Source organism: Taudactylus pleione, unplaced genomic scaffold (assembly GCF_031769625.1).
Source record: "Taudactylus pleione unplaced genomic scaffold, aTauple2 ptg000446l, whole genome shotgun sequence".
Lineage (NCBI taxonomy): Eukaryota > Metazoa > Chordata > Amphibia > Anura > Myobatrachidae > Taudactylus > Taudactylus pleione.
The window spans coordinates 1,476,714-1,620,892 of record NW_028284848.1 but is presented as its reverse complement, the minus strand read 5'-3'; the positions used below and the strand labels follow the sequence as shown (position 1 = coordinate 1,620,892).

The 144,179-nt window shown below is 43.0% G+C and overlaps 1 protein-coding gene across 4 annotated transcripts; it reads left to right on the top strand.

Moving 5' to 3' along the window:
• Window positions 1-39,321: 39,321 nt before the first annotated feature.
• Window positions 39,322-143,660, top strand: ARHGAP12 (Rho GTPase activating protein 12). Of its 4 annotated transcripts, XM_088447962.1 has the most exons (19): window positions 39,322-39,503; window positions 51,615-52,318; window positions 104,003-104,260; window positions 107,847-107,987; window positions 108,883-108,963; window positions 110,027-110,155; window positions 110,444-110,524; window positions 113,121-113,195; window positions 113,934-113,995; window positions 114,928-115,000; window positions 116,711-116,815; window positions 123,359-123,457; window positions 125,298-125,409; window positions 126,708-126,827; window positions 129,486-129,584; window positions 129,758-129,835; window positions 134,906-135,040; window positions 135,342-135,444; window positions 142,805-143,660. In XM_088447962.1, the coding sequence occupies exons 2-19, from the start codon at window positions 51,680-51,682 to the stop codon at window positions 142,977-142,979; spliced, it is 2,565 nt and encodes an 854-aa protein (XP_088304088.1). In that variant the 5' UTR covers window positions 39,322-39,503; window positions 51,615-51,679; the 3' UTR covers window positions 142,980-143,660. The 4 variants fall into 4 exon arrangements, with proteins under 4 accessions (XP_088304088.1, XP_088304086.1, XP_088304085.1 ...); XM_088447960.1 differs by lacking the exon at window positions 110,444-110,524 and having other exon boundaries at window positions 39,325-39,503; window positions 116,714-116,815; XM_088447959.1 differs by lacking the exon at window positions 110,444-110,524 and having other exon boundaries at window positions 39,326-39,503.
• Window positions 143,661-144,179: the final 519 nt, after the last annotated feature.

Sequence of the window (144,179 nt, the reverse complement as noted above, 5' to 3'; positions counted from 1 at the left end):
CACTAGAAAGAGAATAGACAGTATAACTGCTCATGGAACAGGTCAGACTGGTGCCAGTTTGTGTTCTACACCCTCGCTGGCTGTTAATTTGAGGTTGCATTCTATCCTACTGTATATGAGGACTCCTGAGGGTGAGCATAAGGTACAGGGTAACCCAAATTTACTGCCAGTAAGTTTACTGTGTCTCTATGGGGGTTCATCTAACAATATGGAAAATGGATGGGGCCCAGGGAGGGATATGAATGTCAGGTTTGTATTGCAGATTGATGGATTCTAATCTACCAACTAGGGATTTGCGCTACCTAGAACAAGGATGTGGAATCTAATGCACAGGTTGTTTTCTTCACAGACCCCTCAGCAAGGCCATTTAGGCATTGTTGTATCTGTATGCAGATTGTTGTCCCTTGAATTGGTTTCTACTGCGTTAGGCTGGAGTGTGGTCGGGATGATCTCGTCACTGCCAAAAATGGTCAACAGAGAACAGTCAGGAAATGAGTCAAGGTCAAACCAGGAACTTCAGGATACAGCAAATGGGTCAGAAGGCATGTAGAGGGCATGCTGGGTCAATACATAGGAGTTAATAAAATGAATAGGGAAAAGCTGGAACAGAGTTGTGAAGAATAATGGTGCATACACATGGTCAGTTTTTCCTTCAGATTTGTAAAACAATGATTTTAAAAATCGTTCATATCTGAAAGAAAATCTGACATGTGTCCCTGCAACGATGAACGATGCGCATCACCATTTGTCAGATAATATCTGATATCTGATATGTTTGTAGTCAGATTTGGTCGAATTTCATTAATTTTAATATTGTCAAAAATCGTTCGTAGTTCATGAAATCGTTGGTAAAATCGTTCAAATCGTTCGTCGTTTATCGTTCATAGTTCATCGTTCACATTCGTCTGACAGATCTGAACGTGTGTATGCACCACAAGACTATTCCATCTTATTGGTGTCAAAGCTGTGTTTAAATAGTCAGGTCTCACTTGAATTTGGAGTTCCAGGAACCAAGGGTACCAAGAGCCCCAAAATCAGTGAAGCGGACTCTGGCAGACACCTGGAAAGCAGGAAGGGAAAGAGAGGATGTCAGCTGCCGCAAAAATTAGCAACATTGGACCTGTCGGGTTCAGGCGTTGCATGACAAGGCAAAAATGTGCTCATTTAGATCCTTCCCATGCAGGTTTTGGAATTCACTGTATATGGGTTGTTCATTCTAATGATCCATTGTTTATAGTTTTGTGCATTTAGTATAGTTGTCTGTATTTCATCTGGCACACTAGCATAGTCAGTGGCAATGTGAAGTCACTGAGATATGTCTTTGAAATGAGGACCTAATTCAGACCGCTAGATACGTACGCTCGCTAGATGCATATGCAAATTCGGCAAGGCAGGCGATCGCACAGCAAGGCACAAGCACGCCCACCATGTCTTGGCGTGCGATCGCTCTGTGTATGCAGACGCCCACCAGCCTGTCTTAAGATGCCCACTTGCGCACGTCATCTCCAGGAGTGTTTGCAACCATTGGTAACATCGAGTACCATCGGATGCATACGCAGCGCTTGTGGTTGACCATACCCTACCGCAGGCACTGCGAGCAGTTCAGTGTAAAATTAAGCCAAGTGATGTGTACTATGACGCTGCCTCTTAATTATGCACACCTCAGAAACGGCATTGAGACGCTCAGGCACTCGCGCGTTCGCACCTCCACTCCCCCGTTTCCAGCAGCCAGCCCGTGTCACCACCCACAAACGGCCTCTCCTGTCACTCATGCAGCCGGGCAGTCTATGCGCAGTGAGCGAACGCTACCCGATCTCTCGCACTGCGATGCGTATGCATGCGCAGAATGCAAACAATCAGCTGGCTGCATGCGAACGCTTCTTAGCGAGCGGTCTGAATCAGGTCCTGTTTTCAAAAAAATATCTAATTGAGCATGCCCAATAATACTAAAAGTAGCATGTTTCTTACTACTGTGAAAGCCTTCCTTCTGTGGTCCTGCCAGTGACTTAGGGCCATATTTAGCACAATCCACATCTCAGATGCGGATAGGATGTGATTAAGGGGCCTAGTCATCATCGGGGGCCGTATGGCCGTGAGGTACGGCCCCCGATGATGAAGTATTCACCTTTATGCGAGGGATACTTAACACCGGAGCAATTCATTATTGCTCCGGGGCGAAGGACAGCTGCTCTGAAAAGCAGCTGTCCCTGCGATTAGTAGTGCAGCTACAGAAGCAGCTGTGTTACCTACCTTTCCCTGCAGCTGGCTTCTGCAAATGAGTGACCTGAGGACACGCATGCGCAACGTCACCGGGGAGTCCGTGAGGTGGTGGCGGAGGGCAGTGCCATAACTAGGGTGATGCGACCTGTGCCATGGCACAGGGCACTGCAGGGCAGGGGGCGCTGCTTGGGCCTGTCAGTTTTCCTGTTTATTATCATTGTCACTTGTAGCTTCCTCTACTGTTATCCCCAGTATCTCCTGGCTACACCTCCCAGCAATTAATTTATAAGTAATGTTAATGAGCATGTCACTGCATAGTATGTTTTTCTGATTATTTTTTTTTACCTTAGTTAGCTTATAGATGTTTAGACCCAGATCTTAGCTTAGTGGTAGTTGCTGTTTGTTTGCTTAAGTTAATTTATTGCTAGCCATATTAGTGGGAGTGTTTTAAGGGATTGTTAGCAATCAGTGGATTCACATGCCAGGTCTCATATGTAAGGGTCATTATTAGGCTGGAAGCCTGGCTGGAGTATCAAATCTCCTACGTGCCAAATTCAAAAAGTCCACTTTATATTTTAAATCTAATTTTGGCATTAAACTGAAGTAAAACATAAGGGATACAACCAATCTACACTCTTTCAAGAACCAAAACTATACTGGAACAAAGGCCCTCATTCAGACCCACTCGCAAGTGGCTGTCCGCTCGCAAGTGGGTCGATGGTCCCCACTGCGCATGCGCACGACGGAGGGAGCTCCGTCGTGCGCATGCGCGAGACCCGACAAGCGAAGGACTTTCCTTCACTCGGAGTGTCTCATCAAAGGGGGCGTGCTGTCGATGGTGACTGACAGCACGCCCCCTTTGGTGGGCGTGTCGGGGGCGTGCCTGCCAGACGGAGGCGTTCCCAAGGGAACGCCTACCGTCTGAAGCCGGCCCCACTGACATCACTAGTGATGTCAGTGGGAGTGATTTTGGCTCTGATAGAGCCAAAATCACTCCTGGCCTTGCGGTTGAAAAACTCAACTGCAGGCTTTTGCTCGCAGTTTCAATGGTCGCGATGGTCACGACCATCGCGACCATCATCCTGCACACTCGTATATGCTGTGGGTGGTGACCCACAGCTATACGAGCATCCAGGAGGACGCTCCATATTAATGGAGGTGGGCCCTGATTCAGAGCGAGCGCCGGCTCTGAATCAGGGCCAAAGTTTGACCAACCACTGTGATTTCACAATCTACTTACTACAAGATCCATTAGCCTACATAACCAGGACTTTCATCATTTGACTTCCAGTTTGGACACTACAAAAACCGTGTGTCTCAACTGCTACTATTTGTGCTGGCTCTGTGCTTTATATATAATCTTAATGCATACTGTATCTGTGTTAATGTAATCTTACCTCTCTAATAATGTCTTTTTACCTTAGCTCCTGTGCCTAGTCCTACATCATCTAGCTTCTACCACTGTCTACTTTATTCTTCATTTTATGCTAACATCATCAAATCTCCACTTTTATTATACTCATTAATAAACTTTTGGTTTACAGACACCTTTTCCCACATTGTACTTTCCCGTGCATTTCTGGAAATCTACACTCTTACTTTCCTTCATTCCTACTTTCAACTCTTCCTTCCCCCATTTATATAATCCTTACCATGGCCATGCTTTCTTCAACTCCCCCCTTCACTCAGTGTCTACCTAATCATTTGTTCTGCCCCTTGCTTCCACCTTTATCCTTTCACTCTGGTCTCCTCCACTTCCTTCGGCCATTATCTCCCCTGCTGTTTGCCTTCCTCCCATTACTCCACCTTCATTCTCTTATACCCCACCGGGGCCCTACTACCACACTGCTAATCTCTCCTCCCACCCTCCTCTCCCTGTCATTTCACCCCACCTCCACCCACATCTCATTAATCTCCCTCACTGCCCACCTTCTACAGGTTCCCCTCCCAGCACTGGAGCCTGCACGATAACTACACTCTATTCCTCACGGTCCTCCAAATTAATCTCACCTCCATGCTACAGCAACCCTGATAATCTCATTCACATCTCTTCCAAAAACTCTGTCCCTCTATCCTGTGCCCTCTGGAATGCCAGATCAGTCTGTAATTAACTGGTCCCCATCCATGGCCTTTTCATCTCCAACTCCCTGAATTTCCTAGCCATTACTGAAACATGGATTTCACCCTCTGACACCACTTCTCCTGCAGCTCACTCCTTTGGGGGCCTCACCTCACACCCCCCCGGTCTTGGGGTCACTATGGTGGTGGTGTTGGGCTCCTTCTATCTCCCGGTTACTCATACCAACTCATACCTTCTGAACCATCCCTTACATTCTCTACAGTTGAAGTTCATGCCAGACACCTCTTCCAACCAATTACATCTCCGAGTAGCTGTCCTTTACCGTCCCCTTGGCCCTCCATCCAAGTTCCTTGACAACTATGCTTCCTTGCTCCCTCACTTTCTCTCCTCTGACCTTCCTTCCATTATTCTAGGTGACTTCAATATTCCAATTGATATCCCCACAGAATCCTATGCCTCTAAACTCCTCACCCTTACATCTTTATTTGGCCTCTCCCAATGAACCTCCTCACCCTCCCATGTGAGTGGGCATTCGCTTGTCCTGGTCTTCACTCACAGTTGCGATATTTCTGATTACTCCAATTCCCCATCCCCCTCTCTAACCATCACCTTCTCTCTTTTAACCTATCCCTCTCTCCTTCCCCTCCTCTACCTCCTAAAGCCACCATCACTAAGCGTAACATTGAGGCTATCGACACAGTCTCCTTTTCTTCCTTGCTTGATTCACTTCTCTCCCCTATCCTCTCTCTCTCTAGCCCTGAACAAGCTTCCCTATACAATGCCTCCCTTACTTGACTCTTACTTGCTCTTGACTCTTTTGCTCCAGCGATCACTACTCACCCTCACAGATCCACACCTCAACCCTGGCATTCCAAATGCACCAGATGCCTCCAAAAGTGTTCGCAAAATCCAGAGTGACAGAGGAGAAGATCACGCTCTAAGGCAGATTTTCTCCAATTCAAACTTATGCTGTCATCCTACTGTGCTGCCCTTTCCCTCTCTAAACAGTCATATTTCAAGAACCTTATCTCCTCCCAGTCCTGAAATCCCCATCATCTCTTCACCACCTTCAACTCCCTCCTCTGCCCACCCCCTCCTTGTCTCCCCTCCTCACTCTCTACTCTTGACTTTGCTACCTACTTTACATCTAAAATTGAAGTCAGGACATCATATCCAACCAGTCCCCCTGCTTCCACCTCATCCTTTCCCGGATCACCCCTCCCCATCCATTTTACCGGCTCTGACATCCTTCTCCCCTGTATCTGGAGAGTAAGTCATGGCCCTCATCTGGTCCTCCCCCCCTTCCACCTCCCCCTTGACCCTATCCCCTCCCGCCTTCTCTGCTACCTTTCTCCTTCCGCCTGTTCCCATCTTGTCCACCTCCTTAATCTCTCCCTCTCATCAGGCACTGTCCCTTCTACATTCAGCATGCCCTTGTCTCCCCCATTCTTAAAAACCTACACTTGATCCTAATATTCTAACTACCAACCCAATTCTCTCCTCCCTTTTGCCTCCAAACTTCTTGAGTGTATGGTTTACAACCGCCTTACCATCTGTCTTTCCTCACACTCCCTCCTTAACCGTTTTCAGTCTGGCTTCCGTTCTCTCCACTCCACTGAAACTGACCTCACAAAAGTCATGAACGACCTCCTTGCTGTCAAATCCAAGGGCCATTACTCTGTGCACATTCTCCTTGACCTCTCTGCTGCTTCGACACTGTGGACCACCCTCTCCTGCTGCACTCCTGCTGCAAATCCTTCACTCCCTTGGTCTACGTGACACTGCCCTCTCCTGGCTGTCCTCCTATCTCTCTGACTGATCCTTCTCTGTTTCCTCTCATGTCTCCTCTTCCCCCCACAGCCTTTTTCAGTAAGTGTTCCCCAAGGTTCTGTTCTTGGACCTCTCTTATTCTCCCTCTATATGTTGTCTCTAGGTGAACTCGTCAGCTCTTTCGACCTCCATTATCATCTCTATGTGGATAATACTCAGATCTACCTTTCCTCCCTTTATCTCTCAGTCTCTCTACTGACTCATATCTCCAACTGTCTCTATGCTATCTCTTCCTGGATGTCCCAGCGATTTTTTAAACTTAATATGCCTAAGACAGAGCTGATCATCTTCCCACCCTCCACCATAACCTCACTTCCCACTATTTTTTTATCTATTGATGGCACAATTATCTCATCTAGCCCCAAAGTGCGCTGTCTTGAAGTTATCCTGGACTCATCCCTCTCCTTCAAACCACATATCCATAACCTCTCACAGTCCTGTTGTTTAAATCTCAAAAATATTTCCAAGATCAGACCCTATCTCACCCAGGATTCTACTAAAACCCTCATATACTCACTGGTCATCTCAAGATTGGACTACTGTAACTTTCTCCTATCTGGCCTCCCCAAATCCCATCTCTATCCTCTCCAGTCTGTCCTCAATGCAGCTGCTCAGCTCATCTTCCTCTCCAGACACAACACATCTGCTTCCCATCTTCTACAAGCCCTCCACTGGCTCCCTTTCCTTTTCAGAACCCAATTGAAGGTTCTCACCCTTGCTTACAAAGCTCTCTCCCAATCTTCTCCCATTTATAGCTCTGATCTAATCTCCATTCATTCTCCTGTCCCGCCCTCTTCATTCAACGAATGCATGCCGCCTTTCATGCCAACTGATTACTTCCTCTCATTCTCGCCTCCAAGATTTTGCCTGTGCTGCTCCCCACTACTTCATTAAAGCCTTCCAGCTCTCATCCTAACTTGCTGCTATTTGCTCCTTCCTCCCCGTCTGCCCCATCTGTGTCACACCTGTTTGTCTGCCCTTCCCTTTTAGAATGTAAGCTCTTACGAGCAGGACCCTCTACCCTCTTGTGCTTCTCCCTACTTTACTTTCACCTACTTCAAAGGCTGGTTACACACCTAAAGATTTTCTGTCCAACTACCCAACTAATTGATTGGTTGGAATGAAAATCTGGAAACGTATGGGAGTAAATGATGATCAGCAATTTGCTCCTAAATGCCAGAAAACAAATGAAAATGGTTGTTCAGACAAGTTTGTTAAATGTTTTATCTAAACAATTTGTTCAAACAACAGTTTTTGTCCATTTTATGGTGTTTGGGAGCAAATTGCTGATTGTCATTTGCTTTCCTACCTTACCAGATTTTCATTCCAACTAATCAACTAGTTGGTTGGTTGGACAGAAAATCTTTAGGTGTGTACCCAGCCTAACTCCCCACTAGGGCACCTAACACTTGCTTAGCTCTGCTGCTTATGTGGGTGTTATGGTCACTAATGTAGCAATGTATTCTATCCTTGTCCTTGTCCTGTATTGTATTGTATTGCATTGTATCGTATTGTACTGTAAGTCTTTGGTCACCTATTTTTTTATATACTTTGTAAGGCGCTGTGTAACACTTGTGGTGCCATATAAATAAATTATAATAATAATTTCCCTATTTAAAAAAATGGGGGGGCGCCAATCTTCTATCTGGCACAGGGCACCAAAAAGTCTAGTTATGGCTCCTGCGGAGGATTCCTCTTCACATCCCCGGAACTCCTTCCCATAGGTAGGAGGGGGGTACAAGAACAAGAGCCATCTGAAGATGGCGTTTGTTCTCACAGGCATACTCTGAAAACTTTCAGGTTTCAAAGTTTGCTGAATATCAGGTGGTCCTATTCGGTCCCCTGATGATGAATGGCCTAGTAAATATGTAGTATATGCGGAAACTAGCATTTTCGCATGGTTACCGGGCCATTTAACGTATGAATAGGCCCAAATATCACCCAAATTCGCAATGTGATATTTGAATACATTGCAAGGATGTATCAAATATCACATGCATGGACAGAGCTTGCGAGAAAGCTCTGTCACTGCAAAATCTTCTCCCCACACTTCTCAGGGTATTTTTTGCAAAAAAAATACCCTTAGAGTGTGACCCCACATGCGCCGCTGGCTACCCCCCTTTACCCAGTAATCTCCTATCCCCACGATCCCTCCCCTTAGCCAACATCTACACAATTATCAGTGATCCAGTCAGCTCCTCCATGATTCCAGTCAGCAGAATGCCGGGCTCCTGCTCTGTGACCCTAGTCAGCTGCTCTGTGCTGTGAACCGGCATCTCAGTTTACAGCACAGTGGAGTAGCTGACTCGGGTCATGGAGCAGGAGCCTGGCATTCAGCTGACCGGAAACATGGAGGAAGCTCACCGATCACCGAAACCTACTCCAGGCTCTGTTTTCCCTGTCAGCAGACAGGTATCGATTCCTACCTACCTATACCTTCTAAAATTGTCGCTATTTAGCGTAATGAGTCGCAAAAGAAATAAATGGTTTCAGACTTTGAGTGTGGTTACAAAGCACAAAAAGTTATTATTCAATATAAAAACAGATGCTTACACGCTGTGATCTAAATACAATTAGCGCAAATAAATCATGCAGACCCAAGGTACAGCTGTTACATATGCACGCGCTCTGGACCCAGATACCGGCATCAGAATAGAAACCTCCGTCAGCAGCAAAGCAGTCAGACTGGCATCCAAGTTTAGAGAGCCCACATATATACTCTTACAGAGATAGGCAATACAATAGAACAGTTTGGCATGATTCCATCGGTTCTTCTTCCTGGTTCTTCTGTTACAGTATAGTTCATAGGTCAATTCGTATGGACACAAACTAGCCTCCAACAGCTCATTGTGTCCTGTTTCCCGCTGCATAATAAATCTAAGCTGGCTATATTACAAAGTACATTTTAATATTTAACTCTCTATAGTCCATAGTTTGCAGACACATGTTGCGATCTTCTCACCGATGGTACCGGAAATCTGCAAAGACACAGTGGATCAGTACAACACCAAACACGGTCTGCTTACCATGTACTAAACCTTAGATATCAAATTACATTTATTTCACAACATTAATAATACTGAATAAACCTTGAATATTACACTTTAATGTTAGGGAACCTTGACATGTAAGTGTGCAGTATGTACGTATTGGGGAATTGAGAAAAGACGCTAGATAGCATTGTGCGACTACGTGTTTGTGGAGTACACCATGGTACATGCTTTGCAGGGTTAATCATTTTATATGTTTTAGTGACTGTCTGTATTTATATGGTGAGGACTTTTAACTTCTTTCTATTGCGTGGGAATCACACAACGCTAAATAATAGCATCGCCGTATGTTCTTATAATGGGCGAGATTCACTAAAATGGCGCTGGGCGGCCAGTTGCAAAATGGCGTCACATTGCCATTCGCAAAATGGCATTGTGCAGATTTAATTTTAAACCGATCCTGTCTCAGCCAATTATCCGGCTTTGACAGTCCACCCTTTGATAGCAAACAACATGCTATCATACTCTGATTTTAAAATTAATCTAGGCTTACATTATGACATATTATTTAATGTTATATTATGGGATGGCACAAGGTGTTCTTAAACCATCAATAATGTGTCCCTAGGAGGGGACAGAAAACTACCCTTATATGCACACCGCGGATCTTGGGAGATCATGGGAAAGATGTGGGGGTGTATCAATCCTATAAAGGAAGTCTTAAGGGGGAATAGGGACTTACATTATTTAAGAAGTTTTGGAATAACATTTTTAATAACACATTTTATGCATGTCTAAATCTTATACATTATACGATGGTACCTTCTAGTTCAGGGTTGTAATGCAGTCCTACATTTACCTTAGTATTCATATTGTTACTACTGGTCACCATCATAATTTCATTCTTTTGATTCACCTTATCTTTACATTTTCCACATTTCAACACAGTAGGAACACACCTGACACATAAGCCAATTACTATGATGACAACCAGTATGAGGATCAGGAGTTTAACTATGCTCGCAATCATTTCCTGGACCCACTCTCCTAGACCTGAGAACCATTTCACTGGGTTCAGCCAAGAAACCCATTCCTCTACCTTCTCCTCTACTTCAGCCACTGAAGCATTATGGTTCTTTCGAAATTCCCATTTTAGCTGCAGGATTTCATCCATCTTCCGGTCTATCACCTCCTTGAGATAGCTGGTATCATTTGTAATGTAAGTGCAACATTTTACACCAAATTGGGTGGCCAAAGTTACGCAATACCCTCCAGTGACAGCACCAGTTCTTTCTTGTAAGCTTGCAACTCCCTACCTGTATACCTGAATGTGTCATCATACATCTCGGTGATATTATCTATTAATTTAGCAAGATCTTGGATATAGCTAAAATTTAGTGTACCCCGAGTGATCCTGGAGGGATCCAATGCTACCAAAACTTGAAAGCCAGTTGTCTCACTAATTAACTGTGTGGCTTTATGCAAATCACCAGGTATCATATTTCTTTTGTCTCTGTGTTCATACTGTGTGTGAAGATATGGTGATGGTGTGTTTTTATGAATACCAAGCATTTCATCATGTGTGAGGGTCATAACTTCTGGGACTACTCTTCCCAAGTAACACAAACCTTCGGAACTTGGAGAGAGCCACTTATACGCTTTCCTTCCACATATAAAATATACATCATCGGGGAGAACATAAGGAATAGAATGCATCATTATCGTCACACACATTTCCTTAGCAAGTGATCCTACTTCAGGTTCTCCCATTTGACTCATGCAAGTTTCCGGTTGTAATATCTTGGCACAATACCCATCTGGTACCCTACCAATCATTTCTTTGGTGGAACTTAGTGCATATTTATACCGGAAGTGTCATCCACCTGACCTAATTTTGCGTAACAGTTCATAATTCATAGGCTCATTGTTAGCTCTTTGTGAGAAGGTCATCGTCTGGTTATTTCCAGTCACCTGCCAACTTCCTGGTTCATTGAAGTTGTTGTTGATGTTTAAACGTAAAAGTGTTTTATCTGCTTGGTACTGGTGGAGTTTAAAATGGGGTGGTTTGGTGTTAAGAAATTTTCCATCCAGTGCATGCCCTTTTTGTAATTCTAAAATTTCAGAGACATTTAATGGAAATTATTATTATTATTATCATTTATTTATATGGCGCCACAAGTGTTCCGCAGCGCCTTACAAAGTACAAAAACAAATTGTATACAAGTGACTTACAGAACAATACAATACAGGACATGGATAATATATATTGCTACATTAGCGACCATATCACCCAGATAAGCAACAGAGCATAAGCAACCAAGTGTTAGGTGCCCTAGTGGTAAGAAGTAAATGACACTATAGTAAGGAGAAGCACAAGAGGGTAGATGGAAATGGCACTAATCCTACATTATGCTGTCCTTGGGGCACGTGAGAGCACACCCAACAGTCGGTTTGGTTCAAAATTTTGGCCACCATGGTGTGATAATCCTCTAAAGGATACCCACCCCAATACTGATTATACTTAGGTTGGCACTGTTGGATGCATCTCTCGTTGACTACGGACCCACAGAACTCACACATACAATAATCCTCAGACAATAGACCTTCACACTGTCTCCGAGTATCCAGAATAGCAGATCTCTTAACAATTACTGTACTAAGATTGGTCAGACACTCCCCTGATTGGCATAGCACTCCTCCTCTCAACTCCACTCCATCAATACTGCCATTAGCTCCCATCTCCTCTATCGGTCCCCCGTCACGGAAACCAGAAATCCCTGGACAAACCAGGATGATGGAAACTCTGGAAGAGAATACGAAAATGAACACAGCAGACCAGTCCATTGCCGTAGGAAGGATCTACAAATTTCTCTAGTTCAGATATCTCACTGTAACCTTTTAACCTTCCCAGAACAAGCTCACGATCGACAGGTCTACGTTATCTGCCTCGTCTCCACCTTGTATCTCCACCGGTTGGTTGACCTTCTTACAGTGAGTGAAATGGACCCAGGTATCTCTCTCCACCACCTTCAATGAGGTTGTACTCATCAGCAACACCTGATACGGACCTTCCCACCGATCAGTCAAACAACCTGAATGCAAGAAATTTCTGATCATAACAAATTCTCCAGGTTCAACATCATGACAGTTTGTTTCAGGCATATCATGTGACAACAATTTCAGTTTCTGCTGTTGCTGTTTTAAATGTTTACTCATTGTTATAAGATACCTTACAGTTACCTCGTTGTTACCTTTCAAATCTTCCTGCGGACTTATAATCAAATGAGGTTACCAAACAGTATTTCAAAGGGGGACAGATTAAGAGGAGGCCTAGGAGTTGTCCTGATGCTATGAAGGACAAGTGGTAGTGCTTCTGGTCAACCTAGTCCAGTTTCCAACATGATTTTACTTAATTTGTTTTTAATAGTCCCGTTCATTCTCTCCACCTTGGCACTGGCTTGCGGTCAGTAGGGGGTATGAAGTCGACTATTAATACCAACTTACACATATTTTGGAAAACATCACTTGTGAAATGAGTACCCCTATTACTCTCAATAATTCTAGGGATACTGTATCTGCATACAAACTCCTGAACAATTTTCCTGGCAGTACACACAGCAGTATTAGTGGCAGCTGGGTATGCCTCAACCCAATTAGAAAACACATCAGTGCACACTAATACATACTTGAGATTCCTGCAGGGTGGTAATTGGAGGAAATCAATTTGTATTACCTGAAAAGGTCCGTCAGTCGGAGGAATGTGGGATGGCTTGGTAGGGATCGTTTTCCCTTTGTTTTTCCTCAAGCAGGTCAGACAGGACATTGCTCTCTTTTCCGCTTGAGAAGAAAAACCCGGTGTGCACCAATACGTTCTCATCAATTTGCACATACCTTGCTTTCCCAAATGAGTCAGACCGTGCGCTGTCTCAGCCAGGCTTGGGTAGTATGCCTTGGGAGCCACTGGCTTACCTTGTCCATCTCTCCAGAATCCAGAAGACTCTTGCCCACATCCCTTGGACCTCCAGACTGCCTTTTCCTGAATGGAACACAAATTTTGCATCTCAATTAATTTCAGCATGTCAATTGTTTGGAAAGTCATCATTTGCTCAATTGGTACATTCATTTTTAACCCTGTTGCCCATTTTGCAGCTTTGTCTGCCCTGTTGTTGCCCAGTGACACCGGATCATCCTCACATGTATGGGCTTCACACTTTATTACCGCCACTGTTTTAGGCAATTGGATTGCTGTCAATAGTCCTTTTATATGTCTGGAATGTGCAATTGGTGTGCCTGCTGCTGTCATAAATTTTCTCAGATGCCATAGAGCGCCGAAATCGTGTACTACCCCGAAGGCATACCTAGAGTCAGTGTAGATATTAGCAGATTTACCTTCCGCTAATTCACACGCCCTCTTTAGTGCCACCAGTTCCGCCACTTGGGCCGAGTGTGGTGGGCCTAAAGGTTCGGCTTCTATAACGACCTCGTCATTTACCACAGCATAACCTGTACATTACTCTCCAGTGTCAGTTTGTCTATGACAACTCCCATCCGTATAAAATGTCACATCTATATTTTCTAAAGGTGCATCCCGTATGTCAGGTCTTACAGTAAATGAAGAAAACTGCGCTAATATACAGACAAAATGAATAAATTTATTCAATGAAAAAGTAGAATAAGAATACCAAAAAATAAATAGTTGTCAACAATAATGCATATATATAGATGAATGGTGGATGGAATTAGTGAACCACTAAAATTAACCACAGAAGTATCTGAGGATTATAATGATATCAACAATATAGGTATTATAAGATAAAGTACATATGAAAAATGGCATATATTAGACAATAAAGAGCACGTAATACACAATGAGTGTATCTATATTGAATAGATTCACTGATGAGTATAGATGATGCAAATATTGCTGTATTAAGAGCTATTGAACAACTGCCGTTGTGGTCTTACAGTAAAGGTTTGATTCAGATATTCCATACAATCATGTGCATCAATATACCTGCAGAACTCACCTTTCGCCAGCGACTCAACTCTCTCCACCCTTTGTGCATTATGTTGCTGGATTTAACGTACTGCACCTTTTAATGGTGATGTTTGCAGGTGCTATTAAGGCTAGTGTCCATTTTGTGAATCTAGCTGAGGAGACATGTCTGGTTTGGGTAGAGTTTAGCAAAGCAGATATAGCATGGGGAGTATAGACAATCATATCATGGCCTAGTACCACATCCTCTCTCTTACTGACCAAAACAGCAGTTGCTGCTACACTTCTTAAACATGATGGGAGTGATCTTGCCACAGTGTCAAATTGTGTACTGTAGTATGCTACGGGCCTACTGGCATCACCATGTTTTTCTGTGAGGACACCTGCTGCACAACCATCAGCTTCCGTACAATACATATCAAAAGGTTTTTCATAATCAGGTATTCCCAATGCAGGTGCTCTTGTCAGACTATCCTTAAGATTAAGGAAAGCCTGCTCTGATTCCTCTGTGTGTATGACATGATCGGGCTTTGAAGAAGAGATTAAGGACCTCATTCAGAGTCGGTCGAAGCGGCTGCACGGCCGTACGCCACCGATGTTCGCTATACTGCGCATGCGTAAAGTTCGCAATGCGCGTGCGCAAACTAGCCGCTACGATCAGAAATTTCTCTCTCCTTGAACACAGCCAGGTCGGTAGTTTGAGTGACAGATTGAGGCATTTGTGGGTGGTAACAGGGGAAGGTGCTTGACAATGGAGGAGTGGAGATCCGAACGCAGGCGTGCCTAATTATGCGAACGACGTTTTATGGGAGTGCATACGGTTTATGGGAGTGCATAATTAACAAAGTAGCGTCATGGCACATGTGACATGGGAGGTTTTTACACTGACATGATCGTAGAGCTTAAGAGAGGGTATGGTCAACCTTAAGCTCTTCGACCAGTTCTGATGGTTCCCGATGGTCTTGATTAATCCTTATATGCCCAGAGATGACGTGCAATGCGTATGAGAAGGGGGCATATTTTTTGGAATTCCGGCCGCTTACTCCCCTTGGTCGGCCAGCTACTGATCCGAACTTAGGGACGCAACTTGCGAGGGAATCCTTTGAATATCCAGTCCCTTTCCCCGTACGACCGTGCGGCCGCTTCGACCAACTCTGAATGAGGTCCTAAGTCCTGTAATGGCAAGGCCAAAATTGAAAAACCTGGGATCCACATTCTACAGTATCCACACATTCCCAAGAAGGTACGAATTTTATGTTGATTCTGTGGCAGTGTCATGTTCTGTATGGCTTTGATTCTGTAATTTGTCAGATGTTGTAACCCCTGGGTTAGGCAGTGTCCCAAGCATTTAACCCTGGACTGGCATGGCTGTAGTTTGTCCTTAGCAACCTTGTGTTCTGTTTGCGAGAAATGAAGCAATAAAAGTTTAGTATCATTTAAACATGACATAAACGAATCAGAACATAACAATAAATCATCCACATATTGTATTAGAACAGATCCATTGGCAGGTTGAAAAGATTGTAAACAGTCATGTAAGGCCTGGGAGAAGATACTGGGGCTGTCTATGAAACCCTGGGGTAGTCATATCCATGTGTATTGTACACCCCTGTATGTAAAGGCGAATAGGTACTGACAGTCAGGATGAAGAGGTACAGAGAAGAAAGCAGAACAGAGGTCAATGACAGTGAAATGGGTTGCATTTGGTGGGATCTGCATAAGGATGACAGCTGTATTTGGCACTACGGGAAATTGGCTCTCTACTACCTTATTAACACCTCTAAGGTCTTGTACCAGCCTATAACCCCTCCCACCACTCTTCTTCACAGAAAAGATGGGACTGTTGGTTACACTTACTGTATGGACTAAAATTCCCTGCTGTAATAATCGCTCAATTATGGGATAAACCCCTAACTCTACCTCCTGTTTTAATGGGTACTGGGGAATTTTTGGAGCTTGCTTACCACTTTTTAGATTTACTATTACGGGAGCTACATTTGCCATTAATCCAGTGCCCTGTCCATCCTTGGTCCAAAGTGAATCTGGAATTTGGGATAACATTTGATCTACCTAGATGGATTTTTACCTGAACCGGTAGAGTGATACATTATCCTTTGGGGAGTGTCCAACATATCCCTCACCTCATTCGCAATGCTCTCTGGGATATCTAGAAATATACCATCAGGGGTACAATATATGACACATCCCATTTTACATAACAAATCCCTTCCCAGTAGGTTAGTAGGAGCCGCTGTTGCCAGGAGGAATGAATGCCTGGTATGCAATGGCCAGATAGTGACCTCTGTGGATTTGGTTACAGGATAATATTGTACTTTACCCGTTACACCCATTGCTGGTACTGTCTCACTGGTCACCTGTAAATTAGCTGGAGATTTTATCACTGATCTGGTCGCCCCTGTGTCTACAAGAAAAAGATATTTAGTACCAGCTACATCAACTATCATCACCGGTTCTTCCCTAGAACTTCCCGTTAACCTGACTATCTGTAGACTACAGGTATGACCTGACCCCTAGCATTGACTCTCACTCTCCAATACAGCATTTAAGGCCACAATTGGAGCTGGTGACTGTTGTAAATTTCCTGTACTCTGTGTATATCCCTTATGGGGATATCCATGTACTCCCTGGTTAGGGGGTCCTACCTTCTTCACCTTACAGTTCCTACTTACATGTCCCACTTGGTTGCAGTTAAAGCACCTTCGTGAGTGGGGTGGGTGAAAGGGTTGCTGTGTGGGTTGAATGGTAGGGAAAGATTGTGGGTGTGGATAAGGATGTTGAGGGTAATATGGTGGTTGTGGATAGTATGGGTTTTGAGGCTGTGTGTGATAAGTGGGGTAGGGTTGTGTTTGCGGTGGTGCAGGATTAGTGAGGACGTGTAGCTGTACAGGTGCAGGTGTGTCTGGTGGCTGTGATGGTACAGTCATTCCTTCTAGAGCTTGAATACAAACAGCCATTAGCTTCTCGCTCTGGGTCTCTCTCTTTTTGAGGATGTTCAATAGCGGATTCTATGAGAGTGTCTACAGTAACTCCTCTCCAGGAAGGTAGTGAGGTCTGAACTTGGGTCTTTAGATTCTCTTTTAGACCATCCATAAGTACAGGGATGATCATTCCCCTGTGATGAGTGCTATCTTTAATATCCTCTATCCCAGTGTACTGGGTGATAGCCTGCAGAGCTCGGTTACAATAATCTTCTGCAGATTCACTCTCTTTTTGTTTTATGGTGAAAATTTTACTCCAGTTAACTACTACTGGAAAATATACACCCAATTGAGTTATTATGCGTGTAATGTTACCTTCGTTACTCTCGTCTGTTATGGGACCATCTCCATCCAATACGCAATCCGTGATAAACTTTTTCACATCAGTATTGTGTGGAAGACAAGCCCTTAACACCACTCGCCAATCTTTATTGGTTGGCTCGTGAGCACTACCCAAATTTTTCAAAAATCTTTGCCATTTGGTTAATTCCTTTTTAGTATCAGGGAAATCATTCATTATGGAATTTATCTCCGCTCTTGTCCAAGGACTATGCATTGCTACCTCCCTTATGGGCACTACACCGTTCGCATAGGCATTCCCATTCGGAACAGTTATTGTCCGGATGGGATGCAGACCGGCCGCACTGCTACTTTTGACCTTGTTACCTGGCTGGGGGTTGAGTCTATTACTGCTATGTATGTAGTTAACAACTTACTCTACAGGTGCAGTGGATGTTAACACTTCCTGTACTATCACAGATGAAGATGGCGGCACCACTTGTGCTTGTTGTGATGGAGCATCTAACATGTGTACAGCATGGGAAATGGCAGACATAACAATAGGCTCATCATCCGCATCATAAACATTTTCTTTGTGATTACTCAAGAGAGGGTACAAGTTACTTGTTACATTTTTATGGGTTTTTACAACAACTGTACCTGCACCCCCATCCGCATAGGGCAGTGGCGGTGCGCGTGAACAACTGGCAATACCTTCCGCAATGCTACCTTGCTGCACGTGTGCGCGCACACAGCACAGTTCAGTGCTGTGCGTGCACTCTCCTGTAACGTGCTCGCGACACTAGTTTGCGTCACGTGCACACCTTTAAGCCACGCATCCCCCTCACGCTACCACAACTTTAAACACTCGTTATATTTTACCTTTTTCATTCGAGAGCACACCATACAGATGCTATCTCGGACATTGTTCTAAACCTCCTTATCAAAGCTGCCAATTCTGGAAACAGTTTAACACTCGTCATCATCATTTTAAACCATACATCACAGTACCTAATTGCATAAGCACTGTACTTAATATGCAAAATATGCCGTGCCGACCCAAGCGGCGCTTCCAACAGCAGCACATAATCTGACATCTCTACCGTTTGCTTGGCTCCCATTCTGGGAGAACCCTAAGCTTTTCAATAGAGATTTAGACTGGTAAAAGACAGTCAAGATACTTTCACTTACCTGCGGACGATAATAACAGGATGTGCCCACACACCTATGGAAGAATAACCAGGCTGCTTCCACGCACCTAATCCCTTTTTGACTACCTTTCAACTGCTAGCATGTAGGTATTCCAATAACACCTACCCTTTTCAGTGATTTCGTCCACCCTCTACTCAGTTCACAATCACAATTTAGCCAAAATTGTGCGGTTCAATTACAATGCTCAAATAACCCTAACTGATCACTGAATACTGTAATCACACTGAGAGCCGAAACTACAACAAAGACAACAACTACACCTGCTTATGTGTATAGCCTGTGGTATCTACTACCGAGCCACTAGGCAGACACCAGGCACCTAGCACTTAAGGGTCCTACGATAGCCTTAACTAGGGAACATGTTACCCCTACCAACAAATATTCACTGTTACACACCCTTTTCCTGCGCAGAAAAATACACGTTTTCCCAGCTTATGGCAACACTGATCAAGATATTTTACAACAATGCTACCTATCAATGCAATCTCAACGGCTTTGTTTGAAACACGTGGCAGCAATACAGGAAATACATATACGCTATTGTGCGACTAGTCACATACACAATAATGCGACTACTACACCAAATGAATTATTACGTATAAGCTATTGTGCGACTTCCCCTTTTTAACACAAAATTCTATCAACAAAGGAAAACAAACTATTTCCTCCCTTGTCCCTGGATTCTAATCACCGCTCCTTAAGCCACAATAACAGGTAGCGGACTCTCAGCAACAAAGTTATAGCAGATTTTCGAAGGCACAATGCGTTCTCCTGCTATGGCGCCTCCACCCTTTTGCCGAGAGATCGCTACCAAGTGTTACTAAGTGACCGGTAGCGTGAATTACACTGCAATCTCCCAACTATGGATTCCTACCTATCGATTCCTACATACCTATATCTTCTAAAATTGTCGCTATTTAGCGTAATGAGTCGCACAAGAAATAAATGCTTTCAGACTTTAAGTGTGGTTCTAAAGCACAAAAAAGTTATTATTCAATATAAAAACAGATGGTTACATGCTGTGATCTAAATACAATTAGCACAAATAAATCATACAGACCCAAGGTACAGTTGTTACATACGGACGCGCTCTGAACCCAGATACCAGCATCAGAATAGAAACCTCCGTCAGCAGCAAAGCAGTCAGACTGGCATCCAAGTTTAGAGAGCCCACATATATACTCTTACAGAGATAGGCAATACAATAGAACAGTTTGGCATGATTCCATCGGTTCTTCTTCCTGGTTCTTCTGTTACAGTATAGTTCATAGGTCAATTCGTATGGACACAAACCAGCCTCCAACAGCTCATTGTGTCCTGTTTCCCGCTGCATAATAAATCTAAGATGGCTACATTACAAAGTACATTTTAATATTTAATTCTCTATAGTCCATAGTTTGCAGACACATGTTGCGATCTTCTCACCGATGGTACCGGAAATCTGCAAAGACACAGTGGATCAGTACAACACCAAACACGGTCTGCTTATCATGTACTAAACCTTAGATCTCAAATTCCATTTATTTCACAAAATTAATAATATTGAATAAACCTTGAATATTACACTTTAATGTTAGGGAACCTTTTCATGTAAGTGCACAGTGTGTACGTATTGGGAATTGAGAAAAGACGCTAGTTAGCATTGTGCGACTACGTTTTTGTGGAGTACACCATGGTACGTGTTTTGCAGGGTTAATCATTTTATATGTTTTAGTGACTGTATTTATATGGTGAGGACTTTTAACTTCATTCTATTGCGTGGGAATCGCACGACGCTAAATAATAGCATCGCCGTATGTACTTATAATGGGCAAGATTCACTAAAATGGCACTGGGTGGCCAGTCGCAAAACAGCGTCTCATTGCCATTCGCAAAATGGCGTCGCACAGATTTAATTTTAAACCGATCCTGTCTCAGCCAATTATCCGGCTTCGACACAGGGAAGGCTAAGCTGGAGTAGGGGAATCGGGGGGAAACCTGCATAATGCCACCTCCAGTTAGCATTATTATTGCAGGGTTCCCTCCCAGTCATTTTTCACAATTTCTTTTAGTACTAAAAGAACCCAGATTTATGGGCTTGCAGTAGTTTTTTTTTTTAAGTAAACTGCTCCAAAAGCACTTTAATAGATTAATGTGATACTAAAATAATGTAAAAAGGGTGTGAAAAGATCCGTTTTCACATTATTTTAGTAAAAAATAATATTGATAAATATACCCGTTAGCCAATTATTTTTAATATCCACATTAATTATTCCAACTCCAAACCTATGGGCGCGATTCAGACCCGGACGCTAAGCCGTGGACGCACGCTATGGGCGATTATTGCCCGTCTGCGCATGCGGCGAAATACGCATGCGCGAACCAGTCACTGCGTCCGGGAATCGTGCGCTCGTAGTACACAGACTGGATGCTACTTTGAGTGACAGAATGTGCCGTTTGTGGGTGGTAACAGGGGAAGGTGCTTGTGAACGGGGGAGTGGTGCTGCGAATGCAGGCGTGTCTGGGCGTCAAAACATGTCTCCTGATGGTTCTGATTAATCACACACTTCCTGGAGATGACGTGTGTTAAGAAAGAAAAGTGGGCGTCTCTACATCGGCATGCGTTCGCTCTGCCGTAGCTCTCTAAGACATAGAGGGTGTCCTTACACCAGACAGTGCAATCGCGGAATTTGCATACTGGCCCCTTTTGGCTGCGAGAGAGAGCATCTTAGCGTCCGGGTCTGAATCGAGCCCTATATCAAGTGAGCACATTGGGGGGAAAAATAATATTACAATCCAAAATAACAATATGCATTTATTAATCTTATAGTATAATTACCAGGCTAGGTGCTTTAAAATCTGGTGACTTGGGTAACAGTCTGTGGGGGAAGGGGGATGTCCAACACAGTAGGATAATAAAGAACAGATGCTCTAGTAAACTATTCAGTATACTGTATACAAAACATATTTGCCGACATTCAGCTCCCTGAATGTCAGCTTACAGCGAGGGGCGTGGCCTCACAATAATGCCATTGCGGAGGTGTGGCCGGGGGGCGTGACCACGAGATTGCGTCAACGCTGCCCCACCCCCTCTTTACAATTCTGGAATAAACAGCGTTGTTAAGCAGGGGGCGGGCCACGATGACGCGATTCAGCAGGATATGTGTAAACAAGAGCTACTGCTTAGACCCCAAACTCTTCCAAGGTGGTAAATTATATAAGGTTGTGTGAGATTATGGAATGTTCAATGTATAAATGTACAATACTCAAATTGGAAATGAGAGCAGCTGAAACAAAGCATAGTAGCATTCACATGACTTACATCTACAGTGCATCCAGAAAGTATTCACAGCGCATGTACATGTGATTTCTTCGTTTTTTTTCTTTTTTATTAAATTTGCAAAAATCTCAAAAAAACTTTTTACACGTTGTCATTATGGGGTATTGTGTGTAGAATTTTGAGGACAAAAATGAATTTATTCCATTTTGGAATAAGGCTGTAACATAACAAAATGTGGAAAAAGTGAAGCACTGTGCATACTTTCTGGATGCACTGTATATGTTGGGCACTGCAATGCTCTCTGTATATGGTGGGCACTGATGCTCTCTACATTACATGGCGGTCACTGATGCTTTCTGCAGTATATAGCAGTCACTGTGACGTCCTCTGCATTAAATGGTGGTTACTGTTATGTTCTCTGCATTATATGGTGATCACTATAATGCTCTCCATATTGTCTGGCGGTCACAAAAATGCTTTCAGTGGTCTATGGCAGTCACTAAATTGCTATCAGTATTGTATGGTACTCCTTAAAAATGCTCTGTATTGTCTAGAGTCACTAAAATGCTCTCCGTATAGTCTGGCAGTTACAAAGATTGCAAAAGGAATGAGCGTTTTTTACACTACTGCGTCATTTTCTGAGCTATCGCTCTGCACATGCGTCATATTAGCAGTCCACAAAATTACATGGATCTGCATCAATGGTTGAAGTGAGCTGTAAGAGGTTAGCGGGAAATGGTCTGTAACTGAATTGGGAGTATTGAGTCAAATAATACAACTCATTTTCATAGGGATGTCAAGGATGTGTCAAAGTTGAAGAGTCAACATGGGACAAGGGGGGCGCCTACATCTATCTTGCCTCCTGGCAACTGGGATGAAGTTACGCCACTGGTGGGGGCAACTGATGTATAAAATAGCATAACAACAACTGTAGCTGCTGGTGCATGTGGCTACTGTAAGGCATTATCAGTCACCAACAATAAAGCAAACTTTGGAGGCTGGGCTTTTGTGCAGCTAACAGTGGTATGGTCTGAATCGTACTTGCCGACTATCTGGCTGCCCCTTCCGGGAGGGAGCAGCCAGATCGGCATGACTGGGGGGGCGTGGCCAGCAAACTGGGATGGGTGCAGCCAGACGACAAGTGTTTGCGGGTGGGAGGCGGAGCCACTCAATCACATAATTTTGCCCCCCCTTCCCCGCTACACACTGCTGATACTACAGGCAGTGTGAAGCAGGGGGCGGGGCCAAAATGACGCGATTCCACGCGAATCTCATCACCGCCCCCCATTGCAGAGGTTTTACATGTAATTGCGGGGAGATAGGAGGGGTCGCCGGCAGCCGGGAGGCTTGCCTGCCTTCCCAGGAGGTCGGGAGCGGCACCCGATTTTCGGGAGGCTCCCGACCAAATCGGAAGGGTAGGCAAGTATGGTCTGATTGGAACGTGGAAACACAGTGGAAGGTGGAGAAATAAAAGATGAACTAGACATCTTGACTGTCCTTCATTGTTAATTGTAACTGCACCTCCTATCTCTTCAAGTTCTGGACAAGGCTTTCATGTTGTGCAGTGCAGGACACAGAGCCAGGACACTTATATCACATTTTCACAGATGATGTGGTGGAAAATGCTCCAACCAAGGAAGCCATGCTGTAGAAACAGAGATGGCATATTGTTTTACATTTGAGAGAAGAATTACGGTATGTGTTAGGGCCTGGAACTTACCTAAAAATCTGAATTCTCTAACTGCCATCCATATATCAGATGTATGTACCCTCAGAACCAGGAGTTCCACTTACAGAGCACCGTGCAGTAATCATGAGAAGGACACAAGGACAAGAGACAGTGGGCCTGATTCAGCAAGGAACGCAGTTGCTTATACGCCTGCCATCGGTTGATTGTTGCGTTTTGCATATGCATCGCAGTGCGCGTGAGCAAACTGCCACTGCGATCAGGACAGCTATAGCAGAGGCTACGCAGACCCATGGCAGAGTGATTGACAGGAAGTGCAGTTTGTAGGAGGTGACGGGGGAATGGTCGGGTGAACGCAAGCGTGCCAGTGCTTTTCAACGCTGTTGTATGGGCGTGCATAAATTAGCCACTGCGATACCAGGCGCCGCCTGAGGCCTCTTAGAGTGTGCTGAAGTAAGCAATTCCTGAGTAAGGAATTAACTGTCCGATGTTACTCAATGTTACCAATTGTTTCACTATGTTGGTCAAGTATACAGATGTGAGTAAAGGGAAGTGGGCGTCCTTGTGTCAGGCTGCGATCGCAATGCGAATGCATTTACATATCACCACTGATATTAGCAACTGCGTAGCGTGCGTATAAGCAGAATAGCGATCCATGCTGAATCAGGCCCAGCGTCACCAGATGCCTCTGGCAGTGGTCCAAGATGTCAATTAGTGAACACTATTAGCCCCTGTATCACCTGCTTTGCTGAGTATTGTGGCTAGGTTAACAAGGGATGGAGTTACAAAAATTACTTAAGAGATATGCTAAATCAGCATTGCATAAGTAAACTGTGGAGAGGAGTTTAAGTGTCAGAGATATGTTTCATCTGTACAGCATCAAAAGAACTATAAGTGGAGGGAGATAGGTCCCTTTTGGCTAGTTGATCGAAAGAGCTCTAAATTACATTATCTAAGTCAGTTTATTAATAATTAATCACATTCTAGAGAGAAACTATTATTACTATGCTGTCATATATGCATACAACTACTGAAGACTAGTAGACTCTGAAATTACAATTTTAAACTCATAATTAATTTTGTGTCTGCAGATTTTTTTTTTTTATATTTAAATCAAACCTAAAAAAATTATGGTTGCATAACTATTCAGACACTGTACTGTGGAAGCTACAGGTTTACACATATGAGAGATATTGGACCTCATTCAGACCCGCTCGCAAGCGGCTTGATGTTTGGCTGTGCGCACGCGCAGCGGCTGCACTGCACGTGCGCAAGCACCGAAGCGAGAGAGAAATTCTCTCGCTCCTTGGCTCACTACAAAAGGGGCGGCTGTCGATGTTTATCGGCAGCTCGACCCGTTTTGAAGGCGTGGCGGGGGGGTGGCTTCACAAATGGAGGCGTTCCCAAGCGAACACCTGCCGTTTGTGGGCGGCCCCACTGACCTCACCAGTGAAGTCAGTGAGAGAGCTTCCGGCTCTATTAGAGCCGAAAGCTCTCTGGTGCTTGCAGCCACGAGACCCTACCACAAGGGTCTCGTTGCAAGCCCTGATGGTCGCGATGGTCTTGACCATCGCGACCATCATCCTGGTCACTCGTTTAAGCTGTGGGTGGTAACCCACAGCCTAGCGAGCGGCCAGGAGGCTGGCTCAGAAAATGGAAGCGGCCATCCTCATTCAGAGCGAGCGCTCGCATTTTGCGAGCGTCCCTGAATGAGGTCCATTGCCCTAACAATTCACTTTCAATTACCATCTACCTGTGAATAATTGAAAAAGGTCAGCTTTTATCGATAAAAAAAATCACTTAATTAAAATAACATTGCTCATACTGTAAATCGGAAAGAAAGCTGTAAAAATTAAGACCAAAGAGCATCCTAAGAAAATTACAGATAAAGTTATAGGGGATGCATTCGGGAAACCGGCTGACGTGATCCCGACAGCCGGCTTCCCGACTGCTTTATCCCGGCGTGGGTTAAATGACAGGCATCTATATCTAGACGCCTGTCATTTTCCCGACGCCGGGAGACAGGCGCCCGGCTTCCCGATCGAAGGACAGTCGCGGGGGGGAGGGTTAGCACACCCGGGGGGGGGGACTTAGGGTTAGGCACCCCCCCAGGAGGGTTAGGCTAGGGGGAGGGAGGGTTAGGAACCCCCAGGGGGGAATTAGGGTTAGGCATCCTCAAGAAACAAAAAAAAGGGGGTAATCACACCTGAGCGCCCCTAACACAAATAAGGTAATATAAAAATTACTTATCTTCAATCATTTATCTATTCTTCTGGAGTCTTTTCCCAATGATTCAAACACATAAAAAAGAAAAGAATGGAAAATCTAGTGCAGACAGTTTCCACTATACAATAACATAGGACAAGAAAACCTTTTATAATAAAAGATTTTTTTCAATATTATGGTGTATATGATGTGCTAATCCATCAAAGCAGGTTTTTGAATAATCAGACAATATTTTAATATATATGAATAATACACAGCCCCAACTCATAAATTATGGGGTTAGAATAACAAAAAACATAAACTTTCAGTGAAGTTGGCCTCATACCAGAATCAGGTAAAAAATGAGCCTGTAGTAAGCTTAAGGTATAGATGGAAAGAACCCGGGATCCACCTCAGCTACCTTCCAGGAACGTCCTCCACACTGGTCTGGATAGAATGCCAACTGCAATCCCCCTATTCTCACCAACGCTTTTCTACCTCTCCGGAGGTCTTTCTCAAGGCAATGAGGGTCCTATTGTTACAAACCTCCTTATATACCCCTATCAATCAACTTCCTGATATGTGGGAGGAGCCAGCTTCATTACAATGAATACACAAAAATATACAACAAAAAAATACCTAAACTTTATATTATCCGTTCCTACCTACAAAAAACAATAATCCTGCTATTTAAACAGAAGGAAATTCATGTTTCTTCACAATTACAGAAAAACCGGAAGTTAACGGACCCGCTACTTCCGGTCCGTGCTCCCTTCCGGTCCGCGCTTCCAGTTTTTCTGGGAAAAGACTCCAGAAGAATAGATAAATGATTGAAGATAAGTAATTTTTATATTACCTTATTTGTGTTAGGGGCGCTCAGGTGTGATTACCCCCTTTTTTTTGTTTCTTGAAATTGTTCTTGAGAGGTAATTTGGGATACCCTCTCTATAAAAGGGTTCAACCAGAGCAGCCGAGGCGCAGAATATACCACCTAAATCCTGTTTTACAGGGTTAGGCATCCCCCTGGGGGACTTAGATTTAGGCAGCGGGGAAGGGGGGGTTAGGGTTAGGCATTTACAGGGGGGATTAGGGTTAGGCACATGGGGGGAGGTTAGGGTTAGGCACCCCTAAGTAGGGTTACGGTTAGGGGGGTCTGGTTAGGTTAGTATATACTTGCCTGAGGACAATCAGGATTTCCAGCGCTGCTGGGATCTGTCCATCTGTCATACCGATTCCAGTTATAGACAAGTACTGTACAAGATAGGAAAAAGCTACAAACTATATCCAAGTGCCTGGATATCACAGTGAGCACTGCTGGATCAATTGTGAGGAAATGAAAGCTGCAGTGCCTAGAATAGGCCGTCCCTCAAAACTCAGTGTCAGGGTATGAAGGAGGCTTGTGAGGGAAGCCACAGAGAGGCCAACTATCACTTTATAGGAGCTACATAGCTGAATTGTTGAGACTGGAGTGAAGATGTACCAGTCAACCAAATCAAGAGCTCTGCATACAACTGGTTTTGTGGTCAGATGAGACAAAAGTTGGTCTTTTTAGCCCGAATTCAAAACGTTATGTGTGGCACAAACCTAGCACTGCCCATTCCTCAGCAAACACCATTCCAACAGTGAAACATTGGGAGGGTTGTAGTGTGCACTGCGAAGCCGCGCGTTGGCTAAAAGGGGAAGGGGTCTAGTGGCAAAAGGGGCGTGGCCATGCAGGCCGAACCCCCGTTTTAGTCTCTCCGGGGTGCGGACTGCCCCCGGGGACCACTCTGTATGCAGTGCCGGCTCCTTCACTGTGTCAGGAGCCGAGTGCTGCACGTAATGCTACAGTGCAGCAACCGGATCCTATCACTGAGGAGGAATCGCCCCCCGCAACCCCCCTTGTGATGCAACTGTGTGTACGTGTTATTTGTAATTTAGGCAAATCTGTTAGCTATTTACGGGGTTGAATATAATCCAGTGTATATGAAAATTGGCACACAGATAACAGAGCAAACAAGCTGCTGTTTGTGTGCTATGAGTTAATGTAAGATACCGAACTGTTCAACATGTTACTTGAGCGGTTTGTCAGAGACCATTCACAGTATGAGCAATTCTTGGCTTAGAGTAGCCTTGTGTTTCAAGTGCAGCCCAGAACCTATTCTACTGACTCATTAAGGCCCCCATTTATTAATGATCATATTTGCAATGTGATCTGGGCATGACATTACTGCTCAAGCTTGAATTGCAAATATGCGATCATAGCACCCGGATGTAACATAAGGCCAGGGCCGGCCGGCCCAATACGCCAGATAAGCAGCCGCGTACGGCACCAAGCTGTAAGGGCGCCATCTACTGAGCCCCCCGCAGCAGCCGGCATTACAATAAGTCACACTGACTTATACTGTATGCCGCTGTCCTGCTGCCCTGCGGCATAGTTGCTGTCACCCCCGTCACTTATTTCTTCTCTATCCTAACCCCCCGGTTCTCGACCTCATCAGTTGTGTTCCAAGCCGCCGGGTTACGGGATAAAGCAAGTTTCCTTGGATTACTTTCTTGAGTGGAAGCTCATTAGACAAGTCTGCAACTCATGAGACAACAACAGCAAGAACTTTCTGGTCAAATAAAAAAAAAAAAATTTCTGCTCTTTCTACACTATTTTCAGTTTCTTTACAAGTCCTGCCAGGGAAGTCTCCTGTGTCTGTTTCTTCAGAGTCACAAGGTTCATCTTCGTCTATGTAAGAAAATTTTTCGAGTCTTCCAGTCTAACTAATACCATTGACTTAGCCCTTCTCACGAGTTTCTCCAAGTTACTAAAACAACTTCGATGTCTCCTCCCCAAAATTGTTCAAGTTATTCCCAAATTTTCTAGTGTCACCTCTGATTCTATTAACATCTCCTCCAAGTGAGTTAAAGTGAGGCATCGGAGTTTCCTGCACCCTAAACTCACTGAGCTTGAACACCAGTGGTGCTGGGAATCGCATCTTTGCTTATACTGTGGTTATGATGATAACTTTATTAAAGTTTGTGTTCTTTGTCCACCGAGAAATGGTGAAAAAAGTGAGACCCCTAAAGTTTGCACTTTTGGTTTTTCCCATCAGCCATCGGTGGTTCCAGTATCTCTAGTTCCAGGCGAGGAGTCCGCTATGGATATGAAAATTCAAGTTTTTAATTGGGGTCCAGTTACTAGATGTTATTATCCACATCTGGGAAATTTAAGGGAAGTATTTTCCTCTACAAAGGTCAAAGAGGCACGAGTTTCTAGTGGTTCTGGTCTCAAACCTGACAATGTTTGCTCCATACCCTCTGCCAAGATCATTTGTGATTCAGTAGGTTCTGGAGGAGCAACTATTTTACTGTCCACTGAAGGGGAGTCTGACATTACTACACCAGAAGAAGCAATCGAGCTGTCACCTTCAAAGGAACAACTTGTCTTGCCTGAGACCAGTGTCCTACCTGAGTTTTCGGTACCAGTAAGGGTATGCTGCACTGAAGTGTCTAGTGGAATTCACAATACTCCTATATCAGCTTCTAGTGTGGTTCAAGAAGGTCTTTGGAACAACCAGTCTTCATTTCTGTTACTTCAAGTTTTTCACCCCAAGAGGGATTTCAAGTTTCGTACCCCAGGAGGGGATTTCTAATTTCTCACCCCTGGAGGAGGTCTCAAGTTTTTTGCCCCCAGAGGGAATTTCTAGTTCTGTACCCCAGGAAGGTGCTTTAAGTTTTGGTTTTCAAGTTCCACACCCCCAGAGGGGTTTTCAGGTATTATACGTAGTAGTATACGTCTCAGGAAGAGATTTCAAGTTTTATGTCTAAGAAGGAGGTCCCTAGTGGTCTGGCTATTCCAGTCAAGAGCCCTTGTCTCTCTGAAGTATCTAAGTTTCAGAAAGGGAAAAATTCTAAATCTAAATTTAAGGAGTTCTTGTGTACTCAGTCTGTTCCATTATCTTCTCTCGAAGACAAATTCTCACCAGTTAAAGTGCTAAGAACCAAACAAATTCCTCAAGGAGCAGATAATTGCCTAGAAGGGTTGTAATTTACGATCACAGGAGCTTTGGAGGCTATGAAGAAAGACGACGCTAAGTTGCTAATTGAGAGCTATGGAGGCAAGATTACTGGGAATATTAGCAGTAAAACTATTTATCTCATCATGGGCCGTAAAGGCGGTGAATCCAAGCGAGAAAAAGCAAAGAATCTTGGGAGCAAAATTTTGGATGTTGATAGTTTGTTTGAATTAATTCACTGCTCAATCAACAAACGAATATCTTTTGCGCATCCCATCTCTGAGAACAACTGCTTGTGTAGCACTAAATCCATTGTGTCAATAGAGTGCTCCCATGCTGGTATTTGCCAAGACTTGTCTTCTTAAGTTCCAAAAGAGTCTAGTGTTTCTAGTTCTAACTTAGTAATTTTAAAATCATCAGATGCTCCAGCACCTATTATTTTCAATGGCGACAGTACACCACATCAATTAAGCAGTATGACACTTTGCTGAAGTCGGATCCATCATGTGGTGTTACTTCTATCAACCTAGTGGGGCTTCTTCTCCAAAATTTTAGAGAAAAGCATTAGAGTGGGCTAATCCGCTCATAGAGTCCAGAGATTCTATTCTCTGAGATGCGATGTCTTTCATTGTAGCGCTAATTAAAGAGTTCGATTTCTAACACTAGCTCTGAAAAAATTTCTGATTTTACACTACCATCTTCTGATATTAAACTCAGTTATATTTCCGTACGTCCTTCTCATGACAATTCTGTGCAGAGCCAATCAATCCTGAAAAGGAAATCTCGGGGAACTAGTAAAAACCAACAATCTGACACCATTAGAATGGTTCATGCTTCTCTTAATTCATCTCTCGAGTCTTCTAGGTGTTCAAGTCAAACTAATTATTCCATTCTTCCTTTAGATACTGATTTAGAGTCTGAGTTTAATCCTGCACATGATAATATTCCATTTCCTGAAGACCATCTGTTGTTTGACCCTATCCTTTCCAGTCAGGTATTTCCACAAGAATTACCGGTAAGAACTACATCTCTGCAAAAGAAAAGCTCTTCCTTCCATACTAGAACCAACTGATTGGAAGGTCCACAATTCCTCACACTAAGGGCCATATTCAATTAGACGCAAAAAGCCATTTTCCGCGGAAAAGTATCGCAGGTGACGTCATTTCGCCAGACAGAAAAGTGCCATATTCAATTCCAAATAGTTTTCACGTAGGTGGTGAAAAAGAGTGCAGAATTGCGGTTTTGGGGTGGAAACGTCGGGAAACCACTCTGCACCCTTGGGATAGCACCCCAAAGCATAACGGCATAAAAAAAACCTCAAAAAAAAGAGGAACACCCCAAAAGATTACTTTGAAAAAGGGGGTGAAAAAGTACAAAGTCGGGGTACAAACTTAAAAACTATGGGGGAGGAGTTTTTTTGATTGCAGGTGATTGCTGAAGGTATGTTTTTTCCCGTTTTTTAAAATTTCACTTTTGCGATTTTTTTACCATGCTTGCACCCATTTTTATGCACCCCAAATTTGCTGGGACTAGTTTATTCTAAAAAAAACCCTGCTAAATGCTATTCTTCACCACTTGTGCAAAGACGCTAATTAGCAGCTATTGAGAACATTTAAGTACCCCAAATAGCTTCAGTAGGGCTATTCGGGGGCAACTACATTGATCCCCAATGTTAGTGCATCTTTTGGGGGGTGTCAGGCTATCTTCCCCAAATCTGACAGCACTTTTCGCCTGTTTCGTTTTGCCGGGTCCCATTTTCGCGTACTTTGGAATTGAATAGGGCTAATAGTGGGGGTGCACCCGATAAGTTTCCGCATCCAAAACATACAATGTAGGTGGAAAGTCTCAAAAGAAAAAAAATCACACCTAAGGCCCCATTAAATTCTGCTAACATTTTTAATCTATCGACACGGATCCTTAGTGAAGTCGAAACCAAGCTTCTTTCCAAAGGTATGAAATTTGCTCCCTCCTCAAATCCAAATTTTTTGGAACTTTTTATTGAATTAAATCGATACGTCAGAGCACTGAGTCGCAAACGATATTTTGCAAATAAAAAATTGAAGAACAGATAGATTGAGGGGTCAACCATTATTCTTGATGATGGATATAGAGAAAGTCTAATTCAATTAACAGAACTATTATATGAAAATGATAGGGATGGGGAAGAAGACAGTTTGAAAGACATACCTATCTTTGATATCAATACTCGCAGGGGGAAGCAATCGGGAAGCCGACTGCCTAAATACCGGCAGCCGGCTTCCCGACTGTCTTATCCGGCATGGGTGGAATGCCAGGCGTCTAGATGTAGGCGCCCGCATTTCCCCAACGCCGGGAGACCGGCGCCCGGCATCACGATCGTAGTGATGCCGGGCGCCGCGAGCGGACAGCTGCGGGGGGGAGGGTTAGGTTTAGGGCTCCCGGGGGGGACTTAGGGTTAGGCACCCCCCCGGGAGGGTTAGGGTTAGGCTAGGGGGAGGGAGGGTTAGGGTTAGGCACCCCTGGTGGGGACTTAGGGTTAGGCACCCCCCCCGGGGTACTTAGGTTTAGGCAGCGGGGAAGGGGGTGGTTAGGGTTAGGCACTTAGAGGGGGGATTAGGGTTAGGCACTTGGGGGGGAAGTTAGGGTTAGGCACCCCTAAGGAGGGTTAGGGGGGTTAGGTTAGTCTATACTTACCTATCCACGATCGGGATTTCCAGCGCTGTCGGGCTTCCGCTGCTTCGCACTCTGCTCCTATCGGGCTGCCGCTGACGGGAATCGAGCCGCTGGCATATCATACCCATTCCCTCGCAGGCTAGAACAGAAATGAGGCTATTTACAAAAAAATTGCAGTTATTTCCTTTACAATATAAAAATGGCTGTATAGACGCTTTCTATAAGAATAGCCTTTCACAGTTTAAACGATTATGTAATAAAAATACTAAACCAGCTTATCACAACCTCACTCCCCAAGAGAGACTTGCACTTAAAACTCTGTCTAAGGACAAATCTATTATGATTAAGCTGGCTGATAAGGGGGGAGGGGTTGTAATTAAGAACACCACAGATTATGTTGCTGACGCCCTTCGACAATTTGGGGATACCGTATTTGATACATTACTTAATCGGGACCCCTCCATTTTGTTCCAAACTGAATTGAGGATTCTTTTGGATAAAGCTTTAGAGGATAGTATGATATCTAAAAAATTATTTGATGTTTTGTATACACTTCAGCCAATTACACCTGTTTATTATCATTTGCCCAAAATACACAAGTCACTCACTAACCCACCAGGGCATTCCATCATTTCGGGTATAGGGTCTCTCACATCTAATCTGTCTGCTTTTATTGATTATTATTTACAACCATGTGCAACCTCTCTGAGATCTTATGCTGCCCATCCACTAGGCGATTTAAGAGATACCACTCACTCTTTGAATAAGATCAAAGATATAACTTGGAAGGAGAGTTACCTATTCCTAACATGTGATGTAACTGCTTTATATAGCAACATTCCACATGATAAAGGAATTGAGGCAGTGGATTATTTTCTCTCACAAAGAGATGGGATCTCAGAGAGGAATAAGATGTTTCTCACAGATTCTATTTTGTTCATTTTACAACACAATAATTTAATTTTTAATAAATCACATTACTTACAGCACACCGGGACGGCCATGGGAACCAGGTTCGTCCCGAGTTTCGCTAACCTCTATATGGGGAAGGTAGAGGAGGAGCTGATTAATTTTTTGTATATCACGCTAGAGATAGTTAATGGTGAAATTACCTCCTATACATATACTAAAGATGTTGATACAAATACATTCATTGACTTTTCTAGTAATCAAAGGAACTGCCTTTCAAATACACCACAAGGACAACTACGCAGATTGAAATGTAACTGTTCCTCAAACCAAAAATATGAAGAACAAGCTTTAGGACTCTGTCAAGCTTTTGAGGAGAAAGGCTATCCTAAAAGAATTTTATCACAGGCCCTGTCCAAAATACAGAATATAAATAGAGAGATTTTAGTCGCTATGCATACAGATGTTAACACAACAACTGATATTAGGAAAATAAAAACAGAAAAGAAAAACAACTCAATACATTCCTAGTTAGCATTTGTCTCCAAGCATAACAATTCTGTAATAAAGATTAAAAATGTCATTAAAAACAACTATTCACTATTGCTTTTGGACCCATTATTGAAAGAAAACCTAAATAAACAACCAACTGTAATTTTTTTAAAAAGCTAGAAATATACAGAGCTATTTAGCACCTAGCATGTTCAAAACCACCCTTGAACAAGATACAGTGTGGTTGAGATAAAAAACAGTAGGCAATTTCTGTTGCGGGCATACTAGATGCATAACCTGTGGATTCATACAGAATAGAGCCAAATCTTTTGAATCCACAGTTACAAATGCAAGACATCAAATAATAACATTTTTAAATTGCGAGACTGCGTACGTAATATACTTACTACAATGCCCTTGTAAAACACAATATGTGGGCCGTACCACCCGCCCACTAAAGAAACGGTTCCTAGAACATCGTAGGAACATCCTCAATAAAGTATCAACCCACAGTATCCCTCGCCATTTTTTGGAAACACATAATGGAGAGGTTGAAGGTCTTAAACTGTGGGCAATAGAACATGTACCTACCACTTTGAGACAGGGAGACAGATACAAGAAATTGTGCGTGAGGGAGGCACACTGGATCCACACTCTGAGCACCATTTGTCCGGAGTGGCTCAATGAAACTGTGGATCTAGAGTTCCTCTGATTCCTTCTTGCACTTCCCCTTACTTGGTATTTGGGTTTAGCTATACAGTATTTCATGACCTATATATCTTCATCATATATACCTTGTCCTTTCCCTATCCATGACACCTACATATATCTCATTCCTGTTTCCACCCAATTGCTGAATAGAGGACCAGTCATAGATACAGTTACAAGACATTTGTCCCACATATTCATTCATTACTCCATGAAGATTGGGCCATTTCTTTCCCCTTCCCCTTACTGTCCCTAAATACACCAGACACACATCCATACATACACTGCTGTGTATGGGATTCTTGGTGGTCCAGTATGTCTTAGAATAGGACTATATGGTTTACATACTTATGCTCCACCCAGACCCTACGGTAACCCTCCATTAAAGGATCCCATTGCGCTATAGATAATTTATGACTTTAGGTTATATTCTGAATTATTCTTGGACATCTAGTAGCATATTTGTATTTTGTTGATTATTTGTCACTGAGACAGTTAGATTTCTCTGTCTATAGAACCATTAAATAAATAAAGATTGTAATTATATCATCATTTTATTTGTCCTTTATGTATATTAATTCAGTAATGGATTAGAAATATTTTAATCCATTGAAACTATAGGTGATAGGATTTCATCCTTTTATGGACTTATCATTGAGATGTGAATTGCTCTGTTATAGATCTGTTCCTTAGTAACTGCAAGTTAAAGCAATCTATAAAATACAAAGCGACTGATTGAAATGCTAGGTTGGATTCTCTCTTAATCAAAGCTAGTGCAATTTGAGCTGAGACAAAGACAAACTATTTGCAGGTGGTATCTGCACTAATGAATGATTTTGATTGAAAGGGATCCCCTTTAAAAGATGACACCTTCCTGCTATCTGACATCCTCCTGAAGAAATTCTCACAGAGAAAGAAACGCGTTAAGGGTGTCTCTGGCTCCAGCTTGCAACACTGATGCCAAAAAGGGAACTCCCTGGAAACATTGTAACCTACATCTGATACAATATACCTAACATCTGCTCCAGGACGGACTTTATTTCATTTGCCTACCCCGCACTCGTCCTCCTCCTTAGAGACTGTCCGGAGACCAGAGTGAAGAGGAGATCATCTGCACACCTGCTGTCGGCCCTCGCTCATATACGAGGGTGGGCTCCGGTGACACATCTCTGGCGTTCCGGCACGAGGAGCTGGCATGTTATTGCGTCAGTCGAGGAGCTATTTTGACTGAGGGAGGTAACATGGAGCATTCCTTGGGGTGATACTGTCTCATCATGTGAGCGGACCACATACATCACTGGCCCTTTGGCCACCCACACAATAAGCCGGCTATTGTGATTTTACACAGATACTTTCAATGTGTAGACCAAGGACTCACTAACTGAAGGAATAGGGAGTGCCCCATTAGCACAGTGTACTGCATTCGGATTGCTTGTCCAGTGAAGAATACACTTAATTTTTACAGAGTTAGGGGGGCACCCCACTTGCAAGTGCATCTCAGGCTGACACGCAACTATATACAATACCCCCTCGATTTGACACTCACACTTACATTTGGCTCCCTATTACATTTCCACAACTCCATACAATGAGGACAGATGGCATAGTGGTCCACATAATTTCCTGACAGTACTGACACCATGCATTCAATTCCCAACCAGGGCATAAACTGTGTGGAATCTGTATGAGTATAGCTCCGTTTGCATGAGTCTCCTCCAGTTTCTTAAATTTCCTCCCGCACTCCAAAAACATACTGTACTGGTAGGTTAATTGTATTTTGACAAAAACTAATCCTAATTTGTGTTTGACAAATTTTCTGTGTATAGCAGTGCATAAATTAGTTGCACTATATAAATAAATAATAAGAATTGCATTGATCATACCAAATAAAAAAAAAACTTTGTGAATGGTCAATATTGAAAAATAGGGACTTTTCTAAGGACCAATCTTTAAAACTCAAGGTTAGAAACTAGAGCGAGTTGGCTGCATGGATGGTGCAATGGTTTTCCTTTGCTGCATCAAAGCATTGAGGGCATGGGTTCAATTTTAACCAGGGTCCTATCTGTGTGATGTTTGTTTTTTCTCTCACTGGTTGCATGAGTTTACTACAACAATCCAGTCTCTCTGGACACATTGGGGGCCCCCACATATTGCTGATATCTGGTCACAATGCACCCTGCCAGACATGCCCATCTTCTGCTTCCCGGCAGTGTTGCAGTCTCTCTAACTGCAAAAGGCCTCTCCTTGCTCTCTGCTCTCCCAACACAGGCTGCTGCTGCTCCGTGAACAGTCGGTTAGTGGTGACAGCGGCCCCAGCAGAATGAAGATTGGGACCACCGGACCAGGGTCCTGAACAGGTAACGCACTGGTGCCTGGTTCTTGGCCCTTTCCTGTGTGTGTGTTCGCATTTTGCCCTCCCCCTGCCCATTGCAATAAAAGCAACTGTGATGATGGGTTACAGATGGCCACTTGGTACCTGGCTGCCCAAAGACCACCCGCCCCGCTGGCCCTACTGCTCCCCAAAGTATCATCTCTGGTATGTACATATGTGTATTATTACTACTATTATGCAGGGGCATAATAGTGGCAGGAGGATCTTTGTCAATTTTATTGGTGGTGGCCCCACAATTTAGTTGACCGGGGCCCCCACAAGCCTTAATCCAGCCCTGGCTATATGATAATGACATTGGTTATATTCCTAAGCAAACAGGCGTCTTCCGGACCATGTGACCTCCTATGTGAATAGTGAATACCGACTGAAGTCACGATCTGCCCAGGGAGGATTTCTTCAGAGGTTCTCAATTGCAGAGAAACCATACAAGTAAGGCAAACTCTCAAGCCATGGGTCTGTACCTGCCAGGAACCTGTGGATGGGGGGCCTTTAAAAAAAATGGATGTACCAGGCTCCATGATATCGGTTTTCAGCCCTATATGGGGCTTGAGACATATATATCACAGTATTACCAAGGGCAGGAGACACTAGTACTGGTGATACTGGAGATGTCCTATGGGGCAGATAAGGAAGTATGTGGTGTGCTAGTGACAGATCTATATCACAGAGTGAGTATTGGTGATACTGGAGAGTTATCTGTTGGGCAGGTGACAGATATATATAACAGAGTGAGTATTGGTAATAGTGAAGTTGACCTTTGGGGCAGATAAGGAAGTATGTGGTGTGCTAGTTACAGATCTATATCACAGAGTGAGTATTGGTGATACTGGAGATTGACCTATGGGGTGGTAAGAAGCTATGCCGTGCTGGGCTGGTGACAGATATATATCACAGAGTGAGTACTGGTGATACTGTGACCTGTGGAAAGGTGACAGATATATAACACAGAGTACTGCTGATACTAAAGACTGACCTATAAGGCTGGTGACATATCACAGAGTGAGTATTGGTGATACTGTGTATATCACAAATACCCCTTTTACACCAAAGTCCCTGGGTCTGACCCGGGATTTGGAACACGTTTCCAACCCGGATCAGACCCCCTTTTACACTGTGGCGCCGACCCGGCTATGCCCGAGTCGGCACCATTCACACCTGACCCGGGTCAGCACTGACCTGGCTGTCCGGCGAAGGTGACCAGCGCTTTTTCCCCTCCCCTCCGCGACCTACTTACCTTAGCCTGCAGCGTTCCTGAGGCAGGGAGAGCAGGTGGGGTGCACTGCTTCGTGCCGCTTGGGCAGGCGCTGCTTGCAGTGGCCACTTGGAGATGATGTTATCTCCAAGCGCCACTGAAGCCGGCCAATCAGGCGGCATGCGGCGCGACCCGGGTCATCGTGAGCCGGGCCGCGCCGTTTACATTGCAGGGTGACACAGGAACAATGCGCGCTCAACCCTGCAATCGAGCAGGGTCGGATCCCCAGGTCACTGGACCCGGGTTGATCTGTTTACAACTACTAAAATCCAGAGGTTATGCGCGTTGACGTGCATCAACCCGGGATATTTCAGTCGGTGTAAAAGTGAGTACTGGTGATACTGGAGAGTGACCTATGGGGCAGATGAGATACTGTGTATATCACAGTGAGTACTGGTGATACTTGAGAGTGACCTAGGGGGCAGGTGACAGCTACTGTGTATATCACAGAGTGAGTACTGTGATGCTGGAGACTAACTTATAAGGAAGGTGACAGAGGAGAGTGACGGTTTCCGGACTGTAGATAGACAGTAATTAGATAGACAATGTCTAGGTAGACACCAGATGTTAGACAGACAAGAGTTTGACAGGGACAAAAGGTTGACATGTTAAAGTGCGACACAAAAATGTTTGAAACAAAAGTGGTCGACACATTTTTTATTCTTTTTTGTTTAGGGTTAGGTTTGAGGTTAGTCACTTACAGGAGGGTTAGGGTCGGGCACCTACTCTGACGGTTGGGGTTAGGCACCAGGAGAGTTGGTTAGACACCAAGGAGAGGATTAGGGTGAAGATTAGGGCTAGAAAAAAAAGTGTAGACAATTTTTTTTTTGTGCCGACGATTTTTGTCAACCATTTCACCATTTGTACCTGTCGATCTTTTGTGTGTATACCTTGTCCTTGTTGAACTTTTGTCCCTGTTAAACTTTTCTTCCTGTCAAACTATTGTCTGTCTAACATTATCTATCTCTTATACCACACCGAGAGTGACGTATGGGGCAGATAAAGAGGTATGAGGTGCTGAGCTGGGGACAGAGAGAGTGAGAGTATTGGTGATACTGAGGAGGAGAAACCCTTTGTAGTGAGTGACCCCAGACACCACCAGTTTCTCTCCCACTGTCCGCACAAAGCAGTGACGTCTCGGGCGCAGGTTGGCGGAGCTCCGGGTGACGCGCGTCGCGGGAGGTGGCAGCGGTGACGCGGCGGCCGGGGCGGGACCGGAGCGCACACACACACACAGGCGGCTGCGTGCTGACTTCCTCATAGTGGTCACTGTGGCGGGCGGCCGCTTTGACCGCACTGTCTGTCCGCTGGGGGCCATCTGAGACTCGGCTCTTCCAGGAGTGCTCGGTCAGGAGGCGGTAAGTCGGGTGCTAGAGGGCGGCGGGGGGTATTGGCAGGTGGCCGCCGGTTATCTCCTCAGTGGCAGAGCGGGGAGGGTGAGCAGGCGGGAGCGAGGGTGTTCTAACCACAACGAACTTTCTACCACTCTCTGCCGGCTACTTCCTGCGTCCTGTACCTGCGGACACTTCCTCCTCTCCCCGTCTCCACCCGGTAGCTGGAGCTATGGGAGCACACCCTCCACCTTTCCCTGTCCCTGCCTGACTCATGTCACCTGTACTCTCACTAGCCCCGCCCACCAAACCCCACCCCCCCACGCGCCCACCTGGTTGCCCCACTGTCCCTGTTGCCCCCACTGATACGAACACCCATCAGCTGTTACCTGCCCCGGGGGCACTGTAGTTTTTCTGGGACATTTGCAAATATTTACTTATCTACTGCTGTATTTCAGTTGTCTGGTATTGTGACTTTCCTGGTTGTCCTCTTACCCCATGACTTTCCAGCTAGTACTAATACTGGTCTATATAGGGTGCAACTAAATCTCTGACGGGGAGATTACTGGCGCAGGTAGAACTGACCACTCAGGTTCCTCCGCAACCTGCATCAATTCAACCACAATACACCACCAGGATGGCTGTTTTATGTCTCCAATGATATCACTTGTGACTAATTTTGTCCAAGAATACAGTAGTGTTATGTTTAACTACCTAGCTCTGTCCTTCACCAACTATTATAGCCGACCCTTTGAATGGTTAAGTAGAACAAGCTCTGCAAGGTTATTCTTTATTGTATTTTGACTGTCTGAAGATATTTTTTCCTGCTAAATCGTTGCCTTTGTCTGTTATTGTTTAATGTTTCTGCTTTGCTGCGTTTTATTTTTAGTTTGCGCAAAGTGACTTCTACAGTACATCGGCCCCTCCTGACAGGACATTCTGCCACTCTCTACTTTCTAGTAGTATGAAAAGGAAATGCACACACAAACATTCTGCTAACTACCATGCCAAGTTATTGTACTCCAGAATGATTTCTCTATAGACCATCTGTTCAGGGGAAATTGCTGCACATGCCTTACTGAGCAGGTTTCTTGCAGCCTGCACATGTAGTATAATGTATATGAGGCTACCGAACTGTACAACACTGCCAGGCAGCAGGTTTTTGCCTCAATTCATTTGTACATAATCCTTCAATATAGTAACTTAAGTGGCTGAGTGGGACACAAATGATATTACATATGTTATACATTACAAATAGGATGAAAGGATTTAAGTACGTTTCTCACTAAGGGGATGTTTGCTGTTTTGTGATTTCAGTCCAAGGTTGATTTTGCTATCCTCTTCTGTCACAAGGGCTTAGAAGGCATTAATGCTGGTAATACCGCAGCTTCTGGAGGCACTGTCCGTTGGAGCTGCATGTCATCAGGTATCTGTTAAGCAGTTGGGGCTACGTTACTAAAAGGAATCGAGAGAATTCCATACCCGAGGTGCTTTGTAATCTGGAATGCTATGCAGAGAAGCAGTGAGCATACAGACACATGGGGCTGTAAGCAGTAACGTGGTGAGAGGGAGGTGTAGTAATCTTTAGTGTTTGGGTCAGTTGCTTGGGAGTGCACTTCTTTTGGTCAAGTTGATTAACCCGCTGAGTACTGGTGGGAGCTTTAGTTGCTGTGGTTTAATGTAAGCTTTTGTGTCTCTGGGGCTTTTCCGGTGCAAGTGGTTGGCTCATGCCTTTGTCATACAGAGAACATTTCAGTTGCTGGATGAATTGCAGCGTGATGATTTATTGGGCAGGCTTGTCATAGTCTGTGGAATGTTGTGGTGAGTATCTCATAACACTATGGAAATAGGAGTTAATCTCATACCATTGACTTATCAGTTACCACTTATCCTGCCGCAAAGTGGAATTAAACAAAATTGTGGTCACTCTAATTATATATACCTTAAGTTTATTCTTTTTTTTTTTTTTCTTGATGATCATAAATGTACAATTAAAGGTTAATATGTATTAAATTAAATGGGGTCTAATGTGTCTCTCTTTCTGGTGGAGTGCCATGATGACAAGTGTCAGGCTGGGCATCTACTCTGTAGACTGCATGCAGTGACCTCTGTGATGGTCCAACTGTGATAAACAGGCTGTAACGTATGTTCGTCATAGGCTGGTACAGAAAACTGGCAGCCTGCACTTAGCAACGCCTAAATATTTCAGTAAATGGTTGTTTTGACTTAGAAGAAAAGTTCTTAATGTAGAAATAAACATGTACAAATGCTCTACAGCATAACAATATATTTTTCCTTGTCTGTAGCCAAACGTATAAGCACTAAACCTAGCTTCAGTAGCAAAAGATAACTTTTTGTACCACAAGATTAGTATGTCTTATGGTGCATACACACGGTCCAATTTAAAAGAATATTAGCGATATAGTTATCGTTTGATCGTTTATATCGTTCTTTTTCAACCCCTCTAACGACCAAACGATGGTCGATGTGCGGGCAGGAATGATCGATATCGACCATTGCCCGTGCATGGAGGCCAACCTGCTTGATATTGACCAGTTTAGCCTGGTTACTATAGAGACCCTCGATCGTTGATCGAGGGACATTCTAGTAGTTGGGGGGGAATGGAGCATGTGTTGGATGTTCGATAACTATCATCCAGCACATGCTGGTTGATCAGACAACGATATCTGATATAGTTATAATTATTAAATGTTAGAATGGTCATTTATCAAAATAAGGTATTACTTTATAGGTGTAGCACATCCAGTCAGGGTACAGGCGCCAGAATCCCGACGCCCGTCAGAGTGCTGACACTGGTATCCCGAAGGGATCAAGATACCGACGTCTCCATCCCGACTGCTGGCATCCCGAAGGTAAGTATGCGGGTTAGGCCGGGAATGGGGGGGGTTAGGTTTAGAGACCTGCCGAGGAGGGTTAGGCTGTGGGGTGGGGGGGTTAGGGATAGACACCAGCGGCCCTCCAGCTGCTGTAGAACTGCACGTTCATACATCTATACATCTACCGACAGATTGCCCAATCCCCCGACTGGTTTGGAAACACGGATTCCGGAGGTCATTGATGATCACCGCTTCGTCGGGGGATCGGTGAAATTCACATGTTAAAAGTAGCTGATTTGCTAATCGTGATCATGCTTTGACCATGATAGGCAAATCAGTGAAATCCAATTGTCTTTAAAAATATAAAGAAATAATGTTTTCTGCTCAGCTTAACGAGGTCCGCTGTTCTGCAGACATTGCCTCCTCTGTAAACCTATGCACTGTGTAATTTTTTATTTTTTTTGAATCGTGGTTTTTATTAATTTCAATTATTTATACAAAACTGATAAGTTGTGATGGCAAAATCACATGTAAATCATGACAAAAGAATAGTACAGAATTGAGTACTAACACGTATAACATGGTTAGCATATACACTAATATTAAAAAAAAAAGCGGTAATGATTGGTATGAGAAAACACAGCAATTACATTGAAATATACCTAACCTTATCAGAGTAATCAATATTAGCTATCTGCCCTACGGGACCAATAGTGCCTCGGTTCCTTTGCCCAATCTGGATAGGCACCATCTATCTCATTTTTTCTGGTACTTAGCGTTACGACTTTTGGATAGCTATCTATCGTTCATGGTTATGAACATCATTAACCAGTGCTCTCCATTTAAAAATATCAGGAGGGTGCAAACCAGGTCCTAGCTACTATGACTTTTACCATGGTAGTAAGGCATAGAGTGTACCGGTAAAGTATCAGCGAATGTGTTTCTTTTAGGTCTAAACCAAACAAACTTATCCTAGGGTCCAGCGGAGGGAGAGCGGGAGCGGTTACCCTAATATTATCCCATACTTTGGACCAAAAGGGAAATACTCCAGGCATTCACAGAGCAAGTGCCAAAATACTGAGGGCCTGATTCAGACCCGGACGCAAGCGCTGAGCGCTCGCAACCAGGTCGATGGTGGCCCAGAGAGCAGGCGCACGACTGAGCCGGCTCCGTCGTGCGCGAGACCCGGATCGCGATGGGCACTCCGTCGCTCCGGGTCTCGTACCAAAGGGGGCGTGCTGTCGATGTTGAGTGACAGCACGCCCCCTTTGGTGGGTGGGCCGGGGGAGTGGCTGCCCAAACAGAGGCTTTCCCATGTGAACGCCTCCGTTTGGGGGTGGCCCCACTGACATCACGAGTGATGTCAGTGGGAGAGATTTCGGCTCTGTTAGTGCCGAAATCTCTCTGGGGCTTGTGCTAACGAGACCACAAGGGTCTCGTCGCAAACCCACAGTGGTCACCCACAGCAATGCGAGCGGCCAGGCTCTGAATCAGGTCCTGAGTTCTGTGTTACACTTAGAGCAAGTAGCATCAGACCGTAAACCAGCCCGCTGTAAGGTGAGAGGAGTACGATATACCCTATGCAGGACATAGAAGAGAATTTGCTGATAACGAACACACGGAGTTTCTATGAAACCCAAATCTGCAACCACTGCTCATCTAAAATGGAACCTAAGTCAAATTCTAATTTAAGTTTAAGAGAGTCTAACAGGCCTGGCATAAAACTGGCATTGAGACTAGCATACGCACAAGAGATCTGACGTCAAAACACTTAACCAATGATTTAACCGGAGAGGGTGATAGTGAGGGAGAGGAGTTACCAAATTGAGCTTGTATTACATGTCTCAACTAAGTATCTATAGAATGCTGTATTTGGGAAGGCAAAAGCACTCTGTATTGCATATTTAGTAGCACAGCGGGCACAAAGGTGCTTTTGTGCCACGGAGCATCCAAGTCGTGCTTCAAAAGTGACCTCCATTGGATCCTCTATTTCTGAGACTTATGGGTGCACTGCCTTTTTACTTCTGGTGAGGGGAGAAGGGGGGATTTCCTGCGGCAGGTCCCCACCATTATTTGCTGTGCAGGGGAGTCCTGCTATATCAAGGAGAAGTAAAAAAATGGAAAACCCCTTTACCTCTCGTGGGAGGAGATTTATAAAATTTGAGAGATAAAGTACCAACCAATCAGCTCCTGTCATTTTACAGGCTGTTTGTAAAATGACAGGAGTTGATTGGTTGGTACTTAATATCTCTCCAAGTTTTGATAAATCTGCCCCTTACACATTTTAAATTACTCTTTTCGTTCACTTTTATACCTTATACTATCAAAACACTACAGTAGCTATACAAATTGTATTCCTTAGATTTATTTATGTAGCCTACTGTTCTCACAAATAACCACACCATAAAAGAAAAGATAAATGAGGGCTACAGATGTCCTCATACATCTAGCCTCATTGCACGCTAAGCAGCCCTTCTGGTTGCGCCATGTCGTGGTGTGTCTCTGTAGCGCCAAGCGTTTTTTTGTGCAACTTTTTACCTTCAGATGTGTCTACAGTGGTGCGAATAGGCATGACGCATATCATTTTAATCAGCAGAAGCTGCTTGTGCATCCTATTCACATCTTCGTGCGAATAAAATGCATCTGAAGGTAAAAATTGGCGCCAAAAGACGCTTGGCGCTACCGAGGCTCATGGAGGTCATGCGTTGTGTAGCGCAGGGAGGATAGATGTATGTTGACACATCTGTAAATTACAAATTAGAACATGAGATGCATCATTATTCTCACCTTTTGCTAATATAAACCTAAATAAAGCCTGATGCAATCATTGTCTATAGAGCTACATAAGTGATATGGAATTCTCCTGTATACAATTAGTGTTTCAATTGATTGAAAAGTAAATATACCTGTCTGGGAGGTTCCACAGTTCTCATTATAACTGTGATATAATGCTAACATCAACTGTGATATAATGAACATGCTAACATGTATTAACAATGTCTAATGTTTTACAACAGTCTTTTCCCCAGGTGAGATTCTAAATTCTCTGCCTGACACACACTAGGGTTCGCTACCTCAGAAGCCAGATAACTTGCCAGTATGTTTTTTAGCTATGAGAAGAAATCTGGGCACCCAGAGGAAACTAGTACAAGCACGGGGAGCATATAACAACCTCCACATGGTTAGTTGGAATTTTCCATTTAAGGGATAGATTCAAATGTTTTGGGCATCACAATAATTAATGGGCACCCAATGTAGCAATTCAATTATTGTGGGAGTCCGTTAAATATCAATCTTATCGTGCTCAATTAGGCAGTTTAAAGTCCTGGTTAGGACACCCAAAACACAGACTTTTCACACATTTCTGCTCGTCTCCTCATTTCTGCCCATTGTCAGAGAAACCTGTAGTCTGCAAGAAACCAAATGGGGGGCATCCACTAGACGATAAAGTTGAACGATAATGATAAAATCGTTCAATAATCGTTCAAACATCGTTTGAACATCGTTTGCAAATCGTGCAGTAATTGTTTCTAACGATGTACGATGCGCGCTCCCGCTGGTCGTTTGATCGTCTCCTCCATCGACTGAACAAGCAGGTCAATTTCACTTGATTGCTTACAAATCGTTTACACATCGTTCACACTGAACGATCAAACGATGAACCACTATCTGCCCACTATAGCTGAAAGCTCTCAATCACAGATTCAAACAACATAGTTTATCGTTAGATCTTTTGCAAATCTTTTGCACATTGTTCAGAGTGGAAGATCAAATTTCAAGGGAAACTTCAAGGGAAAATCGTTAAGAGGTTGGACAGGGATAAAATCGTCTAGTGGATGCCCCTCATAAGGCTTGGAAGACCATGATTATTCTAGCAGGACGCTGGCCCAAAGCACACAGTAATGGTCACATTTGAGTGGAGCAAATACAAAGATAAATACGATATCCTGAATGTGGGCGGCACTCAGGTTAGCTCTGCCTATGCGTTGTACTCTGAACACACATCAGTACAGGCAATGGGTTCAGGGTAATTACCAGGTACTGGAAGCTGGGTTTAGTGTGATTGAGCTCTACAGCATATAGTGATGCATCTAAAAACTGACAAAATTATTAATCCATTTAATTAGCATTTTATGTATTTGTGCAAAAAAGGAATGTTTTATCACAATAGTGTAAAAAAGCATATAACTATAAAAATAAATAAATAAAAGTTACAAAATAGCACTTAGCAAAATTAAGGGCTTATTTTTATTTTTTTCAAATAAGGTTGTTTAAGTGCCCATACTATCCTGAAATTGTGTTCTAATAACATTTTAATTTCTTTTTTCTTCCCTTTTTTTTTTTTTTTTTTTGGAAGCATTGCTAAATATAAAATGTCAAACTGACATACTATTGTTTAAGCCCATGCGCTGAAGAAAGCATTGCTGCACCAGTACACAGCTGTGTAAATCAGGGCATCCTTCAGCTGGAAACCACAAAGATGCTTCCTTTTCCTGGTACCTGCTTATTCTTCAAGTATTTGGTAGCACCCAAAGGAAACAGTACATGTGTCTCAGATATTGCAACCACATACTGTGTTATATTTCCTTATCTAGTCTTCCAAAATGCCTATTAATTGTTTTTAATGCAAACCATGTATTTTTTTTTTTTTTCATTGGATTTTTAATTTTTGGGGGGTTTTTATGCATGTAGTATGTTCAGTCCTATAGAATCCATTAGCACTTAAGGACCAGTCTAGTAAATCCCAGAACGGGTATGCAGGGAGTACAATACTGTACGAGAAAACGCTGCAATGCTTCTGTATGCTGCAGGATATCAGGCCCATGTCCTTCCTGTACTGTTGTCCTTTTGGATGAGGTAGTTTAAGTGAACATTGCCTCCCGTGCTACAATTTTTTTTTTCACCTGTTTTAAAGCTTTATGTCCCAAATGTCACAAAGCTGGCAACATTAGCAACCTGTGTTGAATTATTTTAATGGTATCTGGCACAAAATGAGCACATGGCTTGAAAGAAGGTTGAATGACAGCTACAGGCTTAAATATTTCTAGGTTTTCTAGGAGCCTGGGTGTTTTTTTTTCCCTCCTGACGATTTATTTATTTACTTTATTAGAATCAAACAAAAGTAACAGAAATCACAAAAAATATGACTTGCCGCTGCAATGGGCACGTGTAGTGAAAGCTGTGGGGCTCATGTAGAGTTATGGTGCATACACACATAGCGATCAGCCAGCGATACGATATCGCTGGCTGATCGTCCTGCACCGTCCCTGGTGTGCTGGATGATCGGTATTGACCATCCAGCACACCACAAGTCACCAACAACTATAGCAACCCGCGATCAACGATCGCAGGTCCCTGTAGTAACTGCTTGATATCGAGCAAGTTGACCTGCATGCATGGCCGATGGACGCATACGTGGCCGTGCATCGTTGGTCGATGGGGAGTTCGTAGGGGTCCAAAAATTAACGATTTTAACAATATCGTTATTGTTCAAATTGCTCATTTTATAGCGCTACGTCTGTACGCACCATTTGACACGTTATGGATGAAATACACAGGCATAAAATGCACCCAAAAATTATGCATTTTGCCCAACTTGCAGCTGGATGAATCTCTAGATTGATGGAGATCTATGAGGACAGTGTATGTGCCTGTATCACAACAGCAGAGAACAGTAGTATATGCGGCTGGTTTATACCAGAGGTATTACTACACAGTGTTAGTAATAAATGCTAAAGTTTTAGTACACACAATAGTACTACGTACAATTGTGTGTACTAAACAATTTATCTTCTGGGAAGAGTTAGTAAACATTAAGTTGCATTTACTACGGAAAATAGAATTAAATACAAAATAAAAGTACTAATAAAGTTCATTAGATCCTCTTTACAAAATCAAATGGGAATCTGCTTTCATACAACTGACCGATTGCAAATACTAAACAAATAATGCAAATAGATCACATAGTAAAAGTATCTGAGGCTTTCAGGCAGTTACAAGCGGCTGCTAATTAATGCTATTTTAATTCAATAGGGATCGAGCATTTGGAAGTGTTAAATCCTCACATGCATATATGAGTGTGTGTTGTAGTCTGCATGATCTGTGTTTACATAAACATGCCAGTGCTTGCTTCCTCCATCACCCATTCCCTCTCTAAATCTGGGTACACACTATAGAATCTATCTATCGGAACAATATTATTATCATTACCAGTTATTTATATAGCGCACACATATTCCGCAGCGCTTTACTAAGAATACTTTGCCATTCACATCAGTCCCTGCCCCAGTGGAGCTTACAATCTATATTCCCTACCACATACTCACTATGGTTAATTTTGTTAGGAGCCAATTGGCCTACCAGTATATTTTTGGAGTGTCGGAGGAAACCCACGCATACACAGGGAGACTATATCAACTCCACACAGTTAGGGCTGTGGTGGGAATCGAACCCACAACCCTAGTGCTGTGAGGCAGTAATGCTAACCATTACACTGTCTGTGCTGCCATATCTTGTATACTTCGTATAAAGTGTGTTCCCAATCCGTCGTTCATCGCGTTGTTGATTTCATCGTCCCATCTGATGTGCTGCACGCCGATCGGTGTGGTGCACATCGTGTAGTGTGTATACACAATTGCATGAGCACAAGATATATTGGTTCAATCTTTCCTCTGAAGGCATCACCTGAGCTGCCAGTGATCTACATGAAGACTGCATAGTGTGCACCGGAGAAAAGATTAATTGGATGCAATCCTCCAACATGATATATTGTGCCATCTTTTGGAAGATTGCATAGTGTGTATGCTCTATAAATTGTGTTCTGGGAATTGGTGAAATTGGAACGACCGTCTCACAGTTTGGTACATCGTATAGTGTGTACCTGGCTTAATTCTGAGTAAGCATAAGCACAGAACGCAAACAAATCTACACATAAATTGATGTGTAAGAAATTGTTTATGCAAAGTATAAAAAAAAATGTGATTTAAGCCCATCCCTAAATCTGATCCTATGTAGGGTTTTGATTTGTATTTTCTGGCCTACGAAGTAGGAGAATACAATTGCTTTTCTAGCCAGACTCTATTTATATAGTAACATTTAATTTTTGCTTTACTATGAATGCATTCATTTCCATGTGTTTTCATAGAGCATAGGTTACGTGCTGATAATTATCACACCTTGCGCTGCGTGAAAAAGTTCAGAGTTCTGTAGCAAGGAATGTTGTTCACTTAGTTCCATATATTTCATGAATAGTTTGCTATAAAGTTTTGTATTCAACACTTCTTGGCTTATACTTTTTATTTTTCTGATCTTCGTCTATAGTCGAGGTTTTGTCAAGGATGCAAATGTAGTATGGGATTTTCTAGGCACTTATGCAGCTCAGCTTGTCAGAATGTTAGGAATGTGAATGAGTCAGACAGTCATTATGTCCCCCTGTGCCTAGTCCAGGTTTCTACATTTTTTTTTCTCTACCAATTATCAATTATACAGTGAAAGTATTCTTGTGTTAAGATTTGGGGGGAATTGTATCCAACCTTCTGAAGAGTGGAGAAGATACCCATAGCAACCAATCAACTTCTAGCTATCATTTATGAAGTTAATTCTATAAAATAAGTAGAAGCTGATTGGTTGCCATGGAGAACTTGTCCACTCTTTTAGAAAGTTTAATAATCTCTCCCATGGTCACAGGTTTTTATTCTAATTTTTTTTTATTTTGTTACTTGTTGAACTTTTATCTTTTTTTTTTTATTTTTTTTTTGTATTGCTTAGTTTGTGTATTTCTGTGCATTTTCTGCATTTTTACATTGTCCTTGGATGTAAGGAGAAGCACGTTTTATAGACTATCAGCACAAATGATTTATTATCTCCGTTATGAGCCTGTACATCACAGTACCATTGCTTTGTTTTACCCTTCAGCACATTGGCTGTAGTTCAGTAGATATATTTTTTTTGTGGTTAATACACCTGTATATAAAAAGCTGCAAAATAGATAGCTATCATCGTGGTCATAGATCATCTACAGAGGGTGATTAACGTAAGGCTGACAAAGCCATGTTCCCTGCTTTCACCAGTGTTTGCTGAGGTACAGGACATTTATAAATGTAAGAAAGAGGAGGATTTTTATTAGACAGGGCAAGACATAAATTTCATTGTGCCCCAATCTGGGTGTTTACCTTTTCCAGCTTCTTGTTCCTGTCCATTAGCACAAACCAGCAAGGACCTGCTGTCTAATTCTATGTTGCAAGGTCCTGTTTTATACAGGATCACTTTGGCCTCAATTGAATTCAACGCGAATTGAATAGCGCCGGGAAGGAGCTCCCGGAGCTAATCAATTTAGCGCACTGTTATGTTGGAGAATGCCCGTTCTCCCGCTTTAAACATGGTGTATAGTCGTGAGAACCGTCATTCTCCGACTTAAGTGCCTACCTTGATGCTGTTTCCGCTGCGCTAAGTGCAGAAAACAGCATCACGCCAGGAGTTTTGTCGGATTTCTGCTCACACCCCAGAGGGAAGGGGGCCAGTGTTGTTGCTCATTTACTTTAATTTCTAAAATGACCATATGGGATTGCCACTGATGAAACCACACTTTTCCATCTCGCTGGCTTCAGTAATTATCTGCAGTTAGAGCCATTCTCCGCTTAATTTACATGTGGGTTTTTTTTCTTTTTTCCCCCAAAACTTTTTTGCCTAGATTTTACATATAAGTGACAGGCCATAGTACTATGTACTTTTCATAATGCCTTGAGTCTACTGTCCTACAATGTCCAGCACTAAAAAATTTTTTTAATTGAGGCAATTTGCAACACAATCCTATCAATAGTTCCTCTATGATTTAGTACGCAGCTTTTCTGTTATATCTTCTGGAAAATGTGTTGCTACTACACGTTGTTCTGTTTGAAGGTACTCTTAAGGAGCCCATACAGATAAGGCCCCGATTCCCCATTCTGCTGATCCGCCAGCTTATCAGGGAAAATTAACATGTAAAAAATCCCAGACTTGCCAATTCCAGTCATTTTTGGGTCTGGATAGGGGAGTTGAGATTTTTCAGATTTGCTAGATGTATGGGCCCCTTTTAGTTATTTCATTTTTTTGCTGAAGAGCGGTTTATACTGATCTTAAAGACACAAGTCGACAACATACAGAGTACAGAGCAGGCAGTCATTTGTTTGGCTGGATGTGTGTTCACAAGTGTCTCCCCCAGTGTAGGCGATAGTTTAATAATTTTTATTGATCTCCTAGGTTGTTGTTTTCTGTTTGGGAGATATTTATGCCTTTTCCTTTTTTCTATTGTTTTTCTCCATAGAATTTTCAGTGCAAGCTGGCATAATGCTCACCGTTCTTCTAAGGAGGTGATTAGTGTAACTGACAATGGCTGACAAGAGTGCTAGGCCGTTGCCTGGACCGTTGTTCATCGAGGTGGAATATGATTATGAATATGAGTATAAGAACAAGAAGATTGTTATTAAGCAGGGGGAGAAGTATATTTTGATGAAAAAGTCAAATGAAGACTGGTGGCAGGTGAAAAAGGATGAAAACTCCAAACCGTTGTACGTTCCAGCCCAGTATGTAAAAGAAGTTGGCAGAAAGGCATTGATGCCACCTATTAAACAGGGCATTCTGCCCAATAGTCCTCTGAAGGTTATGCAAGGGCTGCAGAGGTCCACCGAGAATGTAAATAAATCTCCAGAGCTTTCTAGTTTTGGGAAAACCACTACAATTCGAGATGCCAATCAGAACTTTGGACCAAGCAGTAGCCCCGGACAGACGAGAGGACTGACTCTAGATCTTGTACATAACAATGGCAAGTTGGGTACTGATTTGCATTCACCAAAGGCCACTAGCAGGAGCCCCTCAGCCATGCATGTTCCTGGTTCGGAGCTGATGGAAATAGAAAAGACTAGCTTTACAAACGACCACTCTGATTCAGCTGGGGAAAACTCAGAAAAACTTCTAGCCGATTCGGAATCTGGAGACGAGCTAAGCAGCAGTTCTACAGAACAACTGCAGGTAGGATCACTCTTTCTTTATATGGTTCTACTGTTTAAGGTACTGTTGCTGGGGATGGTTCTAGATAATCTTTTTTGGAACTGCCTCAGTTTACTTTATATCAGTTGCAGCACAGATGGATTAATTTGTTAATGTGTAATCCCATTTAGCTGGTGTGAACAGCCATAGTAGTTCTGGGGCAGTAGTAATTTATGGCAGGACTGTTGAAATACCAGGAAAGAGGTAGCCCCTAAATCACTGCTAGTGCCTAACTTTTGGGAGTCATTTTTAATGGTCAATGGAGGTATTCCTACTCTGACTCCTTGCTGTCACCTAGATTTTACTGGCTTAAGAATGTTACATTATTTAATCCACACTGTTTTCCTGAACTGTGCCGCTGTGAACACCTTGCTACCAACCCCTGCCATCGTGTTATGACCCGATATTGCCTTTGTAAGATTTGCATCGCTGCATAAAGCCTGGTCTACCTCCATGGAAGCATTTGGGGGTCTATTTACTAAGTCTTGGTTGGAGATAAAGTGAACGGAAATAAAGTCCCAACCAATCAGTGTCTAACTGCCATGTCACAGGCTGTGTTTGAAAATTGACAATTAGGAGCTGATTGGTTGGGTCTTTATCTCCATTCACTTCATCTCCATCCAAGGTTTAGCAAGTAGACCCCTTGGTTTCTGATTGTGTTTGAGCCAGTGGTACCCAAACTCTGCGTCGCGGCACCCTGGGGTGCCTCGGGACACTTGCAGGGGTGCCTCAGGTTGGTTGTCCAACACCAAATCAAATTCTTTATGGTCAATGTAATGTAAATATGTGGACAGACAGAAGCGCAAATCTGTCCCCATCACATAACTGACCCTAAGGATGACAGGTAGCACAATTTAATTTGCTTTACTACTTCACTACATTTTTTTCTGAATTTCTCAATAACAAACTTTTGGATAAGGGGCGCCGTGAAAACCATGTTGATACTCTAGGGTGCCGTGATTCTAAAAAAGTGCGCAAACCATGGGTTCCCAAAATCTGCTTACTACATCATGTTATGTGACTGTGGTTGTCATGGTAATCGCATGACAAGTGACAAAAGAGCAGTTGAGTAGCTTTAATGCAATGAAGAAAAACAAGCAACTCCTTTGATTGTCTAACAGGTGACCTGAGTTAATTCTGATAAAGGTGAACAAAATAAAAAATATTAAGGGGACGATTCAAATGGCTGTCAGTGCCGGTTGCCCAACTGAGCATTCAATTGTTGCACCGTTTGGGCACGAACAGCCGCCGGCTCCGGCATTTCGGCCTACCCCCTCCTGAGGAGGCGAGCAGAAATGTATGAAGAGTCCATGGATTGGGCGCACAGAATGGGAGTTTGGGCGCTCCAGTCTGGACTTTAGACCAGTTTAGCCGTTTTACACGGCTAAGCCTGGTCTAATTGGACAAACTAGCGCGATAATTATTGGGTGTCCAAAACAATTGAATTGCAACATTGGGCATCCATTAACTACCACAACTTAAACAATTGAATTGCCCCCTAAGAATAAGTAAAGTGTTGGGATAGTTTCTTTCTTTTTATGCACTGGCATCTTCTAGCTGCATTTAGACCACAGTTGTGTTAGAAGTAATCCAGGCCAAGAAGCATGGCCTTGTCCACTGTGACTACCTACATGTGATGCCAAATTGTTGGCAGTCACAATATTATTGAAAAGCAGTATGTGTACCCTGGAACACAGGCGCCTTTATGTCATCATTGAAAAATGTTATACAAGCCGGCACTACAATTGTACACATGATAGTAAATCATTATGTTTGCAATTGTAGTGACAGCGCACATAAAACGTACACTTTCACACTTGTCGTCATAATGGTGTCTGAGTTCTGGTGTCCCCATACTGCTTGTTGACATTGTGATCATTGACAAGGCTCATGGACTAAGCTCTGCATGTGACAGCTGTATTTTGCTTTTAAGTGAAGCTTTTAAACCTTTTGTCTTTGTCCCCCACCACTTTTGGTTACATTTTTTATGTAGGATAGGTTTGTCTTGTGCTGCGCTTCTGTGTCCTAGATAAACTAGATTCATCCTCTTCAAGCTGACTCAACAATATTTCAGAGCTGTTTGTTGCTAAGATAAACTATCTTTTTTGTCTTGGGAGGGGGGGGGGGTGAGAGAGATGTGATCATACTATTATTTTGTATCCTGAAATTCTAATTTATAAAAACTAAAGGCCTTGTTTTTAGTGAATACAATCTGCGCCCACTCTATCATGACCACATTCCTGTGTATGCTGTGGCTGAAACTTCTCTTTATTGCTTTTCTTTTTTTATATGAAATCTAGCTCTTTAGCATGTATTCTGTTCTTGGCTAGAGTTGCAAGTACACCAATAGACTGACTACAATTAAGTTACCAGTAAAATATAATGATCATTCTATAGTTTTACAGTAAAATACAACTCAATTGAAATTAACATGGGTTGTGCTACATTTTAAAGAGGTGCCAGTTATGTGTGTATACATATGTATGCATGTACTTCAGCCGCAAGAGCATTAATTAGGTCAGGCGATAGGACCTTGCTCAGAGTGTTCCAATTCATCCCAAAGGTGTTTGTGGTATTGAGGTCAGGCCAATGACGGGACATTGTTGCAGACGCGAATTAAGTCCTGTTTAAGCGCTCATATGGGTACGTTTTTGGTAATTTCTGCTCACTAGCATAGAGAGCTGCGAGTAGAAATGCTTAGGTCTGGCGCGCACAACTGCCGGCGCTGACAATGGAATTGCTCTGTCGAGTGCCATGCAGTGGATGCCGGCGCGCAACACACTTCAATTTCCCCCCATAGAGGTGAGGAATATATAGACCGAGAGAGAGAGACCTTACTCTGTGCACTGGGGCACTACCATGCTGGAACAGGAGAGGGGCTTCCCCAAACTGTTGATACAATTTTATTAATTGTCTTCGTATGCTGTAGTATTAAGATTTTCCTTCACTGTAATTAAGGAGCCCAGACCAAAGCACGAAAAACAGCCACAGACCTTTGCTTCTACTACACTAAGTTGGCAGCACATTTTGGCATTCAAGCTTTCTCCTAGTATCTACCAAACCCAAATTTGTCTGTTAGAATGCCAAATGGTAAAGCGTGATTTTTCACTCCAGGGTACACGTTTCTACTGCTCCAGAGTCCAATGTCGGTGTGCTTTACACCACTCCAGCCTACGTTTGTTATAAGGGTCCTACTTTGATGCATTTGGCTAGAGATTCCTAGGACACTGCTTTTCCTATGTATCTAATTATCACCTGAATGTCCCACCCTGCCATTACAAAAACATTGTCAGGTACTGCTGGGGTTACTAGTACCCCAGGTTGAGACCCACAGCCCTAAAACAATAAAGAATGTTCTCAGATTCAACTTGGAAAATATTGGTGAGGGGGGGAAAAAAAAGACCGGGCAGAATTCAATTGTTTCCAGCCCCCTTCGCGCCCGATAGAGCTATTCAATTGTTGCTCCTGTCTGGTGCGATCAGCTGCCAGTGCACCATTTCAGCTCGCACCCTCGGGGAATGTGAGCTGAGATGTGTGAAAAGTGACCTGTTTTGGCGCCCAAACAGCACTTTTCGCTATCGCGCCCAGCACTCGGTCGGGGGTAGCTGTTTTACAAGGCTAAACCCGACCTCATTGGACGCGATAATCTAATCAATTGAGTCTCGCCCCACAATCTCCTGTCACTTTAGACGGGAGATCGGGCGTGAGAAAACAATTTCATTCTGCCCCTATTGAAGTCCACATAGTTTTTACCTGTGATGTTTGGGGGATGATTAAGGTATCAGTGGTATACGTTCTCTGTGACTGAGGAGTAGCCATTATTCTTTTAGTACACTTCAATAGTTAATACACATTGAATTGCATTATCCCATATGAGATGTAGTTATTAGACCGCCGGACGAGATACCGGCGGTCTAAATGCTGATGATTCAAGCCCGACATGGGACTAAAGATAGGCGTCGAAATACTGACACCTATCTTAATCCCGATGCTGGAATCCTGAAGGACACCATCCCGAAGAAGGCAAGTCCGGGGTGTCTTAGGACTTAGCCACGTTGGGGGGGCTTTAGGTTTAGGCACCTCCCCCGGGGGGGTTAGGCTAGGGGAAGGGGGGTTATGTGCCACTGGGGGGAGGTTAAGTTTAGGCATTCCGGGGGGGACTTGGGGTTAGGCACCACCAAGGAAGGGTTAGGGTTTGGGAGAGGGGAGGGTTAGGATACTTACCAGTCGGCATTGGGATCTCCTTCTGTCAGGCTTCCACAGTCCCCGAACAGCAACTGGTATTTCAATCCCATTCCTCCCATATAACCTACTACACAATATTACAGTCTTCTGTTTTGGACACAACTTGTAGTGTTTTCAGACAGTATGTTAGTTAAGTTTACAAATCAGAATAGTACCTAGTGCACTGCTTAAAAGTATTCAACAGGTCGTGCTTTACTTCAGCCTACGTTAGCTATTATGCATTGTGGTCAGGGATTTTGAGGCTTGCGTGCAGCTACTTGGTCATGGAAACCCAATGCACAATCTTCCTGTTGAGCAGTTCTTGTGCTGACCGTTGAGTCCATAGGTGGTATGGAACTTTGTAGTCAGTGTTGCAACCAAGAACAAACCCATTTACCTCCTTCAGCACTCGGCCGTCCCATTCTGTGAGCTTGTGTGGCTGTACTCATCTTGGAGCTGAGCTGTTATTCCACCTAGATGTTTTCACTTCACAATAACTGCACAGGTGACTGGGGCAGTAAATGGACAAAGTGACTCTTTTTACAAGCTGTCATCCTATGACCAGGCCATGTTGAAAGTCAATGATCCCTTCAGTGTCTCCCATTCTACTGCTCATGTTTGGCTGTGGAGATTGCATGGCTGTTGGCTTCGTTTAATGATGCGGTTTGCAATGTGTGTGGACTGAATGAGCTGCAGTGTAGAGATTCTAGTAATGCAACCCCCCCCAGTACATGGCATGTAATGAACATTTTAGGTGACAGAGATGTCCTTCAGGTATTATTGAGAAATACATCCGTTTTGTAGAAATAACACCAGAACTGGCAAAGGGCGCTGAAGACTTGTCCATATAGTATACACTAACTTTATATTCTACACATTTATAGCAGTCCCCTGCAGGTTGTCTGCTCTTTCTTGTTTGTATAATGTAAAACACATTACCGAGACCTTCGCTTGTCTCTCCCGCGGCTTTCTGTTTTTCTCATCAGCAGCAACCCCACTCCTATGTTATCTTCTGCCCCCCTTCGTTCTCTCTTCTCCCTTCTCCTTTTCTTTCTTCTGATGGAAATAAATGTGCTTTTTATTTTCACAGAGTTAAGACGCATTTAAAATGTGTAAATATTTTATGCTCTTTTTGTCAAGGCCAATAACTGTTACTTGATGCTTTAAAGCTTTTTGTAATGTAATTTAATCCTCTTTGCCAAAAGGAAGAAAAAAGTAACCCGCAGTAATGGGTTAGGAGTTTAGTCAAGCCACTGGCTGCAGTGCATTTAAACTCTTCTCAGTTGTGCTCATCCAGTTACATCATTCATCTTGCCCCTTGTATGTCACTTTCCACTTGTTGCTTACACATTGCGAGCCCTTACCATCAAAGTGCCTCAGATGTCTCCGGCGCCTGGTGAATTGTTCAGCTGCGTTATCTTGAATGTTGATTCATCTCACAAAAAGAGTTTCGCTGTGAGTCAGTCATTAATCTGTACCCTGTGTGTTTGAAACACACTTTCGCCATCCTTCTTTGTAGATTTTTTTAAACTCTAAAAGCCCTGGCACTGATATGTGGGAAAGAAGAGAGTTATGCATTAGGTTACACGTTTAAGGAACTGATGTGTTTTCTGCGTGTTTGCCTAAAAAAATTAAAGTGGCAATTTAGGTATAAGGCAAAATCAATCTTGTAACTAATTGCTGCTTCAAATTTAGAGGTAAATGTGCAGAAAACACCATGGCTTCTTATACTCGGAATCTATTACATAATCCCCCCCCCCCCCTCATGTTAATTTATATATTAACTGTTCTTAAAGCCTATTAATCGTGCTTTGGTGCTGTAGTTGCAGAGTTCTTTTTATGTGATCCCCCTTATCGACTTGGTTCTGGGGGAAGTGGTCTAAGAACATTGTAATGTTTCCTTTTAAAAGCAGTGTTAATCAGTGTTGTACAATCCTTTTTTCTGGCCACACCTGATTATTTACATGTGAAGGTGTGCAAAGGCACTCCCTCAACAGTCAGAGAGATCTTCGCATGAGTTCTGGACATTTCTTGTCTGTAAGCGATACGCCTTAACACAAGTCTTGTCCTTTAAAAATTAAGGGAAATTTTTTTTTAAGTTGTCTAATATTTTGTCCCTAAAGCATCTCTTAATTTCCACCCAGAGTACCTGTCATTTGTACCCACATTTGCAAAGCAATACATAAATATATAATTGCTATTACTGTAGAGAAAATATTTAGGCGCGGCTATTTATAAAAGCAATAAATGTGATCAAAGCAGTTGTTTTAAAAAAAAAATAGACACAAGAATAGAATGAATAATTAATCATATATATATTTCTCTCATATTACAGTATGTGAAAAATGTTAAATTAAAAATAAAACTATAATCCACATCTGCTTTCTTATACAGGGATAGACTTCTTCATTTTGTTAATATGGACCTACTTCGATGCATTGGGCTAGAGATCCCAAGGACCCTGCTTTTCCTATGTGTCTAATCACCTGGAATGTCACACCCTGTAATTGCAAAAACATTTTCAGACTCCCCTGAATATCAGTGAGTACCCCTAGGCCCTGGGGGGGCACTACTACCCCAGGTTGAGACCCACTGTACTAGAGTAATAGTGTTTTCATATTTAACTCGGAAAATCTTGGTGAGGGAAAAAGAGACCTAGTTAGACTTTTCGAAGTCCATATAGTTTTCACCTGTGATGTTCAGGGGGTGATTAAGGTATCAGTGGTATACGTTCTCTGTGACTGAGGAGTAGCCATTATTCTCTTAGAACACTTCTTAGAACACTTCTAAGGTTACTACGCATTGAATTGCATTATCACATATAGCCTACTACACAATATCGCAGTCTGCTGTTGTGGACACAAGTTGTAGCATTTTAAGACAGTGGGCGGAATTCAATTGATTACGCGGTCCGGATCTCCCGTCTAAAGTGACAGGAGATCGCGGGCCGCTATTCAATTGATGCAGTTTTTGGCACTGATCGCGCCCACAGAGGTCAGGTTTAGCCGTGTAAAGCTGCTAAACCCGACCAAAGTGCTGGGCGCGACCGCGAAAAGTGATGTTTGGGCGCCCAAACATGTCACTTTTTCTCACATTTCAGCGCTCATCCACCTGGGACTGCGAGCTGAAATGTAGCGCTGGCAGCTGATCACACCCGACAGGAGCAAGAATTGAATAGCTCCGCCGGGCGCGATAGGGGCTGGAATCAATTGAATTCCGCCCAGTATGTTAGTTTTAGTTTATAAATAAATCGGAATATTGGCTAGTGCACTGCTTAAACGTTTTCCACAGATTGTCTTCTAGACACAAGGAGCTGGTTCTGAGTCTGATAGTTCTGCGTGCATTAGCATAAGGGTAGTAAATCTGGCTTTCGCGACTGCCCGCTCATACAGCTACTTTGCATTTATCTCCGGATCAGCCCCAAAGCTTGTATGTGTAGGGTATCTTCTGTAGATGTCAAACAAGCTGTCCATATAGACCAACCGTGGCTACTGGATCATTCCAAGTCATCCATTGATGGGAGTCCATGTGTAGGCCCACACTTTGGCTGGGCAGCTGGCGTACACGTGGGCCGTTATAGTGCTGCTGGAAGAGTTCTCTCCTCCTATAGTAATGTTATTTGCATTTATGGCCAGGTCCAATAATGAGTTGATTGTTTTCATTTTAATCTGCTCATTCTCCGGCTACATGTTCTTTTTGATGTCCAGGAGGGTAGAGTTCAAGTCACTGGCCTATACTGTATCGTGATTGTTACAGGTAAAGAGCAGAAGAGCTAGATATTCAGTTTGGATAGGTGTTCTATTAAATAAGCTTACTACATAACATTCACTTTATAGAACTGTGCATAGTTAATGGTACAGAACGGGATGCCGACGGTCTAAATGCTGACCGTCAGCATCCTGACTGTCTAATCCCTTCAAGTGTCTAACGACCGGCGTCGAAATCCCGATGCCTGTCATTAGACCTACGCCGGGAGCCCGACACCCGGCTTACCGATCAAAGGTAAGCCGGGAGCTGACAGCCGTGGGGGGAGGGAGGAGGGTTAGGTTAGGGGCTCCTGGGGGGGACTTAGGGTTAGGCACCCCCTCCCCCGGGAGGTTAGGCTTAGGCTAGGGCAGGGTTGGCCAACCAGTCGGAGGCAAAGAGCCAAAAAATATATGTAGTCAATCGAAAGAGCAGATGTCATGTAGGCGCGTGGGCAAAAAAGGGGTGCGGCCTATCTGTCACAAGGCCACGCCCCATTTTTGTGCGCACACCTTTGGTATGACATTTGCAGGAGCATGACCTTGTGTCAAACCCCCGTTTTTAGTCACGCTGGGGGCGAGCCCAGGGCATTAAAAATAAACATTTTACATAATCTTCCCAATATACATTTTTCACTGTTGAAGTGATAGAAAAAGCAAGAGCAATATAGAAAACATTGAAATAGCCACGTTCGCATAAAATACATATTGAAATCCAGAACCACATAAAATACATTGAGAATGCCAGTGCCCATTACGCTGTACCCCCTGTAGTTGTGCCCAATATGCAAATGTCCTCTGTAGTTATGCCCCTTCTGCAATGCCCCCAGTAGTTGTGCCCATTAATCAATGCCCCCAGTAGTTGTGCTCCTTCTGCAATGCCCCCTGTAGCTGTGCACCTTCTGCAATGCCCCCTGTAGCTGTGCGCATTAAGCAATGCCCCCAGTAGTTGTGGCCCTTATGCAATGCCCCTGTAGCTGTGCCCCTTAAGCAATGCCCCATTAGTTGTGGCCCTTAAGCAATGCCCCATTAGTTGTGGCCCTTAAGCAAAGCCCCCTGTACTGTGCTCATTATGCAATGCCCCCAGTAGTTGCCCCTTCTGCAATGCCCCCTGTAGCGGTGCCCACTAAGCATTGGCCCCCAATAGTTGTGCCCCTTCTGCACTGTCCCCTGTAGCTGTGCCCATTAAGCAATGCCCCCTGTAGCAGTTCCCCCTCCTGCAATGCTCCCTGTAGTCGTGCCCCCAGCACTAGCTCCACCCCCCCTATGAAGAATCTCATCTTTGTGCTGGCACCGCTCCACGGCGTCAGAGCTCCCGATTCCCACCGCATCGTCGCTGCTGCTTCTTCTGCCGCCTGCTGGATCTAAATGGATCCAGCAGATGCGCGGGCTCCTCCCCATCGCGGGTGACGTCACCCGCGCACTGCATTACTGGGAACGCTGGCCTCTGAAGCGATCAGAGGCTTCTTTAGCGTTCCCAATAACAATGGGGGTCTGCCGAGCCGCATTAGAAGCTCAGAAGAGCCTCTTGCTCGAGAGCCGCGGATTGGCTACCGCTGGGCTAGGGGAAGGGGTGGGGGGTTAGACTTGGGCACCCCCGGGGGGAGGTTAGGGTTGGGCACCCCCCCGTGAGACCTGGGTTCTGTATGGAATCAGTATGATTTACCGCAGCCTAACTCTATGTGAGACGTCCCACACCTGTTGAATACAGTTGTGTGTGTGTGTGTGATTCTGGGCCTAGGATGTTCACCCTCTGTTTAAAAGGGTATGCAATCGGGAAGCCGACTGCCTAAATACCGGCAGCCGGCTTCCCGACTGTCATATCCCAGCAAGGGTGAAATGCTGGGCGTCTAGATGTAGACGCCCGCATTTCCCCGAAGCCGGGAGACCGGCGCCCGGCATCCCGATCGTAGTGATGCCAGGCGCCGCGAGCGGACAGCCGCGGGGGGGGGGGGGGAGGGTTAGGTTTAGGGCTCCCGGGGGGAACTTGGGGTTAGGCACCCCCCGGGAGGGTTAGGGTTAGGCTAGGGGGAGGGTTAGGGTTAGGCACCCCCGGGGGGGACTTTGGGTTAGGCACCCCGTCCGTGGGACTTAGGTTTAGGCAGCGGGGAAGGGGGTGGTTAGGGTTAGGCACTTGGGGGGGAAGTTAGGGTTAGGCACTCCTAAGGAGGGTTAGGGTTAGGGGGGTTAGGTTAGTAGATACTCACCTATCCACGATCGGGATTTCCAGCACTGTCGGGCTTCCGCTGCAACGAAATCTGCTCATGTCGGGCTGCCGCTGACGGGAATCGTATTTCACACCTATTCCGTTTAAAAGCTGTGCTTTTGTGTTTATGGCAGGAGCCAAAGCAAGATACCCAATTGCCTATCTATTATACAAATGTTACTTAGAATTGTCTGTAGCAACAGCAGGAGATGATGGTAATTGCAACATTTTGTCAGTATGGTAAATGTGTGACACTGTACTACATCAGACATCTCACATGATCCTTTGAGCTGCAGTGTGCAGTTTCTCTACCTGATCCACTGGATTATACTGGAGTCATGTGAGATATCATCTGCATTTGTGCTCCTGGAATTGTCAGCAGTTGGTAAATACAACCCTTAACCCCTTTAGAGCCTACTGGTGAATCAATGTGTTTATTTTTTGTCTCTCTGCTGCCAGGTGCTTACTACTTTGTAACGTGCTATAAATTTCAGATTAATTACTAAACTAGTTATAGATACAACAAGCGTTGTCAAGAATGACATGGTCATTTCACTCCTGTGCCCTTTGGAAAATCCAGTAAAGATTTTTACTAATCAGGTGCCCTTTAACCTTTAGGTCTCATCCTAAATAAAGGTTCCCAATGGCTTTTTTGCTTGTTAGACTATTGTGGGTTACTCAGTAATACAATTTTAATATTCTGTACCTATAGCAAATTCTCAATTCTCCCTTCCGGAGTGAAAACGCACCATAAATGTCTGAAAACATGATTATTTGAGAATAAAGGACACTGTAAGGGCCTGGTCACACAGGTGAAGATGCCAGTGTAGGTTTCCATGATTTTCTCTGTATAACTTGTGTGTGCTATAATCATATCAACGTCTTCACATTTAGGGCTGTATTCAATTAGTTGTGGAAAAGTATCGTGAGTGATGTCATGTCGCCTTGCGAAAAGTTTCCTCCGTATTCTGGGCCTGATTCAGAGCCGGACGCTCTGACCAGAGTGCTCGCTCTGAATCAGGGCCCTCCTACCTGAAAATGGAGCGGCTTCTTGGATGCTCGCATAGTTGTGGGTTACCACCCACAGCTTATGCGAGCATCCATGATGTTGGTCGTGATGGTCAAGACCATCGGGCTTGCGACGAGACCCTGCGGTAGGGTCTCGCTTCCGCAAGCCCTGGAGTGATTTTGGCTCTATCAGACCCCAAATCACTCCTACTGACATCACTAGTGATGTCAGTGGGCTGGACCCAGACGTAGGCGTTCCCATGGGAACGCCTCCGTCTGGCAACCACGCCCCTGGCACGCCCACCAAAGGGGGCGTGCTGTCAGTCACCATCGACAGCATGCCCCCTTTAGTGCGAGACCCATAACGACTGCTTGGCCGTCGTTATTCGGGTCTCGCGCATGCGCACGACGGAGCTCCCTCCGTCGTGCGCATGCGCATTTGGGTACCATCGACCCGCTCGCGAGCATCCTGCGCTCTCGAGCGGGTCTGACTGAGACCCTCAATTCTGAAGAGTTTTCGCCGGTGCAAAAACTCAATGCAATGAGACCTGCGAAAAAGTTTTGCCTATGAATAGGTGTCGAAAAAAAGTGCAGTATTGGGGTTTTGGGGCGCAAAGCTGCTGGAATCCCCCTGCACCCTTGGGACAGTCCCCCAAAGGTAAACTGCATCAAAAAAAAGTTCAAAAACTTCTTTAGATCACCCCAAAAAAGTACTTTAATTTTTGGGGCAAAAAAGTCCAAAGTTGGGGGACAAACTTAAAAACTAGCGAAATAGACTCCAGGGGAAGCCCACAAGTATGCCCCTGGTGTTTTTAAGTTTGCAGGTGTTTGCGGCAGGTGGATTTTTAACGTTTTTGAGAACTTCACTTTAGCAACTTAAAAATATGCTAGCATCCATTTTCAGGTACGCCAAATTTGCTGGGACTACTTATTTTCACCAAAAAATACTGCTAAATGCTATTCTTCACCACTTATGCAAAATAGCAGCTATTGAGAGCATTTAAGTACCCCAAATATGTTCAGCAAGGCTTTTCGGGGGGATCTAGAGTGGTCCCCAATGTCAGTGCATCTTTTGGGGGGTGTCAGGCTGATTTCCCCAAATCTGACAGTACTTTTCGCATGTTAGAGTTTCGCCGGGTCCCGTTTTCGACGATTTCTAATTGAATACGGGGAAAAGCGGGCACGCGCACGATACTTTTCCGCATTGACAACCAGCGATGTCTGCGAAAAGTCCGGCATGCGAAAAGTACGGGACTTTTCGCCTGGAATTGAATATGCCTCTTAGTTAATTTGTAGCTTATGTACTTATGCACGTTCTAATCTAAATGATGTGTTCTAGCCAGGAATTATTTATTTAAAAGGGAAAGCTAGAAGAAACTACTGTAATTTAACATTAATTTTCCTTTCAACCTGGTCAAAGCCTATGGTTGTAGGCAATGAAAAACAATACCAGCAGCAGTTTTAAAGAGAATTCACGTAGTACTTGGAATGCTTTCATCAGTATAGATACGAACAAAACATACACACAAACTCCAGCTTGAAATGTCCCTAAATCTTATTCCACAATATGAAATTCCTTTTTTTTTTTTTGTTTATTATCTTGACCCCAACAACTGTGTGTTTGGCTGATGTCACAGTGAAGACTATTGTACATGGCTTACCTGGCTTTGCAAAACTCCTGTGAAATGTGGGTAATCTGCCCAAACGTTTCCTTGGCTAAAATAATGGGTTGGGCCCTCCTAGATGACGGCGTTGTTAATCTGTGACATTTGACTAGGGGCAAAGGGTTAAAATGTCAGCCCCAATATAGCTTGTACAATGTTGGCATGAGTCAAGCACTGTACAGCTAGTGCCAGCCTTCTCTACGGGAGCAACCCCCATACTTGTTATCATTCAATAATACTCATTGTTCTTAGTGAATCAGCTGTGCAAAATGAACAGTTTAATAAGCTCCTTTTCCAGACTGCTTTCTGTTTTTGTCACTAGGACATAAAGTCCCTGAGAAACTCTCTGCACAGACCGAGCCCAATGTCTGCATCTTACTGAGAAAAATAGGACACTTGTTTCTGTATTTTTTTTTTTGTTTCTGTTCTTAAAGTCCACGAAGCAAAGCTTCGCATTTTGGTAGCATTTGTGTGTAGCTGGAAGGTATATAGTGCAGAAGGTCATCAGGCAGGGATGTCCGGGGCTTGTGCCCAACTACATGTAAGTATTGGCATTACAGTACAGTAGGGGTGATCAGCTGAGTTTGAAACAATGCTTTTATATTCCTTTAATACTTTATAGCTATTATTTTATCAGATCTGGCTCATTCTGCAAATTATTACTGAGGGCTATGCACCTGAAATGGTGCTGTCTGTAAAGAAGCATTACTTATGGCTTTGGTGAAAAGATAATAAATTTGGTGAAATGTACAAGTGGTCATAAAATAAGTGTGAAGTAGGGATGGCAAATTCCACGCGGTTTCCGCAGCCACTCGCTCATAATATGCATCCCTAAATTGGACATTGTTCTTAATGAGGCCGGGGACCATAGACAGTCACTCTGGATTGTAAACTGAGCAGTCCTGACCTACATAGGCTTTATTACATTTTAGCTTCTCTTATTGAAATCTCTTCCTATTATTGGGTTTATTTAAATTCTTCTTAAAATCTTTTCTTGATGAGCTTTGATCCTTTCTATCTACAAATATTATTAGCAATAATCTCCCTAGTGCAAACGTAGCACTTCACTGACTAATGGAGCAGAGGCTCAACCTGTCTCTTGCTGAGTATGCCCCATGTCCCTGAACACAGCATGATCACTGGAGCTCATTACAAGATCTGCACCTCCGCACGTCCATGAACAGATGGAGACACGCTGAGTGCTGGATTCTGTAATCAGTCCTTGTAATGTGACAGTACAGAGAATGAAAATGGCAGGGAAGTGAGGGGGCACTCACCTACTTAAAACTAACGTAGGAGCTGTGTTTCTGCATTCTGTCTGACATTAAACTTGAACTTTAAAGCAAAATTGTAATCTGCTCTATTGTATAAATCTTTAAGGTGTATATGTAATTGTTTTGCTGTAGTGTTTGGCATTCATCCTTCTATAGGCTTGTGTGCCTACATACTTTAATGCAGAGGTGCTGAAACTGATGCTTTTCACGATAGCAGTTATTGGATCCCAGGGATCTTGAGATTGGCTGTTGCCACACTGCAAATATCTTAGAATGTGACACAGTGGGTTTGAGTCAATTGACCGCGTGTTAAATAGCGCCGGGAGGGAGCTCCCGGAGCTATTCAGTTCAGCACACTTAAGAATTTCGCAGAAATCAGGCGCGATGTTGTTTTCTGCCCTGAGTGCCGGGAAAACAGCATCGCGCTGGGAAGTTTAGTTGGAGAATGCCGTTCTCTCCCTGTTTAAGGCACGAGGGGCGGGAGAATGGGCATTCCCCAACCTAACTGCGAGCAGAATTTAATAGTTCCGGGATCATTCGCGGTCAATTGAATCGAGCTCAATGTATTTCTCTGTACTATACTAGGTCGTATTGATAAAAGCACCGGGAAAATACATTATACCTTAGTGACTGCTTGAGGTGTTTGGAATATGGCTCTTGCTTTTACAGACAGTTCTGTATTTTATCCCAGGCTTAAAGCTGCTTAACCACATGATCTGGCAAACCTTTTAAGTTCACTACTTTAAACTGACTGGTGGGATGGTGGTGAGTGAGATGACCAATGGAAAAACTTAAGTCTCAGTTTTTGGCAGCTGGCTGGTCCTCCCACAGCCACTTTTCTGTGAGAATTGCTACTGAGCCCTAGGAAAATTTACTCCAAGGAGCAGTCCCTATGACTAAAGAGACTGACACCCTGGGTAGCGAGAGGTTTAACTAATTCTTAGGGGTCTATTTACTAAGCTTTGTTAGGAGATAAAGTAAACAGAGGTAAGGTACCAGCCAATCAGATCCTAACTGCAATGTTACATGCTGTGTTTGAAAAATGGCAGGTAGGAGCTGATTGGCTGGTACCTTACCTCCGTTCACTTTATCTCCTAACAAAGCTTAGTAAATAGGTCCCTTATATGTAGATGCATATCCATGTCTCCAATGCATGCAGAGCGATTGTGTTTTGCTGTAATGCTAGACCACGTCCTGATTCAATGAGCTTGATTCAATTGACTGTGAATTAAATAGTGCCGGGAGAGAGCTCCCGGAGCTATTCAATTCTGCGAGCAGTTAGGACGGGGAATGCCTGTTCTCCCACCCCTTGCGCCTTAAACAGGGTGTTTAGTCGCGAGAACGGGCATTCTCCGATTAAACTTCCCGGCGCGATGTTGTTATCCCAGTGCTAAGGGCAGAAAACAGCATCGCGCCTGTACTTTTGTCGGATTTCTGCTCGCACCCCTTGAGGTGTTGCAAGAAGAAATCCTTAACGGCGCGTTGAATTGAATAGCTCTGAAAGCTCCCTCCCAGTGCTATTTAATTTGCGGTCAATTGAATCAAGCCCAATGGCTGCTAGTCATATTTTAGGATATCTTTCAAAAAATAAATAAAGTGCAGGTCATTCATATCTATGTTCTTGTGAGAATGTGTGTATAATATATATATATGTGTGTGTGTGTATAATATGTGTTAACTCTAGGTCCAGACCTGGAGAAAGGGCACTCCGGTGCGTGCAAATGCACGTCACTTATAGACATGCCGAGGTGCCCCAAGTTCTACTGTGTCAATGAATAGATGCCGGGCGCATGCGTTCATCTGCAGTGACCACTGCGCCACTGTTTTTCTCACCCGCGGGACACTGTGGCCCTCAGGTGGAGTCTGCACCTGGCAGGCTGTTTTAGCGGGGTGCCGCCGAAAGGGGCAGGGCGCATTCTGCCCTTTTTGAAATTGGTGCCCCGCTAATATTATAATATTTATAATGTGCGTGTGTTTATGTATACAGATGTGTACACATATATCTAGCCTCCTTTTGCATTAAACAGCCCTTCTAGTCGCATCATGCCATGGCGTGACTCTGTAGTGCCTGTGACACTGTAACGTAGCGTTTCGCATGCAGATGCACCCGCAGTTGCTCACATTATAGGCATGCTGCATAAGAAGCTGCTTGTGCGTCCTATTCGCATCGCTGTGCGAATAAGATGCACTGGAAGGTAAAAAGCCACATGAATAGACGCTCGGCACTACCGAATCACAGGGCGCTCATTTGTTATGTGTAATGTGACATGTAGTGCATGGAGGATAGATGTATGTGGACATATCTGCATATATACACTACCGATCAGCCATAACATTAAAACCACCTGCCTAATATTGTGTAGGTCCCCCTTGTGCTGCCAAAACAGCTCTGACTCCACAAGTGTCCTGTGGTATATGGCACCAAGACATTAGCAGCAGATCCATAGGGGGAAATTTTAATTGTTGAAGAGAATTTGCTCCGGTCTAAAGTGGCCTGGAGCACATTCATTTGTTTTTAGTGACCAGCCCTGAGGCTGCACTTATCATGGATTTCTGCTTGAGGTGCGAGCAGAAATCTGCATTAAATAGGGCTGAGAGTGCTGGGCACCTGGCACTTAGCACGGGAAAAGCTGCTCAACATATCCTGAGCCTAAGGGCATGAAAATGCGTCTGTCATGACCAGCAATCGGAATGGTTGTACAAACAAATTAGCTTCTGCTAATTTTAGACAGGAGCTAATTCTATCAAACTATTGAATCGCCCCCTTTAAGTCCTGTAAGTTTCAAGGTGGAGCCACCATGGCTCTGACTTTTTTTTTTTTTTTTTTCCCCACCATATCCCACAGATGTTTGATCGGATTGAGCTTTGGGGAATTTGGAGACCAAGTCAACACCTTGAACTTTGTCACATTCCTCAAACCCTTCCTGAACAATTTTTGAAGTGTGGCAGGGCACAGTATCCTGCTGAAAGAGGCCACTGCCTTCATGGAATACTATTGTCATGAAGGGGCTGTACTTGGTCTGCAACAATGCTTAGGTAAATGGTACAGTATGTGCCTACGCAACATCTACATGAATGCCAGTGCCCGCCGACTTTACTTCCTATAGTGCATCCTTTTCCCCAGGCATGCACCCGGCCGTCCACATGATTTAAAATAAAACTTAATTCATCAGACCAGGCCACCTTCTTCCATTGCCATGGACCAGTTCTGATCCTCGCATGCTCTTTTGTAGGCTCTTTTGGGCATTGGCACTCTGACCCGTCTGTACTTAGACAGTGCATCGTAGCTTGCTGCGTATGGGGCTGTTTGTTCTGACACCTTTCTATCATAGCCAGCACTGACGTTTACAGTAATTTGTGCTACAGTAGCAGAATAGCACCAGATGGGCTAGCCTTCACTCCCCAAGTGCATCAGTGAGCTTTGGGTGCCCATGACCCTGTCGCCGGTTCACAAGTTGTCCTTTGTTGGACCACTTTTGGTAGGTAATAACCACTGCATACTGGGAACACCCCACAAGACCTGCAGTTTCGGAGATGCACTGACCCAGTTGTCTAGTCCTCACAATTTGGCCCCTGTCAAAGTTGTTCAGGACCCACCCCTTGAGAGGTGCCACTGTAATGAGAGAGACGGGGGTGGGGGGGGAGGGGGAGAGACCCTAAGGGTACCTCGAACTAAGGAAGGTTAGGGAACCACTGTCATAGCCCATACCTTCTGTTTCCTCTTCTCCTTTTAGCTTGAGCATGCTTTTCTTTTCCCGTTGATTATTCAGTGAGATAGATTCCAGGAAGTTTAGACTCCAGGTATGCATGCTGGGCAGCGGCAGGAACCTGGTAAGTTGTTCTTACTATCTCACCCATTGCTTTATTGTAATGTATGTTCTTTCTTTTCTAATTATACGGTACTGCTTCAAATGTCAGTGCTTTAAATAAATTAAACATTGCTCATTAGTCATTTAAAAGTGTGGAATAAAATATTTCTCTCTGCAGAATGGTTTATTCCCACACTTCCACAAAAAATCGTGTAAGTATTGTGTAACATGCATGTGGTTTCCCTCACCAGGCGTCTGCTTTAATGTTCCCTTCTGGTTTTGAATTGTGATTGGAATTATTTTGTGGCAAGCACAAAATGTAGCAGTCATTGTGCCAATTTTGGTCTGTGTGGTTATGCAGAATTGTGGGGGCATTTATCTGGAATATACCTGTAGTTTTCCATTTATATGTTGTATAGAAATACAGGACATGCCTAACCGTGACCGCCATTCTTCTGTGTAGCTTAGTCCGCTAAACATCATTAATTGCAGGTAGAACCCATCATCACACTCAGTAAAGCTGGCCATACACCTGCACGATTTCGGGCCGATTGCACGATTTTCGATGAGTGAAAATCGTGTATTATTCTAGTAAGATACGATCCGATGCGCACTCCCACAGCTCCTATAATCAGATCTTATGATCAGATGTGCAGCACATCTTGTCCATCGTATCGTGTTGAGATCGTGATTTCAATGACTGTTTCCCTAATGAGTACATGAGGCACAGGATCGATCATACGACAGATCCTGTGCTAAGAAAAACAGCAAACATGCTGCCAGGACTGCCAGGGAGCCCAGGGGAGTCGGATGGTGAGTCGTGTGTAAATGCTGGTCTTGCAGGTGTATGGACAGCATAAGTCTTGCCCGCTGCACACAGTGTACAATGGTTTATATTATTATTCTAGGAATATGTACATTTATACTTTGTATACAGAGGGCATACACCATATATAATTACTTCAACTGATAATGTCATCCATTGCAGAGATACACCCATAACTAGCCATATATTAGAGAGATCACACATTGCCAGCGCTGAACTGCAGGTAAAGGCTATCCCTGCCCCATTGCCAGTCCTGTATTGCATGTAAAGGCTATCTCTGCCCCATTGCTATCCCTGTATTACAGGTAAAGGCTATCCCTGCCCCATTGCTATCCCTGTATTACAGGGATAGCAATGGATGACATTGCTATCCCTGCTTTTTCCCTTCTGCTCCACGGGAGGTTTCTGTCCCCCCTGAGCTCGCCTTATGACACCTGCGTTACGGTTTGACAGGTGTACCGCCCCAGTCAAACTCCCCACAGTACACAAGATTAACCTAAAATCCAGTTTATAGGTTAATCTTGTGTACTGTACAGTAAAACTGTGCAATTATGTTGTGTTGGAATAATATGCATTCTAGGCAGGGATTGTAGATCATCAGATGGGTGATGCAGTTACTTGGTATGCAAGGCACCTACAGATGTGTCCTCATACACTATTGCTGCAGTCGCGCCAAATAGCCCTGCGTGCCAGGTCCCGTGTGACTCAAGTCTTTTTTGGTGGAAAATGCGTCTTAGTCGCAGTCTGATGCAACAACCGCTTCATGAGACTGCAATGATTAATTTGATGTGTGACACTTGTATGTCTGTTTGCGACTGAGTCTGAATCTGTATACATAGTGCTATAATGCAGCATACGTGCCTTTTTTTTCCCACACCAAGTTTTGTTGTGCTTTGTAAAAGTCTTGGACGCACATAGGTGTACAAGTGTTACATAGCTAAGGAATCGGTTGTTTCGTGAAGCGGATTGTTGCATCCAATTGCGACGAAGATGCATTTTTGGAGGAAAAAGACGTGATGGATGCTCTGCAAAAGAAGAGTTGCACAGGACATGACTGCTCACTATAGCACCGCATGGCATATAGAGGCTAGGTGTATGAGGACACATATTGGGTAAGGCAGCTAGGAAAAGAAGAGCGAGACAGCATTATGCACGTCGCCGGCACTGTAATCCATTGTCTGTCAGACTGACCTCTCCTGCTTATGGTGGGTACGTGTTTCCTTTCTGTGGTCAGCTTGCTTGAGTCTACGCTATCTTTTGTGACAGCTGGCACTTGAAGGCATGTGCTTGAATTACTGTCACAGGCATGCTCACTGTTTTTGTCTACAGAAGGCTTACGAGTAAGGGCACATTGTGCCTGTATTTATTTTACTGTACAAGGTGGCTAAACAGATGCCAGTGACTTAATACAATAGGATCCAGCATCCGTTTTTCATTGCATCGCATTCTTTGATTTTGTTGAACTACTGTCCTGTTCACATTGCTCATGCTGCCCCAATGTTTATTGTTTTTTCCAACATCCTTCCTCTGGAAAAACACTTGCATTATAGCACAATGCAGTGACCTATTTGCTAAGATTGTTATTAGTCTTTTATCCTCTTAAGTAGTTGACTATTGCTTCAATTGTGAAAAAGAGGGGATTATAAGGAGGATGACTGTCGTATTTTGATTAATTGCGAGTTGTTAAGATTCCAGCTGAAGCCCTCTTGTTTTTGTCTTGGCTATTTCCTTTGTTTTCTCGGGTTTGTGTCCCTTTTTATTCAGGTTTTTAAAGACTCAATTTAAAATATTTAGCTTTTATGTACGTGTGACACTTCTTATACAGAACCATAAGTAAATAAAAATGCAAACTAGGCAGTGAGTTTTAAAACCACATTTTTCTATAAAGTAGCATAGTAGAAGGGCTTGACTATGAGTGCGTGAGTGTGTTGGCCTTATTTGCAGTTGGACCAAAGTTGTGTGTTTCTTTTCTGCCTGCAAGTTGCTTTTTGTTACAGTGTGCATGCATGTCTTTATGCTTACTTTTCTTTTTATAGTGTGACAAGGGGGCTGGAAAGGGCTTCTAAAAATGGCAAGTGGGAGTGTAGATGCATCAAAACTATAGTAGGGGCCTGGTGTGGGTGTGTAGTCGCGAATTGTCAATATGGCTGTCAAAAAGTTCCCTGATGGGTCCTGACTTGTGCGTGCTACTTCCTGATATAAGTTGCACGCTGCTGCTGCTGCTGAGTACGTCTGGTCGCAAAACACCCTTTTATGCAAGAACAGTGTTTCAAAAGTCATCTATCCCAGCAAGAAATACATATTTTACACAAATTAGGCATGCTTTATACTCAGTTTGGGAAGGGTAAGCCTGCACATATTATACGTGTGTCTGGTTTGCTTTGCATTTCAAATGCTTCAAACCATTTGGGTACTTTTTATTATATTCTATCTGTCCATGTAATGTATATGCATTGTGTACTGCTGTTGTTAGCATTTTTAGTACTCACTGTGAAGCTGCAACTCCAGTAATCTGGCCCAGGTATGAGGAGGGGAGGGAGCTGCAGACTTGTGTATGCGACCAACTCTGTATAGATCAGAAATATGCACATATATTTTAAAGTGTGTGTGTGTGTGTGTGTGTTTTCTGTCCTTGTTTTTTAGAGGTGTGTAAAATAAACAGCAGCCAAAATCAACTTCTGAGAGGACGAAATATTGTAGAATCCAGTAGCAAACAGGCTCATGAATGGGGATCTGTGCAGCCACTGATCAGGCATAGAAATAAATCTCATACAAAGCAGCTGGATTTGTTCATCTCAGCCATATTTTTCAGTACAATTTTGAACACCGTAATGTTTTTTTTTTTTTTTTTCTTTACAAATTTTTTTCCCCAGTATAAAAAAAAAAATAGTTCTTCCTGTTCCTGGAGCCGATTAAAGATTAAATACGTGTGTGTGTGGGTGTGGACTAACTGCAACTCTTCCATATATTACGTTTTTGTTTTTTTTTTAATACAAAAGAGCCGATGGGGCTCTGAAACGTTGGTGTTTAATGAAAATGTTTCTTCAAGTCCCGGAGTGCCACCTGCGTCTTTCTTATGATGGATGTCTTTTATATATATATCTCCTCTCACAGCCCGTTATTCGCTTATTTAATAAGCCCCGTCTTATGCACTTTGTCCACTTGAATCTCTAAATTCTCTATGCATGTCTTTCTGTTGCTGTATAGTAAACTACTTTGTTTATTAATTGAACTTAATTCCAATTGTAAAGCGCAATGGAATATGCTTCTCTATATAAGAAATTGTTAATAAATATACATATTTTAGATAATCTTGCTTTTTGCACTCATAGAACTTCATTCAATCACTGCTGTAATTCAAAGAGTCAACATAATCTGTTCTTTGCAATATGGTAAAACATGTCCCTACATGTTACACTAATTCAGATCCCCGGAATCCAATAAGGCCCTAGCCAGGAATAAGGCTGTCTTTTAACCCCTTCACCGCTGATGATTTCTCACCCCTATTTGCCAATTTTTGCAAGAAAGTGAACTAGATTTGCAGGTAAATGTAAGGTGAGGTGAGGTGTAGGAATTATATGGTAGCTCCAATAGGGAGTACTGTTTTACCCTGTGTGTGTATTTATTTGTTTTGTACCCTTGATGGGGTAGACCTGAGCATTAGACCCCCCCCCCCCTCTTCAATCTTTGGACAGTTTAATTCGTAGTGTTGTGTGTCACATACAATCACCAGACAATATTAATGGGACATATTTGAAAGTGGGCTCAACCCTCTTTCATATGAGGACATACTTGCCAACTCTCCCTCATTGTCAGGGAGACTCCCTGAAATAGCAATCTCCCTGAAGAGTCTGTCAATCTCCCTGATTGCACATTACCCCCATTATGAAGCCCTTATATTGAAAAAAAATAGAGATGCATACATTCAAATGGAATCATTAGTATAATTTCTCTTTCATCCACTGGGGGACACTGGAAGCTATTACACCTGTCGATAGAGGCGTGGTTAGTTGGAGCTGGCACTTTAAATAATTTAGAAGTGTGAAGCTCCTCCCCCTCTATGCCCCACCAGTCCTCAGTTTAAAAAAATGTGCCTAGGAGCTGGTCACTAGGAAAGAGTTCCAGCAATATACTGTACTGTAATGTATTTTTTTTATTATTATTACACTACCTAATGCGGGGACCCTTAGCCACCTCTAAAAGGTTGGGGTCCGGGTCCCTGGCGTCCTGACTAAAAGTCAGGCAGGAGCGCACAGGGCTTATACAAAAGCTCCTGACAGCTCCTCTATGCCGCATGGCGCCGGGGAGTGGCCACCGGGGAATGCAGCATTATAAATGAGTCAATCCCCACGTGCAGCAGCGCTATCAATGGCTGCCGCCTGAGACTGACTGGGGATGAAGGGGGCTGTTATACACCGCTTATAGCGGCCAGCTTAAGTGTAGATATTCTTTATAAAGCTTACAGTAGCTCAGCATGCTAATTCAGCCAAACTTCGCATATGAGGTCCCAGGTTCTAATACTGGTCTGGGAAGAAATGTCTTATTTACAATATTTTAACATATATGGCTGCAAGGGACATCTTAGCGCCTGGAATAATGAGAATAAAGGGGGTGGAGCTTGTGAAGCGCGGGCTCTCTCCCTGTGTGGCTGAAGGGGGCTGTAAAACAGCATTGCTAATCTGTTTGATTCTCCCTGCATCTCTCCTTCCTCTAGGCTGAGTGCAGGTACCATTTTGCAGAAGGCTATTGTAACATTCTCTTGGCACCTGACATCCCTTCTACACAGGATCCTTTCAAGGGCTGTTGGGTACACTGGGTGTTTATAATTGGCTGGTACGTACAGGGAATCCATTAATTAGGGTGATTCTCCCCCTCTGTCTCCCATTAGCCTTCTGCTTTCTGATTTCTAACTGTATATTTTCTGTGTGAGTGGGGTGTGTGCCTCCACCATGACTAGCAAGGGAGCACCAAAGCTTCTCAGAAGATGTTTTGTTTGCTCTAAATGCTATAACAAACTCACACAGCCTATTATGTAATGCTTGTGCAGTTGTAGATCCGCCTGTTACTATAATTACATCACCTACTCCTCCGTGGGCCTCTGACCTAGCTGGAGTTATGGCGGAATGAACGTCAGAGTTGGCCTAGTTTCGTGGATCACACGACTGGACTCTCCAAAAATCAGTGGAAGGCCTTGTACATATCATGGGTTCCACTAATAAACTGCCCTCTACTTCCTATCAACAGAAACGTCCACAACATGAATTGGTGGAGGTTTTTGGGAGATGTTGTTTCCGTACCGCAAGAATTAAAATCTGATTCTCAGATGGAGCCGGGTGGGCAGGTCCTTAATTTACCTGAGGACATAGATCAAACTCCTGAGCTTCACAAACTATTTGGTAAACAAAATAAGAGAGGTCTGTTGTTTTTTCCCTTCTCACAACAATTTCAAGACCAAACTTTCTGTTGTCTGGAAGCATTCGAATAAGCGTTTCCAGATTCCACAACATTTCGTCTCCAACTATCTATTTCCCTCATCTATGAGGGAAAAGTCGAAAGCCCCTCCTCCAGTGGATGCATCCATTTCTCGGCTATCAAGGAAAACAACACATCGAGTCCCTGCTGCTACGAAAATCAAGGACCCTTCGGATCGTAAGCTGGAAACAACACTACGATCTGTGTACACTGCGGCAGGAGCTCGACTCAGACCAACGCTTGCTAGTACCTGGGTTAACAAGGCTGTAGCCTGCTGGGTGGAGCAGTGGATAACGTCTGGACTCCGGTACTTCCAGAGCAAAGCTACAAGTACTAGCGAAACACCAGATCAGTACACGTATACCCTATTTCGCTATTGCAACCCGCAGAGCTCTCTGGCTGCACTCTTGGCACACGCAGTATCTAAGCGGGGGTTGAGGGTCTGCAGTTCTCTGGTAATATGATTTTCAGTCCAGAACTGGACAAGTGGATATTCCAGGCCACAGGGTGTAAGTCTATTTTCCTTCTTTTCAACTGCCCCGACACCCAAAGGGATTTACACTGAACACACGTTTCATTCCTTTCGTGCCCCGCAGCCCTGTTGTGGTACAGCTAGAGGTGCTCCCACGCAGGCTAGAGGTGGCAGAGGTAAAGTTTGGTCACAGCTGGTTGCTCTTTGACAGGCACAAAAGCAGTTAAAAAACAGGTGACATGACTGTCTCCCGTCCCACCTGGGATCTCCTAGAGTAGGAGCTCGTTTACAGACTTTCAACACGTTTGGAGCCAAGACCTCTTTGGGTTCCGAGGATTCGCAAATTACTCGCTGTAGGGTACAGGATAGATTTTAAAGTTTCAAATAATTTCTTCTCTACGGGTCTGCCGGTGTCAACAGATACATGGTTCTGCAGGAGGCGATTCAGTCTCTCCTGAAATCGGCTCTGCTGGTACCGGATCCAGGGTACCCAAGCCTCACTGATCTGTCAGGCCCATCTTGTACCTCAAATATTTAAATCCGTATCTAACGGTTATCGCTTCTATATGACTATATAATGTCTGTCATGATTGCACACCTTCGGACAGCAGGTGTGTCTATAACTCCGTACTTAGCCGAACTGCTGATCAGGGCTCCATCGGAATCTTTTTCTTGGACCACGCCTTGCTCACATAAAAGACCCTGAGGACCAACCTAATTCCGTCTCAGGGACTCCAGTTTCTGGGGATGATCCTGGATACGAGGTGACAACTGTTGTCCCTTCCTGAAGACAAGGCCCTGGACATTCGACTACTAGTTCAACTAGTTTTCAGACAGAAGAGGCGTCTTTACTTATTTGTCTTCGCCTCTTAGGAAAGTCGGTTGCTTCCTTTGAGGCAATACCTTTTGGATAATTTGGTTGGCCCCGCTACCCAGGGTATCTCTCTCTTTTGGTGGATGCAACCCAACATCCTCTTGGCAGGTCGGTGATTAAGAGTGTGGGACGGAATAATCGTGATGCCAGATGCCAGTCTCTGAGGATGGGGAGCGATAGTCCTAGACTATATCAGGTTCAGGGCCGTTAATCTGCACAGGAAAGATGGTGCCCTATAAATGTGTGGGTAATCAGGGCAAATTACAACTCTCTGCTTGAAGCTGCATATTTACTACGGTCTCAACCAGTGAAGCGGACAATGCGATGGCCATTGTTTATATCGACCTACAGGACAGAACTCTCTATACGAGAAGTTACTCCGGATGGGCCGAAGCCAGTCCGATATTTTATCGGTAGGTGTTCATTCTGGGAGTGGACTATGGGAAGCAGATTATCTCAGTTGCCAGGATCTCCACCCCGGGGAATTGATGCTTCACTCAGACGTATTCCAAGCCTTGGTCCGTTGTTGGGGGTGACCTCAAGTGGACCTCATGGCATCTCGATTAAACCACCAGCTACCAAGATACGTTTCTGGAACTCGAGATCCGCCTGCAGAGGCAGTGGACGCACTAACCGTTCCATGGACCTACGGAATGGTTTACCTGTTTCCTCCAATTACACTTCTTCCTCATCTATTAAGCGATTAGAACACGAGTCGGCCTCTGTCATACTCGTGGCCCCGGAGGAGTTGGTTCTCGGGCTCTCGGCAGACTACCAGTGGCCCTAATCGCTTTGTCCGGATTTTCTGCTACAGGGTCTTTTCGTACATCCCAACCTAGCTGCGTTTTACAGGGTGTCTGTTGAGGCCATTATCTTGAGACGGAAAGGCATCCCAGAATCTGTTCTCCCCACTATGCTTCGCACCAGAAAAAGGGTGTGGCTGCGTATTACCATCGGCGGTACTCTGTGGCATGGTGGGACAGTTGGGACCTTTCCGGCTCGGATTTTTAATTTTTTTTTTAGACTATCGTTAGTTTTGTTTTTTTTTTATTTCAAACTGTGCTCTATACTGATCTCTGTTTCGGGGCCTTACAAGTGCAGATATCTGTCCTCCCCTTTTTTTTTCTTTTTTCTTTTTCTTTCAATGCAAATTGTCCCTCATACCTGAGGTGCAGACTTTTCTTCGGGGAGCAGTACGGGTGCAGCCACCTTTTTTGTTCCATGTACAGCTCCCTGGGAATTGGTGTTCCATGTTTGAACCGCATGATGGGGTAGATATCAAGTATTGTCTTGGAAGACTGTTCTCCTCCTGGTCTTGGCTTCAGGCCATCTGTTTCGGTGTTGGGAGCCCTGTCCTGTAAGCCCCCATACCTTATCTTTCATGATGATTGGGCGGAGCTCCGGACGCACGCCGCTTTCCTTCTTAGGTTATGTCAACTTCCATATCAATCAGCCTATTGTAGTGCCTTCCTTGGTTGAGGACTCCAGAGTATCCTCAACTCTGGATGTTGTTAGAGCACTACATGTCTATGGGCTCGGACAACGTCTTTCCGTATGTCAGATTCTTTTTTTGTTTTTTTGTTCTGTATGCTGCTGTTCGGAGGGGTTGGCCAGCGTCAAATCAAACTTTTTGGCGATGTGGATTCGACTGACTATACACCATGCTTATGTTAGCAACAATAGGCAACCTCCTCTGTCTATTTCAGCACATTCAACAAGCTCTGTGGGTACGTTGTGGGCTTTACGTCGGGGTGCCTCCACCATGCAACTGTGGGGCTCCTTGGTCCTCGGTAAATACCTATATGAAGTTCTATACGTTTGACAGGTTGCGACTTCAGCTTCACGATTTGGCCACCTTGCTCTGCAGATTCCTTAGAGCGCTCTCATCCGTGTGGAAAACTTTGGGACGTCCCCAGTGTAATAGCTTCCAGTGTCCCCTGTGGAATCATAGAAAAGGATTTACTGGTAAGTACCAAAATCCCATTTTCCCTGCATTGGTTATAAGGCACAATGATCCCTATGGCTACAAGTATAAATGTGTTTTCATCAACAAATAGATCTTACTAACTGGTTTGGGGCTCGTTTACATTTTTTTACATCAATTTTCTGGCACGCTGCTCATATGTAGCAGTACACGTCTACTTTACCGCCATACTCAGGTGATGCTTTCACAATCTCCCTGAAATGCTTTTTGAAAAGTAGGCAAGTATGTATGAGGGTGTCCCTATGTGTGTTTGTGCCAATATGGGGGCCAGAAGTAGTTTTTAGAGTGTGTGTGTGTGTGTGTGTGTGTGTGTATATTTTAATCATCTTGTTCCAGACTGAATGTGTGTGAGTAGAATGTGGCTACCCTGGGAAGAGCTGTCAGCTTACACCTGCATGATTTAAATAAAATGTTATTTTTGGGGGCATTGGTCTATGAAATTTGTCATCGAACATCACAGAATGCTGTGCATAGGAGCTCCAAATTTAAGGTTCTAGTCTACTTTTTTTTTTGGGGTGGAATTACTCAGATGGACAATTTAAACTATTATCATTAAGTTACTTATATAGTGCCAGTATCCTTTGCGCTTTACAATTGGGAACAAACCATAATAAAACAAGACTGGGTAATGACAGACATAGCGGCAAGAGAGCCCTGCTCACAATTTTCCAATCTATGGGGAGATGGGCATTGATACACAAAGATAGGTGTTACCTATTGCATATTGGTCCAGCCAGATTGCTGAAGTTTATGGTGGGCTGTATGACCTAGTCACACACGAATGTTGGCCAAGGGTCAGGAGGATGTGAAAGTGAAGAAAAGAAAATATGTAAAGTTATCTGTGGACTGTAAGAAGGGATGTAATTTGCTAGGATAGCTTATGGAGGTTATGTGGGTGGTTCTGGAATTTGATAAGCTTGCCGGAAGAGATGAGTTTCAGGAAACGCTTAAAGGTTTGGAGACTAGAGTACAGTCCTATTGTGCTTGGGAGGACATTGCACAGAGTGGGTGCAGCCTGAAAAAAATCCTGTAACCATGAATGGGAGCAGGTGAAGCGTGTGGATGAGAGAAGCAGTTCTTGTGCAGAAAGGAGAGGTCGGGTTGGAAATTATTTTGTTATAAGTGAACAGATGTAAATTTATGCTGCTGTAGTTTGGTTAATAGATTTGTGTAAGAAAGTATATTGAATCTGGTAACAATTGGAGAGACTGACAACGTAGCAGCAGAATATGAATATCGGCGAGGAATATCAGGTGCAGCGATAAGTGAAAAGGACAAGTTAATGATAGAAGGGCTAAAAATAAAGGATGGGAATAATTATGGAGGAGTGGATTATAAAATGGCAGTTTTGATGAGTGCAATTATAATGATGCAGATTGAAGGGGTAAATAGTTATATTATAGAGGTTAATGACTGTATTTGGGGGGGGGGGGGTTAATTCTGTTGAATTGGAGATTATGTGGCGGCGGTGATACATTTTTGGGTTAGCTTGTAAAGTCGAACACTAACTAAAGGCGTTACTAGATTTTTAATGTTTTAGGGTGGGGAGTGGTTTAGACATTAGCTCCACTATGAGAACTAAGGTGAATGATTAAGATATTCTTTATAATATACTGGGAAAAATGTAAGAGCCTGCGACCTGCAGGCATCGGTAAGATCTTAGTGAATCTGCCCAATGTTTTAAAGTGGCAATCATTTAAAAGGCAAAACCAAGTGATTGCCACTTTAAAACATCAGGCAGTCTTGCCGGAGTTACAATTTCCCCCACTATGTCTCTAGATTAGATTAATAACTTGGCATCGTTAAAATTGTTGGACTCTGTAGTTTTGTGAATGTGGTTATCGGACAAGTCATGACTAATCCAACCTGTGGTGTTGACCGTGATTCTTGTGCTAAAACGGCTATCAAAACCCACTCTCACTCTTAAAGTATATTAATGAGTAAGCTGTAAGTATGGAAAAGGATCCAGGTACCATAATTACTTGATTAATGTAGGATCTGGAGTATATGAAGTATACCTTACAAAGTGTTGTTAAAACCAGTGCAGGGATATTTTTCATTTTAGCAATCACATAGTGTTTACAGCTCCTAGCAGCGTGTTTAGTGAAGGCGTGATGATCATTCTGCCAGGAGAGGGAGAACAATTGTGGAGCTAAACTTTGGCAGCGGAAAGTAATGTTTCGTAATATATCAAGTAATCCAGGCTGGGTAGATCTCAGCGGAGGTTGTTACAGTTTTCCTGCTAACAGTTGTGGGCGTATTGTGCAGATTTATGTGAATGTCCTGGTGACTGTGGCATACAAGTCAGACTGGCTAACGAGTGCTATATCTTCCTCTGGTTAGATTTGGTACAGGGTTAATGTGGCAGATGGTGTGTTCTGGGTATGCTATAGGGTCTTATTCAGTGTTCATTTAGATGCTGCCATCTGCTCTCTTTCATGTGAGGTGTTTGGGACACTGTCGGTGTAGTTGTGTGTATCTAATGTTCAGTGAAAAATATTATTACTGCACAATTGGAGCATTATGAAGTTCATATACTTTGGAATAAGCACAGTCTGCTTTAATTCAAATTGATGCAATAAATGGTATTTGTAAAGTCAACATGTTTGTCTGTTATTGTTTAACAGTGAACTGTGCGAGCATGCATTTTTAAAAAATCTATTTTATTGAAGCAAAAACCGTTTACAATCTGAATCATGGTAAACAATACAAAGTCAAAAAGTACAACGTTGGGCTAACAGTCTTACTGCTGCCTCCATATTCTCCTTTAATTCTCTGGGACGCCTGCATTCCCTCGCACCAACTTCTCTCTCTCCCCCTCATGGCCAGCTCTATTTAGGAAGATGCACTCGGCTCAGGCAAGGATTTAAAGGGTTGGTCACATGACTGCTGATACCACAAGTCTGCCTAGTTTGAACTTGGCTAGTCTATTTGAACCTACTCTGATCACAGTTCTTTGCTAGAGTATTAGGTGCAAAACCTGTGCTCCAACATTCCTGGCTGTCCATAGATTGTATTGTGCCCATCTCCTGCATTTCTGAACTGCCTTCGTTTTTGATGCTCCTCTTGTCTGTCATTTTGGCTATGTACTAATCCCTTTGGTTCTGACCCGCCTTGTCCTAACTTCTGACTTTTTTCTTTCTGGCAATCAGCCTTTCATATTCGCAGTCTGTTTGTACCAGATCCAGCTTGTTTACCATCCTTCTTCCTTTACTGACACATCACACTGGAGGCACAGTAGAGGACCATGAGCTGGAAGCTTTCCTGCAGCAACGGGCAAAATATCCATGCGGGAGTCCATGGTGAAGACCAGCGGTTTGTTAAACTATGCACTGCTGCTGGTGGATTCGAATTCACAAATTTAGTCAAAACCATGACGGAGCTGCAGTCTCCTTAATAAAACAGGATGGGGTGGTCTTTAAAATATAAAGGAGAAAAATTAAATGAGCACATTGCTCTTGTACAATACTGTGAACCTTTGTTGTGGCTGCAGAATATGACGCTCAGAATCCCTGTTTTTTATTTGCAGTGGGGATCAATGTTTTCCTGTTGTGTACTCTGTGAGCTCATATCTTTGTTACCATTATAGTGAACATTACATTAACACTTGTGGACCGTGCTGTGAACTTGACACCCAACCAGAAAGTCTGCACAAGCTTGCATCATTTTGTGTGTACATCAGCACTTGTGTGTACACCTTGATTATTAAAGAACATGCGCTAAACACACAGTGTTAGTGCCGATATGTATACCGATTCCGTACTAGCCCTGAGGCTAAAAAAAATACATGAAGTTCTTATTTAAACTTTGTAATATCCAACAAATTCAAAAATTTGTGGGAAACGAGATTATCTCCATTTTTCTTTTCCTGCATGTATGAAAGTATTTTCTTCTCATATAGTGATATTATGTCCTTCCCTGGCATTTGTTGCATATTTCACATCTCAACACTATGTATCTTCAGATTGCAATACCCGCTGCCGCCCTTTTTTTTGGTGAGACCGGTTATCGTTTGTCAGCACTTTCTGGGAAATGTTCCCATAACTTTGTTTTACAATCTGTGGTCTTTCAATATCATATGGATATTATTTTCTATTTTCTTTGGTGGGAATTTTTTACGTATATATGTACGCATGTATGTGTACATTATAGAAGTATGTTTTAGATTTATTGTGTAATCTTTTACTTGGATGTCAGTGCAGCTTAAAAAGGCTATGGTGTTTAGATGCAAGACCCTTGCAGCATTTACTGATAGGATCCCACAGTTACACTATTTAATGCATAAAATTATTTAATACTTCACTTATATTGTGGGCGAGTTCAATTGTGAAAAAAAATGTTGTTTAGCTGCTGGAATGAGTTGCCAGAACTATTTAATTGGCTGCGTGGTAAACCTGAGACTAGAGGATTTCTGCTTGCACCCTCCTGAGGTGTGAGCAGAAATCAGAATTAACTAGTGCCGCAATGCTAGTTGTGGGCTTATTGCGTGCGGTAACCGCATCACATTTGGTACCTTTTTTGGAAAATGCTGTTTTCCCCGCGACCAAACCTCGAGCATTAGTTAAGTGCCAGGCGCAATATGGATAATTGAATAGCTCCAGACACTCATTCCCAGTGCTAAACAACATTGCGTTCAATTGAATTCCCCCCTCCCCCCTTGTTTGCTTTAAAATCTCCATTAAATTCTGAGCAGAATTGCGCTGTAGGCAGGTGTCATTAAACTGTTTCTAGCATCTGTAATGGTGTGTGTGTGTGTGTGTATATATATATATATATATATATATATATATATATATATATATATATATATATATATATTATTATAATGTGTAGTAGTCCCAAGGTCCGGCACTCCGCAAAGACTCTCAGCAGTCCCGGTGCTCATCCAACATGTGTAACATGTTATATACCAATAGCAATGGATGTCACTCTGGTGGTGATTTAGCCTTGTTTTTTTTTTTTACCAGAGTGACATCCATTGCTATTGGGGGGGGGGGGGGGTGTGTGTGTGTGTGTGTGTGTGTGTGTGTGTGTGTATATATATATATCTCCATATATATATATATATATATATATCTCCAAGGGAAGGCTGCACTCACATCAGACTCAGTCTATAGAAATAATGCTGGGGTGTCCACCACACCACTGGAGACCTGACCGGAAATCCACTGGTAATACAGAGTAAGAAAAAAAGGGGGGCACTCACCAGGCTTGTAAAAAAGTTAGTCCATTTTTAATTCAAGTAATATATTATACTCATGAGTATGATATATTATTTGAATTAAAAATGGACTAACTTTTTTACAAGCCTGGTGAGTGCCCCCCTTTTTTTCTTATATATATATATATATTTTATTTATTACGCATTGCCCTTGGATCTGCATTAAACCAGCAGATAGGTTTTTCCGATTGAGAACTGCAATCTAGTCGTACATGATAATTAAGCCTACATTATTTTATAAATTGTTGCTTATCATACTTGAGTATGGTAAAAAACTTAAAAAAAAATAAAATGTAAAAAATTCAACCATCCTATTCAGTGTAATGGCCATTCAGGTCTTCCTTTGTCATTTCAAACCTGGAATAGGAGCGTTTCATTCAGGCATTCAATCAGCAAAGCTAAATTTAAATATTGTTACATCTAATGGAATAATTATGGAATATTCACCAACTCTTGTCCACTTAATGTATTTATCAATGGTTCCAGAGTATAGACATATTGTCATTGTACATGATAATTATTATCCACCTTTTATAGTAGCTAAGAGGACAGCAGTGGTTCCAATGTAAGTTTCTGAAATGTGTGCTTTTAGGTAAAGTAATTCACTAGTGTTTGGCCCTGTTACAACGCTAATAATGCCAATCAAGTGAATCCATGTAGGAGTATTTTCCATAGCAGCGAGGCCTGGAGTAAGTAAACTTTTTTTACTATATATAAAATACTAGCGACCCACCCACTGGAGCAATTTCATCACGCCACAGCCCCCTGCATCCCATATGCTGTGTCGCCACCGTTCCCATGTATCTCACCACAACCATGCTACTGATAATGCTTATGGTAGCTGCAGCTACCGTAAGTATTATCAGTAGCATGTCCCTGGGGCTGGGGCACCTGTGCATATTTCCACAGCCTCTATGTGCACCCCTCTCTAGCTGTCGAACATGGCATTGAGCAATGTCCTCTTTGCACAATGTACCCTGTATTTTCTGGGCTTCCTTTTTAGCTTTCTCTCCATGGTGCCCCTGTCCGAGAACATTGCTGATTTCCATAGGATGTGCGTCCTGTTCACCAAGGGCATGTGACGGAGCGGGAACATCATGCTGGAGAGGGAGCACTTCACGCGGAAGGAGTGGTGACCGGATTCCACCTGCAGGTTCAGCGTAGGGATGGTCACAGGAATCCGATGGTTTTTGTTCCATTGGTAGCATGGTAGTGTTTTTACCATGTCATGGGGATGGACTGATGTTTGCCACCATTGAATGGAAATATATATATATGTTTTCTTTCAAATTCCTTGCCTGGCTACTGTGTCTGCCTGGGCAATCTTCATGGGTTCGTTGGATGCTGTTTCTTTCTATCTCAGATATGACCCTGCTCAGTCCCTGACTCCCTCCTCTCTGTAGGTGGCTGCTAAGCAACAGGGCACATTGACTCTCAGAAAGCCAATCAGAGCGCAACCCTCACACACAACAGTTTTTTTTTTTCTGACTTTCTTCATTCCAAGCTTCAGTTTCAGATGCTTTCTTGCTGTTTCAGGGCCTGATTCAGACCCGCTCGGGAGTGCTGAGCGCTCGCAAGCGGGTCAATGGTGGCCCAGTGCGCATGCGCACGACGGAGCCGGCTCTGTTGTGCGCATGCGCAAGACCCGGATAGCGACAGGCAAACCGTCGCCTCGGGTCTCGTACCAAAGGGGGCGTGCTGTCGATGTTGAGTGACAGCACTCTCCCTTTGGTGGGTGTGGCTGCTCAGACGGAGGCGTTCCCATGGGGCCGGCCCCACTGACATCACAAGTGATGTCAGTGGGAGTGCTTTCGGCTCTGTTTGAGCCGAAAGCACTCCAGGGCTTGCGGCAACGAGACCCTACCACAAGGATCTCGTTGCGAGCCCGATGGTCGCGATGGTCTTGACCATCGCGTCCATCTTCCTGGCCGCTCGCTATAGCTGTGGGTGGTCACCCACAGCTATACGAGCGGCCGGGAGGCCGCTCTAAAAATCAAGAAGGACGGCCCTGATTCAGAGCGAGCGCTCTGTCAGAGCGTCCGGCTCTGAATCAGGGCCTCAGTACCTTGGCATGCTCCTATACAGCCGCTTGGTGCAAGATTTATTTTCTGTGACTTGCTTCACTAACATAGTCACTGCTAGGCTCCCTTTTGTCATGGTTCATACACATAAACCATATGGGATCCAGGCGGTCAGAATGCCACTGCGGCACCCGGACAGAATCCTGACCCAATTAGGTAACTGTCCTAACCCAGACCCACCTTTCCCGCAACCTAACCATGCCCCTCCCCCACAGCCCAACCTCAATCCTCCCTCTAGTGCCTAACTCTAAATCTAACCCTCCCCCACCGTTGGGATGCCAGTGGATGGGATTCTGGCACCAGGATTCCGATTGCTGTCGGGATTCCGGCACCAGTATACTGAATGGCGGCATCTTGACTGCCGGGATGGTAACTACATCCCCATAAACCTACCTCGACCAATGCTGTAGCATAATGACAACCCCATCATCCGTTCAAGAGATCAGCCCAAATATAATTTTTTTTTTTTTCTTGTATTACATTATATAATTTATATTAATGAGATGGAGAAACCATGGATTCAACCACCACCAGTTGTGATGTGAGGGAGAACAGATTTACTTATAAGCAATTGGCATTGTCTGTCTTCAGCCTTGCTCACAGTGTAACTATCTGTGGGGACAAAATGATTTTGCTTACTGAAATTGTAACTTCCTGCAACACAAAAATATATTTGCAAGTCAGCAAATCAAATAAACTGCTTTTACAGGCTGTTGAAAGATTACTTTTTGAAAATAATTTTTGTGTAGAAGCCATTCAGCAGTTTCCTTTTAGAAGATTTAATTTTATAAAGCTTGGCTTGCAATAATATTAACTGTTCTTGCTTTGATAAGGAAATATTGATTTTCAAGGTTTTCAACTCTTCCTGGATGCTTCTTGAAAAGTATCCTTAAAGTCTATTCTTTGAGAAGAGGCTAATATTCTACATTCAATAAGTGTCCTAAAGGTGGCATTGTATGACCTGCTGCTTTTGTCTCTGCCCACAGAGACTGCATCCATGTACAGATTGGATAACATGACAGAAGTGTGGAAGAGATCATAGCAAGAGCAGCATATATCACGGTGTGCATGATAAGGATAAACTAATACCCCTTTTCCACTGACTTAAAAATCCCAGGTTATTGCACAGGAAAGCGCAATAAAAAACCTGGGATTTTTGTCAGTGGACACGACTTCACCTGGTTCCAGTCACCAGGGAATCCTTCCCGAGTACCTAGCAGGGTTTTACACTGGAAAGAAGTGCCCTAATTGTTTGCACAACCAGCCTCACGCTGGTTAAAACGGCTGCATTTTTGCACCCTAATGCACATGATTAGCCGCATTAAGCCCAGTTATTCATGTGAATATTACTTTGACACGTACCACCTACCTAACCACCTACGCTGGTTGCAGACAAAGTACACCCCTTAATGACAATGGTATTCCTGATGATGGTGGCCTCTATCTTAGCAGGATAATGTGCCCTGCTATACTACAAACCTTGTTCAGGGATGGTTTGAACATGACAAAGCGCTCAAGATGTTGACTTGGCCTCCAAATTCTCCAGATCCGATCGAGCATCTGTGGGATGTGCCATGCATACAGGGCTTAAATGGGGCCATTCAATTGTTTGCAAGAATTAGCTCTAAAGAGGCTGGGAGATATTCAATTGTTTGTGCAACTAGCCGCACACTGGTCGCGATGGCTGAATTCTCACGCCCTTATGCATAGGATTAGTTAGGCAGCCATTCCTGTGCCATGTACGGTGCACGGAACTTAGTGACCAGCACTGTTGACCAGCCCCAAAACCCTACTGAACGTGGATTTCTGCTTGCACCTCAGGATGGTGTTAGCAGAAATCCACAATAAGTACAAAACATGTGAATTAGCTCCTGGCCAAATTAGTCTGGAGCTAATTCTCTCAAAAAATTGCATCCCCACATATGAGTCTTTTTGTCCACCCAAACCAGGGTACTGGGTCATTGAGTAATCCTATTTTATTGTCACTCACTTTGTCATCTCATTGGGGGCGATTCAATTCAGCAGGATTTGAATAGCGCTGGGATGGAGCTCCCGGTGCTATTCAATTAGTCCGACCAATGATTTCTTCTCGCACCCTCCTGAAGGTGCGAGGAGAAATCCAATTAAAGTGCTGGCCTTGAGGCTGTTTTCTGGCTTAGCGTGGCGCCAACAGCCACACGGTCAGCACTTTTGTCGGAGAATGCCGGTTCCCGCGACTAAACACCCAAGGTAAGTCGCAAGAACCGGCATTCTCAGACTCAACTGCTCAATATATAAATGAATAACATGCAAATATGCCAATTAGGTAATTTATTACAGCAATAATAATGTAAACAATTGAACATAAAAATAAAAGATAAATAAATGAAAAGATGAACTTAAGATCTAATTAAAAATACATGTACCAGAATCCATGGACGTTACAAGAAGTCATTTTTATTGTGAATTTATAGCTATAAAGTGTTACTATTGTGATTTGAAGGTTGTGGTCAATATATACCACACTAAAAAATATATTACTGCATATTTGGATTCTGGTACATGTATTTTTAATTATATCTTAAGTTCATTTTTTCATTTATCTTTTATTTTTATGTTCAATTGTTTACATTATTACTGTAATAATCTAATTGGCAAATTTGCATTTTATATATTGGGCAATTTATTTTTCAAGAGCTAATCAGATACTCCTTTAACGCTGTTCTTTCTAGAATATTTATAGATGCCGGGCGCATGCGCCCGTCATCCATTCACCGGTGGTGACCACTGCACCGCAATTTTTCCAGCCCGCAGGATGCATTGTGACTTTCAGCCTTTCTTCTAACTTTTAAATACTGTTGAATCAACTCAACTAGAAGTCACATGGACAGATTTGTTTGATATAGCTTATAACCTGTTTTTAGCTTCCATTTGAATGCCTGCAAATGCCGAAAAGGGGGCGTGACCACGTAGAAATGGGGTGTGTCATCTTCTCATCACTTTGGGGGCGTGCACGGCACTTACGGACATGCCAGGCTGCCCCCAAGCACTCCACTCTCAGTGAAGGAGTGACTGCTGCACCGCTATTTTCCACACCCGTGGGTGGGGACGGCACCCCCAGGCTGTTAGACATTGGGCAGGGCACTGCATCCTGCTAAAACAGCCTAGCAGGAATGCTAAATTCCCCCCTAACTGTCATTTTACAGACTGTGCTAGAAACATGACAGAGCTGATTGGCTGGTACTTTCTCTCCCAACTTTCTTTCCAAGGTATGACAACTCTTCCCCTTAGTGTTCCCTTTAATGTTTAGGAGCATGTATATGATGTGCTGGCAAATACAGTATATGCCTGTAAAACAGTAGTGCTTAAATCTAGACTTGTGTGTTCGGATGCCGCTCCCAGTGACAGCACTGTTACACCTCCATTCCAGCTATTGTTTCTTGAACTTTTAAACTCGCACAGTGAAAACAAAGCCGGGTTTGCTAGAAGATTAAAGGTGCATTGTTCTGGCACAACAAACCATAACACCAGCAGTCTTGTTCCTGCTATGTAATAATGTTTCTGAGTTGCTTTTGAAGTTGAAGTTGCCATGTCACTAAGCAAAGATGAATGTCCTATGTGAAGGTAATTTTCACTTTTTTCCTGTAAATTATAATTAAAATTGGTGTGGGAGAATGTTAACTAGTGGCCCCCCACACATTCACCTGTGCCCCCCACAGTGCTTCACTGCTTTATGCACTACCGTCCACATCTTTCAACTGATTGATGCCCTGCCATGCTTAACCCATTGCCTCAGCTCCCACTGGGTAAGAGCTGCCACAGTGGGTGATAAAATGGAGCATAAGATGCACATTGTTCTTATTCTTTGCCCGGAGTAGACCGTTTCTGCACCGCGTGACCTCTGCACAGTAGCACATGTGAGATCTCAGAAGGAGGAACATGCGGTCTGAACCACAACGGTCTCCAGCTTTTCCTCTGCGTTATTATTCATTACAACATAATCTGGAATTTTTAGGCATGCCCTGTAATGCGCCTGTGTGCTGCAGTCTGTGTATGGTAGTACTTATACATGTGAACAAATTGTCACTGGGCTCTTTAAACAACATGTTGTTAGATGGAAATCTCATTGCAGGTTTGTGTTGTGACTTTCCCAGCCTTTCTTCTATCTTTTAAATACTTTTGGAAAATCTACTCAACCAGAAGTCACATTGACTTGTCAGATTTGTTTGATATAGCTTTATAACTTGTTTTATCATCCATTTAAATGGCTGCAGATGTTATATTAGATTGCAATCTTGGTATTAACAATTTTATTGTTTTAATGTATTTCTTAGATGGTTTGTTTTTGGGGGCCCATGCATGTTGCCCCCAAATAGACAGGATTTAGCTGCATAAAACGGCAAAACCTGTTTGGAGTCCTGCTTTGGGCGCCTCAGAGCTGTGAGCAGAAATTTGTGCTCCCGCAGCTGTACACACTCAAACACAGCAGCAATTGAATTGCTCTGTCAGGTGCCCGGCACTATCGGCCGTGGGCGAATATAATTGAATTCCCCCCCCAAAGAGGTGTACAAAGGGCCCTTGATGTGTATAGTTATTGCCCAATGCTGCTATAGAGTTTAAGCTCCATTGGCACAGGGACTGATCTAAATGATTAAATTATTAAACATGATTATCTTTTACTAGCTGTTAGCTGCCGTTTCGCTCATGATGAAATTGCTTCTGCCAACATTTTTGTTGTTTGAGGTGTTCTGGTTGTATTGCTCTGCATTGAGGCTGTGTCGCAGGATTGGCCCACGTGACCAGCAGCGCTATACAGACTGGTGGCAGCAGAGCCTTCACCCACCACTCAGACCATGTCACTGTGTGTCCTGTGCACAGACAGGCTATGTAGCCTATCCTATTCACCCACCACCCAGACCAATGTCACTGTGTGTCCTGTGCACAGACAGCTATGTAGCCTATCCTATTCACCCACCACCCAGACCAATGTCACTGTGTGTCCTGTGCACAGACAGGCTATGTAGCCTATCCTATTCACCCACCACCCAGACCAATGTCACTGTGTGTCCTGTGCACAGACAGGCTATGTAGCCTATCCTATTCACCCACCACCCAGACCAATGTCACTGTGTGTCCTGTGCACAGACAGGCTATGTAGCCTATCCTATTCAACCACCACTCAGACCAATGTCACTGTATAACCTGTGCACAGACAGGCTATGTAGCCTATCCTATTCACCCACCACCCAGACCAATGTCACTGTGTGTCCTGTGCACAGACAGGCTATGTAGCCTATCCTATTCACCCACCACCCAGACCAATGTCACTGTGTGTCCTGTGCACAGACAGGCTATGTAGCCTATCCTATTCACCCACCACCCAGACCAAAGTTACTGTGTGTCCTGTGCACAGACAGCTATGTAGCCTATGCGATTCAACTGAACACCAGCCCAAACCACCTCCCAGACCCCCCCCCCCCCCTCATGGCTGTGCGCATGGTGCCACACCTATCTCTTTCATAGATGATGTCAATAAATTTTGTATTTGTTATCGCTCAGCTTTAACTTGACGGATCAAGATGAAACAAAGTGCAGGTTATTTCTGGGAGATTCCGCTACAACGAGATGCAGTTTTCAACTTGGAGCAAAACAGACCGACACAACGTTCATATTATATTAGAATAGATTTATATGGTGCCACAGTGTCTGTATTTCCGTACAAAGATTCAATAACAAGGTGGAGTATGTAGGAAGTGTAGGGGATGGCTGTATTTACTGATGTAAAGCACTGTGTAATATGAAGGCTCTGTATAAACACATTTGGAGAATGATAATAAGGATGGATTTCCTTTACAAAAATGAGTTTGTCTATTTATGTCTGATGAAACTCCTAAGTTAAAAACAAACATTTTCACAAAAACCATTATACACAAAAATGATCACTAGATATGCTTATTACTGACCAATCGTTTTAATTGTGAATCAGGAAGAATCCACATGCAAAAAGTGTTTCATTGTGTTATTTAGAGTTGTGTGGTGGTTTTTGTTTTTTTATTTGTGATTCTACTACCGATACAGGCGTTTGAGGTCAGGGTGCTTTTTATATTTAGTCTTTGGGGGCGATTCAATTGTTTGCGCTCCTGTAGCTCCAGTCTAAAGTGGCTGGGAGTTAATTAAATTGTTTTGGGCGACCAGCCCCGAAGGCTGCACTTTCTGCTTGCACCCTCCTGAGGGGTGAACAGAAATTCGCATAAAGTAGGGCTTTTGGGCTGGGCCGCAATCTCCGGGTGTGCCTTAACTGCAGCGTGTCCGGCACTTTGCACTGGAGAAGCTGCTTAACGTGACTAACCCCATGCATTTTGGCGCGAGAATACGGCCATTGTGACCTGCGCTGGGATGGTCACATAAAGTGATGTGAGCCATTAGATTGTTTAAGTGGGAGCTATAAAAAAAACATTTGCCCCCTTTGTAAATTTCAACCATGTGTCCTCAGTTTGAAGTGGGCAGATATAGGACAACCTGTAGCCATTGAGATCCTTGGAATGTTCATGTTGGCACAAAGTCTTTTCAGGAGATGGCGCTGATCCTGAGTGAGACTGTGACTGGGCCGCTTGTGTGGTTGTTACCGGTGACATGGGCTTTTCATGATGTGAGGCAAGGAATAGAATTCGTATTCTGCATGCTGCATGAAGACTGAAGTAGAAGATGCAGGTGTACTGTATATGAGCCAGAGAGCACATGTACAACCTGTTTCATGGTATTTACCTCCTTTGTTTTGATTTGCTGTCACTTGAAATACTATTAGTACACAGTTCTGTACCCAGAACGGCAGATTTACATGTGGTCAGTTTCACAACACTATTTTGCATGCAACAACTATTTAGAAATCTCTAAATATAGCCTGACCAGTTAAAGAGCACAGTTTACCGTATGTGATCAGTATAAAAAGGTCTGACTGTATGTTTAACCTAGAAAAATGCTGATGTAAGGAGAAAACATGCAATAAACAAGTCTGGCCTAGCTAATTTTATTGGTTTTTACAGTAGTGAAATTCTTTGTTCCTGTGACTTGTCACTTAGCAGTTGTGGGGTTTGTTTAGACAAGTCACAGTCGCTGGTATAAATGGTGCATATATTGTTTAACTCTGGGTATCTTGCACTGGAGGAGGGAGGCGGTATTAAATTGTTTACTCGCGCGCGCAGCTCCTGTCTAAATTGACAGATGATATCCAATTGTTGGGTTGCTTAGAGCAAGTGCGGCGGGTGATCGTTACCCATGCCGCATCCAAATGGACAGGGCTTAGCCGTGTAAAGTGGCTAAGCTTGCACAAACTACTTGGCACAATAAGTTTGGGCGGATTTCTGCTCACTGCCTCAGGAAGGTGCATGCAGAAATGGCCGCCACGCAGCACAACAATTGAATATTGCAATAGGGGCTGCTATAAAACCAATTAATACCCCTCCCTAACCAAAAAGTGTCCCCTTGTGATTTGGTGGGTGTTTATTGTTGTTTTCAGTCTAAAAAGATAATAATGGAAGGCAGAATTATGCGGTCAGGATGCCGAAGCCAGAATCCCGAAGGTAAGTAGCAGGGTTAGGGGGAGGGTTAAGGTTAGGCACTGAAGGGGGGAGGGTTAGGTTTAGGGTGCGGGAGGAGGAGGGTTGGAATACCTACTGACAAGTGTCGTAATTCTAACCCTATCTGGATGCCAGCTATAGGTCCACAGGGTCTGTTGGATGTTGTAAAGCTGGCTGGTGATGAAAATAAACAAAGACATTTAAGTTGAACACAGGAGAGGGCTCTTCTGCTTTATGTGAATATGGAACACCTTTGTTATTAAGGTAGCATACCTGATGCTGAGTGACTTGGTATTTTTGGGCATACCCTGTGGAGTGCCATCTTTCTGTTATTGCATATGTATGTGTGTGACACTTAAGTATTAAATGACCACCAATCAACCTAGCTAATTGCAACACTTTAGTATTGAATAATGCATTATCCTTAATACATAGGGAGGCCTATAGGGCAAAGCTAATAACTGGATACTGTTAGTGCCAGAGCCCACACATTGTCATGGTAGACATTTTCTAGATCAGCTATTATGCAGCATTTTATACAGTCTTCCACATCAACCTTGTAACCTTTATTCTGCATATTATAAACCTTTTTTTCACTAACTTTTCTCCTGCTGATGTGACCTTATTTTTGTGAAATGAAAAATATGGACTGTATGTTTTCTATAAACAGTCTTTCAAAAATTCTGTCTCTCCTTTTCTTCTGGGAGTAATCAGGCATTTATGATATGCTGAGCAATTGGATAAGCATGTTTGTATGACAGAACCGTCCCATCACGCTAATTCCAGATTTATATATAAAAAAAAACGCTGTGAATAAAAACCTCACAACTGTTGGGTGCAAACATTCCATCCACCCCACCCCCGCCTTCCCTTTCCCAGTGTTAAGCAGACCACTTTTCACTACGCAGACCGGTCAGTGAGAATGTTCTGAAACTGTCCTTTTCTGCGCTGATCCTCTAATTGCTGATCCAGAATTATATTTGAACCCTGTAGGAGGGGACGTGTTTGTTATAATTAATGGCAGAGTTCCAGTTTACTGTCCGCTGCTTTCTCAGCACAAAGCTGGAAGTTGCTTCCTGCCATCTCAGCTGTAATAACCAACAAGTGGATTTATTTGTTGATCATTTGGGCAGCACGGTCTAGTTACTTAACATTCTAAAAACATTCCTCTCGTTCTGCAGCCTGGCTCAAGGTTTTCTTCCAAAACTGCCTGTGGACATTCTTACATATGTTGCTTTATGGCCTTTTAAAAAAAAAATACATGTATATTTAAAAATGAAGGTGCGTACAGTTTGAGTTATAACGATGAATGAAAATCGTTAAAGTGCGCTCCCGTTTGTAGTTCATTTCAGACTGTCCCAACAGAACGATTTTCATTAAGGGAAGGGACATTTTTCATTCATCGTTGTAAAAATCGTTCATTACACTTCAAAAAAAATTGTTCACTTTTCAAGGGAAAATCTGACCGATAATATGACTTATAATCGTTGGTTACAAAATCGTTACGTGTGTATGCACCTTAAGTTTCAAAAAATATATCAATTATGTGACTTGATTAAATTAAATATACTGTTGGTTGGCAATCAGAAAATATCCATATTTAACTACTTCTCCAAATATTATATAGTCAAAATGACCGGCATATTGCACACTAATTGTGCCCATTACATGACATTATTTCTAATGCCATATCCGCTTGTTCCCCTAGAATATCCATAGCTTCAGTCTATTACACATTACACACACTCTTTACACTTTCCCCATAGAGTATGTGTTGGGAACCATAAGATTAGCTTTCTGGTGGTCAGCTTTGCAAAGTTCAGCACTCTACAACACTGCTGTTATACCAGCCAGAGTGTTTCTGGCCAGTACAGTAGGACATGTGGCCTGCCATATATGCACCGCACTGTAAGATGATTGCTGTGCCAGGGAAAGCTAAATGCTGGTAGCAAATGTAATGGTTTGTGGAAGATGACCTCGTCATCCAGGGACTTCTATACAGGGGTACAGCTATAGAAGGGAAATTGGTGAGCACCAGGTCGTTTTGGGAAGTTTGTTCTTCTAAGTAGCACAGGCTGTACACAACCTTACCCAAAATGTTACCCTACTGGGCACTGTTGAGTTTCAAATAATATCTCACTCTACCCTCTTGTGCTTCTCCCTACTATAATTTAATTTATCTCTTACTCCCCACTAGGGCAGCCAAAACTCGGCTGCTTATGTGGGCGTAAAGGTCGCTAATATAGCAATGTTTATTATACATGTGCATGTCCTGCTTTGTATTGTATTGTAAGTCACTGGTTACTTATTTGTTCATGTACTTTGTAAGGCGCTGCGGAACACTTGTGGCACCATATAAATTAATGATAATAATAACAGAAAGTTAAGCAATGTTCGCTAAACCTTTCTCTACATATAAATATGTCTGGAATAGCACAATGGATCCATAAACCCTAGCTAGAATTTTGGTACTCTTTAGGATCAATCCATTTAAGCGCGAAGGGAGCGAGTTACTGTTGCAGCGCTGTAGAAGAAACGACACTGCAATTCGCTGTGAACAAAAATCTGTGAGTTCGGTTGTGCCATAAGTGCTGCTAGCAGTCGCACTTATTCACGCCTAAGTGGATTGAGCCCTTACTTGGTGGATTAAGTAATTCCTCTTTTAAAGCCGGCGATTAAAATAAATGTGTTCGCTTTTGAGATTTGTGTTGTAATGAGTTTTTGGGTATTGGTGTTGTATGCAAGGAAATTGAGTGTACAAATTTGGCTGAAACACTCCTGACTGTAAGCACAATTGCTGCTTGTTTTGGGCCATTGGCACCAGTCCTGATAACATGTCTTATAATTGCATTAGGAAACACTAGTAAAAACATGAATTCATGCCTGCAGGTAAGGGGTATTAAACAAACTTTGTAAGTGGCAACATTTTAGCCCTCCGTCTGTGTTCCGTTCACAAGGCAGACCTTGCATGAAAACCTCCTGCACTTCTACTTCAGCCAACAGACTTATCTCTGTAACTGCAGCTTACTTGTGATGTCTGTTTGCATGCCTTGAACCATCTGTTCCACATTTAAACTGGAGAGGGGTTCTCTGAGAAATGCCAAACACCAACTTTTTAATCTGTCTTTATATGGCAAATGTAAAATTTCCTAAATGGCCCATTGTTGTTCCCTGAGAGAATTTTGCATATTCCAGTAACAAGTATGCTGCAACATAATTTGAAAGTTAGGTATAAAGCTAAATTCTATTTGGTAACTAATGTCTCTGGGCTTTGGTTAGATCTGTTTCGCTCATTGCAGTGTGTGCATTTGCCCTAAAACTCCTTTCTCCTGTCCACTACGCCACTACTGGAAAACTGCTTATGTGAACTGGGAATTTAACAAACATGCTAGAACTAATGTGAACATCATATGTTATTTGAAGTCTTAATAACCATAAAATAAAATGTACTTTAATGTTAAAAGGAATAAAGTAGCCTTCATAAGTATATTAAAAATAATGAAAGGCCTTTGTTTGACAATGTAGCTCCAAGATTCAGGCTCTTCAGGCTAACATACCTTATACTGTTGAAATACAAGTTCTAATGTGTAACTAGGCATGCTTTGATTTGTAGTCCGCAAAACTCAAACCTAGGCATGGTAAGGGTCATTATTGGCAGAGCTGCAAATTTAAGTATGTGTATGTAAATATTAATTTTAAAAATGGTTATATAAATATACATGATCTGCCCAGGTCAATAGACTATTTAAGCCACTCTTTACTTCATGTCAATAAAACTTCACCGTGTGTGTGTGTGTGTGTGTGTGTGTGTGTGTGTACAGTGCCTTGTAAAAGTATTCACCCCCCTTTGCATTTTTTATGTTTTGTTGCCTCACAACCTGGAATTAAAATGGATTGTTTGAAGGTGTGCATCATTTCATTCACAGAACATGCCTACAACTGTGAAGTTGTGTTATATATAGTGAATCAAACAACATTTAGGACAACATAACTGAAAACTTCAGCGTGCATAACTATTCACCCCCTTAAAGTCAGTAGTTTATCGAGCCACCTTTTGAGGCAATTACAGCTGCAAGTCGCTTTGGATAATGGTGCATACACACGGTCAGATTTTTCCTTCAGATCTGAACGATAACTATTTAATGGTTGAGTTGTTCATATCTGAAGGAAAATCTGACACATCTGACATGCCTGGACGATGCGCGTTCCCGTTTGTCAGATAACGATATCTGACATCTGATGTGTTTGCAGTCAGACTTGGACGATTCCATTCATTTTAATGCAGTCAAAAATCGTTCAAATCGTTCAAAACTTTGGTCAAATCGTTCATCTGACAAATCTGACCGTGTGTATGCTCCATAAGTCTCTATGAGCTTGCCACAATTTGCCCTGGGATTTTTGCCCATTCCTCAAGGCATAACTGCTCCAGCTCCTTCATGTTGGATGGTTTCTGCTTGTGAACAGCAATCTTCAAGTCTGACCACAGATTCTCAATTGGATTGAGACCTGGTCTTTGACTAGGCCATTCCAACACATTTAAATGTTTCCCCTTAGCAGTATGCTTCGGGTCATTGTCCTGCTAGAAGGTGAACCTCAGTCCCAGTCTCAAATCACAGGCAGACTGAAACAGGTTTTGCTCAAGAATATCCCTGTATTTAGCACCATCCATCTTTCCCTCAATTTGAATCAGTTTCCCAGTCCCTGCTGCTGAAAAACATCCCCACAGCATGATGCTGCCACCACCATGTTTCACTGTGGGGATGGTGTTCTTGTGGGATGATGGGAGGTTTGCGCCTGACATAGCGTTTTCCTTGGTGACCGAAAAGTTACATTTTAGTCTCATCTGACCAGAGCACCTTCCTCCATCCATTTGGGGAGTCGCCCACATGCCTTTTGGCAAACTCAAATCGTGTCTTGTTATTTTTATTACTTAGTCGTGGCTTTTTTGTGGCCACTCTTCCATAAAGCTCCAGCTCTATGGAGTGTACGGCTTATTGTAGTCACATGCACAGATACACCAGTCTCTGCTGTGGAACTCTGCAGCTCCTTCAGGGTTACCTTTTGGTCTCTGTGTTGCCTCTCTGATTAATGCCCTCCTTGCCCGGTCTGTGAGTTTTGGTGGGCGGCCCTCTCTTGGCAGGTTTGTTGTGGTACCATGTTCTTTCCATTTGATGATGATGGATATGAAGGTGCTTCGGGGGATCATCAAAGATTTGGATTTTTATAACCCAACCCAGAATTGTACTTCTCAACAACTTTGTCCCTGACTTGTTAGGAGAGCTCCTTGGTCTTCATGGTGTGATGCCTCTTGCTTAGTGGTGTTGCAGCCTCTGGGGCCTTTCAGAAAAGGTGTGTTTATACTGTCAGATCATGTGACACTTAGATTTCACACAGGTGGACTTCATTTCACTAATTATGTGACTTTTGATGGTAACTGGTTGCACCAGAACTGTTGAGGGGCTTTATAGCAAAGGGGGTGATTACATGTGGACATGCCAATTTTCAGAATTTTATTTCTAAAGTGTGTGTGTGTGTATGTATATATATATATATATATATATATATATATATATATATATATATATATATATATATATATATATATATATGTATGTATGTATATATTAATAAATATATATATATATTCCTCATTTCACTTCACCAAATTAGACTATTTTGTGCAGATCCATCACATAAAATTCAGATTAAAAAAAAAAATACATTACAGGTTGTAATGTAACAAAAAAGGTAAAAAGCTAAGGGGGTTGAATACATAAGGCTATGTATGTATGTATGTATTATATATATATATATATAATATATATATATATATATATATATATATATATATATATAGTGACACAGTTAGGTTAGGGGATCCCTCTCCTGGGTAGAGGACTCCTTCCTTACACACACACATAGCAGCAGGGAAGCAGCACACCAGTCTGGATGCAAGTACAAGCTGGTCGGCGCCAGTCTTTATTGTACAATGTCAGAAACATAAAGAAAACATAAATATAAATCCTAGCCCTGTCGGGGCACTACCTTCACAGGTCGTTCCCTCACTACCAGAACCTGGCAGGGCCTAATACCCTCGCCAGCAACAAAGCACAGCACAACACTCACAGGTTTTCAAAGTGTCTCTGAGCAAACTCCCTGTCTGCTCTCCCAGGTGAGACAATCAGCCCTCAACACACTAGGCTTATATTGGCCACTCTCAGGTGGAAAACTAACAAGCCTGATACCAGGCTGCGAGAACCAAAACCTGGAGTGGCCGTGGGTGGAGCCCTCCCTCTCCTCTCACCCACAACCCCCAGGTCCCAAACCGGCTTTTCAAAAAGCCGAAACTCAAGCCTGCTACACTGCAGACTTTCTCCTGGGGGTTTAAAACACAAAAGACAGGAATCTGGGATAAATGTACCTGCCACAGACCACTTTACCAGTGATCCTATCACAATATATAATTTCAAAGAAATGTGATTAAGTGCTGTGTGGTCTGTATGTGTATGAACACATATATATGTTGTTAGGGGTATATATTGGTGTTGGTGGACTGTTTGATTGTGAAATATGGGGACATAAGTAGCACCACTGAACTGTAACAGGGCCACCAGTAATGGTGCAGAACCACAGACAAGCATTAAGCTGGCCACACATCTAAAGATTATCTGTCCAACCAGCCAACTAGTTGATTGGTTGGAATGAAAATCTGGTACGGTATGAAAACAAATGATCTGCAATTTGCTCCCAAATGCCAGAAAATGGACAAAAACTGTTGTTTGAACAAATTGTTTAGATCAAACATTTAAAAAAACTTGTCTAAATCACCATTTTCATCTGTTTTCTGGCATTTAAGAGCAAATTGATGATCATCATTTACTCCCATACGTTACCAGAATTTCATTCCAACCAATCAACTAGTTGGTTGGTTGGACAGATAATCTTTAGATGTGTGGCCAGCTTAAGAACATACTGTACTTCCTTGCACACATACCTAACAGGATAAACACTGGATAACGTAATGTGATTGGCTTTTGTAGGCAATCTGCCAGTACACTGCTGTAGTCCTCATGTGATTAGATGTCAGCCAATCACATAAAAATGACATACATTGTCCAGTGTGCCCCACTTCAGAAAAACAATGATCCATGCAGAAAACTTAAAAACGTAGGCACAAAAAGCAACTTTCTCTCTACAGCGCAGACATTAGCTCCAAAATAGTATACAAACAGGTAAATATATTTTTATGGCTACACCTTATTCTATATAGACATTCTAGTTATACATTTAAAGGGACACACACCTGCATCCATGCACAGACCATTGACAAAACATTCCCACAAGAACGACCTAGTTCTTCACTCTTCCTAGCATGTTACTAGTAGTAATAATATTGATAATATGCACAAAGGCATACACCGTGCATTCCTCCATACTCCACAAGTGCAAAAGACAAATAACAGGAACTCCTATTAGCACAGGATAAACGTTATCTCTATGCAAATAACCTACACAGCAGGCTCAGTTAGATGGAAGTATTTTACTTTCATTGTCATATGAGCTCTTTGGGGACCTCTAGTGTACCTATAGTGTATTGTAATGGAGTTAGACACATTTTTTTTCTAAAATGTGACTTGATCTGATCTGTAATTTTGTGCTTAGATTTTTTTAAAAAATGTGATAATTTCTGGGTGGAATGAGCCCCTAAGGGTTACCTATGCCCACAAGAAAGAAAACAGTGAGGATTAATGAACTATGATCCAATCCTACATCTAGAATTTTAAATACATTTGCTGCACAGCCAGAACAAAAAGTGAGAGAACCTTACTAAAGCAAGTGAAGTCCCCTCTTCTGGGTATGATTCAGGCACCTCTTGTCGCTATTCTGGGGCAGTATCCTGCACTTTCCTGTTGCAATACTTCTTATCAGAAGGTCAGTGTTGCCTGTCTATGATCGGAGCTTCTAGGGCAGTGCTACACTTGTTCTTAGCCAAAAGGACCAGAAGGTTTGTTTTATTGGAAATATGGCTTTTACTTTGTCTCATCCCAGAATGTGTTGTAGCTATTCAAATCTATTGTCTAGAACTGTTGTTCTAATGGCCTTTTGCACCATACACCACTACACTGTTCTGGAGTTAGTGTGTTTCAGTAGTATAATATATATATATATATATATATGTGTGTGTGTGTGTGTAAGATATGATCTCCCCGGCACTCCTGCGGTATACTGCTGCTAGCCCAGTGCCTCTCCTGTATAATAATGTAAACCAACAAATGTGGACGGCACTCAGGGTCTAATATTTACTTTAAGAAAAAAATCTCCCGCAGACTGGAATAGGTCAACATTTAAAGGCGCAAATCCTTTTATCAAGACTTCTTCATAAAAGAGCTTGCTCCCTGAAACGTCAGCCGTCCACATTTGTTGGTGTGTGTATTTGTATATCATTTTAATTTTCTGTACTGTGCTAAACCTGTTTACTTTTTTTCTTCTACTTCTGTACTCCTTTTGAAATATCAAAGTATTGAAAATTTATCCTGTACTTTGGAACGGTCTATCATTTAAAATAATTCACTTGGTTGGGGGTCTATAATAATTTGCAAATCATTATTTCTTTTTTATATGTTAGGGTTTCCTCATTTTACCGTATACATTATAAAACCAAAATAAAACTTTGTATTTGCATAGTGTAAATATTTTGGTATTTCGAATTAACCACAATACACCTGGATGGGGCATCTACTTTGCATGGTAGACGACACCATCTGAGGCAATGAATAACATGTGCTTTAGCTCCTAGCAACCAATCAGATTGATGCTGTCATTGCTTTAGGGTAGTGTAGGAAATGAAAGCAAAAATCTCATTGGTTACTATGAATTACAACAGCTTGCGTACATTCACCATGTTCTGATAAAGCCACATTGGGATATTTGTGTAAGTGGAGGACACCATCTCTAGAACATCATTAGTATTACAGAAGTTCTCCTTGCAGTTTATTTCTCTAAACAGACGTTCTGTAGTGCTGATCTCTGCATGAATGTCTGTAATCTGTTAACATGGCACCTTCTCGCCACCTTACTTCAGTGTATTTCTTATTCTCTGAGACAATACAGCCACATGAATCCTAAACCTGATTTAAAAAGCAGTTCTGGTTTATTTGGGGGTGATGGTGATGGGAGTGTGATGGTTATATCTCCTTTTAATCCTCCTCCAGTAATTGGTAACTTTTTTTCTTTCTGCTTTCTATTCTCTAGTTTTCTGTCTCTCCTGCTCCTGCAAGATCTGACTCTCCTGTATATGCAAATCTACAAGAACTGAAGATTTCTCAGTCCAATCTTCCCCCACAGCCTCAGACTTCCCCAGTCCAAATTACAGGGGAGTGGGAAACCCACAAAGATAACACTGGACGTTTCTATTATTATAATAAAGCAACACAAGAACGAACTTGGAAACCGCCGCGCTGCACAAAAGAGACCAGTAGGGGAGAGTCATTCTCTCAGGCAGATCATGAGGTAGGTGGCATATAAACTGTGCAATCTAAGGAAGGATATTAAGTCACAGGAGAGTTCCGCGACTATAGGCAAAGTGACTTCATACACAGCATCATACTGCGATGTGACCTAATATTTTACAGTAGGTTTTCTGAGCTATTTATACTTAAGTTTTATAATAAACAAAACAAGTTGTTTTGTATGATATGATCGTCTCATCCAGTTGGGATTTTCAAACGCCTACAGACAGTTAAGCGTTCTTGGAATACTTTCAAAAGTCCTAGCTGCTCGCTAAATAAATATATGATGGCATACTTCACATGTCATATGTCAGGGCTGCACAAATCCCGGGAGCCAGGAAGCTGGATCTATTGCTGAAGTCCTTTCCATTTGCCAATGGATCAAAAATCCTCCTAGATATGACTGACTGACTGCTCCTGAGATCACCCAATAATAGACAGTGATCTGTAAATAGGAAAATTAAATATTTGGATAGATCTCCAAGGCGCAAAGAAAACCAGCTGCCACACTTGGTATCACAGAGAACCACCAAATTCTCACCAACCTATAAGTAACAATGATAAATAAATACCAAACCGCCAGCGCTTAGTAATTTCACAAAATATGATAAAAATAAGTCCTTTGTTGACAGCAAGAGGTGATGGATTTGTCAGGCCTGCAGTTGTTGTCTGGTTCTTTGTGTCTGAATAAGGTTTAAAATCTTCATTCTGCAGCAACTCAAAGTAGAGTAAGATTCATGCAACCTGTAACACATCCATGTGGGTGGCTAATATGACCTGTAATGCCTTGGGTGTAGACATTGCCATTTCTGGAGTTGTAATCCAAATGTCTTGTATTTATTTAATAGAAAATGTAAGGTCCAAATGGAGAACTTGGTAAAAGAAAAAGCAATTTCAGTTTTGTCCTTTCCAGAGAAATTGCTGATGAGATCAGTGTCACTTCCTGGGGTTGGTGAATGTCAACAGAATGACCTAATCTGCTAGAGGCAGGAATTCTGCAGTTTGGTTCACTAGTCCCTGTCTCTGAAGCATGATAGGAGACAGAGGCCAGAAGCAGCTGCTTTATTGTAGTTTGGAGACTTTGTAAGCGGACTTCTCCCATGCTAGTATTACAATGTACAAGGCATGTGGTTTTTGTGTACTTTCTGTCCCTTTTGATGCGCTTTGCCACCAGTGGTAGTGGAGCGCGTGTACACTGACCATCACACCATATCCAGCGGCTTATGACATAATATATAACTGTTTCGGAGAATAAATTAGTATGATTATTCATATCCATTTACTGCTGACTGTGAGATAATCTTGTGTTATGGTAATATAGGAGCTCTATACCTACCATCATTATCTGAGCCAAGCACCGCAGTGCAGGGCCCAATCCTTGAACAGTAATCTAGATTTGAAGTAATGTTGACGTAACCTTTCCAGAATAGGAAAATTAAGATTAAACTCTTAATGTCCATTACAAATGAAGGGAAAAAATGGCACCTTCTTTTATCCCGATGTGGTTTGACATTGTGTTCTCCTTAACAACCACTAACAAATACAAGCTGCCGCATATACAACATCTTAATAACCTTTGGAAATATATACATACAAAAGGTTGGGCTTTCCAGGACTATTTTAGATATAGGGGGCTATACAATTAAATGTGATGGCCGCAATGTGCTGTTCCAGACGGACACATCTCAGCCAGCAACATCAATACATTTTTCTTGCTGGTCATAGAATTGCGCAGAAACAGTCCCAATACTGAGGGGTGAGGGTACCGTAATGGCAAACGTGTGCAGCCAAACATTGTATTAATGTGGGGCAGCACATCACCCGTAATTGTATACCAGTGGATTTGCAATTAGGTCAGTCACAACTTTTTATAAAAATAACAAATATATAACCAATCTTCATTTGAAAAATGATTTGTGTCTGTGTGTTATCTGTCTGCTTCTCTCATTTTTTTTTTCTAAATCCTCTTAAATTCACATCAACCATTGACAATACAGTGATTCACAAACCATTGTTCATTTTATGTCCCTTATGGTGAAAATAAATTGCATTCCACAGCTGTTTTTAATACATTAACGAGTTTGAACAGAAATTAATAATAATTTCCTGCCTTGCATTAGTTACACTGTGACTAGTGCAACATAGCAATAGTTAGGAGTTCAATTAACTAAGTGATTTTGTTACCCTAAAATGAATGACATTGTTTCTATTTTCCTTGCTGTAACTTCCCTGAATGCGCCAAGCATCCCAGCATGCCTCACTACACACGTCAACAATGCACTCCCTCATCTTACAGCAATTACTCGCTTGCCTCTTGTACTCTGTGGAGGCAGCTACTCGCTGTGGAACGTTTCCTTGCACAGTGTAGTTAAGTGAGAAAACATTTATGTAATTTTGACCACAACATAACAAATGATCCAAAATGGCTGGTAAGCGCACAGTAATCGCTTCCTCACAATCATGCAATCTAAGGTCTCCCAAACCCTTAGCCCTTTCCCTAGCTTTGATTAATTCAGTATAACGCAGCTGGTCAGAAAGTTACTTGATCTGTCTGACCAGACACCTTGATCAGACATTTTATTTTTCCTGATGGCTTGTACATACCTTCCTGCAACTTTTACTAAATACTTTGCATTATTTTAATTGTCCTTGGATTGTGTAGAGCAGGGATGGCCAAACTCTGTCCTCGAGAGCTACCAACAGTTCACGTTTTCAGGTCTCCTCACAGAATCACAAGTGAAATAATAAGCTCCACCTGTGGATCTTTCAAAATGTGTCAGTGAGTAATGACTACACCTGTGCACCTGCTGGGTGACCTGGAAAATGTGAACTGTTGGTAGCTCTCGAGGACCGAGTTTGCCCACCCCTGGTGTAGAGTGATTTTTGCATATAACTAGATACCCAATACAGAGCATAGCATAGTGTCCATACTCGAGAGTAGTGAAAATGAACAACTCTACCTATATTATATAAAGATATGGAAAGCACGAAAGAACATTGAAATAATGAAAGCTGCAGGAGCAGAAGGACAAGCCAAACAGTCATTCATTTAAAGGTGGCCCCTTATTGAAGCTGATATGCTGTATTTGAACCATAAGGCACCAACCATATTGTGATTATTATTTTATTTTATTATTCCTCTAGCTATGCATTAAAAAGTAATTTGCTGAATGTCTTTAATCTGAATTTATTTTTAATCGCACTTTTGTTTACAGTAAGTAAAGGGAAAAATCACTTTGTTTTAAAAAAAAAAAAAAAAAAAAAGCCAAATAAGAGATTCCCATTTCTATTTGATTCTTTAGCAAATTCTTATAATGTTAAAATAATTTTTGGAGTTGGCACTACTTTTCCAGTCTGCTGGTCAACATGTGGCTATACGTAGGCTGCAGTGCAAGTGCCACATCCAGTATTTGGGAGTATCTACCTTTTTATCATGCAGGCGGTATGATAGAACACATTTCTTCCTCAGTGATCACTTTTCCTTTGCTTGCTTTTCCTGGACCTGATACAGGTGACATTTCTCATTTCCATAATGCTACGGATCTGCTTCTTTCTGCATTGGCTCAAATTTTTCCAACTCTTTCTAGCAACTTTCAGCAGAAGAAAATTTTCACAACATTTGTGACAGCCAATCAGATAGTCTGTATGGTTCTCCTCCCAAAGGGTGGTCAGAAGAATTGGATCAGCATGGCCATACATTCTTTATCAATAACCAAACCAATGAGAAGGTACTTCTGATTCTTTCCTACACTCCTGTGTTATGCAACTGTTGCCTGTACGCACGCCATGTGTGCAAATGCTTCTTGCTATGTGACACATTTCAGCTCCCTGAGTGGCCATTTTTATATTCTGCTGCACCAGATGTAGCAACTTCAAAAGAGAATGGGACTTTGGCATGTAAAATGTCAGAGCTCCCGCATAGAAAATAATTACATTTGCCTAGAGGTTGTTCATAGATTTTGGTTGTTTGTCCTTCGCAATCAATCAGCTTTTGGGGGAGGTTTTTTTTAAGTGCATTATGACTGTTTGTTTTTCTTACAACTATAAACCAGCCTCTTCAGTAATTAAATGGAAAAATGATTAATGCATTAGATTATTGTATTTTACTTGTGTATGTCGAAACTTCAGTTAGCTGGATTTAATTGTTGTTGTTTTAGGGATCACGTATAGCTTATAAATTTGATACTACTTTTTTAGCAATATTTACCTTGTGTACTATTACAGAATATTATTTATATTTGTGATTGTGGACATTATTAATGGGTGCATTTTAAAGGTGGTTCGGTGCTGTTTTTCTCATTTCATGTTGTACCATGCGGGAGTTACTGCATTCCTCATTTTTAGCAGCAGTTTCTTTTCATTTTATCCAGCTATAACATTAATATTTAGCACCGTAAGCTTTTTGTCTTCTTCTTCGTGTGAGTCTCTCCCCTGGATGCAGCCATTTTTTTAATTATTCCTTTGAGAATGCAGCCCCACTGTTCTCTAGTGACATTACATGTGGTAGTGAGTTTTTGTTCTGCCCACAAAATGTCTGACTGTCCACAGGGTAGGTGAGGCGCCCCCTTTAGGAAATGTAATTTCGTACCTATGCCTGCTTTTAACATATATAACCGTTTACAGTGGATGAAACATGTGGACGAGCAAGGCAGACCATATTACTACACCGCTGATGGCTCACGCTCTGAATGGGAGTTGCCAAAGGTAATAAAGGCATCATGATTTATATTGTTCACCCTTATGGGTTCTTTAGTTTTCAGTGGATTCATTTACTTTCCGTTTGTGGCTTATGCGATCACTTGTTTGTTCATACCTTCCATCTGCCTCAGTTTAGGCAGGATGATTCTGACTTAAAGGACATCTTGGGACATCTTTGTCCCACAGGTGGGAGAGTTGTTGGGTATCCCCTGTTCACTGTGCTGTGCATAACAATCAATAAATGGGTGTTTGGAGGGTTAAAAGTACAGGGCAGCGTGGCACTTGATAAGAGCTAGACAAACCTGTGTGTTCAGGCTGGGGATGTTAGATAAGACCTTTACAGAAATTGGAGCAAAATGATGCAAAAGGTAGCTGTGCCCATTTAAATATGCTAACCCCACTCTATAATTAATGTAATCAGTTAAACGGAGCTCCATACTCAACATCAAAAATGATGTAATGCTTCTACATGGTGACATAATAGGGTCCTTCCCTCTTGCCACAAAATGTGAGTGAGAAATTGTCACCTAAGCCCTGACTGACTTCATCCTCTCACTTCAGCTTCTTACACTCTCTTTTGTGGGAAATATCTTCCATAATTTGCAAACCAGACATATGGTTTACAGAAAAGTAAATATGATCTCTAAAAAGTCAGTGCCATTTCACGATAGCATGCACTCGATGTAACTGATTATAAGCATTATCGATGACCGGACAGCATATGGCATTCTGGTCCACTGCTCATTGCATTGAATGAACACCCTCTTGTGTGCGAATATCATTCATATGCTTCAAAACACTTTCACTATCGCTTTCTAACTTGTGTAGGGCCTTTGCTTATTGATGATAAAAATACATGTGTTTGCGAAACATGAATGGAATCCCACAGGTTCCAATGAACACATACCCAGTAGCGTTTGTGTTCGGGAGCATATTTACTTTACTGTTCCATTTTATTTTTTTGTGCTGCGTACTCTATTTGCTTGCACTCATGTCGTTCCTGACTAATTAGCTCTAATGTAAAATAATGAAACTACTTTCTTAGTAATCTCTTTTTTTTTTTTTTAAGTATAATTCCTTATTACCACCTCATCAGAGAGAGATCACTAAAAGCCGGAGTCTTGACAGAAAGTTCCAGGAGCCAATCGTTTTAACAAAGTGGCGGCACAGCACGTACCTATTGGAGACCAGCGATAAGGTACCATGATTCAGTCTTGTCATTGTGTCTAGAGCACTGTGACTTACTGACCTTTCAGTTCGGCAGTTCTGACCGTTCAGACACTGAAAAATCATCAAAACCCATTTCCCTAATTCCAGTTATACGTGTGCTCCATTTTGTGTCACACAACATTTGTATAATCTACCAAATCTGCTAGTAAGTGAAGCCACCTCGTCACACAGGAAATAACACTAACTGCTACTTGTAATCGTATCATTGCGACAGAAGACCGTAATGACATTAACAGGTACATTTTGTATTTTACAGTTACATATCAAGCAAAAGCGTAATTCCTCAGTGTATTACATGCCTATCCCAGGTTTTATGACTCCTCCTTGTACAGAAAAAGTTAGTATGCTGACCCCGGTTTGTGCTTGCTTGCCAACACACGTTCAAATTCCGAAAATTCTTCAGAGCTTTGAATATGCCTGCTGTGTACTAACAGAAAGAAAAGCGGTCATAATACTGATCTTTCCTGATGCTCTCCTTTCAATACCTGGCATAAAGTTCCCGCAGCGGTAGTTGTTGTTGTACAATAATTACACAGAAATAAATATTATATATATATATATATATATATATATATATATATATAATTTTTTTTTTTTTTTTTTACATTTCTGTGTACAATTAGAACTCTGGATTACAGTATGACCACTGGAATCCACTATACTTATGGCTCCCATATGTCCCATTTTTTTCTCAGATCATCCACCACTGAAATAAAGTAACCTCAGATTGCGTATTTCCCTATACTATGGGGTGAATTAATTAGGCGTGATAAGCTGTTTTGCCGCGAATTTGTGCAAATTTGTAGTGTTTCTGCAACCCTATTAGACGCAAAATTTTGCGGGTTCGAATTCTCCATACCATTAGACGAAAAAAGTTTTCATCATCTCCTGAGTAGATGAAAAGATGTGCAAATTTCCTGTTTTTGGTCAAAAATGTCTGTATTTGGTTCAGAACCACTGGGACACCCTCCTTAATGACTAATTAGGCACAAATTATTTTTTTAATTGGCTTAATTTGGCCAATAATGACATGTAATTTTTGGGGTGAAAATGTGCAAAGTGGGGCAAAATATGGGACAGGTGTTTTTACGAATGCAGGTGGGTGTTAGAGGCGTATTTTGAAGATTTTTTAAAAGTGTTTTTAAATGACACAATTATTTAGTTATATGCATTTTTATGCACCCCCAATTTAAGTAGAACATTTATTTTGACAAAAAAACATGTGCTTTCTATCATTATTTGGCTGCTTTAGAAATATGCATGAAAACCGCTATTTGACACAATTTAAAAACCCCGAATACTTTTATTAGGGCTACTAATACACTTCTACTCTGTTATCCTATATCACTGCCTTTTTTTGGGGTACAGACAGATTTTTCTTTTTTCACCTATACCCATCAACAGTAAAGCAGGAAGAATTTTGTGTGAATGCCGATTCACGACTTTTGGAATTGAATTGCACGAAAAACTGGTGCGCGCATATATAAGTGATGAGCGGAATTTGCACGCGAAGGATGTGAAAACTTTGTGGACAAAAAAATTACCGCTTAATCGCGCCTAACTAAATTCCCCTGTAAACCCGTTTCACATCGCCTGGTTTGCGGTTTCGCCTTGAGAGACCCAAGCATAGATCCTCTTAAACATTATTATTACCTTTTTAGGTACTTTTTTGCCCTTTTCTTTCTGTTTTGTTGACATAATTGTACACATGTAATTTTTTAAAACAGTCTACAAATGTAATGTAACATCCCCACAAATATAAAGAAAACATAAATCAAGCAAACGTATCAGCTTTTTGCTTTTCCTCCTTTTTTGTGTGTGCCTTGCCCTGATTTGGCTAATTTGTAACATATTATTTGTCAATATTGTTTAATATCACTAACGGCAGATGTTGTTGTATTTTGAAGTTTATTTATATTTTTAATGTCCCCCTCCCCTCTTCCAAATCACATTTTCCTTTTTTATACTCATACTTGTTATCCAGAAACCCCTCCAGGAAAGTGAAAAGGCGAAATGTGCTGTTTGTTGCTAACATCACACACCCAGAGATGAATACTGGGCATTTCCTTATGTGGGCACTGAGAGGAGCACTGCTAATGTGCTAGTTAGGTGAAAGAACAGTCAGTTTGCTCTTTTCTAGGCATGGTACCCAAATTGCAGCAAATCAAACTACTTAGTCTAAAAACCCACAGGAGTATTTTACTTCAGTAATTGTGGTTTCCCCATTTTGGCCCTCTGTATTCCATTTGACACTTGCTCCTCGCAGTGACTGTGTGTGTGTGAAGTCATCTATTATCCATATCTGCATGTTTTATGTTATTTATTATGGAGGTGTAGAAAATTATTTGCATTTAAAAAAAATATATAAAAAGTGTAAAGGACTTTCTGGATGATAGGTTTACATATAAAATATACCATAGATGCATATATAACCATTTTCATTCTCTGAATAGGCCTGTGTAAAGTTCTCTTAATTTTGTTTTTTAATTGCCTATGAGTGCTGCCGGAACGGCTTCCGGGTGCGTTGCAGGATATGGCTCGCTGGCTGATCTGCACACAGCCTTTTGGAGGTGTGAGCGGAGCTCAGCAGACTCTAATTGCGCTGATAAGTGGGAAATGTGGTGATCAGCGATTCGTCAAAAACCATTTTTACCACAGGACTTAATGCTGTAATTTAATTTTAAATTCAAAAACAGGGTAGTATAGCTTTAAACAATTGCTGTTTTCAATACAGAGGCACAAGTCGCTGAAAACAATGCAATTTTTGACTAATTGCTGTTCATCACCTTTTCCCCTATGTTTGTGTTATCCTCGTAATTGTGTCCACATTTCCTTGTGCACATGTCTCTTATAAAACATCCTGAAACTTTCCTACTTTCTCCCAGATACATGTTGTGCTTATAATAAATGTAAAACAATCTTCTATTTTGCAGGAATCAACAACTACATCCAAGCAAAGTCTCCCTGATGTTGAGACCTCCCCATCCTCTCCGAAGCACCAGTCAACGGTCAGTATGGCCCTATGGTGGTGTAGTGTACATCACAGATCGCTGATGACATGTACAAGCTAATGTCACTGGCTCATATACAGTAATGTCCACAGCTAGCACAACTGCTCTCCATTGGAAGAACAGATTGTCTGAAAGCGTCCTGCTCCTCCACCTCATTTTCCATTGGTTGCTACATATTTTCTAGATGTTGGTGACTGATGATGGGTTTACTCCTGTTTGTCCTACAGATCCCATTTTGCCCTGCATGTGTCCTGTGTTCTTCTATAGAGCAGCAAACCTGTTAGTTTACATCTCTTTATGATACTGGATAGATCGTACTATTTTGTGGCCAGTCAAAAGCTGGACTGATGACGAAAGATTAGGGACAGAAATACAACTGTAGTTACAAGTAAGGACATTATGAGGCTCAGATCTAAAAAAAAAAAAGAAGAATATTCCAGAATAACATTTCCAGATCGCGCCCTATTACATAAGCCCCTATATCTTATGTCTGTATCTGTAATTGCATTGTGTAAGGCGCTGCATACCCCTTGTGGTGCCATATAAAGGATAAATAATAATGGCTGCTCCCATTCAGCAAAAACTGGCCATATAGAACGAACAGGTTTGTGTCAATTACTAGCTTAAATTTTAAATTCTACGAATAGGCATCTTCATGTTTTGACTAAAATTCTACTTCACCTGACATTACTATGCATTTTGTCTAGGTAATGTAATTTGAATTGCTTTTTGCAGGGTCAAGAAAAGTATGGTGTGTTAAATGTGACCAAAATCACAGAGAACGGGAAGAAAGTTAGGCAAGTACAATTGTTATTTTATTAACTCTTTGGTCTGCACCATAGTTTTATTTGAACGATCAGCCAAGCCTGTTTCAGCTAGCAGCTCTGGCTCTATTAGTCAGTAAGACACTGGCCTAGAAATGATTCAGTGAGAAAGACAGGCAGTGGTAACTGTGCTCATATTGCTGCAATTCCTATAGTCTTAGATTGTCTGCAAGTGATCAAGGCACACAATGACAGCTGAATGCTAACCATAACTGATTAGGATCTATCAGATCCCTATAGGGTCTTGTACCAACTGCAATTGGACAATAAACTTGATCTGACCATGTATGCAGCCACTGTCTGCACCATATTTAGCCCCTTCCTAAGCTGCACTTATATAACCATTACACTGATAGTACTCTTAGGAGAGATCATTTTACAAAACACGCCTAAGATTGTATAATAACAAGGGAAAATACACAACATTTTAAATGTATTTACTATCATTCAATGTGTTCCTGACTGTGGGTTGGGTATGGCATGCCAGCAGTCAAAATCCCGACGCCGGCATCCCGACAGGGTTAGGATACCAACACTTGTCAGTCAGTATCCTAACCCTCCCTCCCCGGTGCCTGAACCAAACCCCCACCCCCAATGACCTGAACCTAACCTCCCCCTTCCCTCAACGCACCCTAAACCTAACTCTCCCCCTAGTGCCTAACTCCCTAACCCCCAGTACTTCCTGTCGGAATGCCGGCGCCGGGATTCCGATGTCGGCATTCTAAACGCATCCTGACTGTTGGGACATTGACCGGATCCCCTTGACTGTACCAGCATACTTAACCAGTCTGTGAAAAAAAGATTGCCTTGCCATATGATTTTCATGTTTGTGTTTATTAACGTGTGTTGGTGGGTGATCAGGTAAAAAATATAGAGATTACATTAATTGGTCTATTTTGTTTTAGGAAGAACTGGACATCATCGTGGGCTGTCCTACAAGGCTCTTCCATTTTGTTCCAAAGCACTGGAGCTAGCTGGGTAATGGGATCATATTTAATGTAACGTTGTTCTGGTGCTTATTGATTGTAGGAAAGAAAATAACTACAGTGTTTGGTCTTCTGGCTATCTACTTTTAATTCTAGAGAAACAAGTGAATGCCAAATCATAATTTCATTTAATTTCTGTCTTGTAACTGTATCAAGCTCTCCTAATTCAGGAGCATACTTAGTGCTTTAGGGACATTCTGAAGATTTATAGCTGTCTTTTCTTGTGTTTTTTTTTTCCTTACCCATTTTATGACCAGCTGATCAGATGTTCCCTGTCACTAGTACTGGTAACTCCAGTATAACCTGGATAGTTTGCATGTCACTCGCTGCTAGTTCCACAAATTTGCTGTAGTGAAAAGAAATAGGAGTTGCTTCTGTTGCTAGAAGCCTGTGACCGGCAGCAGGACCTTTGTATTTGCCATTTTTTGTCTTTATTGTCATAGTCTTGGCTGGGATCTTAAGCGTTAAGTATCTCCACTGCACAATTTATAGCTATCCTGGTCAGGCACACAGGGACTGACACAGGTCTTTGCTAAGGTGACCAGTATCCACAAGCGCTGGGTTCTTAGCTGCAGTTATTGCCACTTGGAAGAACTACTTCATTAATGTGGTAGGCACCCACCTCACATACAGGAAGTTATCAATAACATTGAAGATTACTTCTTGCATCCTGAGCTCATAGGAATCCTATGAGCAAGCTTTCAGAGATCTCTGTGCACCATAATTCCTAAAGTGTCCTGCATCTAGTAGTGGTGCTCGGTCAGGAAAACAAATGCATACAGACCACACCTGATCCTCACCCAGTGCACATGACCTGCATTTCCGAGTTACACACCGCACAATGCATTGTCTGTGTTTTGCCATCTTAATAAATCCCTGTCCTGTGTTTTCCAGCTCTGTATGTGTTTGTGGTTATCTTGCTTTAGGGAGCATTAAACTGTATCATTGCCAGTGCTTTATTGAAAACAAAAATGTGTTTTTCATCTATACACTACCAGGAATAGAATTTCATCTAGGATTCAATAGCTTCACTCTCACACGTCCTGAAACCGCCCACCCACTTATTACATGCTTTGATGGGGCGTGAGGCTCAGACGGCGAGAAATAGAAATAGCCATTGAATGCGACAGCTGCTTGGACAGGACATAGTCTTCCAGTCACATCACAACTCCCATCCTAGCATGCTGCATATTTAGGCTCAGTTCTCCAGTGCTGACACTTATGTCCACTACTTGTTGTCATACCCTGCGGTCTGCAGCTAAAGTCAGATAACGGAGAGAAGCCCCCACCAAAGCTTTTGGCATCAAGTACAAAGTGGCGGCCAACCTCATTCATTAAACACGATCATAAAAAATGTTATGTAACATGAACTATGTATAGATATAACTATAAAGGTAATTTGAGTAGTAATCTAGTATATAGGTAATTTGTCAGTATTACCCTACTATGTTGTGGGTGCATGCAGTTAATTAACACATTAACTTAATCTGCAGTATGTAGGAACATTGAGATCTTCCTGATCTTTTTAATTTATACACATCTGGGTAATATGAGATTACGATTACCCTTCATATTGCTAATGATGATCCCGGCTTCCAGCTATATATAGAATTATTTACTCCTTTTTGTTCATATGAACTTGTATGAACATAGGAGTTATTAAAACATTAAACTATTGTGATGACTCTTTATTTTTTTCTAGAAGTTTGGGAGTAACCAATCCAAACCAGAGTTCACAGTTGATCTTAAAGGAGCCTCTGTGGAATGGGCTACGAAGGACAAATCCAGCAAGAAGAATGTTATAGAGGTAACACTTGTAAGGTCTTCACCACAGAATTTTGAAAAGAAAAGTATATGAATATATTTCTTCTTCAGGGTCCATAGTGCTCCACAGGAGAGACAATGGGCTGTAGGTGGGACCTGGAGGACCGGACACTAATAGCAAAGCTTTTCAATCCCAGGATGCTCCGGTCCTTCCCCCTATACCCTGCAAACAGCCTGAGGGCAACTCAGATTCATTGGTGTCTGGCAGGAGCTGGGTCACCATTTTAACAGTGGGGCTGCTTTAAGCAGCCCAAGCTTATTTTATTTATTTAATTTTATTTCTACTTATTTTACTAACTGAGCAGCAGCGTGAGACAGTCCTTTGGATGTCTGCACTGCTGCTCCATCACCCCCCCGTGGTGCTGTGACACCAGCCTCGGCTAGATACTCCCGGCGGGGCTCCAAGGGAGACCTAGCTAGCAGGGCTCACCAGACTGCAGCCAGGACTCAAGGGGACAGTTAAGGCAGATCCCTGCTGTCGGGGACCCACGTCTATGCGCAGTCTTGCCTCCGGTCTCAGGAGACAGACCGGAGGAGCTGATGTGGACACCGGTGCATCCAGGAGTCCACTAGACCACCAGGGCACTACAAGCACTGGCGCAGGGTAACCATTAAAGCCAGGGGACACGGTGGTTAATGTCAGCATAGGGGAGAAGGTGCTCTCCCTGTGGCCCCTCCCCCAGCTCAGGACACCATTCCACTGCGGTCTTGCTGCTCATCCATCACCCTCCGCCCCATCTGAGAGATTCCGCAGTCATTTTCTGCATTTATGTCACCTTGTATACCTCTCCCAAGGACCAGATTTATACAGATTATACAGATTTATACAGATTTAAAATTCTGTTTGCATGTGTATCCTACCAGCCACTGCGCTCTGTAGTTGATTTTAGTGCCCACTGCAGTTATATTGTAGAATTCTGTTTGCATGTGACTTGTGCTAGCGCTGCTCTCTGTTTTCCTATTACTGTCAGCTTATACCTTTCCCTTTATTCTACTATAACCCTGGCATACTAAGGTATAGGGGGTTCATTGTACCCCACATCTCCCTATATTTGTGAGGATTATTACATATTATTTATCGCTGTTGCGCACTACACTGTACCATATTACACATACATCTGGGTAGCTTACTGCACTGTCAGATTGTGTGTTACATTGTTCTAGCAGCTATGTCTGGCAGAGGCAAGAATAACAAGCAGCCTGTTGCTCCCACTGTGGTGTCTTGTAAGTCCTGCTCAGCAGGCTTAAGCTGGGCATCCACTATACAATTTTCTGTTAGATATCTGTCGAATCTGGCTGGTTGGAATGAAAACCTGGTAATGTATGGGAGCAAATGACAGTCGTCCATTTGCTCACAAACACTGGAAAATATCCAAAAATGGTTGTTCAGACAAATTGGTTAAAACACAAATGTAACCAATTTGAACATTTTTTTTTTTTTGTCCTTTGAGTGTTTAAACCATATGATCGACTGTCATTTGCTCCCATACATTACCAGGTTTTCATTCCAACCAGCCAGATGGGACAGATATCTGACAGAAAATTGTATAGTGGATGCCCAGCTTTAGGTTCAGAGGACCTCATTCAGGATGGTCTTTGTGCATCTTGTTAGACTGCCTCAGGCCCATCAGCCCTGGTATCCTCTCCTCAGGAATCACCCTGGGCTACTTTTTCACAGGTGCCGGCAAAAATCACAGACCGCCTAGCGGTCCCTGTGGTAGCTCCCCCTATGGGATGGCCACAGCAGGTACTCCCTGCAAATCCTTTCTCTCTCCCATGGATGGGTAGGCGTACTTTCTACCTCAGTGCAGAGTTTGGCGGATACCTCTACAGCCTTTCAACAAATGCTGCAAAAGGAGAGACCCTTACCTAGTAAACCTACTAAGCGTGCTGTGTTATCTTCCCAGTCCACCCAGCTATCAGATTCTGAATTATCTCTGGAGGCAGAAGACTTAGACCTCTCACTCTGACTCCCCCTGGGGAGATGAGGAACCCACCTCTAAATTGAATGAATATACCTGCACTTGTGAGAGCTGTAAAATCTATTCTCCAAATAAAAGCGACAGAACCCGCTCCTAAGACAAAGGAGCCTCTCTTTAAATGACAAAAGGTAGTTTTACCAGAGAGCGAGAGATCAGTTAGAGATTTCAGCTGCCTAAACATTTACGTTCCTTTTACCCTCTTCCCACTACTGATTGCACTAAATGGGAAGTTCTCCCAGCAGTGGATTCCCACGTGACACGTCTGGTTAAGAATGCTACCCTACTTTTCCATATTGCAACCTCCTTAAAGGAGACTACGGATAGAAGGATTGAAGCTTGCCTGAAATCTATATACTATTACAGGAGCTATTACTCGTCCTGCCAGGGTTACGGCCTGGGTGGCAATAGCCATTGAGAGTTGGGCGGAGGCCCTAGAAGAGACATTTCCCTCTGATACTTTGAGGGAACAGCTGTCCTACATATCTCACATTAGAGATGCAGCCTCTGGGCGAAGCAGCTCTGGATACGGCTCCAAGGCATCTGCCATTCTGTGGTAGCCTGCCGTATTGTTTGGCTCCGCTCATGGAAGGCAGATTTGAACTCTAAAAAGGCAGAGTGCCATATTTTGGGGATATCCTGTTTGGCCCAGAATTAGACAAAATTGTGACTACCTTGGCAGCTTCCAAGACGGCGTTCCTGCCCTCTGCATATAATGCGTAGCCTCCTTTCGTCCTTGAGGCAAAGTTAAAGGTCAGTCCTTTCCAAGGCATCTGGCATCAACTAAGGCCTCCAAGCCTAGGACCAAACAGACCTGGGCAACTAGACGTCCACCTACCAAATCTGAGGACAGGCCTTCCGCGTGACGGGGCGAGCCTCTCCCTGGGGCTCCCAGGGTGGGAGGCTGACTTCTTCAATTCGCCCAGTTCTGGCGTCAGACTACATCAGATGCCTGGGTAAGTCCACTCCTCACAGCGAGGGAAGGGCTATTATTCTACCTTTTTTCTTAGTTCAGAAGCCCAACTGGTCTCGTCGGCCTATCCACAACCTCATGTCTCGGAACAAGTTTATCAGGGTGCCCAGGTTTTGTATGGAAACCCTCCGCTCTATTATCCTGGCTATGGAGCCTGGGGACTTTATGGTGTCTCTGGACATTCAGGATGCTTCCTATATGTACCTATAGCGCCTTCTCATCAACAATATCTCCGGTTTGCTATACTACAGCAACATTACCAATTTCAGGCTCTGCCTTTTGGCCTTTCAACGGCTCCTCGGGTCTTTACCAAGATCATGGCAGTTATGGCGGCCTATCTTCGTCGTCAAGGGATCAGACTGCTCCCATACTTAGACGATCTCTTGCTGTTGGCCAGCTCCCCAGAAATTCTTCACCGTCATCTACATGTAACCATTGCCTTTCTACAAACGCACAGTTGGCTGATCAACTGGAAAAAGTCTTCCCTGACGCCCTCCTAAAGAATGGTACATTTGGTAGCCATCCTGGACTCTCAGGTTCAGAGAATCTTCCGGACAGCAGACAAGATCTGAATACTACAGCACTGAGTGCGCAGACTGCTCCGCAGTTGCCGAGTGTCAATTCACTCTGCAATGAAGACCTTGGGATCCATGGTGTCCACCTTCGACATGGTGGAGTTTGCTCAGTTTCACTCCAGGCCCCTACAACACCTGATCCTCTCCAGGTGGAAAGAGCTACCCCATCTGCTCAGATCTCAGATGATGGGCCTTCCCCCCCAGAGGTTCGCCTATCCCTAGCCTTGTGTCTACAGACATCCCATTTAGACAAGGGTCGACACTTTTGGATACCCAACTGGGCTCTCCTCACCACGGACACAAGCCTCTGAGGGTGGGGCGCAGTCACCTGCCAGCACTCCTTCCAGGGCCGCTGGACCCCAGCCCAGGCAGTTTTACCAATCAACGTCTTGGAGCTTCGAGTCATCAACAGAGCTCTCACTCTGGCTCAGAATATTCTTCAGGGCAGGCCAGTACTAGTACAGTCCGACAATACCACGGCAGTGGCCTACCTCAATCACCAAGGAGGCACTCAAAGTCAGACAGCAATGGCAGAAGTGTCCCACATTCTCGCATGGACCAAACGCCATCTCTATAGTATTCATCCCAAGAGTACTCATTTGGGAAGCTGATTTCCTCAGCCGTCATGACGTGCATTCAGGAGAGTGGTCTCTACATCCAGAACTTTTTCAGCTCCTGGTGGACAAATGGGGTCTACTGGATTGTGGATTTCATGGCCTCCAGACACAACCACAAACTTCCAGTGTATGGAGCCAGGACAAGGGACCCCAACGCGGCCTTTGTGGACGCATTATCTGTGAAGTGGCCCTTCCATTTGGCTGTTTCTTCCCTCCAATATCCCTTCTTCCTCGAGTTCTTCGAAAGTTCAAGCAGAAAGGGGGCACAGTCCTGTTGATAGCTCCGGCTTGGCCCAGACGCCATTGGTACCACGATCTTCAAAGTCTCTCCATAGACTTTCCTCGTCAACTTCCTCTGCAAGTACACCTGTTGTCTCAGGGTCTATGTAAACATCCGGACCTAGCCCGTCTGCACAGCTTGGCTCTTGAGACATCCCACCTAACAGCTAAGGGATTTTCCAGCTCTGTGGTCCAGACCATGCTCAGAGCATGTAAAACGACCTCAGACAAAATTTATCACCGAATATGGCATGCATATTTCCAATGGTGTGCTCCTAACAACTATGACCCTCGAGTTGTTAAGGTTTCTAGAATACTTGCCTTTCTGCTGGCTGGGTCTAGGCCTTCGCATAGCATCTCTGAATTTACACGTCTCTGCTTTGTCCATCTGGTTCCAGCGCAGAATTGCTCCTCTACCGGATGTTTACACCTTCCTGCAAGGTGTTCTATGTATACAACCTTCCTTTGTCCCTCCTGTGGCTCCATGGGATTTGTCAGTGGTGCTTCACGCACTTCAGGAACCTCCATTCGAAACCCTGGAATCCGTGGATGTCAAGTCGCTCACTGCGAAGACTGTTTCTTCTGGCTATAGTATCTGCCCATAGGGTATTTGATTTAGGGGCGCTTTCATGTCTCTCCCCCTTTTTAATCTTTCATCAGGGACAGGGCTGTTGTTAGAACGTGCCCGGGTTTCCTTCCGAAGGTGGTTTCTCATTTCCACCTTAATGAGGAAATATGTGGTTCCAGCCTTTCAATCACCAGACCTCTCGGCAGGTGAGGCCTCTTTGGATGTGATCCGTGCTCTGAAGATCTATGTGGACCGTACTACTTCCTTCAAGAAATCGGACTCCCTCTTTGTCTTATATGGATTCCACAAGAAAGGATGGCCAGCTAATGGATGGATTCGCATGACTATCTCACAGGCTTACACGCAGACTGGCTTTCCTGTGCCGGCTACAGTATCTGCTCATTCTGCTCGCTCTGTGGGTCCCAAGTGGGCAGCCCGGCGTGGCGTCTCTGCTGAACAGCTATGCAAGGCGGCCCTGTGGTCTTCTGTCCACACCTTTCTTAGGTTTTATGCCTTTGGTAGATCTGCCTCTCAGGATGCATCCTTCGGGCGTAGGGTATTCCTCTCAGCTCAGGAGTGTTCCGGCCCTTGAACAGCTGCTTTGGGACATACCCATTGTCTCCCCTGTGGAGCCCTATGGACCCTGAAGAAGAAAAGGAGAGTTATGGTAAAACTTAACCTTGTTAACTTCAAAGTCCATAGGGTCCACGGGGCACCCGCCCTGATGTATCTAGGTTTCTTCTCTGGGTCACTGAAGATCACACTCTCACACTTAGAAGGAAACCAGTGTTCCAGTCTTCATTCTCTCCTATCCTGCTACTGCCTTGGGCTTGTTAACAAAACTGAGTTGCCCTCAGGCTGTGGGCGGGGTATAGGGGGAAGGACTGAAGCATCCTAGCATTGAAAAGCTTTGCTGTTGGTGTCTGGTCCTCCAGGTCCCTCCTACACCCCATTTTCTCCCCTGTGGACCCTATGGACTTCGAAGAAAGAGAGTTAAAAAGGGTAAGTTTTACCATAACTCCTTATTTCCTTGCTCACTCCCACTATCATATGATTAATGGTGGATATCTGGGCCATTTGTTCCCGGGTTATGTGAGAAATATTATAGATTCTGGTTGTACTTTCTGAAATTATTGAAATTCTGCACAACAATGTCTGTGACTGTGCTCTTATATTCTCCCCATAGGAGGCCTACCTCTGTGGATGAAGCATTAACTTTCACTGAAAATGAGTAGTAACTTTGTTGGCTGTTAAGGGCAGTTAATAATTACTTCAATATTACAAGGGCAATAAAGTGTGGCACTCCTTGATTTAAGATAAACACACAAGGGCATTCATCATGGCCACCGAGGCTCAACATCCCGTGGGTCTGGGCTATGACCTAAGATTACTCTCGTACAGCCATTGATGCATTATTATAAATACACTGTAAATACTATATTTTACCTTATTGGAAAATATTGAGCTATCATATGAGAAATAATAGAATTACCGTTTTGTGTAAATAACATCTTTTTTTTTATTTTTTTCTACAGCTGAAAATCCCTGCAGGAACTGAGCTGCTAATACAATGTGAGAATGATAGTATGATCAAAGAGTGGTACTCAGCGCTTTGCAACACTATCGGTGTTCCGGTATGATCCTATTCTTGGAGTTTGTGTACTATTTCCTGTATTGTGGCCCCTATTTTACCATTTTAGCTACTCAAGAAAGGTTTACAATAAGAAACAAAGTGTGTGTGTGTGTATATGTGTGTATATATATATATATATATATATATATGTATGTGTGTGTATATATATATATATATGTGTGTGTATGTATATGTGTATATATATATATATATATATATATATATATAATATTATTCACACAAATAAGAGCAGCAGGTGCTTCCTAGTGAGAATTTTACATTAAACTTGATACCAAATGCACATGTACCATATGACTAGCACAAAGAGTTGTCTTGGGTATAACTCATTTGTTAACTGTGATCTTCCAGCAGGTGTAGCAAATCTTAGGGGCATATTCAATTGTGTGGAAGGTTTAGCGAGGTGAAATTCCTTGCGCCCAATTTTGGATTACCGCGGGTATGTGTGCGAACGATACCTGCAGTGTTAAATAAAAAAAAGTGATTTGCAGGGTTTTCAGCATTGAAAACTCAGTGTTGCTTAATATAAAAAAATGACTTACCTGCCCGGGGGGGTCTCCAGTGATCTCCTCGGCTCCCGGTGGCTTCCCCTTCATCTTGTCACTGGGAAGGAGGCTTCAGGGGGTCGCAAGGTTTGCTGGGAGATGTAGTTCTACCAGTGCCCGTTACAGGAGGGCATACACTTACACTGGGGGGTGCACACACATCGGGGGTCATGCACACACTTACTCACTCATACACACATACAAACATCACAGACACTCGCACACACTTCATACTAACCGCTGCTGCAGGAGACCTGGCTCCCAACCCTGGATGCAGAAGACACTGCTTCGGAAAGTGAGTCATTAAGGACTAATTAAGCTAACTAGAAACTTCCAATTGCTTATTAGTCCTCGGTGGGGGGGTTCTGCTGATTTTTCCTAAAGTTAACGATTTTAGGAAAAATCAGACTTGCTCTGGAGGTGCTCAGAATAGCAAAAATCCTGCACCTGATTAATAGCAAAAATCCTGCACCTGATTAATAGCAAAAATCCTGCACCTGATTAATAGCAAAAATCCTGCACCTGATTAATAGCAAAAATCCTGCACCTGTAGGAAAACCTCGCAGGTGCACGATTTTTACTATTCTCACCCCCAATTAAATATTCCCCTTAGACTCCAAACATCTTAGAAGTTCTAAAGCATAGAGAAGTGAAAAACAATAATACAGTGTAATACATTTAAAAATACATTTATTACGCTAAAGAAAAATTTTAAACATTTAAAATAGTGCACAACAGTTTAGTGCAAATAGAGTTTATTTGAACAATTGGAGCAATGTAGCCAGAGGAAGGAAGGATCCCAAACAGGAGAACTGGCAACCTTTACAAATATACATATGTAAATAATCTGTTTGGAAAGAGAATAAGGGTACTTCAGTCAGTGAAATGTTTGATTCACAAGTGATTATTTGATAATGCCAAAAATAGTCTATGGATAATTTTTGCCTGTTAGTGTTGCCCTACCCCACTATTGATGGATAGTGTAAATTACATAAGTTCTGTAGCTGGCTGATTGGGAACTAAAGTTTATACGACGCCGTGTCACCTGGTTCTAATAAGCCAGTCACAGGAATGGTGTCATTCATGAGGGCTCCTATATAAGGGCCCACAAGGCATTCACACACAGTGCAAATTTTCACAACATTTATAGGGTTTTATGGAGCATTAATATGACAGTAGTGAAAAAGCATATTTATAAAAGAGGTGCATTTTCTTTTAATTGTAATCTGTTTTAGATAAAAATTGTTTGCTGAAAGTAATATTTCTATTTCTATGTAGATTGCAGAGGCTGAGGAAGGCTGTGAGGATAATGTGCCGGATTCCCCGGTAGAAAAACATGGGAAAGATAAACATGACAAGGAAAAGGATCATGATTCCAAAAAGAATCGCTGTAAGTTCTTTCTCAATCACTTGTTGAGTATATTTATGCAAAGAATTGTATTGAGGATCGGTCCATGCTGGGAAATCTTATAAAAGTGTATACATAATCAGATCATACCAACAACAGATGCAGACTAGTAATTTTACCACACACACACACACACACACACAACACCCCCCCCCCCCCCCCTCTCCGCCCCCATTAAGAGGTTATGGGTACAATTATGGAAATTTACCTGAACATATGTAGTAATTGAATTATAATCAAATTCCATGCATACTTTTTTATTTTTAGATATTTTTGTAAGGTGGAAGTAACAAGACGTGTTCTGTGCTTTCTCTTACCCTCCCTTAAGGTGTGGTTCTGCTGCCAAATTTGGTTGTGTCTAAGCTGCATCTGACTGGGCCCCATTTAACAACAATACATCTCCTCCTTAGCACTTGCTCAAGGGGCCATGTCATCCTTTCAATATTTAACAAACAGCGGTAATATAAGATTACCGCTGTTTGTCACTGCACCGCTCTTGCGATCTTTAGATGGTAAGAGCGATGCGGCCTCCATTGCTGCCAGTGTGGCCCCTGCAGCAGTCTTTCCAGCTACAGCTAAATCTTTCAGGCACTGCTAGGTCCCCACCAGGTTAAACGGTCATTCACATGCACAGACTGACCGTCGCGCATGAAATAAGTCTGTCGCTGGCAGCGATAGGCTGCCAATAGCTGAGCGGAGGACCCCGAAAGACTAGGAGGACGTCGCTGGACCTCGCCAGAGGGGTAAGTAATGAATACCAGTGGCGTATTCATTTGTATCACTGCAATACTAAACTAAATATGCCACTGGTATTTAGGTTTGTTAATAAATGGGGCTCTGTGTGTGCTATATGCTATGGACACTTTAAGGAAGGTTACAGTCTGAGTAAGGCATAAGCCAACCATAGGGTCAGGTGACCTAACGCCGCTTCCTATTGGCTGCTGTATCTGTCAATTTGAATGAAGCAGGACATTTCCACTATTTAAAAAAAAGTTATATTAATTGAACATGTATATATAATGAGAATAGTGTAAACTTTATTAACTACTACATAGTTTTTAATATGTGGAGCCAGTGGTGATTACATATATTCTGGATGTGATGTACATCATTACTCGGCAAAGTCAAGTCAGGCAACGTGCACACCTGCTATGTGCCGTGGGTTGTGAGGAACCTCTGCCTGGTACATTTATTTTATAAATATTGTATGCTAGAGGCCTGTATTCTGTAAACTGTAATCCAGCTATTCATTTAACAGCGCTATCATTCTGTATTCCCAGCCATTAAACAAACAGCCAGCATTGATAATTCAGAGCAAAAAAAGACCAAAACAAAGTTGAAGAAGTTTCTTACTCGGCGTCCGACAATGCAAGCTGTCCGTGAGAAGGGTTACATTAAAGGTAACTTGTCCTCCCAAGGCCTGTCCTAGCTTATGTAGCAGCTGCTAAGTCTTGCCATGAACATAGACACATTGTAGCAGTAAGGGGGGAGTTTCAGCTGACTGACTTCGTCTGTAAGCAGAATACCAAGGCCTCATACTGAGACGAAGGTGAGCAGCTAGAACTCGTCATGGGTAGAGTGTAGGGTCTGACGGCAGATAAACTCTTGATAGTAGCTACTGAGGTAGTGATATATAGTCACAGCAGTAACATACATGAAATGGTGGCATGCCACTGATCTAATAAGTGTCAACACTTAACTGCCAGGGATGCTATGGCGAACTGCGCTTCTGGAGGAAGACTATTTTTGCATTTCGCACACTGTGTTGCTTTGAATAATTTTTAAAATTTTTACTGAACCCGAGAAAATTTTATATTTTTTGTTGTAGACTTTTTGACGCTGCAGTTAAGTAATTACAATTTATTTTAACTTATTTGCAATATAGAGGAAAAAGTGAGGCACTTTTCATGTTTCTTCTCTTTGCTAAATTTATGCAACTATTTTGTGGTGGTCTGATGTGTGGGAATAGTGGTCTCTATGAGATCTCTGTCCCCCAGGTGTCTAGGTTGTGGTCAGGTGCCACAGAGGACACCCGACATTTGGTGTGGTACCATCAGATCATGGCCTCAAGTGTGGGAGAAGCAGCGCAGCAAATCCTACACTGTATGGGAAATTACAGATAGCCAGCAACTGGATATAAATAAAAGTGCAACTGAAACGCAGGATCATGCGAGCAAATGGTTAATTTTGCTGCCATGACAGCCAGCTAAACCTACAGATGTATTAGATGACCTCTAATGCTGCCCATCCACTAGAAGATTTTGACAGGCGATTGCACGATAACGACGTCATTATCGTGCAATCGCTTGCACATCGTCCGCAAATCGGGCATTTTAAAGTCAGAAACAACCAGCGATGCGCGCGCCTGCTGGTCGTTTCCGACATCAATCATCGGGCAAACATGCTGGTCAACCTGACGATAACGTCAGGTTCAGCATGTTGCCAGATGATTGATGAGCCTGCACTGAATGTCTGCTCGTCCAGTGTAGGCTTATCACAGACATAGAAACGACAGCACGCTTACAATGTCGTAATCGTGCTGTCGTTTCTATGGTCTGCTAGTGGATGGGCAGCATAAGATTTTTAGTAGACAGAATATTCTTTGCGTATACAAGAAAGGAAGCAGAAACAAATGACTGATAGTATGGATAAAACAAAGATATTGCATGCTGGCTAAATTAGGATTCTAGAGACCCATTTAAAATAACAAGTGATATGCTTGTTATCACTCGTTACTAATCTTGTATGGTGCTCCAACCAATCCGCTCCTGTCATTTTACAGGCTGTTTGAAAAATGACGGTTAGGAGCTAATTGGTTGGAGCACTGTTTAAGATTAGTAACAAGTGATAACAAGCATATCATTACTTATTCAATTGGGCCCTTAGGGGCATATTTAATAACTAGTTGATATTCTTGTTATCACTCGTTACGAATCTTAAATGGTGCTCCAACCAATCAGCTCCTAACTGTCATTTTTCAAACACAGTTAGGAGCTGATTGGTTGGAGCACCATTTAAGATTAGTAATGAGTGATAACAAGAATATCACTAATTATTAAATATTCTTCTTAGCTCTATATTTACTGCTGAGAGTGTGTTTGACTAGCGGACAGTAGACTGGGTGGTATCAAATTAGCCCTGAAAATTATTTGGGCGCTAATGGATCCCCTGGCGCTATCCAATTAGCCTTGCAATGCCGGCACATATCGTGGATCTTTTTTGGGGGGGACCTTTGATAAGTGCCCTTTTTTCCCTCGGGGCAATCACGAAAACACATAGGTACGTGAACTTATCACGGATTCTACTTGTTTTCGGGAGAAATGGAAAAATTTTCTGGCGAAATGGACGGGAGCTAATTGGATAGCCCGAGAAAAAAAATTGTTTTTTGGGGGAGCTAATTGGATGCCGCCCAGAGTGTTCCATGGTGAAAGCTCAGAAGGAAGGCTGGTAACCTGCAGAGACTAGCTTAGAGATAATCATGTATACATTGGTTATATTACCTGTGAATTAGAAGGTAAATTAGGTATTTTTGTGGATGATAATGAGATTTGTTAAGAGGGAGATACCACAGAAGTGTGATAATTAAAATCTTTAGTACATTCCTTTTATTTTTTTTCTAAGGCAATAAAGTAACCTTAATTTTAGTATATAATAATTTATGTGGGACACACTACTCTACTCTAAAATCAGAATACAAAATGCATGGTGATGTAATGTTGGATAGTGGAAAGGAGCACTGAGTTGTGGTTTTAGATGATATAATGGTAAAAACAATTTGTTACTATACTACTTTACATACTTATGTTTCCACTAATTACTGATCTGATTTATAGATATAGCTTCCAGGAGCTCTAATGATAGAATTTTCATTTGAGAGTAATATGCAACAGTTTTTGCTAACAGTTTAGATATTGGGCTGCTTTTTTTTTCAAAGGCTTTAATAGTATTCTGCCAAATTTTTAAAAATATGGATTTTGTGCGACGTATTTAAAACTGCCAAACAGTTGTTTTGGGATCTTTTAACCGCCATTCACCCATCTTTGTGATTTTGGTTGTAGACCCTGTGTTTGGCTCCAGTTTGGCCAGTCTTTGTCAAAGGGAGAACACTACAGTGCCAACATTTGTAAAGATGTGCATCGACCATATTGAAGAACATGGTATGTAACATTTTTACTCTTATCCTAAACACCCCTTGTCATTACTTTATTAAATACTTAATAAATAAAAATTCCCTCCATGTATAGGGTGTTAATTGGGACACGTTTACAGTGTAACAAGTGATTACTTTTGAAAAACAGCCATTCCTCTGTAACCACATGTTTCTTTATAGGTTTGGACATTGATGGTTTATACAGAGTCAGTGGAAATCTTGCTGTGATACAGAAACTCAGATTTGCAGTAACACATGGTAAATGCTGTTTTATTTTATACAATCATTTGTGGTCATTTCAAGATTTATTTCTTTATTTGCTCATTACTTGTAAAATAGACTTGGTTCCGATTTTAGTTAGCCACAAGTTCCTGTTAATGCAAGTTACCACCAGTCAAAAAGCCACAGCCGCAACTTTGTGATGTACACTTACAAATACGCATTAAGTTAATGCGGGTCTCAATGGGAGTTGGTGTGGGTTTTAGTTTAGTTCGCACCTCCTGAGTAGGTGCAAAGTAATGGAAAAAATCCCTAAAAATCCCTAGGTAAAAATGCCCCCTCATTATTAAGGTTTAGAAGTTTTAAGCACTTAGAAGTTTTTAAATAGTCAGATCTGACCAATAAAGATGTACTTTTTTAGGTGATTTTCTGAAAAAGCTGAATAATGAATTAACCACCTAACTGATGATTTTGTTTTTTAACAAATGTTATTCAAAAACTAACTATATTTGTTTTACAAAAATGAATTCAAATATTTTATGTCTAGGGGTGTCCTATACTCCTTGTGTCCATAGGCTCCCATTGTAAAATTAGAGGCAATAGCTATCCATTAACATTACCCCCACCCCAACCCCCTTAGTGATGAATGATTCCCTATTTTTTGCAACCCCTCCTCTTCTGTGACTGGTGTATTATTTTCTCCCTTCAGCCATGGGGAACTCTAGGATGATGAATGTTTACCTATAGAGGGAGCAGCAGAGCCCAGGCACCAAATAATTCATTTTTCTCTCCCAGCAGCACAGGCTCCCTCTCCCCTATACCCCGCTACTTGAACACCGATAGGTTTTAGTTTGGTGCCTTGGAGTGGGCTCAGCACAGGGAGGTTGCTGCTTCTTTTATTTACTTTAAACAGGCGGTGTGCGAGTGTCAAAAATGCCCTCATCATCACTCCACCACCCCAGCCTCGGTGGCTGGTGACTGGGTCAGCCTTAACTGTCCAGCTCCTGCACACCATTTGGAGCACAGCCGCAGCCAGACAGCGGAAAATAGGTAAGGCAGCTTCCTGCTTGCGGTGTGGGAGGCCATTGGCGTTGCGACAGGTGGGTGCCAGCTTTTTTCCGCACCCCCACTCTTTGGTAATGGGGCACTGTGGACTTACGTCCATGGGGACGTAGGCTGCCCAATTAGCCCCTGGGCGTATTCCCTGTCTTTAGGCTTCCCGCCAGGAGGGATTCTCCTCCTCCTCTTCCAGCAAGCGGAACAGCCAACTGTGAGTTTATGCCTGCAGCTTTGGTTGAAAGAGAGCGGGACACAGACGACTCCTGCCTCCCCAATACCTTGCTCCTAGTGCCAGGTTGCAGTTTTCTGTTCCCCTCTTGCCCTTATTGGTGTCAAGTTGTTGAGCTTTGTACCCATTATTTGGCTTGAATGTAATTTTTGTGCATTTCTTCCTATATTCTTTCTCACTAGTCTCTCTTCTGAGTACTTTTCTGTGTTGCTAATTTTTTTTTTTCTGTCCTTCTCTAACATTCTATATTACTGACACTTGCATTTCACCACTCATTTGTGGTATACAGACATTCATTGCCTCTCCCCTATATGCACACACTATGGCCCCTGGTTATACACTGTGTTTGGGGATTACCCTCTGGTTTTCATTTGCCATGTCTTCCAAAGGTCATGCTGTTAAGGTCAACACTCCTTCCAGGGCCACTGGATTGCACAGGAAGCAAAACTTCCGATCAACGTCCTGGAATTCTGGGCCATTTACTCCTTCACAAGCTTGTCAAAGTACAATCCGACAATGCAAAAGCTGTTTTGTACATAAATCATCAGGGGGTACTCACAGCAGGTGTGCCATGAGGGAAGTTAGCCACATCCTCTGATGGGCCGAACGCTAACTTCCAGCACTGTGAGCGGTTCACATCCCCAGAGTGCAAAACTGGGAAGGCTTTTTCAGTTGCCAGGATGTCCACTCGGGGAAATGGTCTCCGCACCCCGATTTGTTTCTCATGTTAATAAGTTACTAGGGTCGTTCGGACATAGACCTTATGGTATTGCGTCACAATCACAAGCTGCCTCACTATTGCTCCCACACGAGAGATTCGGGAGCTTTTCTGGTGGACACCTTGATGGTTCCGTGGGAGATACCTCTTCTGTACTTGTTTCCTCCGATATCCGTATCATCTCTGGTCCTGTGTAAGCTGAAAGGGGCCACAGTGATTCTAGTCACCCTAGACTGGCCTCGTCAGGCTTGGTACACCGACCATTCTGGCCCTGTCCATTGACGCTACGTGACGTCTTCCACTTCTGCCGGACCTGCTGTCACAGGGTCCCTGTCTTCATCTGGACCTGGACCGCCTCGCTTTGACGGGGTCCGTCTTAAAAGCTTCTCGTCTCCGTACCCTTCTTAATGCCCGTAAGCCTTCCTCCGTCAGGATTTACCATCAAGTATGGAAGACTAATTTTAGCTGGTGTTCTGCACAAGGTTGTAATCCTCGGTACTTCTGTTTGGCTTGCATTTTGTCGTTTCTATAGGCTCGAATGGACCTAGACCTTCGCCTTTCCTCTATTAAGGTCCAAATTTAGTCCCTGTCTGTTCTTTTCCAAAAGAAGATTGCTCTGCTGCCAGATGTTCAGATCTTCAGGCTGTTCTCCACCTACAACCTGCATTTGTCCATCCAGTGGCTCCCTGGGACCTCTCCTTGGTACTTTGGGCCCTCCAAGGGGCTTCCTTTTGAACCTTTGGAGACAGTCGACCTCAGGTGGCTTACTTTGAAGGACCGTCGTCTTTTTTGCCATTGCCTCTGACTTTTGGGTCTATCCTTTCGGTTCCTGATCTTCCACCCTGAAAGGGCAGTTCTGTGTACTTGCCTCTGGTACCTACCTAAAGCAGTCTCATGTTTCTATATAAACCAGAAGATTGTGGTTCTCTCTATTTCCAGTCCAGGGTCTTCCCCGGAAGAGTCTTCCTTGGATATGGTCTGAGCACTTCGAATTTACGGCCACTGGACTCGGGACATTAGGATGTCAGACTCCTTATTTATCCTTACGATTTCAACAGACTGGCTGGCCAGCTACCAAGCTGACCTCGACCCACTGGCTGCGCTTTACCTTCGAACATGCTTATTCTCTCATGAACCGTTAGGTCCCAGTCTCAGCTGGGTTGGTCGGGGCTTCCTGGGCAGCCCAGCGTGTTGCTTCAATGGAGCAGCTCTATGAGGTTATCACGTGGTCTGCTGCCTATATTTTATTTCAGTTCTACCAATGTGACATTTTTTTACCTCTCCAGATGCTAGCTTTGGTCAAAGGGTGTTGGGTGCAGCATTGAGCAGTACCTCCCTTGAGGGGACAGCAGCCTGCCTCGGGATAGGCCCTCAGCTATCGTGTGTGTGTGGTATATATGCTGTTTTTTTTTCCTCTCATCTACTCCTTCCTCAAAAATCCCCCCCTCCTTTTTTTTATAACCATTTTATTTTAAAATTTCATTAAAAAAAACACCTTTTAGAGCCATTTTTTTGTTTGCATTTTAATATTTGTTTCATTTGCTGGAAACACTTGCTTAATATCCTTTTTTCCACTTTTAAAAAAAAAATGCAAAAATCAACCATTTCGCTCTTTTTAAGAGCCAGAAATGTTTTTCTTATGGCCATTAACAGCCTTCTATACTGCCCTGTCATCTTATTGAGCACTTTTTGGGGGTGCAGGGTGATTTACCCACTTTTCCTCATACTTACTACAGGTAAAACAATGCGGACTTCCTGTGTGACCTCCGCGGCTAGCATTTCTAATTGGGGTCTGAAAATAACTTGCAAAGTGCACGGTGATGTAATCCACAGTAACATTTCACCTTAATGCAGCTAATTGAATCTGCCCCTCAATGTATAGATGCTGTTTTGTATTTGCACCATAGCAGAAATTACATTCACAGGCGTGTGCACAAACTGTGAGAGAAACGTGATGCTCGTCTGAAAACTGCTTACTTCACCATTCAGGAGATATCCACTTATATTATGCAAGCTGTCAAGATAACATTTACCATCATATATTTTAAATAACAATTTAATAATGAAATAATTATTTATATATATATATATATATATATATATATATAATGTAATTACATTATACTGATGCCCACAGCTTCGCCCGCAATTAAATAGCTTCTGACAATTTTTTTATTTTTTTGAGGTGCTATAGTCGTAATGCTTTGCGTAGGGGCCCTGTCGAGGGAGTGTCCCACGTGACCAGCAGCACTGTACAGACTGGTGGCAGCAGCGCCTCAGCGCCAGCATTTTTGCTCGCACCCTCAGGAGGGGGTGAACAGAAATGTGTGAGAAACCACCTGGTTCGGACGCGCTAACCAGAACTTTAGATGGCTTTTGCCGTTTTACACAGCTAAACCCGGGGCAAAGAGGGCGATAATTAATGAGCTCCCAGAACAATTGAATTGCAACACTGTGCGCCCATTAATTATCACTGCTTAGATAACAATTAAATCGTCCCCACTGTGTGCCCTTTGCACAGAATGCTATGTAGCCTATCCTATTCAAGTGATCGTGGGCCCAAATCACCTCTCTCTCCACCCCTTACTGGCCACGCACATGGTGCCACACTTATCTCTAGCATTGATGATGTCAATACATTTTTTGTTTTTTGTTATTGCTCAGCTTTATTTTGCCAAATCAACATGAGACACAGTGCAGGTTATTTCCAGGAGTTTCTACTACACTATGATGCAGTTTTCATGAAAATCAATTCAGTAGTTCTTGCACCAACTTGGAACAAACAGATACAACGTTCTTATTATATTAGTATGTGTGTGTATATGTATTTATATAATATGTGTGTGTATGTGTGTGTATATGTATAATTATTTGACACATTCCAGAGGATGTGTGGGAATCATTGCAACCAGGGATAGTGTTTATAATACGTATTAATTGCTAAAATGCATCTGTGATATCCTCATTATTGATAAGCTTCCAAAATGTTGCATATATTATTATGGATGTTGTGATAGAGCTGCTTGTATTTCAGGTTTGCTGGTCCTTTTAAATGTTTAGAAATATGCATTTGTCATCAACACATTTATCTGTCTTTTTCTAGATGAGAAGCTGGACTTGAATGACACTAAATGGGAAGACATTCATGTGATTACTGGGGCACTGAAGATGTTCTTCAGAGAACTGCCAGAACCTCTCTTCACATATAACCACTTTAATGACTTTGTGAATGCGATCAGTAAGTAAGACTCCTGTTACTTTCATTCCCCTTCTGGAAGTCTGATTGTTTGGTGACTTGCAGGGCAGTTAACTTCTTATAGCCCTCTTTTTACCTGTTTTTCTGAGTATCATTCTTTCCTTGTTTTGCCTTGTGTCACCTTGTACTGATAACTTGGATGTAATAATATGAACGTGTTTTTAGTATCACCTCGATGTGGCCACTAGAGGTCACTGTAGGACTTGGTACAGAACGTCAACTCTTAAAGGTCTCTGCAAACCTAATTCATGGCGTACAACTTTTTTTTTCTTTTTTAATTCAGAACAAGAGCCCAAACTTCGTGTTCAAGCCGTCAAAGATTTAATTAAGCAGTTGCCAAAACCGAATCAAGACACAATGCAGGCGCTCTTCAAGCATCTCAAACAGTGAGTTTAAAGTGCTGAGTACATTCATAGATTTGTCATTGAATTTCTTTGATTCATACTGTATTAGTGGCTTTATAGTAGTGTTCTTAACATGGGAGCCAAGAATAATGCCTCATGGAAATGGTTTTATATTCAGACTGGCTGTCACAGCTTGTAACACACTGTTATTGTGTTCTACAGAAAACATAATTGCTACATTTATTTTCCTTTAAAATGAAACTCGACCAGCAAACAAAACATTTAGCTAAATTTACAGAGATTTCCTCGACTGAGATTCCCGATCCGAAGTGTCCCCTGATGCTTGTTACTGGCCAAATCAATTAGCGGCGATGTGTTGCTGAAAATCCTGCCATGTGTGGCTGCGCACATGTTTGGTATAAAGGTATGAGCTGTTCTGGAACCGCACTACACAGCCAGCAATATCGCTACTATGGGGTGGAAGCATGAAGTAGCAATATTGCTGGTTGTGATGCGATGTTCTGGAACGGCTCATTGTGGCCAAGCCGCTAAGTGAAATTCCCCATAAGAGTCCAGTGCTCTTTCCTTTTGTGTTACTACCACCTGTAAATGGAGTAGACGTGGTCAATGCCCCTGCGTTCCTTTCCCAGGCTTAGCATAGAGAAAAACACATGGTGAAGGCAGCCATTTTGTGGTTTGAGATGAATGGGAATGCGTCTTATTCACAAAGCTATGCAAATGGGACGTACAAGCAGTTTCGTTAGTGTCAGCGGCTGTGACTTTAAAGTAGCTTTTCGCATTCAGATACACCCACAGTCACACACGGAATATATGCAGAAGCTGCTTGTGCATCACTTTGCGAATGAGACTTTTTTTAAAGGTAAAAAGTCGCACGAAAACACGCCCGACACAATTGAGACAAGCCACGGCGTGGCACAACTAGAAGAGCTGTTTAATGCGCAAGGAAGTAAGTTGTATGTGGACACATATTGTAGTCACATTATTGAGGGGTGAATCAAAATTTGTGTATATAATTTCAGAGCACAATTGATTGCAGGTTGAGTAGTCCAAAAGAAAAAAATATATATATCTATGTTCCATAGGGTCCACAGGAATTACCTTGGCGTATGTGGTTTGAGTGATTCAGGCATCAAACTGTTACAAACTTTAGCTCCCAGGATGCGCTGGGTCCTCCCCCATATATACCCTGGCTACAGGCACTCAGTTTTTTGTTTGGTGCGCAGGATCAGTGCACCTTTTTAGAGCTTTTTTTTTTCTTTTCAACGAGTATGCACTGCTAGGCGTCCTAATGGACCCCCGTGCTGCTGCTCCATGTACCCCCACCGGTGGGCGGCCGCAACACCAGTGAGGGGAACTGGTGATTTCAGCGGGTGCCGACGGAGTTTGACGAGCGATGACGCTGGACCCAAGTCTGCAACCGGAAGACACGGGGACGCAGTTAAGGTGGTTCCCCACTTGTGGGGAACCACGTGGCTGTCCGTGCCTCCAGCAGTGGAGACCTGCTGGAGATTGCTGTAGTGGGGAATCGGGGACGACTGCTTCTCCCACTAGACCACCGGGGCATATAAATATGGCACCAGAGACAGTGGCGGCGGCCATGTAAACGGTTAGTGCCGGTGGATTGATACAGCCTAGGGGAGGTAGGCTCTCCCCGGCAGCCCCTCCCCCAGCCCAGACGCCAATCCAGAGGCGAGGCTTTCGTGCATCTGGATTGCTCCTCCCTTGTATATGAGATGCCCAGAAACCACTTTCAAGTGCTCTACTGTAGCTGCGAATCTCAGGGGGTTTGGTCCACCTCCCTGTATACCTCTCCTTTGGTGGTCAGCTTATACAGAGCTCCATATCCTACTAAGCTTTGTGCTTTTTGTAGTTTACTAAGATTGCCTATTGCAAATATATTGCTAAAATGCATTGTTTGTGACTTATGCTAGTTCTGCTGTTATACTGCCTTTTTTGTTTCTAAAATACTGTCAGTTATAACTATCACTGCTATTTCTCCTCATCCCTCTGACAGAATATGGGGGTTTTCTGTGTACTTCACATTTACTAGATATTTGTGAATGTGGTCACATTGCATTGTTACCTTTATACTTATATATGCTAAGCGTAAAGGGAAACTTGTTCATGCAGGTTTTATTTATGACTGTCAGTTATAACTATCACTGCTATTGCTTCATTTAACCCTCAACTACAGGTGTGTAAAGGTTAAATTGTACTTCATATTTGCTTGTGAAGACTGAGCTGCCTATCCCCCTCTCTCCTAATTAATTAGAGACGCTCAGCTGCAATTGTTTGCTGAGGTGAGATTTGGGCTCTCTTGAGTATACCTTTCTCCTAGGACCAAGGTATATAGCACTAGAATCCTACCAACAGTGCCAGTTTGTAAATATATTTGTATGCACTGCACTTCTATCCTACCAATGTGACTGTGATTTAGTGCCCATTTGCAAATGTATGTATATGCATGTAGATCCTACCAATCTTATGTGTTTTAGTTAGTTGATTTTAATACCCTTTTGAAAATATATTATATGTGATTTATGCTAACTCTGCTGTTGGGGGTAAAAAAAAACAACTACCTGGTGTATTGGGGTTAGAGAGTACTTCACATTTATTTTTATCTGTGAAGAGGGTCACATTGCATTGTTAACCCTACACTTGTAGGTTACTTGCAAATATTTCCCGTGAGGACAAAGGGGTAAACAGGAGACTGTTATCCCTGTGCTGGTTTCACGCAAGTCCTGTGCAGTAGGCCTCTCAGGATTTCATACAGGATGGACTGTGTTAATTGTTCTACACCACAACAGTCCACCTTGCCAGCACCTGTTCAGGTATCACTTTAAATGTCCTCCTGGTCTCTGGTCGTGACGTAGTTAGTGGTTCGCCTATCAGCTCCCACTTTGGATTTCCCACAGTGATTACAGCCTGCTTTGTTTCCTCTTCCCAGACATCCATCCTGGATGGAGGGTTATGTCCACTCAGTTCAGAATCTGGCTTTTAGCATCTGCATATCTGCAGATGTTACATGCGAATAAGGCATCCGCCGTCTAAGCATATAAATGGACTGCACCATCCTCTCAGTCCACCCTGCGTTCAGATTCTGATATATTGTCTGAGGATACATAGGTTTCTCCCTCTGGGCCTATCTCGAAGAGGAGGAGTGTCATTCATCAGTGGATGTTCCTCTCTAGCAGGGGTGGTTAATTCAATCCTCATTATAGAAGATGAAGTCCCGGCTCCTAAAAGCCTAATAATCCTGGTGTTCAGACACCAGAAAGTGATTTAGGCTGGATTCCCTCAATCTGAACAGCTCACTGAGTTTAGGGGAAAGCATGGAACACTCCAGATAATCTGTTCCAGATTCCAAAAAGACCAGTGTCTTTTTACCCTCTCCCATAGGGAGAGTGCATTAGGTGGGAAAGCCCCCTCCCTACTGAGAATTCTTACATGTCACCTTCCTAAAGGGTTACTCCCCAGAAGGTTGTTAGCACAACTCCTCCATCAGATTCTTTATAGACCCTTGCCTTGCTAAATTCAGGGGTGATAATCTCGGTTACTTTGGCTAACAAGGAAGGAGTTATTACTCAGATATATTTTTGATTCAGACGCAAAATGGATCTCATCGCTCTATACTGAATCTGAAATCTCTTAACAGGTTCATCCATGTGCCCAAGTTCTGTATGGAGACCCTTCGGTCAATTATGCTGGCAATGGAACCTGGGGATTTCATGGTTCCCTGGACATACAGGATGCATACCTGCATGTACCTTTGCACTATTCCACCAAAGGTTTCTTGAGTTTTACTGTTTGTCAGCAACATTACCATTGCCCTTTGGTCTGTCCTTCAGGTGTTTACCAAAATAATTGTAGTCATGACTGCTCATCTCAGAAGGATTCAGGATACTGCCATGCTTGGACAGTCCTGATATTGGCAGTCTACGGAGGTTTTACAACATCATCTCCAGCTGACCACTGCCTGTCTGCAGGAGCAGGGCTGGATAATCAATTGGGAAAAAAGTCTTCCCTTTCTCGGGTGCTACTAGATTCCCTGGCACAAAGGCTCTTTCTTTCAGTGGACAACATTTCGGCTCTACAATTGCGGGTGCGCAAATTGTTCCGCAGTCAGGGGGTATCCATTCACTCAGCAATGCAGGTCTTGGGGTCCGTGGTATCCACTTTTGACATTGTGGAATATACCCAGTTCCATTCCAGGCCTCTGCAACGACTGATGCTGCCTGTGCTACCGAGAGAGAATCATCTGATACGGTCCCAGACGATCCTCCTCTCTCGGGAAGTTCGATTTTCCATCTCAGGGTGGCTGCAAACGTCTCATCTGGACAAGGGTCGCCCCTTTTGGATATCAGATGGGGTGCTCCTCACCACAGCTGCCAGCTTCCATGGATGGGGCGCAGTGACAGGTCGCCATACTTTTCAGGTAAGATGGACGACCAAGGAGGGTCACCTGTCCATAAACATCCTGGAACTTCGTATAGTATACAAAGCACTCATTCAAGCACAGGATATCCTAAAGGGCAGGCCTGTCCAAATACAGTCCGACAAAGCGTCCACAGAAGCCTACCTCAACCATCAGGGAGGCACGCAAAGTCTGGCAGCCATGAGGGAAGTGACAAACATTCTGGTCTCCGCAGAATGTCATCTTCCGGCAATATTCATCCCCGGAGTCCTAAACTAGGAAGCAGGAGTCCTAAGTCGTCAGGACATACACGCCGGGGAATGGGCTTTTCATCTGGAAGTTTTTCAGATCCTAGTGGACAAATGGGGACTACCGGAAGTATGACTGATGGTCTCATGTCACAAACACAAGGTCTCCAGGTACAGATCCAGAACCAGAGACCCCTCAGCCGCCTTTGTGGATACTCTGGCAGTAAGATGGGACTTCAATCTGGAGTTACTATTTCCTCCAATCTCCCTCCTCCTAAGGGTCATCAGGAAATTCAAGCAAGAGGGCAGCACAGTAATACTGATGGCTCCTGCTTGGCCCAGACTCCATTGGTTTACCGACTTACGGAGTCTGTCAATAGACACTCCATGGCCTCTTCCTCTAAAGCTGGACCTGTTAGCAGAGGGTCCCTGCCTGCATTTGGACCTTCCTCCTCTGTCTTTGACGGCGTGGCTCTTGAGTCTTCCATCTTAAGAGCCAAGGGTTTTACTACCTCCTCTAATTAAGACGATGCTTAGGGCACAAAAGCCTTCCTGCCCGCATCTATTACATAATTTGGCACTCGTATTTTTAGGGTCTCACGAGGCTTGCTTTTCACCAGACTGGTTTAGACCTGGGTCTCCGCCTGGCCACCCTGAGTGTTCAGGTATCTGCACTATCAGTTTGGTTTCAGCGAAGGATCGCCCCTCTGCCTGATGCTAGAACATTTTTGCATGGTGTTCTGAGCGTTCAGCCTCCCTTTGTCCCTCCGATAGCTCCCTGGGATTTGTCTTTGGTTCTCAAGTGGTTGACAGCGAACACAGTTTTTATTCTCGCTATCTCCTCTGCCCGCAGGGTCTCTGATTTGTCTGCACTTTCTTGTCGTTCCCCCTTTTTTTTCCATTTTTCACCAGGATAGAGCTGTTCTTCGTACCAGGGCGGGTTACCTTCTTAAAGTAGTATCCCGTTTTCATGTAAATTAAGAAATTGTGGTTCCAGTCTTCAGACCTCTCTGTAGGTGAAACTTCTATGGATGTTCTACGTGCTCTACGTATCTACGTGGATCGTACAGACTCCTTGAGGAAATCTGATTCTCTTTTTGTGTTGTGTGGTTTTCACAAGCGAGGCTGGCTAGCTAACAAACAGACTGGATAGATGGCTTTGTATGACTATTTCTTAGGCTTGCACAAGCTGAGATAGGTAGCTACATGTATCATAGGACACTGTATGCGTGCACTTGACAATTGTGTAAAGTTGCCAAAAAAGGTTAATTGTTAAAGTTTGTTAAATAAGTATACCAATATAAAGAAGAGTACCACTAAATCTTTAGTGACCAAAACCCTTTATTAGAGTCACAATGCTCTGGGGTGAGGGTAGGGATATCTGAGTTAAACAGCAGTGGTAAAGTATGTGTGTACAGGTGGGGATTGGTCAGGGTAAACTATCAAGGGGTAAGTTATAGGTACCCCTGACCTTTTATAGTAAAGGGGTTTGGGAGAGATGTGGTTAAAATGGCCTGAGGGTAGTCACGAGTTCTAGTAAATCAAAGTCGCTGTGAATTGTCATAGTCTCGGTGAGGCCTCACCTAAATCCTGGGTAGTTTTTCTTCCTTCCTGGCGTTGGTCCGGACCTTATTCCGGTGGATGAAAACAGCGCATCCACAGGCCTGGTCCCCGTAGTGTGAGTCGGGACTTGGGTCACTTCCGGTGATGCGGTATCGTGAGAACCCGCGGGCCTGAAGGACCACAATCCCGGGGCTGTCTGCGCGCTCGACTCACCCGGTGGTGAGGAGACTTGGAGTAAATTGGGGTTAGGTTGTGCTAATAGTAAATGTTAAGAATTCTCCTACGCGTCTCGGCCGTCAGGCCATTCTGAGGGAGCAATTGTGGGTGCCATCTTGAAAATGGACAATATATAGTCTGGAACGATGACGTCATTAATGGGTGTGTTCAGCCATATTCTCCACACATTCTCTCTTCGCATTTACCATAAGGGGGGGTGTGGGCAGTTCAGTCAGCACGGTAGTGGGACTGATGGGCTGGGAGAGTCCATGTAAATCAATGAAGGAATATATACAAGTGAACAGTTATAGATTTGTTTTGAATAGATTCACAGGGTATCTCATAATAGAAAAGATGGGGATTGGGAATATGGCTATTTAGATTACTTGGACAATGTCACTTAGTAACAAATGTTCTATAAGGTATAAATTAACTTTATAGTAGATAAATGACAGTAGATCTTCCCTTTTTGATTCTAAGTTATTTATACCTTTATAGAACATTTATTATTACGAAGGCTTTTTTTTCTTCAAGGTCTACAGGGCACCCACCATAACGCACCCGGTTGTTGTTGGGTAATATTTTTTCTTTTGTATTTCAATTATTCCCTCTTCTTAGAGTGTTTCTGGTGTGCATTGTCCTTCCTTGGGATTGGTTACAAACTTACTGCCTGTAGCCAGGGGCGGGGTATATATGGAGGAGGACCCAGTGCATCCTGGGAGCTAAAGCTTGTAACTGTTTTGGTGCCTGGATCACTCCAACCACATACCCCAAGGTAATTCCTGTGGACCTTGAAGAAAGAGTTAATAAAGGTATGTTATACCATAATAATAATGATATATATATATTTTTTTACACTGCCCATTTTAATTTGGGTCATTGCACAAGTGTAGGTTGTAGCACATAGACCTAACCTTTCTTTTGTTTTGTTTTTTCGTAGTGTTGTGGAGACTGGAGAAAAGAACAGAATGACTTTTCAAAGTTTAGCAATAGTTTTTGGTCCAACTTTGTTAAAACCAGAACAAGAGACTGGTAATATTGCCATTCACACAGTATACCAGAATCAAATCGTGGAGCTCATTCTGCTGGAATATAACACAATATTTGGCCGTTGATTTCACCATTCTTGGAACAATCATCTCATCCTGAAGGACACAAATATTATTATTCACATTAATGATACTTTTTTTTTTTTTATTATTGGTTTTGGACCAAACTGCTTGAGTTCATTTTTGCACTTCTAAGAAGATGGTGAGAACCACTGAAGTTTGAACATTTTGACCTACATAACTTTTTTCCACTTGGCAGTGACTTTTCGTTCTTGAGTTTTGCATTCAGATGCTTTTTTCCTTAACATAACTGCAAGTCTAACACAGACACTGGATTGACTGGAAAATAAAACTGCTATTTTCATGCCGCAGATATGAACCTTGAATCACTGTTGCTTGTTCTGAAGTGTTTGAAGCTGATCTTGGTACTTGGTGGTGAAACATTTGAAGTTAGTTCTTAGTGAAATTGCATCTCGTATGTGTCTTTTTGAAGCTGACAGTGACATTTTGTTTTGTGCAGCATTTGCAGTAAAACAGTCCGTAGCAACTCTTTCTAACATTGCCCCGTTCTGTATAGAGTTAATGCATTATTTCTCAAGCTTTTTTCACTGGTAAATGTTGGCTTCTGTCATTATGGCCTTGCAGAACTGCACAACAGTAGTATTATTTTTGCTCTTGGTAAACCACTGAAATCCAACTTTGGACTATCAACGTGTTGAGTGACTTTTAAGTGTGTGTAAAAGTCAAGTATTTTATTGCATTGCTAACTGTGTCCTAACCTGAAGCCTGGACCTACGTTGAAAACTGATACTGTATACTGTGGCCATGCTAATTCTGCGGTATTAAAAATGATACATTGATGTAAATAGCAGCCAGATCGCTATAGAACATTTGGCTCATTGTATATAATGAAAGCTGTATAGTCTTATTTTCTCTTTCCCCATTTCACACTTTCTAATACAATCCAGGCAGCTCTGTGATTTATCCTACGAGACAAGCGCCTGTCAGAAATAACTGTATGCACTTTTAGATGGAAGCTGTTTTATTTGCAGGTAGACGTTTTAAGCAAAGGTACTGGAAATATTTAAAAGGCTTTGAGTTCTCGAGCCAGTGGGTTATTTAATATGTACAGTATATTTTAGAAAAGAAAAAGATACCACAAGAAAGTTCTATATTTCATTGTGCCTGTTAGGGCGGGCAGAAGCAGCCCATTTATGAATTGGTAAACGCTTTAAAGATCAAAATGATGACCTGTGAATTTGGAGT

Coding starts and splice junctions, on each gene's coding strand:
- ARHGAP12 (XM_088447962.1), top strand. CDS start 51,680: ATGGCTGACAAGAGTGCTAGGCCGTTGCCTGGACCGTTGTTCATCGAG. Junction 113,196..113,933: donor CTCCGAAGCACCAGTCAACG/GTCAGTATGGCC, acceptor TGCTTTTTGCAG/GGTCAAGAAAAGTATGGTGT. Junction 115,001..116,710: donor AAAGCACTGGAGCTAGCTGG/GTAATGGGATCA, acceptor ATTTTTTTCTAG/AAGTTTGGGAGTAACCAATC.